A 138,586-nucleotide genomic window follows, 5' to 3' on the forward strand; every position below is an offset into this window, starting at 1 on the left:
GAAGACTAGCCTATCACGATTGACAGATCTCCAATGCATTCTCATCATTTACACACAATTTCATGGACCAGCCTTATATACAAGAACTAAAATAGATAAGTGAAAACAGAGGATTTGGCAGATACAGGAGTCTTGTAGCCGGGATTATACAGAAGTTTCTGCTGTGCAAGTGTTGAACATTTGTATATATTTTTTTCCCTTTTGTCCTAGTAACAACTGTTGCATAAAATCCATCTAGTTTATTGCTAGGATCACATGATGACTTGCAATTCTTTTTCCACCAGAAAACCCTAACCTTCTGTCATCTGGCAATTATGTCGGCTGAATTTGTTGAATTTAAAGATTCATGATCCCCATTTTCCCCCCCAGGAAGATAAGTTGCAGCTGAAAATACATGAGAGCACTTCTATCCGTCCCCTCATACAGAACACGTGCATGCTCAGCTGAGCATGCATGTGTATTGTAGAGGGTGGGGGATGGGAGTCAGCTTAGCCAAGCATTCAGCTACTGTAACGCTACTGAAATATAATGATGAACCAGATGTAACTTACAAAAGTGTCAGGGAAAGCGTGGAGCCCTACTAAGCCATGATAAAAGGTTTGTCTTAAAGCCTCTATTTTAGTGATGGAGAACATCAGTATTTGTTCAGCATAGCACAGCAATATTTCCCACCACGTGAACAATAAAAAGTCTTTTGAGGAGTTTTGCCCAAGTGCATTTAACATGTGTAAGAGTGACAACTAAAACACTTATAAAATACAGGAATTTATATCAACTCATTGGTTAAAAAGTAGAGCTCAGAAGCAGAATGCCAAAAAATATGGTTCAGTAATGGCGCCCTCTGCTGGTGGTATAACACAACTGCATACATGAATTGTCTACAACAGACTTCCTGCAGACCAATCCATTCCACGTTCTTGCAGTGTAACCATTGACAAAAACTGTATTGCTTCAGACCACCACACCGGATCACTTAACCATGCATAGAAGGTGGGATAGGAAATCTAAAAATTATATACATACATAACAGATCTGTGCACAGCAGGGACAGCCACAAAGTCCAAAATGCTTTCATGAAAGCCATGGAAAGTTTATTGAATCCCTAATACCAGCCTGTACTTTTTAGACACACTGGTTCCTAGCACTCGCCGACGACAGGAAATCTGTACAATACGTAGGACATATTAAATAGACAGTGTTTCTGGATGAACAGCTTTGGTAAAGTGCATCTTTGCTACTTAAGAAACAGCAGCAGTTCTTCTAAAGAAGAGGACTGAGAAAATATATAGATAATAAAAAGCCTTTCATGACCAGTTCAGAAATGTGTATACAGTCTAGGTCAACATGCCAAAGTTGTAGTGGCTGGGATAAAGGAGTAGAGCCCATGAAAGGTTACATAAAATACACACAGCAACATGGTAAAAAAATACAGTCAGTCAGAGAATAAACCCAGGGTGGGCAGGCGGAGTAACAGCTTCATGTTCTTCACAGAACAGCTATAAAAGTTTCCCTGTTTCTTCTATATACACACAGAGGCCTGACCCGGATGTCCTGGAGCTGAGCAGTGTCCATCATGAACCATCACTGGTGTTCAAGGTTTTCTGCGCCTGGAAATAAATGAAATAAGGAACATTCACTACATGTGTAAGACAAGATACTCCAAACTGGTGCACTAACAGGTTAACACTGTGTACTCTGTTCTTAGATGAACAGACCAAGCCAAGAACGTTGAATCTGGGGACCTTTACGCAATTTTATTTTATATTTTCCTTACATATCCATAATGAACCATAAAGCAACTCCGAAATAATAAATGTTCCAACTAGAGATGAGCAAACACTATTAGAAACAGCCGTTTCGAATAGCATGCTCCCAGCCAGCAAAGTCTTCAAACTTTTAGGCCTCGGGCACCCGACTGCACATGCCTGCTGGCCACAAGAAAATGGTCGCTTACAATACTGTGTAAGTGGCCATTTTCTTGTGGCCGGCGGGCATGCGAAGTCTGTTTTGCCCTAGGCCTCAAAGTTTGAAGCCTCCACCGGAAGAAGAAGACCCATTCCTGAAGAAGATGGAGGCGTTGCTGGAGATTTCTCTCACAGCTTTGGGGATACCCCCAGTACTGTGAGAGAACTCGTTTGCATACCGACAAAAACTGGGATTTATACCGAACGCAGCGCAGAGAAAACATCTAAAAGGTAGGAGAAGAATAGCCTTTCTTAAGGCTATTCCAACGTGTTAGTGAGAAAAAAAAAATTGAGTTTTAATGATAGGATCCCTTTAAGATGTGAGCAACTAGGTAGAGAAAAGTAACTTACTTAGGAATAGCGTGATGTTGATACCCAGGTCCCAGGTTGGATCCAGCTTTCATCTCCACAGCAACTGAACACTGCAGAGGAGGAGAAAGATGTTGTCGGCATTAGATGCATCACATGTAAAGGCACTAACATTAGCAAAGGAGTTATCAGGGGAGTAATAAAGCTGATCAGTGCATTCCCAGTGCTGGATAAGCTTTATTACTAAAGAGCCCAGTAAATGACCCATGAAGTATGTGCGCGTGTGTGTGTGTGTGTGGGGGGGGGGGGGGGGTCTGAGGAGGCCTGGACTACTTTGGAAACAGACCCACTGGTCATGAGACAGAATCGGTGCCTCATAGGAATAATTGTACAGGTAATAAAAGGGGGCACTGGGTTGTGTATGCAGGGAATACACTAGTGATCTTATTACTCCCTAGACAACCCCTTTAAGTATATTCCACAATACTGTGAATTACAACTAAACGTTAGAAAGCCATACACATACTCTGGTTTCAACATCTGTCCATTCAGAATCTGTGGTTTCCACCTGTGGGGGTCGATTTGTTTCAGAGGATCTGCGCTTGCGACTACAAGAGTATAAGTATATGTTAGCAAGTCTCACTATGCCTTGTTCTCATACGGAGGAAAATTCAAGTCTCTGAATCTTACCTGGTGCCTGGAGGAGATTCTTGCCGGAGGGTCTCAATGTCAGTGAACTGCACAGACTGCCCTCCCCCTCGAGTTCTGAACACATCACCCTGAAACGTGGAGGAATAAACTACCTTAAACACAAATCAAGACGTGGCAGAGACACCAGCTTGTGCTCACCAAATGTGACAGACAGAAGAGAGCAGGACATATAAATGAAATACACATTTGTCTTATGTAATGTATCCTGGAACAACCTAGAAGATCTTAGGTTTTCATCCCAAAAAGTGGGCAGGACAATACACACAGTATATGGCTGCACACCTTTGGCAGATATGGGCATGTTTCAATACAATTAAAAATCCTACTTCGGGTCCGGTCAATGAAATATAAATTCCCCCTGCCCCTCATTTGTCACATTTAGATGGTTACCTTAATCAGTTTAGTTTCAAGCTCCCCATCGGAGGCCAGCTGCTGGTGTGTCAGCATGTACTTATCACACTTTGCCAGCGCCTTTTCGCTGGCAACAGATACTTTGATAGCTTTAGGGACATGAGGCTGCATGACTGTCTCCGTCTCCACACTACCGGCCGGCTTATGGTCTACCCATCTCTCTGCCCCCGCCGAGCGAGAGCGACGGTGTCTGGTGTTCACTGGGGGGACGTTCTAAGCAAGATCAGAAATCAAATCAAGACAAAAGAATCAGTCACCAAATTACTGAGTGCAAAGACAGAAGCTGTCAACAGGCCTGACAGACACCTACAGCAACCACTAGAGGGAGCTTAGGAGCTAGACGCATGCTTTCATATAGTGACCCTCTAGTGGGGGCTGTAGGCGCCTTAAATCTATGTCTAGGTGCAGAATATGGATCTTTTAAATATAAAGTAAAAAGTAAAGTGCTGCCAGACATCCCAGTGCAAATAAATGATTTGGGAGGGTAAAATCCAGTGTGGATCCAGTATCTGCTGAAAAGATAGATATCCACACATGGAATATATGCTGCAGATTTTCCATCCAGATTTGTGGAGAGAAATTCTGTAGTGTAGAGGCCACACGGTGGCTCAGTGGTTAGCCTTGCAGCGCTGGAGTCCTGGTGTTCAAATCCCACCAAGGGCATAAAACCATCTGCAGGAGTTTGTATTTTCTCCCCGTGTTTGCATGGATTTCCATCCCATATTCCAAAGACATACTGATAGGGGAAAATGTACACTGTGAGCTCTATGTGGGCTTACAATCAACATAAAAAAATAAATTCTGTAGTGTATTGTAGTTGCACCAAATGGGTGAAATCCATAAATAAATTATTGGAAGTTGTGTCCTGTGTGGAAGGTCCCAAATCAGCGGTTTGGCCAATTCATCTAGCCCACTAGCAAGTCCTTACAGCTGCTGGACAGGTAACACTTTAGGAGAGTTACTCTTTAGGTCTTATTTATACAATAAGTCAATGGGATATTTTTTTAATTTATTTTTTTCACTTTTTGGTTCAGGTTTTAAATGGCCATTTTTCAGAAAGCCATCTGAGTAACTATAAAAAAAATGGACTGAATCAGAAATGGTTTGTGTGTGCAAGGCCTTAATGGTGATATTATTGCTTATGAATAGAGAGGAGTGAGTACTATTCGAAACGGCAATTTCGAATAGCATGCTCTCATAGGAATGAATGAGAACGGCCGGCGCGCAGGGGGTTAAGCGGCAGGACGCCAATCCCAGCTGTGTCCATTCATTCCTATGGGAGCGGGCTATTCAAAACTGCCATGTCAAATAGTACTCTCTCATCTCTACTTATGAAACCTCTCCATATCTTCTATAACTAGCATTCCTTTAAAAGCCAATTCTGGTTACCCAAAGTCCACACTTTTCAGGCCTGTTGAAAAGCTCTGTCCATCAAATTATTTTTTTATGATAAAATTTAATACAAATTAGCATGCAACATTAAATGGATTAGATTTCTAGCAAAGCAGGGGAGGGATGTCAGTTGCTCAATGTTCTTATGTCCACAATGGAAAGCCACATACACAACGCTCAAGTCTGCACACAGATGCAAAGGGCTTGCATGCATAATGGTACCAAAAAAACAAAAAGAAGCTATAATTGTTCTTCACATGCAAAAAGACAATTATACAAGTCCTGAACTGGTAAGTAGAAATAGAGAAAATGGTGATTTTTCAAGGAGGGTGCGGTGATGGATAGATTAACTACAGCCTGTGAACGCAACACAATTTATAGTGAAAATCTACAACTGCTTAGAACAGGCGTCAATATCAATTTCTAATGCAATGACAGGTAAAGATGTCCGCTTATTATGTTTGCTGAAAATTCACTTCAACTGACTCTGGTTTAAAACTGGCATACACAAATGCCAAAGTAAATTTTCTCCTACGTCTGTACGTACAAATGGGTCCAGGATTTTTAAAACAGTTGTCCAGTATTAGAAAAAAACATGACTTCTCGCATCCAAAATCATCATTAGATCTGCCCATAGGTCGTGTGTGGTATTACTGCTCATTCACTTCAATGGAGCAGAGTTGCAGTACCAGTCACAGCAAACAGATAAGTGTCATGCTGTTTCGCTTTCTTACCAAATGGACAGGTTATAAACACACTAATTATATATATATATATATATATATATATATATATATATATATATATATTTTTTTTTTTATTTTTTTTTTTCTCCTGTGAATCAACTACAGCTACAGAATCAAAATCATTTTTTTGTGGTTAAAATGGGAAACATTTAAATCACCATTTGGATCCCTGAGAAGATCCACTGGAAAATGTATACCTTTCCCTGCTAAAAGGCAGGGAATCTCTGAGACAGGTGGGGTGGGAGTATTTACGGTTCTTAGGGAGAATACCATGTAAGAGTACGAAATTTTGCGTTCCGTTGGAAAAAGTGTACAGTGTACAGTTTAGCTTGTTCCAAAGCTGTGCCTCTAGTGCCACCGATTCCAAAAGCACAAAGCTAAACCACAGCAAACATGCAACTATAAAAAAAGCATCATTGGGAGGAATGCTCAATAATGCCATAAAACTTGTTACCCAAAGAAGCCTCTGCATTCATCAGTCGTGTCCTTCAATAAATATTGCCATGTACAAACTAAAGCAATGGCACATACAATTAGCAGTGAATTGGATTTGAGAATGGAAGGCAAAAATCCAAGATACTTCTAAATGCTTGGAGCTTTGGTAGGAGCATGGAATGATGTAATAAAGAGAATTATTACAAAGTGGTGGCCATATAATGAATTTTTCTAGAGAATAGTGGACTAGATCCATTGTTTCCGGTTCACAGAATAGTTTCAGAAATCCATTTCTTTAAAGGAACAAGACAGGACTGGTGAACTGCCACTCTGACTTGGGCAGGGCATTATCCCAAAATGTAGCACAACTGAGTGTAGTATAAGCAGGAGAAGCCATCAAAAGCAGCACGGCAATCATAAAACATTTCCAATCAAAACCGGATACTCTATGTAAAGCGAGTTTTTACATGGAGTATTGCTGCACAAGCCTTGTTTTCTTTAGAGGATGGCCACTTTCATGTACAAAAGACCTCACTAACCCTGGGACACTGATCCGCTTCTAGCTCTGCCTGTACGATGGATGCCTGATAACCTGTTCTGTTCTCTGCTGCATTACACTTCCTAGCTGACTCTGGCTCCCACCGCCTGCGGTTGGGGCCTGCCTTGCTTTCTGGCTTGTCCTGCGGAGTTTTCTGCTCCCACTGTGAAACACATGAGGCCACGGATATGCTGCTGCAGGAGTTTGAACGCCTGTGCAGTTGTAAGCGAGCAGGGGTAACATGGTAGTGGGGAGGCTGAGAAACAGGGTTACCAGGGAACTAAAGAAACCAAAGAGAGATTAAAGTCAATATAGCATATTCAACAGTAGGTTTGGCCTAGAAACAATATACCTAGTAATAATGATACTAAATCTAAAGATATCAGGTGTAATAAAATGGGCTATGGGCTGAGATCTTTGGACATGGTTGCTTTGTTATGATCCATATTCCTATATGTATCCAGTGTATTAGCATCCTTCTCCTTTATGAAGCAAAACCTAAGTTTGAAAAATCTTTAACATATCCTGTAAAATGTAATGTATGTAATTGGGTTAAAAACATGTAGAAAAACACCCCCCGGTGAGCCGTATGCAGACAAGACAGTGGAACAACCCCCTGCATGCAATTATTCCCCATAAAGAACATGTGCACATAAATCCCATCACCACCCAACACCTTATATACTCCACGTGACACATACAGGTACAGGAGAAGGAGAGATGGATCGGACTGGAACCTTTGGCTCTCTGTCCCTCTCTCTAGATGGCCTTTCTGGTCTGTCGCCTTTAGTTTCTGTTACAATTGCTTTGAGCTGTTTTAACTTTTCATCTTTCACCCACAGCTTATTCTGCATCTCTATCTGCTTGGCTGCCACACGACGCTCCTGCAAATGAAAGGAATAAAACACATTTAGGGTATTGGCCTACACAAGACTAATAACCTGAACAGCAGCCGTCTATGTAAAATGAGCGCCCCTTCAGGACATGCCAGCTTTAGCTAGATTCAAGATCTAAAGGTGCTCTAAAGTCTGCAAAGTACTTAGTTAGACGTCTCCTATTCTGTTGCTAAGAAAGGCTTCCAACATTACAGTCCAACAGATACTTACACACTCCTTCTCCCATTTCATGGTATTCTCAGTCACCATGCCTTGTAACCGTGCTTCTAGTCTCCTCTTGTCAGAGAGCTGACGCTGCAGTTTTTGTTGATGTGCCTCAAGGTCTTGTTGTAAATTGCGCTTTTCGTCTTCATAGATTGTGGTGGTCTTCTCCAGAATATCAATCTATATAAAACAAAAAACGATAGAGGTCATGGAATCAAAAACGAAAAAAAAAAAAAAAAAAAAAAAGTAAGACAAGTATGAGGCCAACAACTCACTTTGTATTCCAAAGTTTTTACTTTCTTTTCCAGTCTCTCTATTTCAGCTTTCTGAGACACTATAGTCCTCTCCCTTTCAGTCATTCTCCCTTGGGCTATGTTCTCTTTTGCGGCCACTACACCATTGAGGTCTTGAAGCATGGCCCTGAAGGAGGTAGCTGCAGACACAAGGAAATATGTAAGTTGTGCAGATATATAGTGGAAAGTCGGTGTTAAAAGATTGTTGGAATTCGGAGATCCATCTCACCGCTCTTATTGAATTCTTCGGCCATCATCTGGCGAATACGACGTCGCTTCTCAAGGGTCTCGATAAGCCGTGGAAGAGTTTGATCATCATTGGAATCCAAAAGCTCACAGGATGGAATAGGAGGGAAGCTTTGAATAAGCATCTCTATTACTGCCTGCTCTTCTGGCTCTGTGGAAATATGAGAAGAAAACATTAGAAAAATAAAAAATATAGGAAGCAGAATGCCCAGTGAGACTGCACTTGCCTCCATTGACAGGCCCACCACGCTCCTCCAGTCTACGAGTAAGTTCATCTTTAAACGCTTGGTTCCTGTATCGACGTCCAGGTGTGAGGCCACAGATTGGTTTGTCAATAGGTCGAGCAACTTCAACCTCCTGGGTCATCTCAGCAAACCTCATAACTTGCTGTAAAACACATTATTAAAAAATATTTACTGCTAATAAAAATCTGGATTTATTTATACCCAAAAAAGGAATATCCGCCTCTTAATAAAAAGGGGTACGTGGGTAACAAAACTGTAAAGGGCTAAAGCCTTCCTGGATGGTTTCTTTTATTACTGCATCTATTAAAGTCGGGTCTTTCCAAGTTAGATAAGACATTCTCAGCAAATACTTACCAAACTCTCTTCGTGGTCATCAGCTTTGGGATTAACACAAACTATCATTCGGACTTTCCCTTCTCCATCAAAATAATTCTTGAAGAGATGAGTTAACTTGGAGTCTCGATAGGGAACCATCTAAGGATGAAAGATTTAGGATTAAAACAGAAAGAATGGGAATAATGAACCATATGCAGAAGCTAAGGACCAATTTTGGGCACATTCAATATTTGATATGCATGCATGTCACCAGTTGGAAAAGGCACAGCAATTTTAGGGAAGTTTCCAACAAAAAAACATTTAATATTTCTTCATACAAGTTATAAATGTCTGACTGTCAGGGATCCAACTATTGGTACTACTACAGAGCACTAGAAAGAGTGTCTCACCAGTCCATGCATACAGCGACAGGAAGTATACATGACTACTGTACCAATCAACAGTTGTGCAGTGGGGAGGAACAGCAAGCATAGAGCCCACTCTTCTAGCATTCAGTTGGGGGTGTCAGCAGGGAGACATCCCCCCCCAGGGATCAGCCATTTATCAGCTATCCATTGGACAGGTAATAAGTGTTCTGTGTATGACATCCCATTTAGGGTGCAGCTGCCATAGGAACTGACATCAAGGGTCTTTCAATTCCATTATCGAAACACACTCACCTTATTGGTTCCACAAATTTGGTTCTCTCGTAGAGCCTCAATGCAAGTTCGCAGGGTCATTAGGGACTGGTTTATATTCCCTAAGGCCAAAGAAGACAGACAGTATAAGTATTTGGCTTCCTAGATTTCAAGGGTTAAATAATTGACTCCTATGTATGAAAACGCCTATAAGCTTTGGCAGACTTTACCTGCTTCACGGAGCCTGCTGCCCTCAGCTTTAGTGCGGTTTGTTCTCTCGCTCCCAGCCAAATCTACAAGTGAGAGTTGGCTCACTGTGACCTGCTCCTTTTCCTAAAAAATAGGAGTTAAAATATACAAGTGTTAGAGACTATGATTGCTGTCAGATTTATGTATATAAAGATAAAGACTATGAAAGAAAGTTTGTCTTTTAAACATTAGATTGAATCAAGTGACTAATGACAGATGCAAATGGAGGGTGATCCTATTAGTTTTGCAGTCCTCTTTCCTAATCCTAAAATCAGAACAGTGGACTCAAAGCAGTGCGATGGTAGCCTAAGCAATTCAGATTGAAAATGTATTGGCCAAACTGTTCCTTCTAAAATATATACAAATATTTATATACACCAAAACGTATAAAGGACACGCACAAGTGAGCTAACAAGTAACACATGCTAGCACCAAGTCTAACAGAAACAGGATGTGATCAAGTTAATTCCCAATAGAGGCAACACCTTTAACAAAATTAAAAGGATTGAATGTCAACAAATATGCCACAAACAAAAATATAGGTTACCTGCAGAACATGGTCTCCATCTGCATCAAGAGGGGCTTGTGCCAACTTTATTATGAATACACTGTGGGAGCGGCTAGATTCACGGTTTAGCTGTGTGTTTGCAATTCGTCTTCTCTTCTGACCTGAAAACGAGGTTCGTTAACGTCTTACTCAGCTCATTGTAAATAGTTTAGTAAGAATTTTCATGGTATTTTAAGGAATTCAAAGTTAGGGAGGGTCTGTGTACAATTTTCAAGCCTTTTAACAGACGCAAAATTCCCGATGAATGCATTTGTATAGGTATAAGTCACCCATAGGGTGGCACAACTTTATAATAAATAAAAAATATATATATATATATATATATATATATATATATATATATATATATATATATATATATATATATATCACACATCGAAAAGTTTTTGGCCACCATTAGGTGACTGAAGCCTGGTGGTAAAACAGTAAATAGCTTGGAGCTTTCTACTTTCATCTTTAGAAATGAGCGAACACTATTTTAAACAGCCGTTTCGAATCGCACACTGCCATTGAAATGAACGGCTGCTTCCATTCATTTCTAATAGTGTTCGCTCATCTCTATTCATCTTTCAAAAACAATTTTAAGGGAAAGTACAATTAACTGAAGTTCTCACCTTTCCAGAAGACATCAAATGCCTCCTCAGTGGTCTTAACTTCAACTTCTGTGCACCCTGACACATACATGTTATGGTTCTGGTCTTCACGCAAGATCTTAGACTGTGGTGGTCTAAAAAGCAGCGAAAAGTCAAAATGAGCACTAGAAGCATTGAAAAAAAATGAAAATAAAAGACTGCCATGAAAGCATAATGAGCAACAGAAGCCACATGCAGGATTATGGGAAAAACTACAGATGTAACACAGAAGGGTACAGGAAAATGATGAATGATATGAGCATGATCTACAAAACTAGGGAATCAGGCAGAGCTGGGCAATAAGGCAAAAGCTACTGTATGTAGAGTAAACATACATAAACTCTGCATTCTTTCCCGGTGTGTTCCACCTGATGAAGAAATGGCAACAGGTTACTACGTCTTTGTTGCACCACTTCAGTCAACTATATCAAGGCAAGGTATAATACTTTTCTGAGAAAAAGGTAAAGTTTCCAGAACTTGTTGCTTCCTAACACCCAACACAAGCAATAAGCAGCAGTGACATGACAGAATTTTCTTTTACTTACTTTGGTTTAATAGGATCTATAGGAATTTCCTCCAAAAGATCATAGATGTAATTATTGTAGATTTCTATGTAGGACACAAATACGCTATATACGCTGTCTTCATCAATTTCTTCTACTTTGCAGCCATCTTCAATATTTATCATGTCAGCAAACTCTGGCTCCGGTTTCTGTCTGTAGAATGGGAGTGTGAATATTGGAGAGTGATGGCTTTGGAAAAGAACAAGCATACATGTGCTCTACATACCTTAGTGGAGTCCTTGTGACTATCTGTGGCTGAGCATCTCTCTTCTGGCGCTCTAATAATGCATCCACCTCATTCTGCACTTCTATACCATTTTTATCATCAGTCTTAAAAACCTACAGAGAACAAAATATCACACGATTTCAGTCTAGGCATAACCACCTTACATTAGGGCTGGGAAATCAAAAAATAAGCAAAACCAATCGCCAATCCACTCAATGATTTTGTGCACGTCGGTAATTTTGGTTCAGTTATTATATTATTGGCAAGCCTTTGCCTGCAGTTTCACTCGGATCACATCTCTGAACAAGAACAGCTGTTATACTCTGATCTCTTCAGACAAATGAGCAGAGGTCCATGGGAGGTGAGAAAACATGAAAAACATTGTTGTTCACCTATCCTGGACTTCGCAGTTGGTTTTCATTTTCTTCTTGGCTCCTGAATAACGTAAGGGACCACTTAGGCCTGTGATTGGGCCAGTGTTGTCTTGTGTTATGTGACACAAAGGTGCAAGTGTGACAACATTGTTCAGGATTGTGTCTTGGCATCACAATGCCACATACCGATCGATGAGGCCCAATCACAGGCCTAAGCCCAGAGGAACACTCTTTTTTCATATTTACTCATCTCCCAGGTGTCTCTGCTAATCTAAAGAGACCCCAGAGTATAATAGCAGTTCCAGTTCAGACCAAATTAAACAGCCAGGCGAATCTCACACGGTTTACCCAACACATACTTATACTTGAAAAGGGCCTAAATAATAGTCATTAATTGTAATCAAAGTAAAATGCCTGACCTTTGGGGTTATAATAACCTAGTCCTACCTTACGTAAATATAATGTAAAAGATAAAATGGCTAGCTGGTAAGAGGCATTTACTATTAAAGTACTGGCTTACATATCTCTTAGCCTGGAGGTCACTGATGGTGTTGAAGATCATGTGGAGACATCTGGGAAGTAGTCCTCCTTGCCCTGGAGACCCCGTCATTGTGTACGTTTTCCCACTTCCAGTGACACCGTATGTGAAAAGGAGTCCTGAAAAGAAGAATTACTTGGTTGTAAGCAAAATGACGTCCATTTATTTAATAAAAGAAAATCTTACCATGAGTCCAGAAACGCTTACCGTTTTTACCACGAATTAGATCTTCCACAAGAGGCTTAGCAACAACATCAAATAGGTCTTTTTGTGTCACCTGAATTCCAAAAACTTGTTTAAAAGAGTACTGGGTCTGTAAGAGAGATAAAAAGAATGTGTACTTAATGACTAGACACAGAAAGGACTTTATATATAGCATTGAAGTTATAAGTCATTGTCAAACGTGTCCATGTTTACAGAGGGGTTTCTATAGAACACAGCTATTGGTTGTCAATTGCATTCCACAAAGTTAAAGGGATTCGATCATTAAAAAAAAATAAGTTTTTAAAACTAAAAGTACATAGGAATAGCCTTTATTTTGCAGGTCCATGCTGCAGTTTTCCAATTGCTCACCTTTTACTCTTTATGCTCAGAGTACAGGGGGCGTTCCCCTTGTGTTTAGAGCACAGCGTTGTCATCACTACCGATGCTGTCTCTGTCTTCTCTGCCTGATGCCTCTGTTTTGCTTCTCATCCTCTTCACTGAGAAGCCAAGTGGCAGAGTCAACTGCTCATGCGTGGGATTTTAATACCCAAAGCGGCGCTCATCGGCTACTGAAGCAGTGAAGAGAAGGAAAAACAGAAAGGAGGTGTCAGGAACTGGGAGTGATGACAATGCTGTACTCTGAGCACAAGGGGAACGCAACTGGACTCTCTGAGCATAGGTAGCATGAAAAATAAAGGGTGAATACATTTGAAAATGGCAAAGCGGACCTGCAAAATAAAGGAAAGAGATGAATCAGTATCGCACATTCACAATGGTGGAGTTTAAAAGCAGAGGATTACACATTATACATGTACAAGACATGGTACAAGTTGAGATCACACAAGTTTTTCAGCCTGGTAGAGGCGCCTTAAAGAAATAAGATAGACACAATTATATATCATAAAATACTGCATACAGAAATGCAATACGCACAAATAAAACATTACATTCTTACCTCTTTGTATTCACCATTTCTGTTGACTCTACAACCATCTGGGGGATGCAGCTGCACAGTGGTCTCATTGATCACTTCAATGCAGCATTCCTGGTCTGTGGGGCTGAGGGGGCGAACCCTGCAGTAAACCTGGGAGAAGTACAGTCAAATCAGATAACCGATAGAAACATCCACAGTGAATGCCTGAAAGATTGAGTGAACTAATAACAGATTAAATATTATTGAGGTTCACCATTTGCAAATTAGTTTTGGTGATTCTCCCCTACAAACTTACACCAACAGGATCCTTTTGGCCAGTGTTAGAAGGTTTCTTAGGTATCGCCCTCCGGGGAGGTTTGGCTCGGCTGCAGATAAAGAAACAGTATTAAAAAGTGACAGAGCAGCAAGGACTGTATTATATTACTGTACTATATTATAGCTCCTCTAACTTACGTTTTACATTTCATGGCTCTGAATACTTTCTGTACAGAAGTTACTAGCACGGGCTGGGTCTGTCTTCTAATTGTTTCTTAAAGGGGTATCCCAATTTGAACAAGTTACCCCCTATCCAAAATATAAGAAGTAACTTGTGACTTATGGTAATCCCACGCTGCTCTATGCATTTTAATGGGGACCACTAGAAACAACCAAATGCTTACTTACCGGTAGTCCCCAATCAAATTAATGGAACAGTGTGCAAAACACCCCTGTTCTTGAGATTGGCGGGGGTCCCAGCAAGAAGTTGGCCCTAATGTACTTGTTCGAACTGGAATACTCCTTAATATAGAACATGACAACCATATTATACACAGACGGGAATAGGAACCAGACAGCTCAGTTTTTTTTTGTTTTTTTTTTTAATGTAGATAGTGATCACAATGTACATTTATTTTCCCTATCTGTATGTCTTTGTAGAATAGGAGGAAATCCATGCAAACACAGGGAGAACATACAAACTCCTTGCAGATGCTGTTCCTGGCGGGATTCGAACCCAGGACTCCAAAGCTGCAGTGCTAACCACTGAACCACTGTGTTGCCCCTCATACAGCTCAGTTTTCTGTGTAGTGAACAGATCAGTTGCAGATCAGCTTTCATTCATGTGAACAGGACCTAAGCTGCACAGATTTGGTCCAGTCAATACACAGAGAACAGGCGAGTCTGCTGCTAGCTCCATTCTCTGTGTATCAACTGGTGAGAACAACTGATTCGTGGGGGACCAGATATTAAGAACTCCAGCGATCAGCTGTTTATTACACATCCTTAGGATAAGTTCTCAGAATTTTTTTGCTACAGCGAAAACCTCTTTAGGGGCCCCCATGGGGTGTAAGCACCATGATAAAAACACAGTAGAAAAAACTGTGGCATTCAAGTCCCTGCAAAAGTGGATGGGATTCTAGCAAATCCCATCCACGCATTGCGGGTAAGTACTGTTGCGCTTTTGGAAATCGCAGCATGTCAATTATACATGCAGAAATGCCTGCAGTTTTCCTATAGGTATAATGCAAGCAGAAAGTCTGCAGAGCAAACCTCTCTGGACTTTTTGTGAAAACTGCAATGTGTTGCCACTGCGGTTTTTCTCGAAGGACTTTTTTTTGCTGCAGTACACTATGTGGGGCCTTAATGCACATAGGAGAGAGCAGATACTGGTGAAGGCAGTCTTCAGGGAAGAGATGGTAACACTGAATCAGTAATACTCCAGCCCATAAGTCAGACTTTATCTAGCTTGCCACCCTTTCAGTTTTATGCTGTTTAGTGACAATTATTGGTTTATCAGATTAATGAGGTTTTAGGGCAATATCCATCTCTGATTCCTTCTGTTTGCACAGGAAAGGTCTTTAACCATGGGAGAGTTGGGAGATGGAGGGAGTGTGTGCGATTATTTTTCCTGCACACACCCATAGCCAGCACATTCCTGAGCCATGAGAGTTATCAAAGAAAATACCTAAACTGCCTTAAAAAGCAAGACAAGGGAGCAGTGTGTGCTTTGCTTGGTCCTAGGCTCAGAAAACACTGCAACGCTCCCACATAGGAATGATTTATTTCACACTACAAAGACAAATACCTCCTGGGTTACTTGGAGAACAAGCTGCTTGTAAAGCCAAGTCTCTAAGAAATGATTAGCTAACAGAAGCAGTCGGCTGTATAGGACAATGTATATCAGTCTTATCTTACAGGCTTCTTATAGCTAATGACCTTTGGCTCCTGTACAACACAGACAACACAAAGATTCCTAACGCTGCAGTGATATTAAACCAGTTACATTATACAGAGTATAGGTATCTAAGCTTTACTTCTCCACAAACACAGGCCTGGCCCTACACTGCTACTATCCATAACGCTGCTATCACATCTCCATGTGAGAAAGATGACGATTTTTTAATTGAGCAAACTTTAGGATTGCATTATTTTTTGATTAATTCTCCAGCCCTATTACAGGGAGTCTATCAGTCCTACCAAGCCAAAAAAAAAATCTTTGTTTTACTGTCCTGGGACAAATTATGGACAGCAGCTCCAAAACGGACTTCCACGACATGTCTGAATGACCGGACAATGCCAAAAGCCACTTGCTTGAGATCTTGATATGAAAAAAATCTATTGTGAAGATATCCTGGTCCAAACTGCATTTACTAATGCTGCAAGTACTGGTTGCATGATAAATCACTTGGATTACATGTAAATTCTATATATCTTATTTTAACATAGAAAAAACATTTTCCCGCTAGCTGAGCAGTAGTGGGCGAGGTAAAATGACTACAAGACTACAGGGTGGAGGCTACATAGGGTTTGTCTACAGCGTGACCATAGGGACAACTCTATGGGATCTAGAAACACAGGGAGAATATTTGTAAAGATACGTTCACATATGTGTTGGAGACTCCATCACAAAGCCCTTCCATCATGTCTGACAACAAAACGTTCTGCAAACACTACTTTTTGTCCAGGGAAGTCAAAGAGAAAACAACAGCTACCCAACAGACCCCAATATGCTCAATAGGGCCCCTCAGCATCATTAGACAGATCGGTTTCAATGTTTAGCTCCTTCCTCTGCCCAAACAGAACAATGGACCAAAATAACACAAATGTGAACCCAGCCCAACTAATACTAGCTGCAAAGTTGTTTCTTTGTTTTATTAACACACACAATTGTGGTTGCAAAGAAGACAAACTGTTACAAAAAAAAAAAAAAATCACGTAAACTAACAGCACAGGAAATATCATAGAAAAAAAACCCAGGAAGATGAAAAACATGGGTGTGCTTAATAAAATAAGGAAGTGCCTTTCAGAGAGTATTTTGGGATAAACTACAGTACTGTGTGCATACAACCAATTGTAAGAAATGACTTGTGACTCCATAGACACTGCCCCGCTACTCGCACATTGTGTCTTATCAGTCAGTTTAATGTACATGCCAGGAGAACAGCTAGAGCATATGTGATACAGACACACAGGGGTCAAGTGCTTTTGTCACGTATACATATATAATTTTTTTTAGTGAATGACTATGATGGAGGTTTGTTGTAGGACATTTCCTGGCACATACATCACATGGGGCAGTGTGAAAACAGCCCAGTAGTTGCAGTCAGAGCTACCACATTCAAAGGGGCTGTATCAACACTGTTCGGATCAGCCGATCCGAACAGCACGCTCCCATAGAAATGAATGGAAGCACCTGTGACGCTGACTTTGCCGGCGGCCGGCGTCACAGGTGCTTCCATTCATTTCTATGGGAGTGTGCTGTTCGGATCGGCTGATCCGAACAGTGTTCGCTCATCTCTAGGTCTGTTTCTGGAAATCCATTTATTTTGTTAGGGGGACTGATAATAAGCAGATGATAGGGGGGTCCTCGTCTGAGGACCCCATATTTGGCTGGAATCTGTAGAGAAACCTGGCACAGGGGTCCAGATACTAAAATAAAGAAAAGACTGCCTATATTCTGCATGGACATAAATCCCCTTAGCTGCCCATTATGGCTAGTAATGGAGGCTCCTATACCGAAAGGGTGGTCTCATGAAGATAAGTTCTGGCTATATGCATGGTTAGGCGACAATGGGGGTGTCACCAACTCAGGACTCCCCCTCCCGAACGAAAACCTAATCCGCATAAAAGAAACGGATACCTTAGGAAACACGCAAACCCCATATACTATAATGAGAACTGGGTGGTTTCTGCATGAAAAATGTGGAGAGAAAAATGCTGCTTGCAGGACTTTTCGCTTCGCATTTTTCATGCAGAGAGGAGGACGGAATGACCCGAGCACAGATTTGAACCAGGCCTTAGAACAGGTCACCAATTAAACATGGCAGGGGTCTGACTATCAGCTGCTTGAAGAGGCTGCAGTGTACTGCTTACCAAGTGTAGTGCTGCACATGTGTATAGTGGCTGTGCTTGGTCACCGTTCAGACCCATTCCCTTGCAAAGAACTGATCAGCGTTCAGGCCACATGTCAGATAAACATGACGTTGCATGGCCTGGGGAGTACGGCTGTAACCAGCTGCTACAGGGGGGCCCAGGTGTAGGAGCCCCATTGATAAGGACAGGCCATCAATGTATAGGTTCCAGGAAAGCCCTTTCTATCCAGTAGGGTGGCTCTGTGCCTCCTTGCAAGCCTTGAGAATGACATCATGTATATTATAGACATGGCCACTGTATCCAACCATCGTCCTCAGCGATCACATAGGCAAGCGTCATCCAGAGGACATGCTGGAGTCATGTGAGGTCATTACTGCAGGGACTGTATGGGACCAACAGGGCGGCAGTACTGAGCTTATAACTTAGTGTATACTCTTGGGAAGTTCTTACAATCCCAGACCACCCCACAATAAAGGAATTGTAAGCAGTTATAAAAATAACATGAAGAGCTAGCACCCTGCCCAAATGCAATAAAGCAGAACCAGTATAGTACCCCTATAGTCAGACATAGGCCCCGATACCAGAGCGTTCAGTATACACATACACCTGTCTCCCCCACAACTATAGCTCCGGCCCTGAGCACAGACCACACACTACTATGCTCTCTTTACAACCACCCTCAGCCCCGGGGCCCACAGCACACCACACCACCACTTATATCCTATCCAGGGATAGCCGATAGGTAACAGGTACAACGGCCGGAGGATACGTGTTACTGTAACGAAAAGTCACCGTGGCCTGGCACCTCAGCCCTGTACTTACGCAGGTTTCATCATCTCTGCAGCCGGTCGTGTTGCTCCGGTAACGCGACTTCTAGGGGCCGTCTACCTCAGCACAGATTTCTCGGTTTCGGTCACACACAGCTGAATAGTTTCCGATTCCCGCCCATTGTATTTTTTAAAATCAGCCAATCACACCTAGGAATGACGTCAGTGAGTGTGTTGCAAAAGAGCGCGCGCCGGGTGGCTAGACAAGCCGATGTGGTTGGGTAGCGAAGTGCGACACCTAGTGGTGGGTGGATAAATTGCACCGCATCTATAAATGGGGATATACTGTACAGTAGATGGGTATAGAAAACAATATACAAGTGATACCTCGGTTCTCGAACATAATTCGTTCCGGGAGGTCGGTCGAGAACCAAATTGTTCGAGAACCGAAACAAAAAAACCCATAGGAAATAATGGAAACTGGATTAATTCGTTCCAAGCCCCAGAAAATGCCTATTTACTGGCCTAATTTGTATATAATATGTAGAAAAACATGAGTCTCAACAAGAAATAAGAAATAAAAGTGTATTTATTAAAACAAAAAAAATAAAATGTACTGTACAGTACAGTAAATTGTGTTTCATTTACTGTACCTGTACCAACCTTTATGGCAGGAGGGAATGAAAGTGGAGGGAGGCGGGAAGGGGGATGGTTATTGTTCTGATGGGAAGTCCACTTCAATAAAAACAGAGGGTAACTGCTCTTTGGGTGTTTCTGTTCTCTGTCTCTTTTGCTGAGGAGAATCAGAATCTTGCTCTGCAGTTGCTTGTCTGATTTCTTTACGGAAGAATTTGTCAATGGTTTGCTGTTTTTTTCTCCTTTGCAAAATTTTGCGGAAAGTGGACATAACATTGTCATTAAAAATGTTAACTGCTCTATTTGCTACCACTTTATCAGGGTGATGTTGTTCAACAAAATTGGCGATTTCTGCCCATTTAGCACACATTTCATGAATAAGGCCACTAGAAATATCCTCCACTCTCTCCTCTTCTTCAGAAGAAATTTCTTCAACCATATCCTTCTGCTGCTGTTGTTGTAGGTGCATCAGATCCTCGGTGGTTAACTCAGCAGCGTGACCTTCCACTAGTTCGTTGATGTCATCTTGTTGAATGTCAAGGCCCATGGTCTTTCCTATGGCCACAACATCATCAACCACAGCAACATCTTCATCATCGACAGGAGCTGACTCAGGTTCTAAAGCCTCACTGTCCCTTTCGGGCCAAAGTTTTCGCCATGCAGCATACAATGTGCGATGAGTGACATTACTCCAAGCAGTGTCAATCAAGTTTACACAATTCAGGATGTTGAAGTGTTCTTTCCAAAATTCCCTCAGAGTTAACTGTGTGTCATTTGTCACTTCAAAGCACTTCTGGAAGAGGGCCTTTGTGTACAATTTCTTAAAATTGGATATGACCTGTTGGTCCATGGGTTGCAGAATAGGGGTTGTATTGGGGGGTAAGAATTTTACTTTTATGAAGCTATAGTCATCAACTAGATCTTCTTCTAAAGCTGGGGGGTGAGCAGGAGCATTGTCCATCACTAATAGACATTTTAATGGCAAATTTTTTCCTGTCAGGTATTCCTTCACTCGAGGTGCAAAAACTTCACGCACCCACTCTGTAAAGAATTGTCGGGTAACCCAAGCTTTGGTGTTAGACCGCCACATCACAGCCAATTTACTCTTCATGACATTGTGTCTTTTGAATGGCCGGGGATTGTCAGAATGATAGACAAGCAAGGGTTTTACCTTGCAATCACCACTTGCATTTGCACAAAACAAAAGAGTAAGCCTATCTTTCATAGGCTTGTGCCCTGGTAGTGCTTTTTCCTCTTTGGTTATGTAGGTGTTGGCTGGCATTTTTTTCCAGAATAATCCGGTCTCATCGCAGTTGAAGACCTGCTCAGGAACAAACCCTTCTGCCTTGACATAGTCACTAAATTCTTTTATGAAGCTATTAGCAGCCTCCTGGTTTGCACTAGCTGCCTCCCCATGCCTAGTGACGCGATGTATGCCACTTCTATGTCTGAAATTCTCAAACCAACCTCTGCTGGCTTTAAACGTGAAAGCACCTTCACCACTTGTACCAGGTGTTTCTGTGTTCAGGTCACTAAATATTTGGAGTGCTTTCTCACAAATAACGACTTCATTGATGCTGTCACCTGCTAACTCTTTTTCTTTAATGAAAATAAGGAGCAGCTTCTCCATTTCCTCCATTATCTGAGGCCTTTGCTTAGTTAACAGTGTAACACCTTTGGCAACACTGGCAGCCTTTATAACAGCTTTATTCTTAAGGAAGGTAGAGATGGTTGATTTTGGCATGCCATACTCTGCAGACAGATCCGACACACGTGTGCCCTGTTCATATTTGCCAATGATTTCTTTCTTGAGTTCAATCGTTGTTCTCACAGCTTTCCGCTTACCTTTGTCTGCATTACCACTTCTGGCTTTCTTTGGACCCATGTCTAAGGGTTAAATTCAGTGTACAGTACAGTAATTTGCAGTACAGTGCAGTACTCTCTCTCTCTCACTGACTCACAATGATGACGCAGGCAAGGCGCTGGGCCGAATGAACGCCATTCGGCTCAACTCGGCTAATCTCGGACGTTCGGCTGTTCGAGTTCCAAATATTTGTTCGGATTCCAAGACAAAATTTTCTCGAATTTCCTGTTCGAATACCGATTTGGTCGAAAGTCAAGGCGTTCGAGAACCGAGGTATCACTGTATAGCAAGTCTTCAAATCACTGTCACACTTTCTGTCACACCGCCTTACATAACTGATGAATAGTTACATGCCCTCTATTATTTGCAAATCCAAATTTTGTGAAAACTAAAATTGGTTTAATTTAACCACTTCAGTACCGGGCCAATTTATGGTTCAGACTCATTTTCAGTTTTGTTTTTTTTAATCATTTGGATTATTCAACTAATTTCTGCGTCTTTTTCCGCTGGACATATAGGGCTTTATTTTTATGCTGTTTTTACTTTTGCGTGTGTTTTAATTATTTTTATATCCAGGAAAATATAAACAAAAGAGGAAGAAAATCATGTCTGTGTTTCACTTTTCATTTTTTTTTTATTGAATAGCATAGAGTAAAACTAAAAAACTTTTTAAACTATTTTTCCTCTCCGCTAGAGTAATTTTTATCTTCTATGGCGTTGTCGGGGTTGGTGCGAGAACCTTTTTTTTTTTCTTTTTTGATATTCTACATTTACTCCTGGCAGAATTACATGTGAAACTAGTATTAGTTCTAATAGATTGGGAGACAGAGCAGATTACACCTTATTGTATTTACTCCTAACATGAGTGTAAAATGCGCTGCAGCCATTCATCATGTATGAAGGATTATACAGTCATAGAACAGACTGCCCAGCAAGACTTTGCACAAATGTCACCTTTTCGTGAAAACTCAGGTACCCTTTAAATAGCACATCAGATCATGATGAATTAAATTTTCTCAGACCTGAGTCAGGGCGTTGGTGATCTCCTGGATTTTCTTAGTAATTTTGTATAGCCTGTGTGATAATGTCCCTAAGATTCTCAATTGGATTCAGCATACCTCCCAACTTTTGAAGAACCGAAAGAGGGACAAAGTGTGCGGCGCGCATAGCGCGCTGCGGCAAATTTAGCCCTGCCCACTTTTGTGTTGACCCCGCCCACTCGTTAATTTTTCATGTGCCCGCACACAGTATAATCCTCCTACAGTCACCCGTAAATTATATGTCCCCCCTCTATCTCTCCCCCAGTTTCATATACACCCTTCATCTGCCCCCAGTTTCATGTCCCTCTTCCATCTCTGCCCCCAGATTCATGTCCCTCCATCTCTGCCCCCAGATTCATGTCCCTCTTCCATCTCTGCCCCCAGATTCATGTCCCACATCTCTGCCCCCAGATTCATGTCCCTCCATCTCTGCTCCCAGATTCATGTCCCTCCATCTCTGCCCCCAGATTCATGTCCTCTCCATCTCTGCCCCCAGATTCATGTCTCCCATCTCTTCCCCCAGATTCATGTCCCCCATCTCTGCCCTCAGATTCATGTCCTCTCCATCTCTGCCCCCAGATTCATGTCCCCCATCTCTGCCCCCAGTTTCATGTCCACTCCATCTCTGCCCCCAGATTCATGTCCCCCATCTCTGCCCCCCAGATTCATGTCCTCTCCATCTCTGCCCCCAGTGTCATGCCGTCCTCTCCTTCATCTGCCCCCAGCTTCACGTTCCACCTCCACATTAAACTTACCTTCTCCTCCGCTCCCTCGCCGCTCTCTGCCCGCCTCTCTCGCTGACACATGCGGCTGAAGCAAGGAGCTGACACAGGTCAGCTCCTCGCTTCGCTGCTGTCCGCCTCTCTCGCTGACACATGCGGCTGAAGCTGCTCGTGTGCTCGCTTCGACGCTGCGTCTCTCTCTCTCGCTGACACATGCGGCTGAAGCGAGGAGCTGACCTGTGTCAGCTCCTCGCTTCGCTTCTGCCGTCGGCTCCTGGCTTGTACATGGCGTCTACAAGCCAGGAGCCGGCTGCAGCGGCGAAGCGAGGAGCTGACACAGGTCAGCTCCTCGCTTCAGCCGCATGTGTCAGCGAGAGAGAGACGCAGCGGCGAAGCGAGCACGCGAGCAGCTTCAGCCGCATGTGTCAGGGAGAGAGGCGGGCAGCGGCGAAGCGAGGAGCTGACCTGTGTCAGCTCCTTGCTTCAGCCGCATATGTGTTCAACTCAGATCTGCGTCCTCTGGACGCAGATCTGAGTTGAAATCGGGACATACCTCCCTCCGACCGGGACCGCGGGACATGTCACCCAAATCGTGACTGTCCCGCGGAAATCGGGACGGTTGGGAGGTATGATTCAGGTCTGGGGAACGTTGTGGAAAGTCAGTGGCATCAATACCTTAAAGGGGCTCTATCACTGGGAAAAGTTTTTATCTAAACACCTGCTTGCATAGTCTTTAGAAATGCTATTTCACACCTACCTGTAGTATGTAGATTGCCTCAGTGGTCTCTGAATAAGTCCGTTTTTATTAATATGCTAATGAGCTTCCAGCCAGCTCAGGAAGTTCCCAGCAGCCTCCTCTCTGCTATCATCTCCTATGTGTGTGTGCAAACAGGAAGCGGAGTCATCATCCGCAGCAGCCTGTGGTGTATACACCCATAGGATACAATAGCAAAGGGGTGCACGATGCATCGTGCACCAGTCTAATTAGCAAATTAATAAAAACGGACTTATACAGAAACCACTGAGGCAATTTACATACTAAAGGTAGGTGTGGAATAGACTTTCTAAAAGCTATGCAAAGGTGTGATTAGTTAAAAATGACTTTTCCTAGTGATAGAGCCCCTTTAACCGGTTAAGGACCAGGCCCAAAAGTATGTTAAAGACCAGGCCTTTTTTTTCAAAACTGACATGTGTCACTTTAAATGGCAATAACTTTGAGACGGTTTAACTTACACAAGTGGTTTTGAGACTGTTTTTTTCGTAACACATTATACTTCATGTTAGTGGTAAATATTAATCAATATTTGTGTATTTATTTATAAAAAAACTAGGAAATTTGATGGAAATTTGGAAAAAATTGCAATTTTCAAAATGTGAAATTCTCTGCTTTTCAGGCAGATAGTCATACCACCCAAATACATAAATAAATATTATCTCCCATATCTCTGCTTTATATCGGCATCATCTTTTGATTGTCTTTTAATTTATTTTGGACGTTACAAGGCTTACAAGTGTAACAGCGATTTTCTAGATTTGCAAGAAAATTCCCCAAACCAATTTTTTAGGGACCGCTTCAGTTCTGTAAGGAATTATAAAGGCCTGTATAATAGAAACCCCCATAAATCACCCCATTTTCAAAACTACACCCCTCAAATTATTCAAAACAGCATTTGGGATGTTTGTTAACCCTTTAAGTTTTTCATAAGAATAAAAATAATATGGCAGTGAAATTTAGACATTTTATTTTTTTTCATTAATACATTCATTTAGACCTAAAATTAACACATTCACAAAGGGTTAAAGGAGAAAATGCATCTCACATTTTGTTATGCAATTTCTCCCGTGCACAGAAATACCCCACATGTGGGCGTAAACTGATTTTTGGGTACACAGCAGTGCATGGAAGGGAAGGAGCGACACTGGGTGTGTGAACAGCAGATTTTGCTGGAATAATTTTCAGGCACCATGCCTCATTTGCAGAGCCCCTAGAGTACCAAAACAATGGAAACCCCCCAAAAGTTACCCCATTTTAGAATCTACACCCCTCACAGAATTCATCAAGGGGTATAGTCAGCATTTTGACCCTACAGTTGTTTCACAGATTTTACTAACATTGGGATGTGTAAATGAAAAATTACTAAAATGTCACTTTATCCCCAAAGTTTTAATTTTCACAAGGGGATAAAGGACTAAAAGCCCCCCACAGTTTGTTACACAATTTCTCCTGAACACGGCAATACCCCATGTGTGGCCATATTCTGCTGTATGGGGACATGGCGGGGCTTGGAATGGAAAGCGCGCTATTTGGCTTTTGGATGGCAGATTTTGCTGGAATAATTTTAGGTGCCATGTCGCATTAGCAGAGCCCCTAGAGTACCAATACAGTGGAAACCCCCTAAAAGTGACCCCATTTTGGAAACTACACCCCCCACAGAACATATTAAAGGGTAGAGTGAGCATTTTGACCCTACAGCTGTTTCACAGATTTTCTTAACATTGGGGCATGAAAATGAAAAATTACTTTTTTTCCAATAAACTGTCAATTTAGCCCCAAATTTTTCATTTTCACAAGAGGATAAAGGGGAAAAAGCTCCATAAAGTTTGTTAAACAATTTCTCCTGAACACAGAAATGCCCCATATGTGGTAATAATCTGCTGTATGGGAACATGGTGGGGCTCAGAATGGAAAGAGAGCTATTTGGCTTTTGAAGGACAGATTTTGCTGGAATATTTTTCAAGTCCCATGTCGCATTTGCAGAGCCCCTAAAGTACCAATACAGTGGAAACCCCCTAAAAGTGACCCCATTTTGGAAACTACACCACTCATAGAATTTATCTAGGGGTATACTGAGCATTTTGGCCTCACAGCTGTTTCACAGATTTTATTAACATTGGGATGTAAAAATGAAAAATTACTTTTTTTCCCAATGAATCGTCCATTTAGCGCCATATTTTTAATTTTGCAAGTAGTTAAAGAATTAAAAGCCCCCCACAGTTTGTTACAAAATTTCTCCTGAACACGGCAATACCCCATATGTGGCCATAATCTGCTGTATGGGTACATGGTGGGGCTCAGAATGGAAAGAGAGCTATTTGGATTTTGGAGGGCAGATGTGGCTGGAATAGTTTTCAGGTGCCATGTCGCATTTGCTGAGCCCCTAAAGTATCAATACAATGGAAACCCCCCATTGTGACCCCATTTTAGAAACTACACCTGTCAAGGAATGTATCAAGGGGTATTATCATTTTGTGCCTAAAATGCTTCCAAAAAATGAATGTCCAAAATGAAAATTTAAATTTTGAAAGAAATATGCCATTTCGGTGCCCCATACATTGCACCCACTTTGTGTTGTCAGAGACCTGCACTCCTAAAACTATTAAGGGGCCATCCCCAATAGTGCTGCTTGGGCACACAGGAGGGCTCAGAAGGGAAGGAGCACTGCGCTTTTTAGCTTTTGGGGTACAGATTTAGAGGGACTTTCTGGGGGCCATGTTCCTTTTGGAGAGACCTGGAGGTAACTGTAAACCCCATTTTGTAGGGGCAAGTTTAGGGTCTCTGCAAAAGTGTCATGGCATCCAAAAACCAAACCGTCTGCGCTCCAAAAACCCAATAACCCTTCTTCCCTTCTGTGTCCGGCTGTGCCCTAATATCAGTTTATACCCACATATGACATTACGTCCGTTATCCCGGGTACACCAGTGTCATACATGTGTCATACATGTGGCATAAACTGCAGTTTGGGCGCACAGCAGGGCGCAGAAGGGAAGGAGCGCGATGAGGCTTTTGGAGTACAGATTCAGATGTTTGGTATCTGGACGCCATGCCATGTTTGTAGAGCCTGTAAGGTACCAGAAAAGTGGATTCCCCAAAGGAGTGACCCCATTTTGAAAACTGCACCCCTCAAAGAATTTCTCAGGGGGTGTAGTGAGTATTAGTATCCCGGACATGACTGCACAGCGGATGGCGAAGAGGGAATGTGTAAGCGGTGCGGAGTACATTGCAGACACCAAATTCCCTACTATGTCCCAGTAGCTCCTATGATTGGGGGAGTCACTCTGGGGCTCATTTTGGGGGTCACTTCTGGTGTCTTTCCCTTGTAAACTGTAAATCTGGGGTGTCTCCTGAAGTACACTGACACAGCTTATACATTCCCTTCCTGACGCCGCCAGTTGTATTCTAATAATTTGGCGATTTTGGGTTTTTTTGTCTTCACATTGGTAGATGCTATATTTTCTTTATTCTTTTGGTGACGCGGCCATATAAGGGCTTGTTGTTTGCGGGATGTGATATATTTTGTAATGACACCATTTTTGGGTGCCTACAACATACTGAATACATTTTATTAACTCTTTCTTGCTGGATTTAAAAAAAAATAAAATCCTGGCATTGAGTTGTACCCTTTAAATTTTTCGCCATGCAGCGCACAGTAAAAGTAACATGTTCCCTTTATTCTGCGGGTCGGTACGGTTACGGCGATACCTCATTTATACTATTTTTTTATGCGATACTAATTCTGCAGAACAAAAACACATTTGGGGAGATAAATCAGTGATTTTTGCATCGCCATCTTATGAGAGGCGTAACATTTTTATTTTTCGGTTGACAGTGTTGGTTGAGGGCTTATTTTTTGCGGGACAACCTGCGCTTTTTATTGGTACTGTTGTGGGGTGCATATAATTTTTTGATCACTTTTTATAGCATATTTTGTAAGGTGATATGGTGAAAAATCACTACTTCTGGCGGGTTTTTTCCGGGTTTTTTTTCAGATGTACACCGTATACATTAAATATTATTTCAGTTTTATTGTACAGGTTGTTACGGACGCGGCGATACCAAATATGCATTGTTTTTATTAATTTTTAGTACTTTTTTATATAGTTCATTTTGTATAGAGAAAAAGGGATTTTTGGGCTTTATAACTATTACTTTTTTCATACACTTTACTTTTTTTTTAACTTTTTTTTTTAACTTTTTCATGTGTCCCTTTAGGACACTTGAATCAGTTGATGCTTTCATGAAAGCATCAACTGATTTTGTATAGTAGCTTGCAGCACACGAGCAGGACATGAGCCTGCTCGTGTCCTGCAAGCAGCAGAGGAAGTGAGACACATCGCTCACTTCCTCCATCGGTCGGCAGGATCAACCAGGTATGTTGGGGATCCGGTAGTCTGGGGTCACTGGCCAGACCCCAGACTACCTTTTACTGACATCGGCACCCCCCGATCTCGCCGCGGGGGGTGCCGATCAGCTTCAATATGCGGCGGATCCCTTTCGATCGCGCCGTGATGTTTCACGGCACGATCGAAAGGGTTAAAACGTTCAGTCGGAACTGAGTCCGACTGAATGTTGTTGAGGGGGTGGTTAGGTGTTAGTAACACCTAATACCTGCCCTCCCCCCGCCCCACCCCCTGCCTAGTGAGTCTCTGAAGACCGGCCGTAAATTTACAATCGGCTGGTCTTAGAGACCAGGACTGCTGGCCGTAAATTTACGGCCAGCGGTCCTTAACCGGTTAATTCCAATGTCATCTTCTGGCACGCCTTCCTCTTCTTTTGGCAACGCCCTCCGGTCCTGGCTCTTCCCCGGCTTCATCGTCATATTCTTCTGGCGGTTCAAATCCGATCAGTTCAAATCCAGTGCGTGCGCAGTAGCACTCCCTCCAGAGCTACTGTGCACGCTCCGGCGCCATTTCTCTCAATGGCAGTGCGCATGCGCCGGATTTGAACCGCCAGAAGAAGACGACAATGAAGCCAGGGAAGAGCCAGGACCAGAGGGAGTCGCCGAAAGAAGAAAAAATAGGAAGGCATGCCAGAAGATTACGTCGGATCATGCATGTGTGGGGCTCATACAGCATAATTTTGCTCATAGAGCCCCTTTAATCTTCCAGGATCTACCTACACACCCAGGCCACACATTATCCAAGCCACTACACCAGTGTAGCAGGTCTAACAATAGCTCTAAGGATTTCTCCCCAGTCCCTAACAGTATTCAGGGTACCATTGGCTGTCACATGGAGGATTGTGTGGCCTCCTCACCTAGTCTCTCTGCTGCCTGAAGCAATCTATAGAAAGGTGCCGTCCTAACAACAACAAAAAAATATATATATATACGACCCGGCAATCTTTGGTTACATGATTGAGAACCCCAAATTCAAATTTTAGGTCATGTCCCTCCCAGTGGCGTAACCAGGAATGGCGGGGCCCTGTGGCGAACTTTTGACATGCCCCCCCCCCCCGACTGACACCGAAGACCTCGACCGACCCCCTCCTACGCATTTCTGCGCATTCTATTATCCTCCATAGTGGGCCCTGCACACAGTATTATCCCCAATAGTGCCCCCTGCACACAGTATTATGTCCCTCAGTGGCCCCTGCACACAGTATTATCCCCCATAGTGGCCCCTGCAAACAGTATTATGTCCCTTAGTGGCCCCTGCACACAGTATTATCCCCCATAGTGGCCCCTGCACCCAGTATTATGTCCCACTGTGGACACCCATAAACAATTATTATACTCTGGGGTCTTTTCAGACCCCAGAGTATAATAATCGGAGACCTGGGGGAATAAAAACATAAAAAACTACTGTTTCTTACCTGTCCCCCAGCTCCTACCCTGTCGGCCTCCGCTGCCGTCCTTTTGCAATGACGTCGGACATCACATGACCCGGGACAAAGGCCGGGTTCATGTGATGTCAGAGATGTCAGACAAGAAGGAAGGAGGCCTGGCAGGATCGTGGAGAGGTAAGTAACAGTGTTTTTTATGTTTCTTTCCTCTCCCGGTCTGCCAATCATTATACTCGAGGGTCCGAAAAGACCCCCGAGTATAATGATAGCAGCAGTAGCGGCTGTCACCGGGCCCCTAATATCCCGAGCCCTGTGGCAGCTGCCTCCGCTGCTATGGCGGTAGTTACGCCACTGGTCCCTCCATTTGCAAAAAAAAAAATCCCCTTTGAGACCCACACACAGTATATCAGCCACTTTACTGGCCCCCACAGTATGTTACACCCTTTACTGACTCTCATATAGAATATTTTCCCAATTTAGGGAACAGCATATTGCCCTTCTCTTTTTGGCCTCTACACAGTGACATGTCAGTCTTACATTCAACCTGAATTTTCAAAACATTTCAGGCTTAACTCAAACCTAAAACTTTTGGGGTTTGTCACACAAGAACTACTCTCCAGACCCTAGGGCAGGGGTCGGCAACCTCCGGCAGCACGTGAGGCTTATTTCCCTGGTTCAGGCAGCCAAGTCCTTGCCGAAACAAAACTACCATTATAAGACTGTGGGGTCTCTTCAGACCCCAGAGTATAATAAGTGGAGCCCCAGGGGAGATGATCAAACATAAAAAATAATGTTACTCACCTTCCCTGCACTCCAGAGACACTCCATTCTCTCCGGCGCTTCTGCCTGATGTAAGTGACCGCTAATAGGGCCACAGGGGTCATGTCTGACATCATTACATATATGTGATCCCTGAGACCCAATCAGCGGTCGCTGACTTCAGGCAGAAGTGGCAAAGAGAATGGCGCGGCTCCGGAGCACAGGGAAGGTGAGTAACATTTTTTTATGTTTCATCACCTCCCCTGGGGGACGATTGGATTGTTATACTATGTGGAGGGGTCACTATAGGACATAATACCGTGTACAGGGGTGGCTGTGGGACAAGATACCATGTGCAGGGGCAGCTATGGGACATGATACCGTGTGCAGGGGCTTGGACTTTCATTGCTTCTAATGGAAAAATACAGGTGCATTCCAGGAAATAGCAGAAAGCGTTTGCATCCTATAGCATCTAATGGCAGCACTTCTGTGTTATGGTTTGTGGTGTATGACTTTATTATAGGGGTCGTCCGCCTTACAATTATTGACCGGCTCTCCGAGGACCTCATCTGTGATTTTTTTTTTTTCATTTTAATTGGCACGCCGAAGAAAAAAAAAATGGTTACCTACCCTTGTGCCAGAGTATAATAACTTCTATATTTACCTTGTGTCATGTCTCCTGGGCATATTTGTGGCATCCAGTAGCATCCGACATCCACCCCAGACCACCATCTGATGTCACACAATGCAGCCTCATTGACCGCTGAGGCCCAAACACAGGCCTCCACAGTGACCCTAGGCGCATGTGATGTCAGGTACAGGTTGGAAGAGGTCTGATGAAGAAACTGGGGGAACGCTGGATGCCCAGAAGAGGAGAGTGTAATTTTTCATTGTTTTTTTCTCACCTCCCCTGGTACCACACAAGTTCAGCTTCTGCTTATTCAATTATGCCAGTAGGTAGCATCTGATCATTTACACAGTTATCCCCGCTCCTGTTGCGTTTGGCTTCCATTTCTGTCTCTACGGTGCTTCCTAAAAGTGGTATGCAGTGTACCATTCAATGTACCTTGCAGTGCGATAGCCATACTTTAGGACACGTCTGTCAATGCTTTTACTTGCATAGGTGAAATTACTAATTGACTAGCAGCTTTACCTTACTACTGGCCACACATTTTTAACAAGGCAAAGAACATATATGGTAAGTGCAGGGCCTCACCTCTAATGAGGCGAGGTGAGGTGGCCGCCTCAGGCGGCACTTTTGGAGAGGGCGGTGGCCACGGGACTTTTTTTAAAAAAAACTTTTACTTAAACTAGCCCAGAACCCCTATCCTGCACTAATTTGGACCTCTATACGTCTGAGCGCATGGGGTGTCATCACGCTGTCTGCACTCAGACATCTTTTACCAGGTGAAGAGGAGGGCAGCAGGAGCAGCGGCAAGGGATTGCAAAGGTAGGTAAAGTAAAAAAAAATTTTTTTTAATTTAATAGGCCGCTACCTGCTGGAGTAGCCCTAATTACCTACCTCTCCAGGCCTGCTCATGGACGCCCCCGCTTCCCCTTCTGCTATAGGACGCAGAGGGCAGCTGTGAGCAGGCCCAAGCCACAATCCCCAACTACCGCTATTATTATACTCGGGGGTCTTTTCAGACACCAGAGTATATTAATAGGTGCCCCAGGGGAGGTGAGGGAACATAATAAACAGTGTTACTCACCTCACCTGGATCCAGTGTTAATCCTATCAGGCTTCAGGCCTGTATGGTAATGCCCCAGTCCACAGGACGTCTGGGACATTACCATACAGGCCCGAAGCCTGCTAGGAGTAACATCGGATCCCGGAGAGGTGAGTTATACTGTTTATTATGTTACTTCACCTCCCCTGAGTCTCCGATTATTATCCACAGTCTGAAGTATAATAATAGTTCAGGGGTGGGCCACTATGTGGCATAATGGAGTTGGGTGGGCAACTGTGGGGCATAATAATTGGGTGGGCAACTGTGCGGTATAATAGAGGTTGCAGGGCCATTGTGGCCCCTGCAACCTCTATTATGTCCCACGGCGGCCTCCTGCTGCCTCTATTATATACAATATTAGAATGGTTGATGTGCTTCAGAGCAATAAGACACTTTGCAAAGGGAGGAGGGAAAAGATAGAGGAATCCAATTTAGTATTTAATGTTTTTGTGTTTCACTGATGACTCATTGCAGTTATTGTACCCTCACAAACAGGTTTTTTTTCTTGCCAAATGATATTTACTAATAACACCAGCAAAACAGGATACATTCTGCAAAATTGCACCTAAATTATTAAAATACAATTCTATGTGTAATATAAAATAAGCAACATTTTTACATTTTCTGTTTATTGGTAATCCTTAGAATGAACCTCCTGCACATAGACCCTATCAATTCATTAGAAATACATATGAATATTTTTGAAAACAAGAGAATAAAGCCACGGTTTCCCATGTAATAAATATACAATATCTCATTAATACATTAAACATTTTTTGAACACAACAGACATCGGTTTTCTTCATTTACAGCTCATACTTCTGAAGACATTCAGCGTCACTTGGCCTGAAGGGCCATAGAAGTGCATTGTCAGTGTGCCGTAAATAAGTGTGCATTGCAAGATAACGGTTTAAAAAATACCTGTCTTTTTGCTCAAGTCTGAAAAAAATCTACGGGTTTGTTGCCTACATGCTACTTATTACTTAGTACAGTCAATTTTTCGTAAAACCTGTTACTCAAACAAAGCCTCAATGTAGTTCCACTTCTCGCTGTTCACTCTATTCCTCAAGATGTGTGCACAGTATGAAATGTCTGGTACCCTAGCAAGTGATAGGACTTCCTTTTCCCGATTTCCTAACATATATTGCACATGCATTGGCCAAAGGAAGAATAGTATTGCTTTTAATATTAACCCTTTCCTGCCCTCCTTAAAGTCAGCTACTGTGCTCCGACTTTATCTGCAGCCATAACTGTCCTGTGTGTCCTAGACATGCAGGATACATATTAGTAATAGCAATGCCAGTTCAGTCTTTAGCATCACACATGTGGGCTCTATGAGATAATGCAGTAAAACTGTGAGCACAGCAGTACTGTATCAGTCCAACACAGGATGCTGTAGACAGTATTACAAGTGATGCCAGTACAATGTACAGAGATAGACTGACACATGGACTTCCGGACTCCATGTCAAGGACACACAGGATAGTTGTGGCTGCAAACAGAACCATAATACTGTAGCTGAATTTGAAATGGGATTCTGAGGAGAGAGGGTTTACACGTCAGAGGAAAGCAGAGTCGCTGTAAACCATCTCAGCATCTTTGCTACTACAGACAGACTTCACATGACAACAAGCAGTGGACAACAAATTAGATGAAAGTTAGACACTTAGTGTCCAGCACTTTGGAGCAATTTTTCAGCACAAAAACTTTACAGGTAAATAATGTGATAAGCTGTGATGATCACATTGGCTATCATGTGAGCACATTATTTTGTGATAGACTATAAAAACATAGAATAGAAGATTGGAAGGATACATAAGCTGGGACCTTGTATGAAGTATACTTGGTAAAGCACCTTAACCCTATTTGGTGTCGGTCTCCAATATTGTGATCCTTCGGAACCTTCAATCATTTCAGTTGGGAATCTCATCATGTCTTGGTTTATCAATGACATCAATGCTATGATCTGAGCTGTCCCTATGACATGGCAGAAGAGAATTAAGGACGCCTGCCACCTGCTTAGTGTGGTAAGGAGGTGGCTTTGCCATGATTTAGATGGTCTTCGAACTCTGTGGATCTCAACCAATATCCATAATTCTCAAAAGTCCCATTTGACGCATTTCCATAGATTTTCTTAGCCATCTGATTCTCAAAGGTACTCAAAGTTGATAGAAGTATTTGACTATGGATTTTCAGAAAAATGAACTATGTTCTTCCCTCCCAGACCTTCACTTTCTCTCTGACAATATGCCAGGGAACAATGAACCGTTTGTGTATTTCTTTCAGTGCTCTGCAGCATTGTATAGTCCATGGAGTGTGTTACTGCTGCAAGTATTAAACATGTGCAAATAAGCATGGTGGCAAGACAGTGTTAGCATATTCCCGAATATTCAATGGTACATCAAATTTGTGTTGATGGACTGGAGAACTGTGAGGTTTTTTTGGTTTTTTTTTTTTTTTTTGGGGGGGGGGGAGGGGGGTCACCATACAATATATTTTGTATTCTCATGTCTTTGTCCTATTTTTCTGGGCCATAAAAACAAATTTGTACCACCAAACCTAATCCTAGTTTGACTATTGGACCTTCCATCTTGTCGGACACTACATCCATAGCACCTCAAAGGCTTTTTCTTTCTTCGTGTTCCTTCGGCTTCCAGTACAGAGCCCATGAGAAAACAGCAATGATCAGTAAGGAAATCACCAGGGAGGAACACCAGGCTCCCAGTGTGCCAGATAGTGAAGGCATAGGACTATTATCCAGAAGCCATTTCTTTCTTAGATTCATATCCATAGTTAGTGCTTCAATCTGAAAATATGTCCCCATAATACCAAATACATGAAACAGCTGGTGACTGTGACCTGGAATGGAAGAACAAAATTGTATCAGAGAGACTTTACATTAAAGCATGTCAACGAGCTTGCAAAGTTCTCTTAAAAGTGCATTAAAGGAGTTGTCCATATCAGAACTGTGGGGGTCCAACACCTGGCACCCACGCAAATCAGCTGTTCTCAGGAAGTAAATGGGAGCCATGCTGCAATACCATAGCACAGCCACTACAAAATATACAGAGAACAAGTGACTTGGGGGGGAGGGGTACCCACTAATCTTGCATTAGTGACCTATCCTTTATATAGGCCATCAACTCTTAGACAAACCCAATAATTATCTAGCATTACTATAGCAAGCCAAGATAGATTTTTGTTAAAATTTTTTCCAAGAATATACTATCAACTGTTCTGGCTTCTCCAGGGTGTCAGAAGCCATAAAGGGAAAGCAGAAGGCACCATCCAATGTATAGTAGCCATGTCTCAGCGAGTTAGCGCTGCTGCTATTGGAGTGAATAGAATTTGAGCTGCAGTACTCTGACATGGCTACGATACAGCAGATGGTGCCTTCTGCTTCGGGCGCCATGCCATGTATAGTTGTCGATCACCGCAGCAGGAAGCAGAACAGATGATCAATAAGGTCATTGGAATGCCCAGAAACAGAGTAAGTATGTATGTATGTATGTATGTATGTATGTATGTATGTCTGTATATGGGGGAGTCAATAGTATAGCTATTGGCCGAATGAGGACCTGAAGATAAATGGGCAGATCTCAATACTAAATTTCACAGTACCAGGTCACAATCAGCCCCTCCCTTTGATTTAAAGGGGCTCTATCAGCAAAATCATGCTGCCACATATGCGTGAATAGCCTTTAAAAAGGCTGTTCAGGCACCGTAAATGTTATATTAAACTACCACCCCCACCCCTCCCCCCATTTTAAAATAATACCCTAAAAAAGAATGTTATCTACTTGCGCATCGTGCACGATGGGCGGGCATTCAGGATCCGCCGTCTTCTTCATCCACGCCACCTCTTCCTGCGATGTCCTCGGGTCCCGTCCTCCTCCGGCGCTCGCGAACTGACATTGCTAAAAAAAAAAATGGCCTGGGCACATGCGCAGTAGCATGCTGCTTCTACTACGGCTACTGCGCATGCGCCCAGGCCATTTTTTTTTTAGCAATGTCAGTTCGCCGGCGGAAGATTGGACCCGAGGACATCGCAGGAAGAGGTGGCGTGGATGAAGAAGACGGCGCACCCTGAATGCCCGCCCACCGTGCACGATGGGTAAGTTTATCACATTCTTTTTTAGGGTATTATTTTAAAATGGGGGGGGGGGTAGTTTAATATAACATTTACGGTACCTTAATAGCCTTTATAAAGGCTATTCACGCATATGTGGGGTTCTATCAGCATGATTTTGCTGATAGAGCCCCTTTAAGTATTTCTGGGGGTAAACAACAAGATGGCTGGTTTGCTAGGTGTTGATTTTCTCTCTTGATGTATACATGTATAATAAGACTGCAATAGATTAAATTCCATTCCTTTCTGGGGAACAAAACATATGTCTTGGGGTTTATGCACCTGAATTTTTTTTAAGACCCCCAGCAATGCCCCTACTATCAAAAACAATAGGTAAAATTGACAGCAGGGAAAATTGGGCATATGAGATCTCACCAGCCTGGTCCACTTTTCCCTCAGTAGATAAGTCCCCACTTCCTATTGAAATAAATATACTCACTTGGCTGAACATGAACGTTCATGGTGGAGTTACGAAGTTTAGCTAATATGGTGTATGGCCATCTTTTTGGTCTACGTGTTGCTGTAAGTAAGCACTAGACCTCACTATTTTCCTCATATAATGTTACTACTTCACAGACAGAGAAGGAAAATCATATAAAATGAGAAATGCCAGAAAATTGTGTGCTTTAGGAAAGTCCAGGGAGTGGCCGGTATTAGCAGAACACGACAGTACATGCAGCATGGTGTAGATAACTTACCCACATAATCGAACCGCCCGGGAGCCAGCCTCTCCGGAAGATGTGTAGCAAAGAGAAAACCAGTGAGGAAGGCTAAGATGGAGTGCCAGATGTGCATGGTGAGAGCGGCATTGTGAGCGCAGTCACTACCCGAGCAAACAAACAGCTGCAAACAGACAAGAGACATTCATGAATAGCCAGGAGTAATGGCAGATAAAACACTTAGAGTTTTACAAACATATCACTTTGATTTCAGAAGGATCTGCTATGAATCTAATGTACCTGAGCTCCAGATGACACGATAAGGCAGGCCATGCACATTAGATCACAGATAACTGATTTCCCCATTCCCATCCCCATGTTTTCCCCATTCAAGTGTGGTGGCTCAGTGGTTAGCAGCACTGGAGTCTTAGGTTTGAATCTAACCATGGACAACATCTGCAGATTGTGAGCCCTATATGGGACAGAGACTAACAATGTCTGTAAAAGCACTGAGGAGTATGTTTGTGCTATACAAGTAAACAAGAATAAAATAATGAAAAGGAATGAGTTGCATCAGAGGCAGCAGGCAGTTGCGCCCCCTCCTACCCCTTACAGATGTAATACTAATGTATAGCAAGCTGATTGAGCAACTCTTAGGCGACAGTCGTGTAATATCTATGGCCAACTAAAAGGCGTTTTCCATAGCAGAGATTTATCATCTAGCCAAAGAAAAGGTGCTCCACTGGTCACTAGAACTAGACTCTGAGCTCTCATTCCTCCTCACTGCATGGCTGACCCACATGAAGGTGTTGGTATATCGGTATCAGCAAAGCAGTCCTATGTTTTATAATTCCGTCCATGGAGAAAGCCCCTTGAACAGCAGGGTATAAATATACAAATGAAAAAAAATCCAATTCAGCACAAGGATCTATGACTGCTAAAACATTTAAGGGGGCTGCCCCTAGAGGGCAGCAAGCAGAGGCACTGTTTTCCTATTTACATCTTGAAAAACAGATTTGCATATTTTTCCTATAATCCCCCAGTGGAGCAAAAAGGCTTGTAAGTCCTTAGGTGCACACTGCCTAAGGAGTGTTACTATCCCCTGATCCTGGTCTATAGTCTCTCACTCTGCCAAATTAGTATCCCTACACTGTGCTGAAGAGATCCAAATGATCGAAACAGCGCTGTCCACAGCTTGGAATCTGTTCCTTTTGGAATAGAAATACTAGTTTGGCTAAACCTCGCATCACAGCATTAAGGCTTGTTGAAAAAGTCATGCTTGATGTTTAAGGGGGTTGCCCCTAGAGGGCAGCAAGCAGAGACACTGTTTTCCTATTTATATCTTGGAAAACAGATTTGCATATTTTTTCCATAATCCCCTAGTGGAGCAAAAAAGGCTCGTAAGTCTTCATACGCCTGTAAAGGTGCACACTCCCTAAGGAGTGTTGTTATCCCCTGATCTTGTTAAAACGTCATCGTTGTGCTGGACTGGATTTTTTCAGTGGACTGTAGTGCATGATCGAAGTGAGAAAGAGACTGGAATGACGGTTAAAGGGGTCTTCCAAGCTTATTAATTGATAACCTACCTTTAAGATGATTGAGGGTCCAATATCCAGGCTCCCCACTGATCAACTATCTGAAGAGGCTGCAACATTCAGTTGGGCACTGCAGCCTCTTCACTACTCACCAAGCACAGCACTGTACAGTGTATAGCAACTGTACGTGGCATCACAGCTCAGCCCCATTCACTTGAATGGGACTAAGCTTTCAATAGCCGAAGAACATGACATCACATATGTGTGAAACAGAAGTAGTGCTTCAGGGTGCAACTCTGCTACTTCAACCAGCTGATCCGCTGCTGCCCCAGGTGTCAGACCCTGCTGATCTTCAATTGGTGTTCTATGCTCAGGATAGGCCAACAATTAATAAGTCCCAACCAATCCCTTTAAGCATGCACATTGCCATAATAAGGATTTCATGTGTGAAGATAAACTATGTAATATTTTGACAAATGGCTTACCATAAAAGAGAAATCATAATACGATCAAGAAAAAGAAAAGAATCTACAGCAGGCACAGTAGGCGTATGTCACTTGCTTTGCTTTTGCTAATATTTGATATCTTACCACCTGCCAGACATAACTGGTTTATTTATATCATGATTTTCTCTCCCAGTTTCAAGACTTACCCGATAAAACAGTGGAATGCTGTCAAACAGGTAGGGATATGCAAAAGCCATTACTCGCATCACCTTGCTCAGCCGTGGACGAGTCTCCTCTGGAAACCTGCAGATATATAGAATGAAACGTACCTTTAACCTGGTTACTTAACTGTATCTTATGTAATATACGTGCGGACATTCCCATCATCCAGCAGCGTGCTGAGATAATACACACGATCAATAGAATTTTCATAGAATTATTCCCAATTATTGGGCATGCACCATGGTGTGAGCATTAGCATCTTAAAGAGTACCTGTCAATAGGATAATAAGTTACCATTATACGGTATTTATCTCGATGGCAGGACTCATCATCCTGAGACAATATTCGTTTGCTATATTAAACTATAGAAATGCATTTTTTTATTTTATTTGTGGAAGCTTTGAGGTGCATTCACACAATGTAACGCCTCGCTGATTCTTGCATGATAACTCGTGAAAGGATCAGCGCTGCAAAACAGAATCCCATTGACTTCAACGGGTTCCATTTAGCGCGCGTAACACATTGAAATCAATGGGGGGCTTTTTAACCCATTGATTTCAATGTGTTACACGCGTTAAACGGAACCAATTAAAGTCAATAGGTTTCTGTTTTGCAGCACTGGTCGTTATACGAGATATCATGCAAGAATCAGCGAGGCGTTACATCGTGTGAATGCCCCCTTATATAGGTTATATTGGTTGAACCTTGGAAATCAAAAAATGGAGATGACGTTCAAAGACATTAAAATAATGGATTACTGTACAAGTACTGCGAAACCAGAAATTTCTGGAACTATGACAGGTAGACTTTAATACTGCCATGTAATACAAATTACAATTCCAACAAACACATTACAATATGTGGGACTCTCCATGACTACTAGACCCATTATTTGCTGGGAAACATTGCACCTTGATAGATTTGCCCCAGATTGTCTTCTCCATGATTTCAGGTAAGTGGTCAAGGTGTGGCGATAACCACTTCATGTCCAATATTTACCTTTCTATCAGGTGCTGGTTATAATGAAGAATGGGAATACCCAGCCTGTTGGGGATAGTTGAATAGGTAAGTAAAGAATGATAAAGGTCTAGCATGGATTCAGGGACTCGACATGTTAAATGGCAGCAAGTAACGCTAGATCTAAAATCGGCGGAACCTGGTGGGCACCATTACGGTCTATAGAGGGTAACAGCTTTTCGAGCGAACAGGATTCCATCTTTTGGGTCCCCATGCAAGCAGGACTTTTCTCTCCGCCAATATCAAGCGGACACCGGCCATCCTCATTATAGGGTATGGGGATACGGAAACCCCATCGCTAGTGTAAACCTAGCGTCACCTAAATGAAATGCCTTTTCTCCATGAATTATCTTGGATTCAGACTCCACAGTGCTGGCTAAATAAATAAATAAATAAATAAATGTCATTTGAAAAAATAAGAAACTGCTCCAAAAAGTCTGACAAAACTATTTTTTTTGCTGCAGTTTTGATGTAGCTTTACTTGCACTTCAAATGCACCATGTGAATGCAGCCTTAACAGTGTTGCCCGGGATAACTGGAAAGCCCTACACTAATCTAACCACCCTCCTACTTTCTAAATAACATAATTAATCAAAAATGTATTTTGACCCTCTTCTCCATCACTGCTCTGCACACTGCTGTTGATTATCCTCCTCTACTGCGCCGCTTACACGCATGTGCAGTAGAAGTGGATCATTGCTGCAGCGCCTGCAGAATCTGCACAGAAGGAGTAGCCGTCTTACAGGAAGGTAAGTATGTCATGGGGTCAGAGGGTGGGCTGAGTAGGTAGGGAAGGGTGGGATAGCTAAAGACAAAGGGAGGGGGTGAATGGGAGAGAGGAAGGGGGAGAGTGAGGAAGTTACATAGCAGGAAGCTGAAACGTGTAAACAAATGCAGAAAATACCAGGAGCTCCCGGAGACACCCAGAAATAACTAAAAACACCAATGCATTTATTAACCCATTAATAGCTCTGACTTTTTTTTTTTTTTTTTGTGGGAACATTCCCTGCTAGTCCCATCAGCTATGCCCATGGCTTGTTTTTTTTGTTTTTGTAATCAAAAGAGATGGATTATAGACAGTACTCATTATAACAAAGGATATTTATCTCCACACATGCAATGTTCCAGGTAGAGTACTGTGTATAATTTATGTCCTGGAGCATCTTCAGTTTGTTGCCTGTGGTCTATTTATTTGGATATTGCACAAGACTGTGGATCATACTGTGTCTTCTGAGGTGTTCTGTCTTACAGTATCCACTGTACTGTTCTCTTAAAGGGGCGATACCCTGCCCTCAGAGAAACCACAGTGTTATCACCCACTTGACTAATATACCCTAATGTGTATCAACACTAAAAAGCTTATATCTTTGGAGCTTCTGTACGGATTTCGACAAAGAAAACAGCCAAAAGCTCAGGGAGACAATACCTATGAGATCATGTATGTCATTGGGTTTTTCAGACCTGGTAATGGGTCCTCTGCCCAAGCTTTTTTGTTGCTACATCTTTTTGACCCAAGGCCAAGAATGGCTACCAAAGGATTAGGAAATATTTAGGAAGTTCTTACACTTTTCCCTTTTGGTTAATACACTTCTGGATTTGGCTTAAAAAATGCAACAACAAAAAAAGCGGCATTTCCACAACATGGGGCTTCAGCCAAAGGGAAAAAAGTCACTATCGGAGGTGTCTGCCTAATAAGAGCACATGTACGTTTGTCCAAGAAAGAGGTAAACCAACAGTTATTGAAGGTAATTTTCATTTCTGTACATACTTGGCTGTCATTGACGGTGTGCAGTAGACCAGTGACAACTACCAACCATCAGAGCATGAACCTTTTACCTGCACCGAAAACGGAAAGGAGCACTGACAAACCTCCAGAGAAACCACCATATACACCAGAAATGTAAAATGTGATGCTTATATGATAAGTTGCCAAACAATCTACATCGTAGACCTGGTACCACCAGATCGTCCTATACCGTCTGAATACTTGAAATGTCTTATTTTTGCCAGTTTTGGTACATGACGTTTTACAGTTATGTCTACTTGACCCTTCTAAGTTTTTAACATATTTTGCTCTTCTTATAGACCCAAGTGCATATTATTCCAGCTCAGAGTAGACTTTTCCGCCTTTCTATAGAATTATTATGTCCATTGTAAACATACCTGGAATAGCAGGACATTCCAGTACTGATGACTGAGTTGAATACCGCCCAGGGCACAAACCACAGGTGTAAGGTGCTGTTCACCCATCGATCTGGGAAGATGTATGCAGAGTAGGCGATGGCTGACCCTGAAATTAGACACTAAAACTTAGTGCACAAACAGGAATTGAAAACCCCAGAGCAATACATTATCTGATGACAACTCAGTAAACAATAGATGATGGTATTACAATACTGGTTTTCACTAGTAACAGCAAATAAAGAATTACATTTGGCTTCTCATAAACATACAGTTGTCCGTATCCACCAACAGTAATACCGATCTCTGGACAACATAGACTCTCTAAGATAGCCATGGTCAACAAGGACACATTCTGAGAGTTTTACATGGGATCATTATATAATGAGTACATCCTGATCCCTATATGAAGTTTCCCCAAGGTGGGACTATTAAAGGATTATCTTATCTTATCTTATATATTAGACAAACCTTGGCCAAACCTATTGATATTGACAGCCAATCTAATGTATATGGGAAATGCTGGTGTTTAATGTGCAAGATCCCTTTCCCCCCATGGCAGATAAGTTGATAAGCCAGATGCCAGATGTGTACCATCCTTCCTCCAGTGAAAAAAGGATGCATGCTCAGCCAAGCTAAGCATGCATGTCTATGGGTAGGTTGGAAGGAATAGCTGTAGGTCAGAAAGTATTCAGCTGAAAGAGGTGTGTATGTACATTTAACAAAAAATAACTCATTGTGTTGTATCATTTATACCATGTATTCATGTGACAAAAGAAGCATTACTTAGTCAGTCATGTAAAGCCTTGAGGATGCCGTAATTCAGTGTATAACACAATAGAACAATACAGCTGCCTAAATAGTATCACTATGCTGACAAATGTCATAGAATAACATGTATTTATTAATAGGCGACCATTAGGTAATGTTATGTTATGTATCAGTACGCAATGTACTATGTATCATTATTTGCCTGATGCTTAATAGACTTCACCAATACCCACAAAGAAGGACAAAGATAAAGCACCAGCTCACAAAGCAGAATAGTTTCCATTATAACCCCAGCAGGTTGTTCTAGTCACAAGAGTTGGATCAGTACTTTTTGTTAGAGCTGTCTGGATGGTTCTCTCGCCAACATCTACATTCCCACCTTCCAAAAGTATTTGTGGGAAAGGTGCACGTAGTGACCTCTCTCTGAACAAAATGTCAAACATATAAACTCTTCCCCTACCTAGGCTGTACAAGCTCAATGCTCCATAGTCCAGGAAAAAGCAAATGTGGCGAGCTTGGGTGGACATGACACTGAAAGTATGAGCGCAGGTGGACATCAATGGGTAGATGCAGCAGGACAAGAGGTAGACAAGCAGTGGCCACAAAAATGGATCATGTAATGAACCAGGAGAAGAGAGAAGTGCCAGCATTCGCCATAGGAAGTACCTGTAGAGACAGAGAACATACTTCTTAGTATCGATCAGTGTTAGGTATATAGTACGTGATGTACTGTAGGTAAACCTGGGGCGTGAGGGACTAGAGGTGGTGCGTCTATTACTTTTATATATTTAATAAACTGTATAAATGTATGTCCATCTCTATACAATGATGTATGAAGAACAGTAGAGCCTTTCGGTGTTCTGCTCTTTATTTTTATGCATTTGGCTACCTGCAAAGATTGTGGCCAATAAAATCAAAGGAGTCACTAAGAAGCAGGGACAAATGTCCAAAGCTGGCTAAACATTTAAGTAATAAAGAGAGTCTGTCACCAAAAGACGGCATATCAACCCAGCCCCGCAGATGGATCGGTTAGGGTCATCTGAATCAAATGTTTTCCTCTTGCGAATCCGTGCCTAGGCAAATGAACTGTTTAGAGTAACAACGTTGCTCCATAGAGATAAGTGGTAATGCCCTCATTGCTCCAAACAGCTTACTTGCATAACTGTACAACACAGGAATCGACTCACAATGGGAAAACACTAGTTGATTCAGGTGACCCTAACCTATCTATATACGGGGCTGAGTTTATACTCTGGGTTCTGGTGACAAACTCCCTTTAAAGGGGATTCAATTCATGGTACATTAACTAAGGCAAATAGGTCACATCACCAAGGGCATATCCACAGAGGGTGAAGAGCCGCACATGCACAGTGGATCCTGTGGGGGCATAGTCTTTTTGCCCCATAGGAAAAGATTAAAAGGGATTCTATCATTAGAAACCCTTTTTCTACAAACACTACATAGGAATAGCTTTTAGAAAGGCTATCCTTCATCTACCTATCTTTTTCTGATGCATGCCACCGTTTCTGAGAATTTTATTTTTTATTTCTATTGAAAATGAGTCTTCAGAAAACACAGCACGCTGTCATCAGCCATCGAGTCTGCGTTCGGGATCCAAATCCCGTGCATGCTCAGTCGGCTCTGTCGTAGCGCCTTGGGCAGAGCAAACTGTGCATGTCCGCTCGGCCATTTCCCTCTGGCCGAATGGACGCTCGTGTAAAAGGCCACAGGAAAATGGTCAAACAGACATGCGCAGTCGGCTCTGCCCAAGTTGCCATGGCAGAGAAAACTGAGCATGCGTGGGATTTGGATCCCAAACGCAGACTCACCGGCGGATGACGCGGCAGAGAGGGGTTGCAGAAGAAGGCGTCGCTGGAGAGGCCTCGGTGAACACAGGGGACGCCCTCTATGCTTTCTGGAAACACATTTGCATAAGGAATAAAAAAAGAAAAATCTCAGGAACGGCGGTGCAGATCAAGAAAAGAAAGGTAGGAGAAGAATAGAATTTCTAAAGGTCCAAGAATTTCTGTTTGCATTACGTATCTGAAATATTTTACAGTAACCCTGACAGACCAAAATAGTCCTTGTGGGGCTCATTTTGACTTTTCGTCTACCCCACAGAAACACCTTATAGTACAGGATTGATTTAAGAAAGTAGGACAGATTGATATATTATGTACTTTGTCGTCAATCCAAGACAAAAAATATTTCCAGATTTTGTGGATTTAGCACTTATAGTGAAGGTAGAGCTGATATCATCAAGGCGTAGATCAATGAGGACATACTATCTCCATTGAGAGAAGAGACTTACAGAAAAGAAGAAATGTCAGTAGAGAGAGTGATTTCCAGTGTTGGGGAGATATAAAGTATCAGCAGAGAGCAGAGCTTAGCATAGAAGGAAGGTGAAGGATCTGAAAAAGAATAAAGCATAGTGGCGAGTATGAGAAGAGTACAGTCAATAGAAAAGATTGTCATATAAAGTCTGATCTTACCAAGTGGGTATGAAATGGGTCCAAATATTTACGGTCTCATTGGTCATTTGGAAGAGACTTAGGACACAAGCAGTGGCGGAGCATGTCGGGGAACGATATCCACAAATAATACTGTCTTCATGAAACACCTAAGATAGAAAAACAAAACGAGTTTTACCATAGGCATACAAAGGATATGGGTCCTCGTGCCAATTTCCCCAGAACTTACCTTGGGTACCTGGTGGACATTTAGTAATCTGGGTAACTTCCAGGTCAGCATGGTAGCAACTCTGGATTGCTCCTTTTCTGGTCTATAAATGGTCCTGGTAATGAATCTTTCTAGCGTCCTGGTAACACATTTATGACAAATATGTAAGAATTATTTATCTTCAAGCAGTTTACAGTCTGTTCTCCTTACTGTACTCCAGTTACTACTTATTATAACAATCTATGCCAAAAACCATAGAAGTTCTCAACCTTAGAGTCTTGGGACCCCTTAATATGACAGACTGACAGATATGTCTGAAATTGGCTACAGACTTCTGTAGGTAACCTAAGGGTTCAGTTGTCATGTGTGCAAGGAATGGTTGCGAGAAGTGCCGTTCCGAGACGTCTTGACATTCTGAAGTGTAAAGTAATAATTTACAAAATGTTCTTATTTTTCTACAAATCAGGTGCTGCAGAACACAAATGCTCAGAGTTTTATGACATGGAGAATATAAATTCTGCATAGATTCAGGATCCGTTGCCGTGAAGCTAAACCTTTTCTCTCTTTTTTAGGTTTAATCATTTTCGTTAGAGAATGAAAGTCCATTTGCAGCGTCTTACCTTGCATACCTCCCTAATGCTGCTCTAATCCCCCTGTGCACTCTGTGCCTGGCGCCAGCTGACTTTATGAATGGAGAGTGCTCAGCACCCTGACGGTTTTATTGCTACAGTTAAAGGTGTTCCTTCATCCCTGTCACATTAATGTGTGTCTAAGAGGTATTGTTTGTAATTCAATGTCATGTCCTTAGAGGATGTAAATCAGGAGGAAAATTTCATGGGTTAATAAGTAACTAAGAGAGGATGGGCTAGTTAACGTGTAAACTGGAACGCAGGTCCCAGGCTAGATCCATATGTACCAGCACATGTCTGGTATCCTTTGCTTACGTGCACAAACAAGCGCAGCTTTCTGACCCACAAAGCTAACATTTGACCAAGCAGACTGAAGGAGCAAGCAATTCATGCATGTATATTATGCCCATGAAAACAGCAAGTGACAGCCTATGGCAAGTGACAGCCTAAAAACATGATCTATGCAGATCTCTGAGAACAGGTGCAAAAGTGCTCATGGCTCTAGGTTGTGCAAAGTCTAAGCATACACTCACCTGGGGTACACAAGGAGGACATAGTCTCTTTGATCTGCTCCTGGATCTGCAATTTACTAAACTCGCTCCCTTTGTCAAGCCTGCTGTCAGTGTCTTTACCTTTTCCCTCCTCTTCTGGCATTCTCACTCCTCCTCAAATGCTTTGGATTCTGCGTTGCCCCAAACACTTAAGACTTGTCTGACTGGTTTGTAGGGAGACCAGTGCTGACTCAGGGCCCATGGTGACAGGGCTGGGTGACTAAGTGACACTCAGGGCAAGCTGAAGCAAACTTCTATCTTTTGCATCATGAAATAAAGTGATCCTATGTAACAGACTTATCAGATAAAGATAACAGAATGAACTCATTCTCTCCAGCAAACAGAGAACATTCAACAGTAAGGGCTTGGTGCCCTGCTGTCTGTGTATTAGAGGAGGGGACAGCGCCATATCCTAGTCACTGTGTATTAGTTTGTCAGCATCTTCTGTTAAGAAGGACACAACACATAATAATGGGGCTACATAGCAAAACTTGTAATGGCACCCCACTCTACCATGACTATCTTCACTACTTAAGGACCAACAATACATAAATATACGTCCCTCACTAAGAGGCTTTAAAACTTTGCACGGTGTTTTGCACCTGAGCTCCATATCCACTCGGTCTTTGCTGTTTTACACAGCAGAGACCTGGCAGTAGTGGCCAGGATTGGAGATAGCTTTACTCATGGACAATTAACCCTATAAATGCTGTGGTCAAATGCAACCATGGCATCAGAGATGTTACTTTCACGTTCAGTCTCCTGTTTATCTCAATGCTATATGACTGCTCAGACCTGCCTCTGGCAGGGCTCAATAGTAACACAAGGATTTTACCATACAGTAACATTACAGTTTATGATATATGCAAACAAATGATTGCTAGCTCACGAGGGGTCTGAAAAAACAAATATTTTAAAAAGTTTTTCAAATATGAAAAATGCAGAACAATATAAAATGTCAAATCACCCCCTTTTCCTAGATCCCATATAAAAGTAAATAAACAAACAAATTCCCCACCATGTGAAATTGCCCACACTATAAAAATATAAAATTATTTCTTCTATTTATTGAACACCGAGAAAGTAAATCAAAATAGCGAAATCTTTGTCCAGCAAAAAAAAAAAAAAAATTCAACAAAATGATCAGAATATCACGCATTCTCCAAAATGGTACCACTAAAAAATACATCTGGTCTTGAGAAAAAAAAAAAAAAAAGGGGAGCCTGCTCACGGAGTTTACGCTCACTCATTCTGAACGTAAAACTCGTTCAGAGTGAGTGGCGTAAAAAGCAGATCCCATTGACTTGAATGGGTGCCGGCATATGTGCGTATCACATTGAAAGCAATAGGTAAAAAAGACACCCATTGATTTCAATGGGTAGCGCGCGTCCATTTTTTCCCCCCATGTGGTTCGTATTTAAAAAAAAACTAAAACATACTTTGTTTTGTCATGTGAGCTAAATCATTTCTTAAGTTCGGGCTCCACTTAAGTGTAAATGCAGCAATTTGGCCTTTTTACATTACCTGCAAAGTGTATGGGATTCTGGCTAATCCCATCCACACATTGCAGAAAAATATCTGCAGTGGAAATGTTGCAATTTCAAAAACGCTACAATTTTTGTAAATCACAGCAAGTCAATTATACCTAGTGAAATACTCACATAGATATAATTGGGACATAAAGTCCACAGAGTAAGGGAGCCTTCACGGAGTTTACGATACGCTCATTCTGAACGTAAACTTGTTCAGAGTGAGTGGCGTTAAAACAAATCCCATTGACTTCTATGGGTGCCGGCATACATGCGTATCACATTGAAAGCAATAGGTAAAAAAGCCTCCTATTTATTTCAATGGGTATCGCGCCTATGCCGGCACCCATAGAAGTCAATGGGATCTGTTTTAACGGCGCTCACTCTGAGCGAGTTTACGTTCAGAATGAGCGAGTGTAAACTCCGTGTGAAGGCTCCCAAAAAGACGTCATATACAGTTTTGTTCACAGAACTATAAAAAAAAAAAAGTTACTGGTGTCACAATATGATAATGCAACAAAATTTTAGATTTTTTTCAAAGTTTTTACTTTGTTTAAAGTTATTAGAACATAATTCTTTTTTCATATGATTTTGGTTTTGCTGTGATGGGAATGATCTGCAGATTATATGCAATGTCTTATTTTCACTGAACAGACCATTAACTCTTTCCCACTCTGTGCCTACTATTACATTGCACTGCGGCATCACTTCTGGGACCAGCCACTGTAGTTGGAAGATACTCCGACTCTGGCGGATTAACTCCTTGAATGCTGAGATCAATAGTGATCACAGCATCCAGGGGTCAGACGGCCCCCCCTAGGTTCTGGGTCAGGTCGCGGGTTCTAAATTCAGCCAGGTGGCTGAGCCACGACCTCTTGACTACCTATGCATAGTTCCCATAGGAACTACTATGCGATGTTCTGCGATACTATGTATTTGCATGACATTGCATTGGGGACCTGAGATCCCAGCTTCAAGGCCCCTTGTGCTCAGAAAAATAAAAAGATTTAGGAATTTTGAAAGACTGGGAAGGAAAATATGAAAAAAGTTGCAATACAAACTACCCTGTGGTTAAAACAAAATCAAACAAAAATCATACATCTGCGTTTTTGCCATTAGCAAAAAAAAGAATTTATGGCTTTTGGAAGGAAGTAATAGATGAAAACACATAAAAGAAAAATGTCGCAGTGCTGAACTGGTTAAGCAGCAAGTTTAGAACTAGAAATGTCTGATTATTTTGGTTTCCTGGACACACAAGCAATAACCAGGGTCACAGCATTCATGAGGCGAGGTAAGCCTTTCACCTCAGGTGGCACTTTACCAGGACTACAGGGAGTGACAGTGGAGCCTGCACACATCTGTGTATGTGGGGAGACCTGTACATAGCCATGATCTATAGCAATCCCCACATACATAGACACATACAGGAGCCGCCTGTTCCTCCTTTACAGAGCACACCACATTATAATAGCACATGACCAAATGGTCCTTGAATCCAAGGAATAAGATGGCTGTGTACAGTAGTGGCTAAATACTATGCTCTGTAAGGACTTTTGCTCGTGTCCACGCCTTCATGTTAGTATTAGTCCTCAACCCCCTGAGTGCAAATCCACCCAGGCAGGTTAGGAGAGTGTATAGAGAGTGTATATCACTTACCAACCAATACTGAGGTGGAGGGTATGTTAGCTTTGCTGGTCTTGTGGGTGGAGCAGTGGGAGTGCCAGCTACTGGGTCCATGTGAAGTGGGTAGGACCAGCAAGAAAGTCCTTATGTAGTATGGTATACAGACAATGTACAGAACCACTTCTGTGTTACTTTATATACAGCCAGTGTACAGTACAGTAGTAGTAATAAAAAAATGTTATTTATATAGCGCCAACATATTCTGCAGCACTGTACAATTAGTAGGGTTCAAATACAGACAGAAAGATACATTATAAGAAAAGTTATTTCACACACTGGGACTGAGGGCCCTGCTCGTAAGAGCTTACAATCTATGAGGTAGAGGGGGTGACACAAGAGGTAGCAGGGGCGGCATTGCTTATGCAGAGGTCAGACAATTTTGTAATAGAGGTTACTGTCATTACACAAACATAAAACTTTATGAGGCGTCACTAGTCGTGTCCTTTAACATGTGGATGGTGCTTGGACATATAGAGTTAGCCTGAAATGGCATCATATCGTGGGGTAATGTGGAAGATGGACCAGAGGAGGGTTAAATTTTGGGGATTCTAATGACGGTACGGAAGGGTTTACATTAAGAATTGTGATAGGCCTGTCTGAAAAGATGTGTCTTTAATTTGCGCTTGAAGCTGTAGAAATTGGGAGTTAATCTGATAGTCCGGGGTAGAGCATTCCAGAGAAGTGGTGCAACTCAGGAGAAGTCTTGTATACGAGCGGTAGGGCGGTATATTGGGCAGTAGGAGGAAATGTAGGGAGGTGCGGCATTTTGGAGAGCCTTGTGGATGAGAGTGAGAACTTTACAGTACTTCTATTGCCCTGGATATGTGGACACTACACCATACCACTACTCTTATTTTGTGTATCAGAATACTACAACTTCTTTTGTCTTGAATGCTAGGTGTAATTCTACTCTAATTATGTACATATGGATGATACACTGTATCATTGCTCTTGTTTTATATGCTGGGTGTAATTCTTGTATACTGAGTTTAGTTCTCAGTATCTGGTCTTACTCTATAAATATGGAATCTGCATAGAATTTCTCTTGTCCCGTCTGCTGGGTGCAATTCTCAGCATTTGCTCTTATTTGGGAGGAAATTACATGGGGGCGTCATTTCACTTTTTGCCTCAGGCAGCAGATAGGCTAAGTACAGCCCTGGTAATAGCGTACATAATGATTTTACAGCACAGGTAATACATAATATAATGTTAGGAGTAACAGCAGTAATACTCACAGTGATGTCACAGTACAGGGAAAATGCCCACCATGACATCATAGCTCACGGATAACGCACAAACAAAAAGATTACTATGTACACTGTGACATCACAGCATATGAGGAAAGTAATTATAATGATGTCACATGCGGATATTATGATGTCCTAGTATAGTAATAGAGACACATTCAGTTTTCCCACATCGTCCATTGTTATCACTCATTGCACCCTAGCTGGCTTATTTTTTTATTGCTTAGTTTTTTATAGAGAAGTATATAGAAAAATGGGGTTGTCCTAGCTAAAATTTTATGTATTAATTAGACCAGGGGAGGGGAAAAACATAAAAGAAATCCATACTCACCTGTTCACTCTCCACGGGGACCGGTCCTGCAGCTCCGCTGTTGTGAAGATTAAACCACCATTCCAACCATGTAAAGTGAAGCTTGTGGCAAGTACCTACTAAATGTGAATACTTCACAAAACACAAAAGTCATCTCACGGCTTCAGGTATACACACAGCTGATCACGGACACTTCAATGTGTTCTTATAGCCAAGCAGGTTGTAGAAGATCCTTGCTGTATCAGAAATGTGTTTTGTGCATTCAGGATTGTGATCTAATATCCTCGCAGGAACAATACACTTTTATTAACACTTTAAAGACTTAGCAAATATTCTGAACATGTTGGGGCAGAATACGTAGCAGAAATAATACTGTGCATTGGACATGTAACCTGGCAACACTAATTCTGCCAAATATTTTACTATCTTATTAAAACAATACAAGTGATAGTTGGCCAGGAGAAGTTGGTTCACACCCATATGGTCATGTTCACACTGAGGGAATTGTTGTGGATTTTAAAGGGCATGTTGCATCACATGGATATTTTCAAAACAAATTGTAGCAGGTTTATTAAGACTGGCATTTCGTATGCCATACCTAATAAAGGACCCGGCTGGAGCCAGGCACAACTGACTGGATGAATAGATAGTAACTGGCGTAGATTTCCCTTATAACTCATTCTAGAGAACAGGTTGCTATTAATATTTTGGGCTGAGGCTTGTCCATCCTGGCCCACCCACATCCACAAAGTGGCGAGTAGGGCATAGAATAGGGGATGTAGTACACCACAATATTATCCCTGTTTGAGTGCTGGGGACCACACCCAGTGCTGCGAGACTATCCAGACTATCCAGCGCTGCCTTCTTCTTGTTCACTGCCTTCGCCTCTTCTTTCCTGTTTCGCCACAGAATAATGTCTACTGCACCCATTGCGCATGTCCGTCGGCCATTTTTCTGTGGCCTCTCCTGTTCGGCCACAAGAAAATGGTGAAGGACATGGGCAGTCAGTGCCTTTTTGAAGAAGATGCGACAGGATAAGGAAGACGAGGTGGAGGCGGTGAATAAAACGAAGGCGATGCTGGATAGTTTTCTCGCAGCACTGGGGACTGCCACCAGTGCTGCAAGAAAACTAATTAGCATATGGGTGAAAACCGGGCTATCTAAGGAACTGCGGCGCAGAGAAGACATCTAAAAGTAGGGGAAGAATAGACTTTCTTAAGATGGCAGTGGTCAGCACATTTTTTTTCTTAAGCCTTTCTTAAGGCTATTCCAACATGGGTTTAGCCTAAAACGGGATTCTGATTAGAGAATCCCTTTCAAAACACGTATTGTACATGCAGTACTATTTTTTATAGTCCATATGGTTTTGTGTTATGTCTCCAATATATCCCTCTACATCAGTTTGCTTGCATAGAGGGATGATATTGTGATTCACATTTGGCACAAGGCTCTTTCTTGAGCCAAATATGTTCCACAACCCCTGTTCTTGCCTCAATTGGGCTGGGCCTACCCACTCCACACTTTTGGTTTTCCCTCCATTCCAGGAATGTGTCCAGTGCAGCAAAAAGTTGTAGTTTTTTGTGTTAAAAAAAAAATACACAAAAATGTGCAACTTTTTCATGTCTTGAATGCCAGAAAAGTAGCTACAAGCAATTATCAATCTCCCCAAAATGTCTGTCTCTAGCCTAAAGGTCCCTTTTACATGAGCCAATTATAGTCTCACGACTATGAACAGTCATTCCAGACAAATAGCCCATGTAAAGATGGCGGCAGTCAGCATATTTCATACGACACCTAATATCATTATTGGCAGCATATCGCTCCATATGCAGATACTAGATTCTGCTGCTTGGATCTGTACATGCACTGAACGCTTGATAGACGAAGGGGTTAAACCAAGAATTCGAAAAACACAATTGAAAATTAACAAGTCCAAAGAAAAGGTGATACAAAAACTGAGTGAATTAATCTAAAAGCGAAGAATTTGATACACACATTTCTAGGAAGATGAATCCACAGAACTAGTAAGTGTTCCCTAAGTATAAAGGTAATCATTCATCATGTTACAGACCTCTGCAACCAAATAATATTTTACACACATATTTCCTTTGGGTGTGGACAGGCTTTTATTTTTCCTTTCATAGAGCTTTGGATAATGGTTCATTGCTGGCCACTCCTTGGTTACAGATGAAAAATTAACTATAGCGCAGAACTGATTTACAGTAAAGATCCTACTGCACATTCCTGTGCACCTTATACTTTTATGTTACCAATTGATTCTTTAGGCTCGGCACAATGTAATGTATTGCCATGTTGGATTATGTCAAATTATTGCAACATTAATTCTGCAGTTCTGATTAAATCACTTTCAATATTTTATGCAGTTTTAATACATTTAACCTATTGATACATAGGACTTGCATCTAAGGCCTGGTTCACATATGCGTTCGGGGAGTCCACTTGGGGATCCCCCCCCCCCCCCCCAAGAGTAAACCTATACGCAGAAAAGCAGTTCCCTAAGGAAACCCGCGGACCCCACAGACTATAATGGAGTCTGTGTGGTTTCCACATGAAACATGCGGAGAGAAAAGTCTTGCAAGCAGCAGATGTGAAGAGTTCCTTAGGCCGGGGCCCCAGGCCCCGGAAACGATGAGATTTGCCACGGCGGAAATGCTGCGGGAAAAATTGCAGCGTTTTACAGTACTTGGAAAGTGGATGGGATTCATGCGAATCCCATGCCCACTTTGTGGAAAAAAATCGCAGCGCGGACATGCTGCGATTTTCAAAACCATTGCGGTTTTGAAAATTGCAGCATGTCAATTATATCTACGGAAACGCCAGCGGCTTCCCCGTAGATATAATTGTAACAGAAAGTCTACGGAGGAAAATTCAGTGAACTTTCTTTTCAAAGTGCTGAGGGAAGAACCCCGATGCGCTCACGCCGCGGTTGTTCCTGCAGCGCTTTAGCACTACGTTTCCGGCCATTGGGGCCTTAGCCTTAGAGAAGGAATTGTTGGGTTTTTCTCACACTAGTAGTATAGTGTGGTGGAGCGAGTGGAGTACATACTTTAGGACAGCGTTGAAATAAAGGGCTACAATGCTTAGTAAAGTTCTTCAGGCCATTAAGATTTTTTTCTTACACAGAGCCATTCTTGCCCTGGGTGTGTAGGAGTAGTAATACAGTCCCACGTTTGTCTTGAATAGGGCTTTGTTACAGTCAGCTCAGGGCCTGTGATCAGGAGTTAAGCGACATCAGAGAGAAACAGAGAGTGTCATTTTTTTCCCACGCAGCATCATCCCAGGCCTTGGCTCTGTAGAAACCAAAACACAGTCTTAGGGTCCCTTCACACGGAGTTACGCTCCGTGCTTTTTGTCCATTTTACACGTGTAAAAATACATGTGTAATATGTAGTTAGCCATTGAGTTCATTGGCTTTTTTTTTTAACGCGTCTTTTTGCGCACACAAAAAGATGCGCGAAAAAAGACGCGCGTTATACGAAAAAAACCATTGAACTCAATGGCTTACTACATTTTTCACGTGTAAAATGTAGCAAAATGCGCGGAGCGTTACTCCGTGTGAAGGCACCATAAGGGAGCTTTCACACTGAGTTTACGCTCCGCTCATTCAGACACATAAACACGTGTCAAAGTGACCGCTGTAAAACACAATCCCATAGACTTCAATGTGTGCCGGCCTTACGCGTGCTACACATTGAAATAAAAGGGAGGCTTTTAAACCCATTGATTTCAATGTGTAGCGCACATAACACGGCACACATTGAAGTCTATGGGATTGTGTTTACAGCGGTCACTTTGACACGTGTTTAAGTGTCTGAATGAGCAGAGCGTAAACTCCGTGTGAAGGCTCCCTAAGGCCCGGTTCACATCTGCATTCAGGACTCCCTGAGCAGAAACCTATCTGCGTTAAAAAGCGGTTACTTAAAGAAACCCGCAGACCCACAGACTATAATGGGGTCCATGAGGTTTACGAACGAAAAATGCAGAGAGAAAAGCGCTGCTTGCAGCATATTTTATGCGGATAGGGGAACGGAGTGGCCCGAATGCAGATGTGAAACAGGCCTAAGGCCCACGTTGCAAAATAACTGCAGCAAAAAATGCTGTGTTTTACAGTGCCTGAGAAGGGAATGGGATTCTTGCTAATCCCATCCACATATTGCAGGAAAAAAAATCTCAAAAAATGGGTTTTTCCTATAATATGGGAAGAAAAACCTCATAAAAACTCTTGCTGTAGTTCGCTCTGTGGGGCTTTTGTCTAATACTCAGAAATGGGTCTATATTAGAAACATCTCTGGATGATCGAAGTGAAAAAAATACAATGGAACGTATCATACCTGCTTAATCCATGTTATGCGGCACTCCACAGACAAACATGCCCTTGAGGTATCTCCTTTGAAGTCGGGGGTACAGAAGGAGGAGAGCTCATGATGGAAGGCGACCACAATGTGTGAAGACATTCCTGTAAAAATATCTAAAATAGAGTATGCTCTCAAGAGGACTTGGTCAAAATTTTACCAGCGTTATTTATCATCAGCCCTTTTTCTGGCCATATTTTTCGCAGGCGCGCCATATCCACAAGATAACGGATAAGTGTCTGACAGTGGTCAACTTTTGGGACCCCTCCCCCACTGATCAGCAGAAAGTTCCATGTGAACAGAGGATTGGTGTGCATGCTCTATCACTGCTCCCTTCACTTATATGGGAATGCCACTGCTCCAACATATACCCCCTTGCTCCAGTCACATGAAGCATTCAGGGGAGCTCTCAGGGTCCTGTTCTTATGTGATTGGAGGCCCAGCCATCAGTTAAGTATCTTAACATTATAAGGTTGGGCACCAATTCAAGACCCCCTGTATGAGCCAGAGCAGAATCCCTCTCAATGGTTCCCACTTCTACTGGACGTGTCTGGCTAACCAAGCTTGAATGAGGTGAAAGAAATGTATAGACTGAGATTAAGGCTGTGTTCACACTTGATTTTTTTTTCCAACTACGTTTTATAACCACTTAAAAATAATGTCAAGGAGGAAGAAAACAGCATTGCATACCCCATTGCCTTCACATACCCTTCTCAATGTAATGATTAGCTGTGAAGCCATGCCTTCAGGCTGTGTTTACACAGTGCTTTTTTTCTCACATAACTGCATGCAGTTTTTAATTGCAGCAATGCCTAGCACGTGTCACTGTGTATGTTACCTGTAGGATAACGGCCATTATATTGAATACCTTTGGTTTACTGCTGGTTCTCATACAGGTGACATTTATAGTAACAGGTGCTACTCATTACTGCAATTACAAACCACATGCAGTTCTTCAGAAACAAAAGCACCGTGTGAACCCAGCCTAAGGGTGCATTCAGACTACTGATACGCTGCCTGATTCTGAATGTTAAAACACGTTCAGAATAAGCGGCGTATAAAGCAGTTCCATTCATTTCAATGGGAGCCGGCATACGAGCACTCCCCATTGAAATGAATGGGCTGCTTTTTTCACTACGAGCGCTCCCATTGAAGTGAATGGGAAGTGCCCGCGTGTACGGCTAGCTCTGCTCATTCTGAGCCGTACATGCGAGCACTTCCCATTCACTTCAATGGGAGCGCTCGTAGTGAAAAAAGCAGCCCATTCATTTCAATGGGGAGCGCTCGTATGCCGGCTCCCATAGAGATGAATGGGAAACTGCTTTATACGCGCTGATTCTGAACGTGTTTTAACATTCAGAATCAGGCAGCGTATCAGTAGTGTGAATGCACCCTAACAGGAAAAACTGCACGGCCAGTAATTAAATGGGACTGAAATTAGTTGGTGCTTTCACCTACATTAGTAAACTGGTGGCCTGGGGACCAGAATGTGGCTTTTGCGACTTGTGCCTATTTTACTATTTTTTGGTGCTGGACTTTATGATGCATTTGTCCCTTCCACATTTGATATTTGTAAGGAATGGGGGCATGGCCAAAGAGAAGTTTCTTGCCATGATTTTAACTTGCACTTTTATGTAAACTGGCAAAAAAGTGTAAATGCTCTCCAGTACATGGGCAATGTAACCAATGGCCGTCATGTCAAACAACATTAAACAAGGGCAAGTGCCTAAAACAAAGGCGCACCTAAAATAATTAACACGTGTGCGCAGGGTTTAGCAAGGAGGTAACCTACACCATAAATAAACACCTCAGACTAAAAAAAAGGTGCATTTGCAAAAAATACAGCAAAAATGGGTTCTGAAAAGCTGCATTTCAAAAACGCATGTGTTTTTTGAAAAACACAGCATGTCAATTTTACATGCGAAAATGCTTGCGGTTTCTCTATAAGTTTAATAAGGGATAAAAAGGCATAGAAAAATGCTACAAAAACGCAATGATGCGTTTTCAGTGAGGCTGAGGCTCCACGTTGCAAAAACCGAGCTTTTTTGGTTGCAGATTTTGTTGTGGTTTTTGAGCCAAAACTAAAAATAGCTACAAATGGAAAGGGAAATATACAGGAAGCTCTTATACTTCTCCCTTCTGCTCAATCCGCTCCTGACTTTGGCTCAAAAAAACCACAGCAAAATCTGCAACAAAAAAGCTGCATTTCTGCAACGTAGGGCCTTAGGCTGGGGAGCAACAGGATGTCAATCCTTCATTGTGCCCTTGAAAGCGAGAACCTCATTGACCAAAATGTTACTATATTATGTTGTGAATTTTCCACATGAAAAACGTGTTATATACAACATATGACTTCTGCATTCCTGAATCAGAAGTGGGCTCCTGTTCGCCCCCCTGCTTGTTTTGCCCCATGATGGTGGGGCAGTTGTCTGACAGAATCAGGACTGCCTCTCCTGCTATGTATTACTGGAAATGGAATAGATCGAACCTCACTTATCTTCATCTCCCTGAGGTTGGATGGGGCTCTGTTCACCAAAGGAGTCCACAGGCCTTGGATCCTAGAAGTGCACCCCAGCCTCTGGATGAGGCATCGATGGTGATCGATGACCTTCCGGGCCATTCCCTTGTGTCTAGCCACCAGGTGGGGTCTAATTTGGTCTGGTGCCAGATCTTCATAGGAACATCCAGAAGATTGTAGTTCCTGATCGCTGTGCTAAAATGTTCAGTAACATCCAAAATGAAGTCTGACCTAGGGGGTCGCCTCCAGTGCTGATGCTAGGTAGCCTAATACGTTCATATCAAATCATGCCGGATGAGATATTTCATTCCTCTTCTCACATTGAGGATTCTCTGGTGGTTGAGATGGTGAAGCTCCAGGTATCCAGGAGAAATCCTAGGTATTGGAGAGACTGAGTAGGAGTTGGATTTCTTGTAGGTTACTAGAAAAACCTGACACTCCAAAACTGGATCATAACAGATGTGTGGAGAAAATTTCCACAAATGACGCTCTGAAGAACCAACCAGTCAAGATACTGTACACAATGATTTTTGTGAACACACGTGGATCCATGAGATGCTGAAAGGAAGACATGTAATGTGAAGGTGCTGAACCTGCAATTCCCTGCATATCTGTGGGAAGGCAGAATTGGAACGTGCAGATAGGCGTCTTTAGAAGAAACTTGTTCAGGTAAGTGAGGTCAATTATGACACGCTGATGGATGTTCAGTTTTGAAACCAGAAACGCAATGTTTTTGATAGCGGCAAAATATAACCCTATAAACGAAGACTGGGGCCCCAGATTGCAAAAACGCTGCGATTTACAGTACTGGAGTACTGGCAAAGTGGATGAGATTCTGGCTAATTCCAACCATACATTGTAGAAAAAAATCTGCAGCGGAAATGCTGGTGTTTTCTGTATAGATATACAGTATTAGAGGTAGAACTCGGTAGAAGAAAAAACTGAAGAACACTGCAGAAAAAAAGATTGTTTCCTCCACTGTCTTTTCCGCGTTTTTTTTTTTTTTTGCTGTGGCTTGCTACTTGGGGCCTTAGCCTGAAGTGTGTTCACTATTATGGGAATTTCCCAGGTGGCATGCACACAATATTACTATGGCTCTGTAATAGGGCACCCATAGAGATACATGAGGCACTGCTATACCACTTTTTTTTTTACTACTGCAGTTGCTCCATCCAGTCCTATGTAGACAGAACCTAATCTTTTATTCAAGCAAAAATTCAAAATGCAGTTCACTAAACAGACAGTAGGTGGCAGCCAATATCAAATGCATACAATTTAACTGGCAGATCATCATGTAAAAAAAGACATTGGGGCAGGTTTATGAGTTACAGTTGTGTAGGTGACTGACACATCTGAATGTAGGGATATGGTGTAGAGGAGAATGTCTTATTTGTCACAGCTATGTGATAAATAGATCAATCTCCGAAATTTTACTTGTCAAAAATGCAGACAAGTCAGAGCTGCTTCATAACTTGTTTGTTTTAGAACAGTCTGGGGTATCTGAGACGTATCAGGAGCTGTGAGATAAGTCTGCAAATACAGTGAATATAATGCTGAAATTAATGACATTTTATACGTACAAGTGCAGAATATAAGGCGGCCATAGAAATCTTAAGGGTCAATAAATGTGCTGGTGGGGTAATATAAGACGTGTGTATTAGGCTACATGCCCATGACCGTGTCCAGTCTGCGGGTCAGTAAAAATGGCTAGGACGACACATGGATTGGTATTAGGTGTCTTTCTTTCTTCTCCATCCTTGAATCTTTCTGCAGATAATTCAAGGCCGTGAACATCGGATCAGCAGCTAAGAGACAATTACAAGGCAGTGTCATCCATATTAAAGAGGACCTTTCATCATTTGGGGCACATGCAGTTTTATATGCCGCTAGAAAGCCCACAGTGCGATGAATTCAGTGCACTTTCGGCTTTCACGATCTGTTCCCTTAGGTGAAGAGCTATCGGTGCCGGTACCGTAGCTCTTCACTATCAGAAGGGCGTTCCTGACAGTCAGTCAGTCAGGAACGTCCTTCTTCACAGCACTATAGGAGCTGCTGTGAGGAAGGGAGTTCCTGACTGATTGTCAGGAACACCCTTCTGACAGTGAAGAGCTACGGTACCGGCACTGAATTCAGTGCACTGTCGGCTTTCTAGCAATATATAAAACCGCATGTGCCCGAACTGATGAAAAGTCCTCTTTAAACAGTGACAATGGCAGGGGAAAAACTGTGCATAGTTTTGTCATTTTTACATGGAAAATGTAATGTATATCTGGGTCCAGTCATTCAAGAAAAAGTCTCCCTTTGACTGTCTACGAATCCTGATGGAAACTTGGAGATAAAGGGACACTCTTAAAGAAGACCTTTAATGTCCTTGGGCACATGCGGTTTTATATACAGCTAGAAAGACAAAGGTACACTGAATTCAGCGCACTGTTAGCTTTCCTGTTATGTGTCCCAGGGCAAGAGATATCGTGCAATTGCCGATATCTCTTCACTGTCAGTAAGGCATTCCTGACAGTCTAGTTGGGCTGTGAGGAACGCTCCTCCTGACAATACTCATCCATAGCCCTGTACGATCAGAGGGGACGTTCCTTACTGCCCAGCGATGACGCTAACCTGTGAGGAACATGTCTGAGGACATGAAAGGTCCTCTTTAACTAGTCAAAATGTGAATGTAACCTTGGTGGATTTAACAGCCATTTTAGGAAAAAGTCTACATTAACATTTCTATGACCTTCTGATAATCTGTAATTTGAGGTCATGTTGAAAACAGCGTTTTGCTTAAAAATGATCGTTTATGGTTTTTCATGTTTTTTTCTGAGTGTTCTTTAACATAATGAACTAGTCTGACTGCAAAGTTAACAGTTCCGTGAGATTTTCTACCTGTAGCTGTAACAGCTCTACTTCTATAGATTCTGCATATCATTTCTAGCGGTATATATAACCGCATGTGCCTGAGGACATAAAAGGTCCTCTTTAAGTATGAAGATTTTTTTTTATTTTATTCTGACATGGATGGCTTTGCAATAAGGTGATTTGGCACACTAAACTCATATTCCATAAGGATCTGTGGGTAGGTTAGTTTCCCAAATCAAAAATTCCAAGAGGAACTGGCACTATTGCTTAAGTTAAACTGCTAATGCATGCCCTGCAGTTATGTAAGGCATATGGATATGATCACAGGTATCTTCCCGGGTGGTGCTCTACATCCCAGATAAGATCAAATAGAATGTATAGAAGAATAGGATCACACTTAATTCAATCATGCGCAATATTGTGAAGCTATTACTCTACATGTATAATCGCCATTGAGCTCTAGGCTAATGCTTTACTGAAAACAGGAAAAGAATCCATATTCATCTAAAGCTGGGTTCACACCTGCATTTACACTCTGTATGGGGATTCCGTTCCCCTCTCCGCATTTTTCAGACAGAAACCACGCAGACCCCATTATAGTCTATGGAGTTCGCAGGTTTCCTGAGGTAACCACTTTTTTATGTGCATTAGGTTTCCATTTAGGGGGACCCCAAGCGGACCCCCAGAACTGAAACCCGAGTGCAGAAGTGAACCGGGCTTTATCCATCAATATAAACACACGGCCATATTGCGGTTCTCATAATCACCAATCTCAATGGGGCTGTAATACAAATCCACTGACCTCACATTGTGGAATTTGATGGATTCTATCTCAAAAATTGTGTCAAATTCCAGCCGGAATCTATCTCCCACTGTATGGGATGCAGGGATTGAAGCAAGATGCTAAAAAACATAAGCGTCCTGCTCGATGTCACCGCTGATCCAGCAGCAGAACCCACAGCCCAAAACTCACCGCTGGTTAAGCTCATTCGTATGAGGCATGTGAAATCTGTGATGGAAATACAAGGCAGAAGTCCCCTTCATATTCCTCAGTGCGAATATGCCCTTACACTATTGTATTTTCTGCTGCTGGTTTCCATATCAATTGAACAGGGTAAAAAAAAATCCCAGCATGCTCTACTGGATGCCATACTAAGAAGTATCAATCTATAACCCAGTGCTGTACAGAGCACCATACATTGGCACAACACATGCCTACAGCTTCATAGCACAGGCTCCATGCATCTGTATATACCGAAAAGTAAGAATAACTACTGTGTCAAGTGTATACTGTGCAGATCGGCTTTGTATACAATGCCCTGAAGCAGGTAGGATGATATGGATGTCATAAACAGAAAGCAGCCTGCAATATTTTGCCGCCACATAGTATTATATGGACATTTCAATGCATAAGTCCACGGGGACCACTATTCTCTGACAACAGGGCACTTCTGGTCAAAACACTACATACATAATTTAGACCACTGCTGGTTTTATGGCCGCTGTCAGGGTGCCAGTAGCGGCTGACACTCAGATCAATGAGCTCAATGACAGCTTTGCTTGACATGGGGTATCTTGCTGGAGACTAAAAGACAGGGGTCTGGTGATAAGTAGCGTAACTGAATATTTCATTAGTTGAGGCTCCAGTCTAATAACTACTAGATTTTATATTTTGATATATATATATCATAAGCCATAATAAAGTCTTATTTTAGCATCTCTATTAGGCCTCGTGTATACATCTGTGTGCTATTCTGGTTTTTCCTGGATGGCACACGGACTCATTCATTTCAATAGCCCATACACATTATCCTGTGTTGGGGACATTAAAGTGTCCTCATAAGAGTATGTTGCAGAGTTCCAAATTAGATAATTAACAGGCCTAGATGGACTGCAGCCATTTTCTTTAAGCCTGGAGAACTGATTAAAGACACAAGATGGTAGTGTATCAAAAGAGTTCTGATTTTATTATAAGAAAAAGGTAGTTTAAATACATTACAGACAAAGAGCTGGCTTGGCTATTCTAATTAGTATACCATGATTGGTCATAGAGATATAAAATAAGCCTGGCACATGACTATTGGCTGAGGCCTGATATGATCTGCATCTCATTATAACTTTCCACACTGGGATGGACTTTCCCATGAAACAAAGAAGGATTCAAAATACTTATGTGTGAGTTAACATCCCAGACTGTCTATATGTATATATCATGGCAAAAGAGATAAGATGACATGTTCCATAGACCCTGTGTCTATACACTCTAAGTGACCTTCATATACCATAAAATATGACAGAGTGCCCAGATACCATAAGATTAATACTTTTGTTGGTTATGTGTCCATACATCATGTAAAGGAGATAAGAGATATACAAAGTCAGCTGCATCTTCTCAAAATGAGGCCCTTGAGAGATAAGGATTAGCAACCTCTGCATTAACGTTCATTATCACATTCCTTAAAGTCTAACAAAGGGCCTCCTTGACTTAAGCAGAAAAATACATACTTATGTGAAAGAGTACAAGATGGCTGCCAAAATACAAAGATGGAGGACTTAACTCTAACACCTGTTTTCCATTGCTCTATGTGCGGGCCATGCATCCATGTCATAAAACTCTTAGCGGTCACCCACATGGAGTAAAGTGCCGCTGATTCTGCAACGATAGCTCGTGGCAGAATTGGCACTGATAAAAAGACTCCCATTGAGCTCAATGGGTTCCGTCTTCCACACGGAACACAATGAAATCAACGTAGTCTGCGTGGAAGCCGGAACCCATTGAACTCAATGGGAGTCTTTTTATCAGTGCTGATTCTGCCGTGAGTTATTGTGGCAGAATGAGCACCACTTTACTCCGTGTGAATGACCTCTTAGTATGTCCTATTCTGCTCAGTGTTAGTGGCACAGACTACTACAAAGAAGCCTATGGAGCACAAATGTAATTGGATGTCCCCTATTCTGCTTAAAATACCCTGTTTCCCCAAAAATAAGACATGTTCTTATAATTAATTAGCTAACGAAATATATGACCTTTCTTATTTTCGGGGGATGTTTTATGCAGCGGCTGGAGTGGGGAACAATCGGCAAACGAAGTGGGGAACAATTAGCGGAGTTCCGGCATGACTGCCGGTTGTATGTGATCCAGAAGGTGAAGGGGGGGGGGGGGGGTGTGTGTGTCTTATTTTCAGGGAAACAGGGTAGGCGGAGAGGACTTTTCTATCTGCCATTTTCGGCAGAAACTAGTTGGAAACCTGGTGGACCCCATTATAGTCTGAGGCCCGCAGGTTTCTATGTGCAACCGCTTTTTAAGCTGATGGAGTTTCCGTTTTTCGGGTCCCCAAGAGGTCCTGAAGGACAGAGATCCCAAAGCTAGTGTGAACCTAAGGCTACCTGGATTTACATGTACAGATTACAAAGACACTACTCCAAGAAATTTGTCTAAAATCAGGGTTCATAAACTGCTGAAAGAGGAAGAGAAGAGAATATATAGATGGCCAGAGGCAGCGACCGAGTCATCAGTCTGACCTGTAGCAGGTCTGTAATCTAGGCAACCAGCTGTAAATAAATGTTTTACCCAATAAACATGTATTGGGTAAAACATTTCCGTTAGCTTAAAATACAAATCTGAATATGATCCTTGAAAAAAAGGAGTACCCCTTTACGTTTAGCTTGGGTCTCCCTGTGCACCTTGCAACAGATGTCAGCCTCCTCCAAACTGTACATTTTAACAGCATTTACCTTTCCTATTCTGCCTAGGCCCCTCTGTTGCTGACCAACTGCTTTGTTTTGCAAATTAAAGGTTATTTGTTTCCGTTCTGATAGTGGAATGCCACATATCATAAATCTTTAGACTCCTGGGCACCAGAGAGCAGGAGTAATAAATGTAAAACACACATCAAAAGAAATCGTACAGGAGTTCAAAGATGTTGAACCAGCCCTAGTGTGTTGTGGGTGACCTGTGGGTTCTTTGCTTTCTGGGCCAGGTCCTAGCTGCGACCCCTATAGTTAGAACAATGCTGATTGCTTTTCAATCCTTCTTTGGCTTCAGTTAAAAAATAAATAAATAAATAATTGAATGGAAAACTTCCACAAAACTCTGGCATTTTTCAAAAAAAAACAGTGTGAAACTATCCTTAGGGCAAGTTCACACAGCTGATTTTGTGGTGGGACCTCCACTGTGGAAATCTTCTTGCCATCAGCTGAAAGATTTCCTATGCTTATGCACTTCAATAGGAGGTGGGTACAGAGTGCCCCCCCCCCCCACTTTTTTTTTTTTTTTTTAAGAGACTGGGATTTTTTGAAATATCCTGTGAGTTTGGATGTTTGTTCCTCAATCACGGCCAAACGGGTGAACGGATTTGGCTGAGATTTGACACATACCTAGATGGTCACCGGGAAGGAAACATAGGCTACTTGATATGCCGCACAATGCCCCAAAGTCCCAAGTGCTGCTCTGGCTCTGCTGCAGGACCCGAGATGACGTCATCCCAAGGTTCTTCAGCCAGGCTCAGATAGGTTCGCAGCAGTCTGTGGCCACCTCTAAAAATGGCACGTTGGCCTACATACCGTATGGGTCAGCATTGCCCAGAGCAACCAGTCATATCAGAATAAAAAAAATTTAATTCTGGGCTCTGCTTGCCACGGGCAACATGGAGGTGAAATTTTTCTTTCAACCATTTCTATGTGTGAGTGTTAGGGTGGACTCAGTTTATTGGAATTTCTACCACAAACCAGTCTAAGATTGTAGTCATCCATCTTGGCAGAAGCTTTACATTCTGCCTAGTGCCCGCTTGACAGGTTTGACCAATCGCTTGTTGGAAACGCAATGAAGAAATCAATACTTTGATTTCAGAGCAGCCATTTCTGAGAAACAGGAGACGTCTCTAGGGCATGGTGCCAGTCCTACATATTTGCCCTTGTCGCCAGGCCGTTACATCACATTCTTTACACACATGAAACGTTCAGTCTTTCTTGGTATTCTATTAATGGTAGACAGAAAAAACACACAATAAACGGGTCATTCAGAAGATAAAAATTTTTATTTTACAATCTTATAAAGCAGCTTACTGAAGCATGATGCTGATCCGTCTTTCTTTATATAAACATTAGCAACACCTCTTATTTTCTGCAAGAAAAAAAAAAATCTGTGTATAAAATTATCATGGGCACATTGTGCTTAAAATGCAAAGTCTATACAGCATTCGGAAGGACCACCTCACCACAAGGGATCCAGTAAACAAAGTATTGCATATATATGTGTGTACACGTGCTCTATATATGCACGCACACACACACACTCACAAACACATGGCATATACCCACATGTCGAAGGTCAGAAAGTGATAGCAACAAAACACAACACAAAATTTGACCCCCCCCCCCCCCCTACCCAAATATTATCAAGGGAAGAAAAATCCAGTTTTGCCCTCCGTGTCACTCTCTTACCCTGCTTTGTAATTCAGATGCATAGTGACTTGGTAGCGTGTTTCTTCATTGGGCAAAATTACTTCCGAAAATATATATCCAGACCCATCTTATAAGGAAAGGAGCCAGAGTAACCAGCATTCATATTGCACCAAATCCACACATTAAAGGGTTAGTTATTACTGGGATCTATAGGAATGAGAAGTCCTCTGGGAGGTTACAAGATGGATTCTATTATAGTAAAGAATGGTCTTTCGCATGGACAACGGGTAGTTTTCTACTTGGTAGTAGCAGTGGTGTCGCTGATAGTCCAAGGCAGATCAAATGGCGCAAAGATATTTCGTACAAGGAAATCCTTTTCACAGTTCAGTTGACCTAAAAGGGGTATCCTAACCTAAAGCATCCAATGGTGAGAAATTGAAGCAGAATACCCAGCTAAGGTTAGGTTCACACTAGCTCTGTCTGGAGTCCCAAAGGACGGAAACCTGTCCATGTAAAAAAACGGTTACCTGCGGACCCCATAGACTATAATGGGATCCGCTGGGTTCCCACCAATTTTATACTGAAATCAACAAAGAGAAAAGTTGTGCTTACAGGTCTTTTCTCTCCACCGATTTAAAGGGATTCTACCATTAAAATCGAATATTTTCTCGCTAACACGTAGGACTAGCCTTAAGAAAGGCTATTTGTCTCCTACCTTTAGATGTCTTCTCCGCGCCACAGTTCCGTAGAAATCCCGGTTTTTGTGGGTATGCAAATGAGTTGTCTCACAGCACTGTGGGTGGGCCACAGTGCTCAAACAGCACCAGGGGCGTCCCCAATGCTGCAAGAGAACTCTCTAGCACCGCCTCCATCTTCTTCAGGAACGGGGTCTTCACGTGTCTTCTTCTGGGGGTTGGCTTCAAACTCCTGAGCGTATTGTAGAGCGACCATTTTCTTGTGGCCGGCGGGCATGCGCAGTCGGCTTTGCCCTAGGCCTAGAAGTTTGAAGCCAACCCCTGGAAGAAAACGTGTGAAGACCCCTTTCCAGAAGAAGATGGAGGTGGCGCTGGAGAGTTCTCTGGCAGCATTGAGGATGCCCCCAGTGCTGCTTGAGCGCTGGGGCCCGCCCCCAGTGCTGTGAAGGAACTCATTTGCTTACCAATGAAAACCGGGATTTCTACGGAATGGCGATGCAGAGAAGACATCTAAAGGTAGGAGACAAATAGCCTTTCTTAAGGCTATTTGTCTCCTACCTTTAGATGTCTTTCTTAAGGCTATTTCTACATGTTAGCAAGAAAAAAAAAAATTGATTTTAATGGTAGAATCCCTTTAAAAGGAATCTGGGCAGATTCACCCGAATACCAGTGTGAACCTATATGGCCACACACACATCAGTTTTTTTTTGACGGCCATGATGCAGCTGTGAGATTGAACTGAATGAACGATCCAACCATTAATCTTGAATAAACTGGCCAAGTGTGTCAGATGATGCCAAGATATTTTTGACCATTAATATCTAACATGACCAATCTTTTGTCTGACAAAGGTCTCCTATTGGCCATCATGAATGGACATCGACCGACATAAAACCAATGTGTGTGGGGAAGGGGGGGGGGGGGGAATCGAAATAAAGGCGCAGTCAAGCATCCACCCACTTAATTCAAAGTCTCTGCCACCAACGAAAACAGCCACAGAGTCCGGCAGAGGGCACCTTGCTTAATATTAGGGTTTTTCCGCACAATAGTATCACTGTTCTGTACAAGCTCGAAGAGCTATATGGCATCTCTGTATCCAGTATCACCCCAAAAAAAGAAAAAAAAATATATATATATTATGTATAAGCAATTAAAATCAGGCTAGAGAATAATCTGGAAAAAAAAAACCCCATCACCCTAAGGCTGGAATCACACAATTCTTCTTATGGTGGTCTGCAATGTAGTTCTATGAGCTAAAGACAGAAGTGGATCCAAAAAGAATAGAAAAGTATAAAAAGAAATAAAACTTCTACTGTCTCTATAGACACTCCTGACTTTGCCTCTGCCACAAAAGACTGTGCGTTTTTTTAAATCAGGATATACACAAAAAAATGACTTAAAATATTACAAAGATAACAGAAAACCCCCCAAAAAACACTCCAATAAAGAATTTATAATAGAGAACAAAGACAAGCCTCCTGGACAGGAAGACTTCTATATATCTGTCATTTAATACCATGCTGCTTAATCCATCCAGTATAAAAATTTTCTGCAGTTTTCTATTAAAAATATATGTATACTATAGTGTGAGCCTTGTGAAGGGATTGTCCCCGGATAATGGATTTCTACTCGATATCTAATCACTCTCACCCTTTGTAATATTCTATTGGTGTCGCTCCTGACATGATCGCTGTACCACTGAGCTGTAAGCACCATCAGAGTTTTCATACTATACAAGCACCACTGTAGCCATGGAAATATGTATAAGGCTATGTTCACATTAATGAAAGCCACAATGCCCGCAGGGTGATAGACTGCTGGAATAGACTGCTGGAATGACACCAAGTCTTATATGGAAGATGGCCAGAACGGGGTTATTACCGTATGCACTTGATAGTGCCGTGTTGGCCCGATCAAGTCCATGGAAGGGGCTTATCCACATAACAGTGAATAATGACCATGCCATGGATGTTTTTGAGCCCATGTAGGTCAATGGGTCTGTTCACATGGCTCGATCTAGGTCTAGAGATAGAGCAAGTCGGTTTTTTGATGGCCGAATGACAGACGTTGCAAAAATGGCAGTTTTTTTAATGTTGTGACCTGCCAACAAGGGTCAGAATAAAATGGAGCATCTGGAGATGTGAACACAGCCTGATCTTAGAATGACCCTTCAGCCAGGAGCTCAAAAATGATCTGCAAAACAGAAGCTACAAAATGGCAAAAAATAAATAATCTTAACTCTGGCAGCTTTTAGCTCATCTCCATTAGGGTAAAGTTTAGCTACATTGCTTCGCTGCATTTTCCATAGTGGACACTAGGGGGAGCACAGTAAGGAGATATTTACACCTTTCATTGAGTTCAATAGTAGTTGTATTAATGCAATGCAATGAGCTCCACCTAGTGGTAGCTCCAGGGAACACGCTTTAACACTCAAAAATGTATAGGGGAGAGATATCAATGCATTTATACTAGTTGTCTGGTATAAATACAAAGAGAAAATTTATATACATATATATATTATTTAAAAAAATAAATTGAGTGCTGGAGCTTATTCCATTTTGCTATGAGGCCCTGCGATACGTGTATACCCCTACTCTGATCTAATGGGGGTGATCTAAAAAAAACAGCCAAAGGAGCAATATTTCTGACCTCCTGGCTGGAAGGTCGCTCTAACTAGACTTCCTCCTTGATCTGTACATCTGAGAAAAAGTAGACCAAAGTGCTACAATTCTGGAAAAAGTAGCATGCACTAAAAATATTCAGTGGGTCCAAAATGTGCTATATGAACGTCTTCACGAGTTATATGACAGCAGTTCTGGGCAAAATAAGAAATTCTGTTTTTTGGGTTAGAGTTAGCTCCTATGCGACACTGCATGAAGTCTTACCTATTTGTAGTATCCGTTATCTTTGCACCACAAATACCAGACTGCACGTTACCACATCTGTTAGATAAGTGGCCGGCAGGTTAGAGTTATAATATAAGGATGATCAGAAAGCTGCAGGTGGTTACTGAATACCTTACCATACAATTCTGAGTATATAGATGGCGCTCTAGTGCTCAGGAGCCCCCTTTATGTATCTGTTAGCAGGGAGCATCCCTGGGGGATCAGTCATGTACATGAATTACAGTCAAGTATATATTAGGAATAACAACGTCTCCCCCAGAATAGTGATACAGCAACCTCATGTAGGAGGGTTCACTCCAAAGATAAAATCCAAAAGTACAGCAAAGAGCATTTTTGTAGGGCCGAATTGGTACCACTTTGTGTATGCGCAAGATGTTGGAATAAGTTAAAAGCGTTGGTCAGGAATTTTTATTTATCCTAAGGATAGGGTATAATATCTGTTGGGTGGAATGGGGGGGTGACAGCTGGCCCCCGCACAGATCAGCTGTATGGGGCCACTTACAACACCAGTTCTATACACTGAACAGAAGCAGATGGTAGGGGCAACACGGTGGCTCAGTGGTTAGCACTGCAGCCTTGCAGTGCTCGAGTCCTGGGTTCAAATCCTGCCAGGAATGACATCTGCCAGGAGTTTGTATGTTCTCCCTATGTTTGCGTGATTTCCTCCCATACTCCAAAGACATACTGATAGGTAAAAATTTTGCGCTTGCCACTATACTGGGACTTGACCTCTGTGCTGTGCATAGGAAGTGGCCGAATACAGCTGATCTGTACAGGTCAACTGTCCACCACTCCACCCATCAGATATCTATGGCCCATCTTACCCAAAGTAGAGTCCGGGCCAACACCATTAATCGTCACTTTTGCTGTACTTTGGATATGTACATTACTGATTGCAATGAGAACTCTGTTATGCTTCATTGCACCTGTAGGGGCGCTGCAGAGTAACTGCACACTTTCTGCCAAGATCACGTTATTGCCAGGGGATCCAAAGACATTGTCCACAGCGGATAACCTCTACCCATAAAGTATATGTAGTATCAGATGCTATAGCACACTATCAGTATGGAGAAAATGGATTTCTTATGAGACTATACATTTTTCATTGTGGTACGGCGCACTAAGCCCATTTAGGAATGACACAGTTTAAGATCACAGACGAGAGAGCAAACACACGACACAGCGGGGTAGATACCTGTATGATAAAGGCATTGTCACAGTGATCTGCAGGGGATTCCAGGGTGGAAGCAGTCATTTATAAATCTCTCTTTAACAATAAGTAATCCTCTATATTATGGTAAATAAAAGGGATTCCACTTAGAAAATTATTCACTTTTTTGTCAGGTATAAAAACTATGTATTTTATATCTAGATGCAATGTAAATATTCTATATATTTCATTTAAGAGAAATGCTCAGCTCTGTATCAGGGAGGAGATTGAACTTTTGGGCAGAATCTTTGGAAAATCTTTGAGAAAAGTTGGACTGAATGGTCAATAACTGGGCAGAATTCTGTAAAATATCATGCGTTAAAGTGCATTAGACAGGACTGCTAGTATTTTGTTAATATTAGTTGGCGTACGAGTTGAGAAGGGAAGTTACATGAGCGTTGCGCGTTTCGGTCCGTGATGTCATTGAAAGATAACTAGTTACCTGTTATGATTGTCAACACAAAATATATCTACACTGGGAGTTCAAGTCTCCAGCAGCCAAAACCTCAAGTCCCTTGAAGAAATAATGGGCTTTAAACGTTGTTCCCTCGGTTTCTATGACATCATAAGGACAGAAGGCACAGAATGAAATCAGGAAGAATAGTGAAGTTCGTAACCGATCCTCGGCTTATAGTCTATATCTGGTTCTAGCTTCCCAAAGACAAACTAATATTAAAGAAAACACTAGTATGTTTAACACACATTATGGCAAGGCTGTATGTACAGTGAGCAGCTCACAGCTATATCTGCCCATTGTACCGCTCGGGATTTACAACTCAAGAGCAGATGCGGACCACTGTTAGCAAAGCGTACAGAGCTGGACTTGGGCATTGGTCACGCCCTGACAGCTTTTGGTTTCTGGCTGGTTTCCTGGCTACTTTCTAGTTATGTTTCGCCCTGCCTCCTTTTAAATAGGACTTCCAACGACGAACAAAGTCTCTAAATATTGGAGACCCGTCTATACTGGCGAGAAGCTGAAGTTGGTTAATGTGGGTAGTGTGGTAGTCCCAACGGGCAAGATTAGGGGCAGTGCCTAGCATGAAGTGCCTTAAATCATAAATACTTCCAGAGCCCGTGTCGTAAAGAGGCAACATGGCGCGGAGCGACTCCATTCCTCGATCATATAGCAGCCTTGCTTCTTTGCCCGTTTTCTCCCCAGCAGTTTCTTTTAGATCGTAGAGTCCAAGCAGGGCATAGATGAACCCATTCAGCACAAAGGAGCTTGGCGTAGTAGGGTACTCTTCATACCAGTCATATTTGCTCATAAAAACTGCTTTTACTCCATGTTTTTCTGAGGGCAACTTGAAAGGAGAAGTTGCCTTCAGTGCAGAGTCTAGATATACCTGCTCCTTAGTTAGCAGATAGGCACGGACCAGTGTAGATATTGCCTGCCCCTGGGCCATTGCAGAGTACCACCCTGGTTCCAAAGCCTTGAATCCCTCCCCCAGCTTTCTGGTCACCATTATTGGCCAGCCACCTTTAGCATCCTGATTCCTTACAAGCCAGTCACTGGCAGCAAAGAAGGCAGCTGTATGGGCAGTAGTTGAGATGGTGATATTATCCAAAAACCCACTGCCCTTTGCCACAATGCGGACAACCTTCTTCGGCATGATCTTAGTCTGACGTACAGCTTTTGTGTTGGACAGCCCCACTCCCTTTTTAAGATCAGTCAAAAGATCCCGGGTTAGAGTACTCCAAGTAGTTCGGGGTCCAATCCCATAATAAACATCATGGTTATGAAAATCGATGAGCTGTGTGTTGGTCACGTAATGTATAGTAAACAGCTGGTTCTTCTCCGTGGTCTCCAGCACCACAGAGATACTACCATTAGTCAAGAACTTCAAGTCAAGGGACAGGATGAAATCCTTAGTGTTGCCCAGCATTAGCGATGCTCCTTCTGAATTTTCTGCTGAAAAGGCAAACAGAAGAGTTACATAAGAAGAGCCAAAAAAAGAAAAGAAGATACTCCAGGAAGCATATTTGGCCTCTAACATTTGGTGTTGCACATATACAGGCTGTTTGCTACATCAGTCACCCATGTATACAGGTTTAGAGAAAATCTGATCAAGCTGTTTTAACGGTGAACATAGAAATATGTCTTTAACACAAACCTTTCACTACTCCCAAGAACTCCAGCTCTTTACATCATTTAATAGTCCCTGATCCACTGATTCTGCCACAGTTGGAATTTTTTCTCTAGCCCCAACCGTTCCCGAGCAATCAATACTGTTAATTTTAGTGCCTGATATGCTATTTAGGCTCTGCACTGTCAGGAGGGCAATGTCAGGCAGGAGCAGACAAGGGATGTGATTCTGAGCTCTGACATTGGCTGCTTCTGATTGGAGCTCTGAATCACACCCCCTTGTCTGACACCACCCACCTGACATTACAGAGTTTACATAGCAAATCAGGCACCAAAACTAACAGCGCTTGTTACTCGGAAATGGTGGGGGCTAGAGAGAAAATTCCAACTGTACTGGAATCAGTGGAGAAAAGCCCATTAACAAATGCTACATGCCCACACATAACCTCAGATCTTCCAAAGACTTCCTACTCCACTTTACTCTCATCCAAGATTTCTCCTATGTATCCCCCATACTCTGGAACTCCTTACTAAGACACATAAGACTGACCCCCACAATCACAGGCTTCAAGAAGGCCCTGAAGACTCACCTATTCAGGAAGGCTTACAACCCCCAATAACACTATCACCACACCACCATCTGAATAGCCTCCCCTCTCACCTTCTGTCTCTACCCCTCTTCCCTCATAGATTGTAAGCCCCTGCGGGCAGGGCCCTCTACCCCACTGTGCCAGTCGGTCATTGTTAGTATTATATCTACCTGTATATTTTGTGTACTATATGTAACCCCCATATGTGAAGCACTATGGAATTAATGAAGCTATATAAACAATAATAATAATAATAATAATAATTAATAATAATAATACTACTAAGAACATGAATTGGTGGAGGTGGCAAAAGGTCCTTTTTAAAGACCTGTCTGGTCTATTTGGGACACAGCTTTATATAGAATGGTGGTTCTAACAAACCCTTCTATACTGGTGTGGAGTAGACCTTAGCTTCAGTGCACATACACCAGACTTCAGGCGCGTGCGCAGTGATTCTGAGGTGTACTTCCCTGAACAACCGCACAGACGTCAGGGTCACCAGAGACGCTTATCGGACTCCTCGCCAGGCAAGTATAAAACTTTATTTCTTACATAACAGCCACTGACAGGATTAGGAGCAGACCGTTTTAGATACTTAACCCCTGTTCCACAAGGACCTGTGGGTGGTTTAGTGTCCCAAATTAACCTGCCAGCCTTATGCATATGGCCAGCTTTAGTCTCCGCTAGATATCCTACCATGTTGTACTTTGTAAGCAGGGAAAGCGTGCCCATAAAAAATGTTCCCAAAGCAAGAATAAATATATGGCATTCTTCCTTCCCAACCCCATCCATCGAAGCCCTATTAATGTTTTCGCCATCTCGCGCTCTCCGTTACGACCTCTTTAACAAGCTTTTAACGTACTGCGGCTCCGCTAATCAATACCCATTAGGATTAACGAGTCAATCACTTCAGGAGACAATGAAGTCACTTTTGTCATCGCCTTCTAGATACATCCTTAAGGGATGGAACTGGAGGACAGACCTTCCTCCCACCTCCTGGTAATGAAGGCATGGTAGAAATCTGATAAGTGGGCTGCCAGATGCCATGAGGGACCTGTATCCAGCTCTGTGATTAGGCAAGAAGCAGGGAAAGTCAATGTATACAGGAGACCCATGCAGATCAGAAACGTACTGGGGATGTTGTCTCACCAAAATGCAATATACTAATTCAATGGAGTCTCAGTGTAAGCAGATATTGAATTATATTGCTATGCGTAGTAATAGGTAATAAATGGCCAGACTCACCTGGTACTACAAAATGTCTGACATGACTACCCCGTGTCTTATCATACACTGTAGTAACTGAGGCTCCCTTAGGAACAGTCCATGTGCCCAGCACGCCTTCTGTCTTGTCATCCGCCTTCTCGTATATCTCCATATGTGGAGGTTTCTCTGTCAAGTTTTTGCTGTAGTGACTGAGCCCATATTGGGCAATCTGGATTGGGTAAAAATATCCCTGTGGACCCCACTGGGTAGATAATGGGACACCTAAGGAACAAGACAGACAAGTAGTATAGATCATTGGTTATAAAGAAAGAACACAAGAATCAAAAAGAAAGTGTAGTCTGACTCCAAGTGGCAAAAAATGTGACGCAAATGTTCTAAAGCAAAAACATGCAAAAAAAATAAATTTTTTTAAAAATATATCTTCCCTGTTCAAACTCCTGCAAATCCGGCACAGACACTCTGGTGATCCTCGGCTTCTGTATTATTGTGTTGGCATGTGACCCATGCAGCCAATTGGTGACCACATTGGTGGCAGCTAATACAGGTGAGCAGAAGACAACCCCTTTAATGTGAAAACGTGGCCAGGATACAATACCAACTGAACAGTGGTTCACCAACAGTGGTAGATATAGGGAACGTCAGGCTAGTTCTTGTAATAATAAGTAGAAGTGCTAGAACAGGTCCAGCACATACTAGTCACTGAACCAGGCAAACCTTACTGGCCGGGCCATGTGCTACGAGCTGGCATAGATGTCAGGGATCATTTACACCAGCAAATTTCAAAAAAGTGGCGGGGGCAGTGCAAAAAGACAATAAAAAGTTGTAGGTTTTTGCTATTATTTCATGCCTTGTAAGTGCATGATATATCCCCCCCTCTTATAAAAAGAGTGTGAAGAAAGTTGGCAACCCTGTAAAATACATTGGAGAGATTTACTCCAGGTACGGCACGTCACTCTGCATTTTAATACAAACATTATAAGCCCTATCTATCCTGTGATCTACGTCCCTGGGGCTCTCTGTACAACTATCAGATAATCCCTTTCCAATTACAAACCGCAAAATAGAAGAGCATAATAAAACGCTCATTTTTAACCCCTTAAACTGATCTCAAACAAAAACTACCAAACATTAATAAACCAAAGTTCAGGCAGCAGCTGATTAGATAACGGTTGGAACAGCAGGAACCAGGGCCACATACTGTGGGGGGAGATTTCGTGTACAATGACAGACAAAAACGGATAAATTGTGTGGCCAGTTAACTCTACACTTTAAGATCCCACCCACAGAATGTTGGCATGGGGTCAGCCGTATGGGGATCCTAGTCTTATGGACAGTATTAAAGCGACTATACTGGAGGCTGCACATGACCGGGCCATTAACATTTGTCATGGTCGCCTGTATTCACATTATCCTGTTGTATGTGGTAGGAATCCTCCTTTGTCCCGGCTACAATCACATCTGCCTATCTACTCAATCAGAAATCGGCAGATGAAAAGGTCCGGTACATACGACTTTTTCATCCGCTGGTTTCAGTTATAGAACAACAAACACCCAATGGACCCCATTACAGTTATTGGAGTCCGCAGGGATTCATGAGTATCTGCCTATGACAACCTACGCCGGGCAATTTGGTGGTGACTTTGCTAGTACATTCTTATGATCATTAGAGATGAGCGAGTACTGTTCGGATCAGCTGATCCGAACAGCACGCTCCATAGAAATGAATGGATGCACCTGGTACTTCCGTTTTGACGGCGGCCGACCGCTTAACCCCCGCGTGCCGGCTACGTCCATTCATTTCTATGCGAGCGTGCTGTTCAGATCGGCTGATCCGAACAGTACTCGCTCATCTCTAATGATTATCATTTAGGCCTGTGATGGCAAACCTATAGCGCGTATGCCATAAGAGGCACTCAGAGCCCAGTCTGTGGGCACACATGCCATCACCCTAGCCAGGCTCCTGAATCGCTCACTAATGGGGCATCTACTGTCCCAGATCCGTGGCAAGCAGGCGCTTCTTTAAAGGTGTATGTGCAAATGCTACTGCTTATTGTAGTAAAGGACTAGGTCATCTTTGGAAACATTCATCTGGTCAATTTAACACATATAGGAGGAACTGTATAGATTACCTTCTACACCACTGATGCACTTCACTCGATCTCGGACTTCCACATTATAACCTTCAAAGGACATAAATACTCCATCAGGATAGTACGGGCCCCGCTGTGCATACACTTTGGAGTAGCTGTGGGAAAACTCAAATCGTTCAAAGCCATCATACTGAGCAATTTTCCCATAAACCTCAAAGTACTTCTCCATCCAGGAGAAGGGCATGTACACTTCATTGCCCTCTCTCCTGCAACGCACGTTCAGATCTTCATTGATCAAGCAGTCTATCTCCTCATACTTAAGTCCCGTTCCTTTGCTACCCACCAATGGTGGTGCCTTCTGCTGCTCTTGTGGCGAGGCCTCCTCCGATCTGAGCTGGCCATTGGCAGCATTACTCTCAGAAGCCGCTGCCCTCTTCTCAAGGTTTTCGACCCTCAAGCCCGATTGTGGTCCCCACGGAAGGGTAGAGGAATGGTCATTGGAGGAGCATTTGTTCCACAGCAAGACGGTCACCAGGGTAAAGAGCGAGCAGATAAATATTAGAGTCTTATAATTGACTCGAGCTGCCAAGCAACGCATGTTCAGACCATACCTATAGGAAAGAGAACAAAGAAATAATTACTTTCAGATCAACAATATAAAAGTGTGAAAGAGTAACGAGAATTAAAATTACTTTTATGGTACAATAGCCATTTTTATCATTCATAGAGACAGACTACTTATTGTTGTCAGTCAGCAAGACAGAAAAGACTGTTCCAGACACAACCAAGGACAGGCACCCAAGAAGAACTAAAGGGAATGTGTCACATTGGGCATGATGCCTGCTCTACCAGCATGATGTTACAAGCAGCACAGCAGACCAAGGAATTTAGCAACTCGTACACGCTAGACGGGTGTAAATGGGGCACAACTTTGGCTCACTGCCCGTATTTGGGCTAAAGGTGTACCACATTGTTCCTTCGCTGGATGCAGTTGTTCACCTATGGCAAACAATATATGTGCACCCCATATCCGGGACACGATTAAAAGATCAAAGCCGAGTTTGGCTGCCAATTTGTCATACTTGGCTATGGATCAGTACATCTACCTTCACAGACCAACAATGAATAACAAGAAACTCGGAAAAACCCCATCTGAAATCTCTAAAGCAGGGACGACTTAGTCTTCAAGATTTGTCTCCCCACACAACTGTTGCTGATTCATACCGTACACCACAGAGATATGAGATGAGACCGCCATATGCAAAACTCATTAAAAAAGCTGGCCGTACTTAGACATCTGCTTGCCACATGCATGTCTGGCCGCCAGCTATCCCTCCTGATTCTCTCCCACACAAGTACACTCAGCTTTCCTGAGGGTAGAAGTTCTGAATGTGGAAAGGGCCGAAGCTGGCGCTAAACACTTCTGACGGTAACTTACTTCCATCCAAGAGCAAAGGGCTGAGGAAAGGTGAACGTCAATAGGTCTGTCCCTGAAAATAGTGGAAAGTTGGGAGGCAACAAACACATAAGAGGGTAGTGGGCCCTGCTGAAATTGGTGGGTTTGGCCAACATTTATCCAACATGGATTTTGTCATCTTCACCGTAAAAACATAGGTCAGATATTGCCATTCTGTGATATGTATACCGTATAATGTGTGACATTGCTATAGCCTAGAACAGGGATAGGCAACCTTCAACACTACAGCTGTGAAACTACAACTCCCAGCATGCTCCATTTACTTCTATAGGAGTTCGAAGCGAAGCAGAGCTAGTAGGCATGCTGGGACTTATAGTTCCTCAACAGCTGGTGTTCCAAAAGACAATAGTTGGACTTGGACTACGTTTTTCTGTGAAGTGAGATTACGGCGGTCTATATAATCCGGCAGAAGCTTTTCATAGTCCCCATCCAATACATATTTGAGCTCAGCGGTTTTATTATAAAGGCAAAGACATTAAAATGAGCCTAAAAACTGCACGATATGATGCCATTTGGCAGACAACGGCAGGAATACCCCTGTGCGTATACGGCACCTAAAGTGTAGCATATGCCGACAATTACAAGTAAGATCGTGATATAACCATCTGTGGTGGAGAAACCTTATTTCCATCGCAGGAAATCCGTTCAGCCACATACGATCCTACATTTCAGAAACATGCGTGCATATAATTTATATCCCGTAGTAGACAGAAATATTATACCTACCCCGCTGAGCGCTGCAACTTAAAGGTTGTGCCGATAAATCCGTGATGTGATAAAGTAAAGCCAATAGGAGCGGCAACAGCTGACTAAATGCTCCATGTCAGCAGCAGGATTTCTGGACAGAAGCGATAAGACTGTGGGAGCTGTGTCTATTAAATCAGCCTCTCACAGGGTTGTCAGCACAATCCACAGCATCATCCATCTGGATCAGAACACACATACACATTTATAGAGCTCTGCCTCCAGAAAAGTACAAGCCGCACAACAATATACAATCTGCAGCATCGCTATAAGCCCTGAGCAGAGATAACACTCACATATGCTGCTGCACGGCCATACCCGCATCTCATGCTGCAACTTTATACAGTGCCGTACATCAACACAGCTCCCTCATTTATTGTGCAAATTTATGAAGAGCGACACTCCTTGTATACACTGCATATCATTACTGCTGCCATGTAGCGGCAGCCCTGTAATCCTCATACACAATGCATTTAAAGGACAGCTTGATCCTGAATAAATTCTGGTGTTATAAACAACAAATATACACCCAATAGATGGGTCCGTGGTCTAACACATGATTAAAAAAAAACCCCACAGAGCATCACAGAAAAAATTCTGCTCTAACACAATGTATATTACAGAGCTATTCCCCAGCGTGTGATGGCAGAAGGAGCACCCAAGGCCACTTTTGGTACCATCTCTGCTCTACATGTTTCATCTCAACTCAGTACCAGGAACTTTGTTTTCCACTGCGGACAGAACCCCATTTAATGCAACAGCTGTCAATGGATATCCATAGACGTCTGCCAGCTTCTAGATATCTCAGCTCCCTCAGTGTAAGGACAAATCTCTGACCGGTCACTACTCTAGTGTATGGACAACTGACCTTGTACTACCATAAATCCACTTTTCCGTTGTATAGTAGCAGATCGACTTGGATGAGTTCACCCAACTGACCTCAGATTGGCTACCATATAGTTTGTTGATGCTTGACGTAGCTGGTTGTCCTCTAGTTGACCATGAGGCAGCTGAGAAGGTTTGCACTTGTAATACCACTCAGGTTTGCTTGGTACCTAGCTAAAAAAAAAATAGGGCCCTGTACCAGGTACCTTTCCACAACATAAAACAATAACAGGGTTCTAAGGACATGTGAAGCCTTCTGGTGTCATGCAGTGGAAAATGCGGTTTACAAGTACACATTACTAGCGAGGACTTTTTGGTTTTGGCAAAAAAGGCAAAATCTGGTAAAGGCGAGTAGAGGAGAATCAGTTTCATGCAGTTGAAAGCCCAATGATTTACCCAATAGGCGCTGTCATGGTGGACATTTTTATCCAAATCTATTCAGCCATTCCCAAGATATAAGCCCTTTTAATATTGATACAAATTAGGGTATACTAATCAAGTGGGCGGTAACACATGACATAGCACACATATAGACGCTGTTACCACCTACTTAGCCAGTAAACCTTAACTTGTATCAACACTAAAAGGGCTTATATCTTTGGAATGGAAGAATGTATTTGGACTTACAAAACACCAAAATGCTCAGGGTGTGCTGGATGGAGAGGAACCAAAAAAGAAGCATATCTTGCGCTTCCTTTAAATTAAATTATTAAATTGGGTCATGTTTGGAGTCTTGTCCTCAATAAAGTCCCATACGTTTCCTAGGACTATTGTCCTCTCAAATTAGGTAAAATGGGAGATGATTGGTATCCAGACAATGGTCGCCACCTTGGGATTAAACAGCTCTCCTGGTGGAAAGAGCTGTTGGAAGATACTGGAAGCATTTACAGTCTCTACCACTAAAAGCACAGATCAGCTTAGGGAGCGTTCACACTACCATCGGTGTCTGACAGCTAGTATCCGCTGCTAATGTCCAATCAAAATCTTGTGCAGACATTAGCAGCGGACACTAGCTGTGTCCATGACATTTGCATTCATTTAAATGGACATCGGGTGCGTTCTTTTACTGTCCGTGGGTGTCCTTAACTGTCTGTTCCCAAAGATGTCCGACTTTTCAAGCGGACAGCAAAAACCTACAAGTCGGGTTTGTCCCTTGACAAAGCCCTGGATAGGGCGAAACGCGCGTCGGGCGTGATCTGGTTCTCATGAGGGTATAGGTAATATGTTTACAGGGGATTCCATGTGTGTTCTTTGGTATTTACTATGTGGAAGGTTATAGCAGTGATGTGGTGATTTCACCACTTAGTGACTATACACACAGGCTTTATATTTCCTACATATATATGATGTTATATACAATACATAGGCATTACATGGGATTCTAGCACTTTTTGCCATATGGTTATTTTAATACCTCTTGACCACCAGATTTCTTTTGGGTTCATTCCTCTGTATTTGTTATTTGTATATTATTTATTGTCAGTTTCATGTATTTTAATGTATAAATAAAATTTACTATTTTTGGTTATATATTGTAGCTGGGTGTTTTTCTTTGTTGTATTGTTTTAAGGGTCAATACACCCAGAATAGCAGTCCTAAATCTGTGCAGCACACAGTACCTGAAAACCCATTGATAATACTCAGAGCACGCTATGCTGGGAATTACTTGTAGAGCTCATTGGCACGTTAAAGGACAGCTTACACTTTGGGGTGAAATAACAGTTTTTGATATATTTTCAGTAAAATTCTGTCCTTCTGAGGTGAAGCGTGAAAATCACCCCAATTCCTTTATATGACAACCTAGTTATCATTAGCAGTACGGCTCAGTTAGCACTGTTGCCTTGCACAGTTGGTGACATGGGTTGAAATCCAAAGGCCCCCGACCACATCGGACAGGAACCAATATAAATGACTAAAGTCATCACTGTCTACCTCCAGTAATGCTGCTGGGTGAGAAACGCAACTGGGTGTCTCAGCAATACTGTAGTATAGGCAGCCATACAACGCCACAAGTCTTTCTGTAGAGCGCCAGTTATAATTAAAGCAATATTAAGATCCATTGCCAAACCACAGGCCAACCCCTTGGTGTCATACACACTTCCAGATGTCAAAAACAGTGACACCACCAAGCTGTACCTAAGAATAGAGAACACCATCCAGATCAATGAGCAATGCCCAGCAGACACATATCACCCACCTACTCACCACCTCACAATACCCCCTCCCCGCTACAACTACAGAGCCAAGACTTGAAGACAAGAAGCATTTGCTATAAATCCCGAGCCCACACACAGTGTTGGCTGCCACTTTCCTCCATGCATTTCTAATCTCAGAGTGGGAGAAAAAGCAGCGTTCCACTGTTTAATGTGAATACAAATGTAAGCTAATTGGTTTCAACCCTAATTGAATTCAGATCAGTGTGCAGCCTCCTGAATGCAAGAGCCCCCTCCTCTCCAACATGCTGTATGCCAGCCTTCTCCTATGTAATCGCTTCTCCGAGTGCTCGCCTGAAGTACTAAACAGCACAGGTAACTCAAGGACAAGTGTCATCAAGTGCACTAAATATAACACAAAATTCACTATAAAGAGCTATTCCCACAGGCCTTGCAGCAGCACTGTATGCATCCTAGCATTTACGGGATATTCAATTTTATATGGATTTTCCAACACTGCACGCACAGCGCTGTTCATCCTGAGCCTCCAGATTCATGAATAGATTGTTGATTGTTATGATCCCTAACCTGTAACATAATAACTCCTGCTTGGCAGGAATTGTAGTTTCCAACAGCTAAAAAGCCACAGGTCTATAACAGTTACTAGTCCATCAAGTCTAATTTATAAACTTACCAAAGCAGAGGTATTAATTATTACACCCTAAAAAGAAAAAAAAATCCCAAAATATTTTAAAACCCCACAAAGCTCTTTAAAAATATTTACCAATTTTTTCATATTTCATAGTACACGGACAATGCCACAACAGTGTTGAAACCACGATGTCACCTGAAAAAACAGCCATGTCCCTGATGACTACGCTAAAGCATGTACACAGTGACGTGATGTCCCCCGTAGTCATTACATGACACGCCCGAATGTCATCGCTCAGGTTTAGTCATCGTACTATGGGCTGCAGAGTCAAGAGGCTTGAGTCACTCTGACTATATACATAGTACTGTAGTATTTTTTTTTTTTTTTAATTCTTCTTGCAGGTTGGCTACATTTTTGAAAAACAGGGCAAGTCCCGTAAACACATTTAGTCATTTAGTGGCATCTCTTGATTTAAGCGGTGTAAACCACAAGGACTTAATAGCACAACATCAGCCAATGTCAATGAAGTCTATGGAGAATGACAAAAACACAAGAAGAGCAAGCAAAGGTGCTGTCAATAGAAAACATACTTTGGTGCGCCTATGTTGGTACATTACTTTTATACCGTAAAGGGAATGACTCACCAAAATTTTTAAATAAATTAACATGGATATTAATATTCTTATTTACATGGATCATGGGAAACTATAGACTGGAGATTTTCATTGGAGTCTACTGGATGTCATACTAGGCATTCTCTATGACGGACACGTACTATAGGTCACTGTGCTGGGAGGGGAGGAGGCGAGCCATGTCCATTACACCCATTGTGAATCTTAATCTTGTATCCGTTGTAATCCAGCCTGTGAAGATTACGAGATATGGCTGAAAAGTGATCTCTATAGAGCAGTGCCAGTTTATTGCAAGTTCACTGGTAAGTGCAAATGCTACAAAAGCGCAAAAAAGTTATTTTATTTTTTAAAACATATTTAAGCTACATAAAACCATTTTCTAATAAGAAATGTCACCTTTATGACTGGAGCAATCGGAGATTAGGAAACGGAGCCTAATACAAGACCAACGAAGGGTCAAACCAGCGAAAATCTCCAGACAGGACACAGGTTGCTTGCAGTATTGACATAGACATGTTAATAAATAGTAGCACACATAGCTCAGCACAAGCACTGATACTATAAACTATAGCCATACACCTTGCTCCATATTGACTCGTCGGTCATAGCAGCAGATTAGGTCAGTGGTCATTGCTCTCGATAAACACTTACCAAGCCGAGTCTTTTACTTTGCACATGGTGAGCAGAAGGCTTGTACAGACCATGCCCGGATAACTGGACGTCCTCTTAGGCACGCAAGGACCGAATCCACAGCTTGTCGGGATATTAAATAATAATGGCACTACAGCTACAAAGGCTGGCTACATTATTTTCTGTCGTGTAGCCAATGGGTAAACGACTGTGGTTAGTTTACCTGCCAACTATATGCCACTGCCAGGATACCGCACACAGAGGAAACATGGAGGCTGAACTGCTGGCATCCAGCTCTTGGTTCTCTCACTGGCCGGCTAGTTATATTACATTGTCCTCCCGAAAAGTATTTCCTATAGAAAACTCACAGGTTGGTTCGCCAACAACAATGAGGGACGACGATGATCCAGAAAAACAACCATCCAAACGCCGTCTGTTAGCACCAGTGCCATTCACTAATGTATTTTTACAAGATGAGTTATGATGGGGAAAAGGTTTGGGCAAATAATTTCCCAGTCGGGTATAGGGCGATCCAGAGATGATTTGTGCCAGTCGCGTACCAGCGTGTAGGACGTGGATTCAGTATCATTCACTCATATGCCAACTTCGTAAAAACACAGCTGATGTAAGATACAGAAATATTGCAGAGGATACACAATGAATTACATTGCCTGAAGATGTTTATCTCCTAGAGGTCGCGCTCTAGGGAGCCTGCAAGTTACTGTAGTTGTACAACACAAGTTGTAACTATACAAGGGTAAATAGGATTGTTTGCGGCGTTCCTGGATCACACTGGTTGGCAAACTAGGTCGGACTGAACCAACGGAGTCTGCGCCCACCAGAGGAACATCTGATGCTCTAACGTAATAATCCTCATAGGTCTACCAGAAGAGAAATCAACTTGGATGCAGTTATGGTCCATTTCCTAGAGACTGGTGGTCGGTGCGTCACTAGAATGAACCCAGGGAACCCCAGTGAATGTTGAACCCATGACTGAAATAGTTCCTATTATATTAGGGCTTTGACAAATGTCATTGGTGGATGACTGAGAAATGGTCTGCTACACACGTTCCTCCATTATCCCCTTGTAGGCCTTGGTTGGACATCATCTTCTGGTCTCCAAGTCTTGCACATACATCATACGCTCTACATGCTTGTTCCCAGTATTCTGCATGTTCTAATCCTGTAATTTCTCTCTCGGCATGTGAACTCTAGCTGATATTTTGCCAGCAACACATACTCAAGTCCCTCGAGTAGAAATGTTGCTAAGGTGACTGGCGTCTCTCTTGGTGGAGACAAACAGGGCTGATGTGCTGCAGGCATCCGATGTCCTCGGAGAGTTAGCTGATGATGGCTCACTGTGTAGAGACACATAATGAGCAGGTATGACACTTGGTATGATCACACGAGCCGCGTAATGAGAAGAAATCTTCAGATCTGTCTCACCTGGACCGGGCACACTACCCATAGCTCCGATATCCAGTAATGAGAACGTATTGTTGTTGCGGTTTTAGGAGGGTAAGGTTAAATTATTTCTCATTAAAGCAGCATTCCCGTCACATAATGTGAAGGCTTATTGCTAGCTTATGGCGTATTATTATGCTAGTGGGGGGCCGACCTTTGGGACCCTTGCCAATCTGTAACACATCTCCATTAAAAGGAATGTTAAAACACAATAAATGAAAATAAAATAATTCAGTCCTTCTTTTTCCTTTCTCTTGGCCGTATTTTGTTACTATTGCAGTTAAACCTGGGAATAATATACATAAACCTCTGTGTCCCAGGAGATCAGCCGCGGCCCCCTACTATTCCTCATTGTCATGTGCCCGACGGTAAAGTCTAATTCATTCTGAGCATATTTTTGGCCCATGTGCTGTCTGTGTGTACTTGAGACTGTACATGGCCCCATTATAGTACATGCTGCAATTCACACCACACAAGGAAAAAGCTATTTTTGATCACTTTTGAGGACAAGGACTCAGACCGCTAGAAACAACTGTCTCCAATGGCCTCTCATTGTCTCCTTCACGGTCATCCAGATTATTCCTAGATAGGAAAGACCATCCGTGCAACAAAAACTATGCTATGGTCACAAGAACATCCCAGTAATCGGCAATGCAGGTCCAGGTACCGGAGAGCGTTCTGGGTAAGACATCCAACCAAACAGCGCCAAGAACCAAATAGGATAAGGTAGCAATATTAAAAATAAAAATGACATACCGTAATACATATAATCTTACAATAAAAAAAGAAAAATAAAGTACAACTTCTGTAGTAAATGAAGCAACCCTAGAGCCGCACGCAGGAATAGACAGTTCTAGGATACGGACAAGGTGATGGATATGTCCGAGGCTTTGATAATACAGAATGTGAAGAGACAGATCTCAGATGAAAGCGATAAGACACTGGATAACATGCTGGAAATGTTACCAAACCTCTGATCTTTGCAGTCAGACTAAACAAGCCTAAACAACAAAGCAAAGCAGATCCCAAAGCTCATTTACAGAAAAACAAATGACCCCCTCAGTCTGAACTATAGCCCTGCGGCAAGAGGAAGGAGGGGGAGAAGACATGGAAGAAATATACTGGGAAAATAGTAAAGGGCCATTCTGAAGGTTTCCAAATGTAAAACCTAATACTTAAACTATAGATTCAGCATGATCGTCCTACAAAGTGAGGTGACCATAGCAGACAAGTGCTGGCCGCAATGGCGACCGTAGAGACGTTATTTCTGCAGCTAGCCCCTGGCTGCCACGCTAAGAACAGAGTGTATGGTCTAGTTAGTAAGAAATATCATTTGTGGAGTAATAATCCTTAGAACTCCGCATTGTGTTGTTCATTGGTTATTATTCCTGAAAGTGTATGAAGACGACAACTGGGTGTTACCATTGTCAACGTGGAATGGTACTCCATACTGACTGTGTCCAATCGGGCTCAGACTGTACAGGCACAAGGGGAAGAAGAACAACCAGTTTTCCAGGAGGATTAACAGAGAAAGGGCTCAATGCAGAATTCTAGAATTGTTATTCCATATGGAACACAAGCATTTAGTAAAACTGAGTTGTCAGGAGTCCGTCCGTCGTTGGATGATTTTGAGATTAGGAAGACTGTCAGACTACCCTATTTATAGGAAAATCCCATATACTGGGATCTCCCTGCTATTAGCTAGAGTATAAGGGATTACCTGGGACTATGATACTGCGCGCTACTTCTTCCTAGGCCAGTGATGTTATTTCCATTGGTCACGTAGCCATGCAATAGCTCAGTCCCGTGCAATGCCAAGCACATTCACTGTACTGCGATGTGCTTGGGAAGTCGTGAAGAGGTCACAACAATCCATATAGTGATGGACAAACCCTTTAAGCGCTCTGTCCATGGCACATTAGTCTTTCCTTGGATGCCATTGCTTGCCCATGACTGGCAGGCAGTTGGGTACAAATCTAAAGAAGTAAATAGTTCAATGTAAACAATCGTTTTCAGATTATAATTCCGTTAGTACTAGTTATTAACGAAAAACCATAAATACCACTTTGTAATCCAGACATGACAATCCCGCAGGATCGTCTGGAAAAGCAATGTCCGTCTGGACAGATAAAACAAAGCATATATATTAATGTTCCCTGCCTCCCAACACATCATAAATAATAATCCTGAGCTAAATGCAAAATAATCACCCCGCAGACAAATTTACACCCCGTTGTTAATCTAATGAGCATCCATCAGAAGTACAGAGCTAGAAGTGACAGGCGTTGTGCATCCAGCCATTAATCTCACACTGAACAACATCAGTACGGCACAGGAGCAGAAGACTCCTTAAATCACTCACCCAAATGGGGCATATTGATCCCGGGTAAAGTAAGCCTATCGACAAAGCAGTATCAGGCAGCCGGTAAAATTACACGGAAATGATTTAAATTGCATTGTCTCTGGAAGGGTGTCTGGGCGACATGTCTGGGGAACATGAAGCAGCTCTGGGCTGCTTAGGGACCCTATTAGACGGGAAGATCTTGTGATAATGAGCGCTGATCAGTACAAGACATGCCGGCCAGGGCTCAGTCTACACCGGCCAAAGCTGAGGACATGCAGGAAGAACCATAACAAAAACTAATGTTCCCCTGGCATGTACCTTCATTGTTAGCCAGCAGCATAGCCCTTATTACACAGGGTGATGTATGGCCACACACATCATCCTGCCAAAAGTAACTAATCACCTGATGTGGGGCGCTAATAGACAGGGCGATTATTGGGAATGAGAGTTTGTTCCCTACAAGTGCCAGTAAAATCTAGACTAATAGGGTCCTTAGGGGCCAAAGACAAAGCTTATAATCACAATATCCAATACATGGTCAACTTTTCTATCCCAGATTTATCATCCAACACTGGATGATTATTTTGGAACACCCTTAGGCCTCCTGCACATGGGGGAATACGGCCTAGAAAATCCAGTTTCCACAATGGCCACATTTCACAAACCAAATCCAGTCAGGAGCCCACAATACCAGATTGGGTTTGGGCCAATATTCTCCAGTGTACAGGAAGCCTTAGGCCAGGGGTGTTCATACACAGGAATTTGAATCAGATTTTTTCTGCTTGTCAAAAACAGATGAGGATTTCAAAGCGGAATTTGAAAAAGTGGGCCAGTGTATTATAATAATTTTGCCTTCAATAGGCAGGGACAAATTCCAAATTCTGTGAGCGGATTTTGACAAATTTCACACCAAAGACAAGTTGTATTATCCACCTCCCATTCATTTCAATGGGGTTCTCAGGTGGAATCCTAAAGGATGAGCAGTCAGATTTCTGGGGGATGTTAAGGCGGATTGCACCGCCTATTAGTTGGTTTAGTATTTTGACAAAAAATAGTTTGCTTTTTTTTTTTTTTTTTTTGAGGATCCCTCAAAATGTCATAAACCATAAATAATGTGGTGTAAGGGGGTGTTCACACTACCGTTACTCATGTCCATTGCGGTGTTCCATCATAGGATAACAGCAACAGCCATTAAACTAAGAATGGTCACAAACTCACAGTTTAATGTCCGTTGCCGTCATCTTATAACTGAAGACAGTAACGAACATTAACAATGGTAGTGTGAATGTCCCCTAAGACATGTATGGGTGGTGGAGAGAGGGTGGAAATCAGCACTGTCGGACCTTCAGGAGCAGTGAAACCTCTTAGTCAGACCCCCACCAAAGTGATAGCTTATTGTAGTAATATGCAATGAAAATAACACTTTGTGCCCTTTTTCCAGTGAACCTCAGCAAAGCCATGGCTTGATGGAGAGGTTTCCTAATAAAAATATAATAAACTGTATATATCAAATTATGGGTTTCCTGTTCAGCACCATGTAAACAGCGCAACCAGGGTGCAAAACCCTACAACTTACCTGCCAAAAAAATCCAAGACACCCCTCACTCAAAAACAATTAAAGTGTAAGTGCCATGATACTACTTAAAACAATAAAATCCCTCCTGACTAGTGTTTTCTATGTGCGCTAACTCTGTAGTGCCACCATCCCATCATCATTAGCCAGATATGTCTACAGACTACATAAGATCCCCTCTGACTAATGTTTATTATATGCGCTAACTCTGTAGTGCCACTATACCATCATCATTAGCCAGATATGTCTACAGACTACATAAGATCCCTCTGACTAGTGTTTATTATATGCGCTAACTCTGCAATGCCACTATACCATCATCATTAGCCAGATATGTCTACAGACTACATAAGATCCCCTGACTAGTGTTTACTATGTGCACTAACCCTGCAATGCCACTACACCATCATCATTAACCAGATACGTCTACAGACTACATAAGATCCCCTCTGACTAGTGTTTACTATGTGCGCTAACCCTGCAATGCCACCATACCATCATCATTAGCCAGATACATCTAAGGACTATAAGATCCCCTCTGACTAGTGTTTACTATGTGTGCTTACCCTGCAATGCCACTATACCATCATCATTAGCCAGATATGTCTACAGACTACATAAGATCTTTCCTCACTAGTGTTTACTATGTGCGCTAACCCTGCAATGCCACCATACCATCATCATTAGCCAGATACATCTAAAGGACTATAAGATCCCCTCTGACTAGTGTTTACTATGTGCGCTTACCCTGCAATGCCACCATACCATCATCATTAGCCAGATATGTGCAACCCACGCAAGTAACTTCATGCCTGCAGAACAAAGCGCACAGACTGCTCAAGATCGCTGAATTATTCATGACTATTAGGGAAAGAGAACATATCTGGATGACAGTCAACCTGTACGGACTGGGTAATCACCCTACCAGCAGAGCGTGAAGAGTACTCGCAGGGTTATACAGCGGAGAGGCTTCTTGTACACTAGAGTCCTCTTAGCAGAACTTCTTCACTCTCCCCCTTCCTACAGACAGCGCTGACTGCATTTCTATCCTCCAGATCTGACACAAATCCATCACTGTGCCCGCACGTGTACATGACAACCCTGCAATCTGTACTACACACTTGTTGACACTTCATGTGCCATGGTATGGTGTCTCCGTCAGAAGATGCTGCCATGGGAGATACCTCTGTAATACTATATACTGTATCAGGCAAGGCTGCAATACTCACTTTTTTTTCTACTTGCTGTTCATATATAGAAAAGGTTTCATCCGGATGTGGAAAATTTCTGAATATACAACCTGTAAACTCTTGTACAGAAATCCTAAAGACTTTCACAGCAAACTTCCACCTTTCAATGTACAAAGCCAAATTTATTGCAAATCCATGATCCAATGCATAAGTTACACTATGTGTGGACATAGATGGACTGGGTAACCTCCCTAGTAGCAGAGCTATAAATGGGGTTTCCAGGATTTATCCTAAGGACAGGTCATCAATTTCTGATCAGTGCGGGTCCAAAACCTCAGACCCTCCCAAAGCAGTTGGCTAAAGTGGCAGTGGCCCTCCGATAAGCTTCAAAGAACAGTGTACTCACATTCATTCATTACGTGGAATGGGTGCAGCTCAGTCCCATCCAAGTGAATAGGGCTAAGCTGCAATACCCAAGCAGAGCCACTATACAATGTATGATGTTGTTCTAGGTCAGGGGAAGGCAACCTTCGGCACTCCAGCTGTTGTAAAACTACAACTCCCAGCGTGCATACTTGCGCTGCTGTTCTTGGAAAGCCCATGGAAGTGAATGAAGTATGTTGGGATTTGTAGTTTCACAGCAGCTGGAGAGCTGAAGGTTGCTGACCCCTATTCAGTGAAAAGGCCGCAGCGCTCACCCGGACAGTGCAGTCTCTTCAAATAGCTGATCGGTGAGTGACCAACACATGGCTATAGATAAGTCATCATTATCTGATTGTTAGAGTTCTGACACCCAGATCCTCAGCGAGTGAAGCTTTTACATCGGCCAGTGACATCATATTCAATTGTCATGTTGTCTGTGTGCAGCTCAGCCCCATTCATAAGAATGGGGCTGAGCTGCAATACTAAACAGCTGCTATGTACATCACTGTGCTTACTGAGCAGTGCAAACACCACAGCACTCACCTGAATACTGCAGAGCCTTCAAATAGCTTATGTTGGCCCCCCATCTGATTTTGCTAGGGGCCCAATGCCCCAGCTAAAAATAAGCCATCAACATTTACAATAAATCTTGAGAAATCCATGTAAAATGATATGGATGGAGAAACAGAGATTAGTTATATATAGCATAACCCAACTGGATCCAGATTACCAGATAGTCTAGATTACTGGAAGACTATAAAAAAAAAAAAAAACACTTGGAGACATAAAAAGAGACAAGAGAAAAAAAAAAAAGCAATGTGCTGTCCCTCTGCTATTACTCCTGGAACTGGGTAAATAAAGTGACACCAAGTTTTACGATTTCAGCATCAGGTAATAGCCAGCTGTCAATCTATTCATACAGAAGGAACACCAGAGGAATGGCCGAACTCAGAGTTGTAAGAATAGGTTTGAGAATTGTTATTGACTCAGGTCCTCTTTAAAGGGGTGGCTCGTAAAGGGAACGTCCTTCTCTCTGTTCTAGTAGCCGATCACCCAGTTGGCGCCATATGATAATGGCCTTGTCATGGTAAGCCAAAGGGCAGAGTCCAGACAATGCTGGTATCGTGCAGAGCTCCACCTTATATCCCGATAATATAAAACCTGTGCCCGGCTATTGAACAACTGCAGAGATAAGGTCAGCCCTGAACACAGCACACGGGCATCTCTCCCACCTCTGGCCAAACATGACCAATTTACAGACTGATTGGCAACGATGCAGCGACTACAGTCAGAACACAATCCACCCGCTTATCAGCAGCAGCCACCTTCTGGAGCGAAATACTGGAGCCAGCCTGTAACCCATTCAGTGCTCAGCAAAGTTCCCAGCGCTGGCAGGAAATCTGGAAAACCGCTCAATAACTCCTCAGGGAATTCACAGAGCTAAGTACAGTGTAGGGTATAGATTTCTACATTCATCGATTATTCCAGCTCTAGGAATAGGAGGTAAAAACTTCTACAGCCCAGTTAACAAGTAAAAGGCAAACTTGGAAAACTTCCCCATAGAGGGCAGTGCTGAAGCCACAAAAGCTGCATTGTTCAGGAAGGGGGGGGGGGGATTGAGTGAAAAAATATATATATATATATATATAAAAAAAATTTAATGTAGCACTTGTTAAGTTTAAAAAAAAGAAAAAAACAAGCACACACACACCACGTATGTAAAAAAATTAATAAAAAAAATATTATGATACATAATAGAATACATAAAGGTGTTGCACAGGATTAGAAAAACATGGCTGCTATAGTCTAAAAATATTTTTCCTGTCCATTAGTTGTGCTTTTTACTGCAGCTCAGGTCAAGTGAACTGAAATAAAACTGAGCTGCAGTACCACACATAGCCTGTGGACAGAAATGGCGCTGTTCTTGGAAGAAAGCAGCAATGGTTTTCTAATCCGGGAGACAACTGGAATGATTGTCTTCTTTGGGTCGGAAAAAAACACTTCTGCCCCAGTCTGTGTATACAGCTCCTACATGGACATACTGTATATGTATCATGTTGGTGCAACTCTTGTTTTATGGTCAAGAACAAACCAGTCTGATTCTTCTGTCCCGTACTCCTCACTGCCTCTGAGGCCCTTGTGGTCAGTGCAGGTCAGTGCCATCCCCAAGGAGACTTCTGAGCTGCATCTTCTTATAGAAATCACAGTTTAGACAGACATGGCAGCACATGGGGATATGTCAGAGCTTTGGGGGAGATACAGAATGCTTTAAAGGTTTTTTTTTCTCTTTTGGTTAGGATAGACAATAAATACTTGAATGCTGGAGGGATGACACCCAGCCCCCATACTGATCAGAACTGCTGTCGAGCCCAGTGCTGTACAGTGTACAGAGCCCCTACAGAAGGCTCCATACATTGTAGTAAGCTAATGGAAATCCTTTTTAAGATGACCACAAAGCCAAGCATGCAGCTAACAGCTATTGCTCCGGAACCCCTCCATACACATGTACATATGGCTTGCCGAGAGTGCATTTGTTCTCAACAGGGAGAGCTGCTGCAGAACATCTCAGTGGTGCATCTCCTTTGAGAATAGAGAATTGGGAAAACTGAACCTCCATTGTCCCAATCCCTCTTCATACTTCTCCCAAATGCCTAATGTGTATGGATAGCCTTTGAGGGAATGCTTTAAAAAAAAAAAAAAAAAAAAACAGCCAAAAAAATTACAAACTTTTTTTTTTTTTATTAGTCTACAAACATCATAGTTCATGTAAAAATTAGCCCAATACTGATATTTGGTTTCATTCCCTTTCACCCCTTGAGCCCATCCATGCACCCTGAGATACTGTTCTGACACCAGGAGCTGTGGAGGATTTATGGGTTTGTCATGGAAGCAAATATTTCAGGCTCCGGCTCTAAATATTTTATGTTTGATGTCCATGTGATGAATCTCCTTAGAAGTTCACACTTTGTCGTCATGGTCAATAGCATTTATACATGAGATATTAGAATCAATAGAGATTTAACAGGGTCTAGCACCTACTTTTGCACCTTGTGCAGCCACCACACAATCAGGATCAGAAATCCGTGCAAAATCTATGTGGAAAATCTGCACTATTTAGCACAGATTTTCATACATGTAAATGGGGATTTCGGTGCAGATTGTGCAATTTTTTTTATTTTATTTTGTTTATTATCTGGATTGGAAAAGAACAATTAATTGACCGGGTGCAGATTGTAAAATCTAACCATAGGTCTCCTGGAATAAAAATCTGTAATTTCTCATCAACTTTAACGAGAATGGATTACATTGAGGTCTTTCTGAATTAAAAATCCACGTGCATGTTCCCTTAGGCAGCATAACCTAGTCTTATACACCCTGTATCAGCAAAAGGCGACACATCTGATATAAGGTGCACTTGTTGTAAGCCATACTATCTCACCAACTGTGCAGAACTCTCCTGCCTCACCCCAAACTAATGCCAGCTTGTACCCAATCTCATATAGCCATGTGTGCTCCTGCCTTATCGCATACACTCCAGACCCACCTACCATACAAGTTCTCCTGTATCATCTCATACACCATCTACCCACCCCAATCTCCAATGTTTTAAGTACCGTACCCAACACCGTCCTTGCCCAACATCTAATACAATGGATAAAAAAAAAAAAAAAAAAGTTGCACCTTAATAAAACATCCATGAAATGCAACGTTCCAATAGGAACAATAAATGTAAGACACGATCTAATGCTTCCCGTGTAATTCGTGCTGCTCTATGGTAAAGAACTGAAGTTATTGTGATCAGATAGAAGACACTGTAACCTGTTGACTTGCAAACTACAAGACCTTACGGGAAGGAAGGCTATGAAGAGGTGATAATACGTTGGAGTCTCATGCACATTGCTTACCTTGGACTTGCCGTCTTGGTCCCCGTTGGCCGGCAGGCTTCAGACTGGAGGAGCTAATGAAGACGGTACATTTTTCTCGGTATAATCACACATGCTCTCAACGCCTCGGGATGAGTTTAATAAACAAAGGCAGCTTTAATAATTCAGGCTCTCACCCGCAGCAGCCGATGCGCCTGTCAGAAGCATTCTGTGGAGCAGGCGGTAAATTCCCTTCCCTCCTCACAAGCTTTGCATGTGTTTAGAGAGGACCTGGCTGGCTTCTGGAAACAATCCGCACAACCCGTCCAGCGATTCACATCTCTGAAAAGACCAAACTGTGACTGTTCAGCCTGTGTGAACGCACATCAAAAATCCAGCGACAACTCCAATAAGGACGGCAGAAGACAGATACTGATCTCACTGGTGCCTCGTCTTACGTATTTCTATAGAAAGCAGCGGAAAATACAAGATACAGAAGTAGGTCAGAAGAAGCTGCCTCTGCTATACTGCTTTATGAAACCGCTCAACAGATATTTGGCAGCAGATACAGGGAACCTTACATGGTCCCCGGATACCAACCATCTGTAGATCTGGACTGTGTAATATGCCAAGGGTGCTGGTATAGATTAAAGGTTATGGCACGGTAAATGAACTAGATTTACTTATATTTAGGATTTACGCCATGAAAATATTTGACAGTCCAAAAATTTGGGTTTACAAACAAGAAAAGTTGTCAACTATGATCTAAACCTACTGGTTATGTTAAAGGAATCCTATTATTAAAATGCTTTTTTTTTTTGTTCCGAACACTTACCTTTAGATGTCTTCACCGTGTCGCCGTTCGGTAGAAATCCAGGTTTTCTTCAATATGCAAATGAGTTCTCTCACAGCACTGGGGGCGTCCCCAGTGCTGCGTGAGAAATCTCCAGAGACTCTTCTATCTCTGCCTGGAACGGCCTCTCCTTGTGACTTCTTCCAGCCCTGGCTTCAAATTTCTAGGCATGCGCAGTCGGCTCTGCCTTTAGCAATTTTCCTGTGGACGCTTACAGAGTAAACTAGTGTAAGCAGCCACACAAGAAAATGGCCGCAGTCATGCGCAGTCGGCACTGCCTGAGAGTCGACTGCGCATGCCCAAAAGTTTGAAGCCAGCGCCGGAAGAAGACGCATAGAGAGACTGTTCCTAGTGAAGATAGAGGCGGCGCTGTGGAGAGTTCTCGCGCAGCATTGGGGACGCCCCCCAGTGCTGCAAGAGAACTCATTTGCTTACAGAAGAAAAACGGGATTTCTACAGTACGGTGGCGCAGAGAAGACTTCTAAAGGGAAGAGAAGAAGAATAGCCTTTCTTAAGGCTATTCCTACGTGTTAGGGACAAAAAAAAAAAAAAAAAAAAAAGCATTTTAATGCTAGAATCCCTTTAAGGCTCCATTCACACTGCACAGAGCCTTCCCTTGATGGTATGTCAGGAAGATCTCCTGATTTATACCCCTGAGGCATGTCACTATATAGGATCTATAGAGTAAAAGTATACCGATTTCTCAGTGGCCCCCTTGCTGTGCTTTCCTAAACAGTGAAAAAAAACAACTGGTGTGCCAACATGTATCACCCTATTGGGGGCCAGAGACATTTTAGACAATGGGAAAGTATGCCTGCACATGTCGGAGGTATACATTAGGGAATACTTCCAACATATAGCTAACAAGAAGTAAAGAGTGAACAGACCCTTAACATAAGGCAGATCTACCACACAGAATCAGCGCTCATTTCCTGAAAACACCCTTTATATAATCAAAAAAAGAAAACATTTTGCCAGATAGAATATTCTGATGCCAACCAGATAATCTGACATTGCTCGGTCAACAAGACGCTAAGACTCGTATTACATTTGCCACCCCTCAGATTGCAGGGTGACGGAGCGCCTGACCACTTCAAATCAGTGCTTATGCTGCTGTGATCACAGGAATCCATTTATAGACACACAACTTGTAATTTGTCCATTTGGAAAAACTGCTCCAAGGGGTTGTCCATTCCTCCCTTGTGATTGGACACTGGGTGAATAGAGACATTGCAGCATGCCCTAGCAATTGTCTGACAACTAGACTGGAGCCGATCTTAAGATTTCAGGATCGATTTTAAAATCTGATTTCCGAACGTTTTCCAGACAATCCCGATCGTGAAGTTTGCTCAATCGCCGATCGGGATCCGATCTTTCCCGATCGCTCAACCTACTGACAACCAACAAGAATTAAGAGTTTGTCCTGTTAATAAGAAATGGACACATGCTCGATACTTGCTGGTTGTCAGATGGTTTCCTCAGCATTAAACGTGCCGTGCCCGATATCAAACTAGGGGCTAGACAACCCCTCTAAGTTATTTTAACTGTCTCCACTTTTCTCGAGGTGTGCATTGTACAAGTGAGTGAAGCTAATAAACAGCAGAGAGAATTTACACACAAAGGTTCGTGCCATAAGAGGTTTTTAAGTGGATCAATGGCAGTACGCTTTAAAGGAATGGACAAGTCCTTCCCACTTGCAAACGCTAGACCACAGAGAAGCAGAATTCCCGGAGCATAAAAACAAGATTCCTGAGCAATCCTGTACTGCAAGACAACCCAAACCATAAACCCTACATTATAATTATGCACCAGTATCGATTGGGCTTTTAATTAGCCCTGACCATCAAACAGAGTGAAGTGGGTGGACAAACCTGGAGGTCTAGACGGATGTGCCTGGATTGTTAAGAGGAAATTCACCAGCGATTCATAGAAAAATCCCCGCTATAAAGAGAATTCTAGATTTAATGCAAATGAAGACCCCACAAGACTAGAGAAACATTTCATTCTGGAAAATACCACTGTATGGCCCGGTTCACACAGTGGAAGTGAAAAGCAATTTTACGCTAAGGCCCCATGTTGTTGACAAGCTGATTTTTTTTTTTTTGTTGTTGGAGATTTTACTACTTTTCTTGTGCCAAGCCCAGTAGTGGCTACAGAAGGAATGGGAAATATATAAAGCACGGCTTACATATGTATCTCTTCCTTCTAGAAAGCTGGGTGGGTATAAACTTGCATTGGCCGAATCTGCTCTATTCATACTATACAAAAAGTACCATCATGTGCCAACAACATTGAGTAATATCAAGTTGAAACATTGGATAACATTAGAAATGGTTGTCAGCTTGGTATAAAGAGGGTCCCCTAACAAGAAATCGATTGTTCAGGATGCCAGTAGCGAGATGCCCTGGGATCAGCTTCAATCACTGGAAAACACAACATTAACTGTTTAGTTTCCCTGCAACACCACCACAGGCGAACTGATGCATTACATGTGGGGTCCTCCAGTGCTAGAGACATTGTGTAGCTGCTCAGGTTAATAGAGCAGGATCCTGGGCAGGAGACTCCCATTTATAATAGAGTTCTTTAGGGTATGTTCAGACGGAAAAAATTTTTTAGATGGAGGAAAACCAGCCCTATAAAACCTACAGAACTAAACCAAAGCAGAGTCTCAAGTTTCTGGAGCAGGTTAGTCTCATATATAATATAATAGGCTAATAAAGTGCCACAAATCCGGGATTTCTGTGGGGATTCTGTTGCGAAAACCATTGCAAGATCGAACATTGCCAATGGGAGGCAGAAAAGGGTTAGATTTTGGAGAGGATTTTGAGACGGAAGACCACCTGAAATTCCTTTGTCTGAAGAAAGCTTTAAATAGATTTAGATTTTACGCCCATTTTACTACTATAACCTCCAGGCTTTATAGCGAAAATACACCACAATTTTCTTTCTTCGGGGCTTAATTTTATAGTGTGTAATATGACAGCAATTGGGCGCCAGTTTATGAAATGGAAGCTGTACAGTCTTGGTTTCCTATATAGTAACAGGCACTGAGAGGGTTAATTGGCCTATTGTTCTTGCTCACTGAAGGGGATAAACATCACATTTACAGGAAAATTTCAGGAATCGCGAAAGCACCGCTCAATGTGTGCTGCACATGCAGATAAGGTATCACTGGTACTAGAATAGGAGAGAGAGGATCATGGCGTCTAAAATCAAAACCCATATGTAACCCAATTCTGCCCCTAGGACCATGTCACTGAAATAGAATATAAGATGTATCAAAAAAACCCTGAAAATAAAAATATTACATTCTTCTCAGCCGTTTCACTGTAATACGCGTTCCTGGGAAAAATGTTTGACAACCGTGCTGGAATGTTCAGTTGTCACCTAGTTATTTTGGGCCACAGAGATGGAAACAAATAACACTATGGCTAGAGGTACATTGTGAAAATCACAGTGTCGCACTTTCCTCACGCCAAGGAGAAAAAAAAAAAAAAAGTGGTCAAGGCGTGACTGCAACATAACATTCTCAAGAAACCCGAACCTGATGGATTTCTTACAACCATTATATAGCAGCGGCTTATTGCAACTGCATTCTTTTTCATTACTTGTGATGAAGACCCTACTATTGTGGGACGTGTTCGTGTCACTTCCAAAGACACTCATTCGGAAACTAGCAACTTTGGTACAAACTACCCAAAGGTCACACTACTGTCGTCTGTCCATTGTTCTGGTCCACTAGAGAACCAGAACAACGGACAAGTTTACAACACACAGAAAATGAAGAGAAATTCCTCTTCGTTTTCCGCTGCCATTTTCCAGCCACAGTCAAGCTGGGCATTCCGTTGTGTATTAGGACAAGATAAATGGGCCAAGTCAGTAGGAAGTCTCGAGCTGCGGAATCTGCCGCTTAATCAGCCATGGCATCCACGCCAAGATGGAGCAGGACACTTATTTTTTCAGGGTCCTAATGGGAAGCAGATTCTGGGCAGAATCTGTCCCCAAATCCTGGGCAAATTCCTTTGAGTGAATGTACCCTAAAACAGCTGGCGCATATAGAGCCTGACAGACCTCACTGACCATAGTGGGGTCTGTCGGATGTCCAATTTTAAAGTGAAAGTGGTGCGTGAAAAAGTTACACACGCACAATCCACAGGGGTAGTTTTTGAAGAGGAATTTTAGGCACGTGGACATACCTTTTTAGTAAAAAAAAAAACTCACCAGAAGATTTAGATGAGTATTTTGCCTGCGGAAATTGTGGCAGAAAACCTTAGAGCAGCAGTCACATGTGCAATGCCACTCCATTCATTTCTATCCAGCAGTCTGTTGCATGCGCCGATCAGCTTTAATGGGGTGTGTGGCCCCGCGTCTCGGCTTCAGCAGAGATTCCGACAGTAGTAGACGTTTATTTTCAGAAAACAATTGGAGTTTTTGGAACAGATTATGTGGCACTGTCTAAAAAGACAGAGTAAACCCAGCCTCCCCTTTGAGTCTATGGGAACAGATAAAGTCAGGGATCCGTGCCCTCAGGCTGCCTCTGTCATCAACAAGTGATAACGGTCTGAGCAGCTGGATAGATGTGTTTCTTCCGCCTGATGCCAATGACTTGTGCTGAAGTATTACCCAGGCCATCACATAGCTGCTCATAGAATATTAGTCTTTTCACAGCAAGAGAAACAGCAGCTGCAGGCTGTGCACATCTGTCGCTCTCTGCAAGGTGCCACGTATGTTACCTCGAAAAAAAGGCCTGGCAGAGGAGGGGGTGGCGGGCTAGATCCCTCGCCTGTATCTGGAATTAGAACTTACTTTTCCATACGGAGAGAATTTGTGAAGGCTAAAGAATCTGACTGGTTACTTTGAGGCTTGCTTATCTCCAGCATTTTACTGGAATGTGAGTCGCTGGGCCGGATTAGAGCCTTTGAGGCGCAGCTGTTAAGCAGCCATGTCTGTTCGGTGCCCGCACAACATATTATTTTTCTTTTTAATATACGCGCCAATTATACAGAAAGGCACAGGATTAGGCTTATAATATATCCACATTAACTCCGCATCTCCTAAAGCGATCTTATTCAGCAGCACCCTTTGCCTATCGCGCGGCTCCGAAAAAGCCACATCCTCGCGAGTTCACCGCAAGCCCAAGATGGATGGAGGAGAGAATGAATTCTTACACAGCTTTATTACATTATGCCGTTTGAAGTTCATCCGAGCCGTCTATGCCTTGCAAAAAGACAAGCTGCAGTTTTCACACACTCCGTCCAAAATTGTATCCCCCCCTCCAATCCCCCTTCCTTTAGACTCAAAGTCTTTGAAAAAAAAAAAATCCACGGTGGTGAAAATGCTCTAACTGTGCAAATTTACAGATTACTGAAGCTTTGCTCAAAATATCCCATTTATCCCTGCAGGAAGCATAGACAATTGTCTGAATTATATCATTCTGCAAAAAGAAAAAAAAAAGGAAAAAAGAAAAGCGCAAAAAACAAAAACACACATTTTCGCCCAAGACAAGAATAGGTCAGTAGGATGATGAGCCGTGTCCCGTAGCATCTTACATTTAGACTGCCATTACTGCCACAGGGGTTAGGAAAATCCTCTCTGATCTTCTCCAAATATTTAGACAGCTTTCCGAATTGCAGTACCGCTGTCAAGTAAACAAGTGGCTCTCAGGCTCCAGAGAATCTGCCCATTATGTAACCAAAACACAAAATAAGGGCACAAACACCCCCGTCTGCCAGACGGCTCTGGAACATTAAATATTTAAGGATTAAAAACAAAGTCTCCAGACGCTCTGCTCCAAAGGTTTAAATATTAAAGCTATTTTTCACGCTTGCATTACTAATAGATTCCGCTTTTCCCGTTTAGCTCCTTCACATCGACGGGATTTGGTGCCTGGTCAGAGGAGGAGTTCGACAAATGTACATGTCCTCGGTATAACAGCATGCAGATTATACGTTCTTCACCCATGGAGGCTTGTCACTGCTGACAGCCCATTTACTGCACTTGTTATAAAAGCAAAGTACAGCATAAGGAATGGATATAGAAGTAAACACATAAGAGGGCAAGCGCTTACGGCAACTTTATATGCGTCAGTAATACGCAAACTATAGTGCAGGATCACAATGGAAGTGCACGACGTGTCTTATGTATGGAGACTGTTCAATAGGGATGTGGTGGTAGTGGTAGTCACCGTCATTACTAACAGAGGTGTGGAGACGTAGTAGGAACCAATGTTGGGAGGAATTGGGGGGGGGGGGGGGAGTTACTGACGGGCTTCAAAATAATTTTTTTTTATAATTAGATATATATTTACTTTTATGCAAAGTCAATTACTGACCGTGGATGTCATTAATGGCTGTTTATAAAGAATCCATGGAATTATTATGAACAGGCACCTTAAAGAGTATTCTTCACCAGGTCTGAAGGGCCCAAAAACAAAATCATCTGGTAGGCGTAGGCACCGTTCAGCCATTCTAAAGAGTTAAGCCCTTTGAGGTAAGGCCCCACGTAGTGGGCCACAGCAAAAATAGCACTGTGGGAAAAACTACGGCAGTGGATTTTTCCCACAGCGCTTTTCGCAGAAACTCTGCAGAGGGAAACTGCCGGTGTTTCTGTAGGTTTAATTGAAATGCTGCGATTTCCAAAATTGTGATGGTTTTTTAATTTGCTGCATATCTCCTGTAGATATTTTTCTATAATGGGTGGATGGGATTCGCGGGAAAAATGCTTCGTTTTTTGTCATGGTGTTTCTGCTATAGTCAAAATGCAGAGTTTAAGTCATGTGGGGCCCTGGTCTTAGTATTGAAGCAAATTATAGTATTCTGGCCAAGTGGCCTACAACACACAGAGACCCCCACCCCCAGACAAACCACTTGGGCTAGCATACCCTAACTTATATCAACACTGAAAGGAATGGATGAAAAGAAGAAAGGAATGGATGAAAAGAAGAAAGGAATGGATGAAAAGAAGAAAGGAATGGATGAAAAGAAGAAAGGAATGGATGAAAAGAAGAAAGGAATGGATGAACTGATATGGATATGCAAAACACTAAAAAGCTCAGGGTGGCATCGTCTATCAGATGATTTATGTTATTGGGATCTTCCGGAATGGTGGCAGGTTCTCTATCATTAGAATCCCTTTTTTAACTAAGTACACATCGGAATAACCTTATTAATAGGCTCTTACCTTTCTTTTTCTGATCCGTGCCGCCGTTCCTGAGGAATTTCTTCTTTCTTACATATGTAAATGAATTTTCAGACAGCGTGGGGGGCGTCCCCTGTGCTGTCCAAAAACTCCAGCAACGCCTTTGTCTTCTTCTCCCAACCGCCTTTCCACCAGATCGCCGCATCTTCAGCCAAATGCGCCGACTGCGCGTGTCCGTCGGCCATTTTCCTGTGGCTTCTTACACGAACGCCTATTTGGCCACAGGAAAATGACCGACTGATATGCGCAGTCGGCGCATTTGGCTGAAGACGTGGCCAATGACCCAGAAATGAGGCGGTCGGAAGACAGAGACGTTGCTGGAGAGTTTTTGGACAGCACAGGGGATGCCTTCTGTGCTGTATGAGCAAAGTGGAACACCCCTTGTGCTGTCTGAAAACTCATTAACATATGGAAGAAAGAAATTTCTCAGGAACGGCAGCGCGGATCTGAAAAAGAAAGGTAAGAGAAGAATAGCCTTTCTTAAGGCCATTCTGATGTGTACTAGTAATAGAATCCCTTTAGGGCTCGTTCACATGGGGCACGGTTAGGTGTATTTTGGTTCCGAATTTGACGTGGGAAGCCGCGTCAGAATAGGGCCAAAATTCGCCTGCCACGACTGTTGCGGCTTCCCGCTCCGGAGTAGGCCCAAATGAATGGCCTAGTCCAGAGGGTTCTGCCGCGAGGCGGACGCTGGACCGGAATCAGCTGCGGAATCCGCCTGAAGAAAGGGCAGCTCGCTTCTAAGCTAGCGGTCTACATAGACCTCTATTGTGAGGGGGCGGATTCTGACGTGAATTCAGCACCAAAATCCGCCCCCTCTTGCCTCGTGTGAACGAGCCCTTAAGAGGATAAAAGAATCAATAGACTAAGAATAAAGCACCAGCTAACCAAAAGACTGAGTCAAATAAAGACATAGAAAGATCAGCATGGGTACAAAATTCCTGAAATACACTCACCGGCCACTTTATTAGGTACACCATGCTAGTAACGCGTTGGACCCCCTTTTGCCTTCAGAACTGCCTTAATTCTTCGTGGCATAGATACAACAAGGTGCTGGAAGCATTCCTCAGAGATTTTGGTCCATATTGACATGATGGAATCACACAGTTGCCGCAGATTTGTCGGCTGCACATCCATGATGCGAATCTCCCGTTCCACCACATCCCAAAGATGCTCTATTGAATTGAGATCTGGTGACTGTGGAGGCCATTGGAGTACAGTGAACTCATTGTCATGTTCAAGAAACCAGTCTGAGATGATTCCAGCTTTATGACATGGCACATTATCCTGCTGAAAGTAGCCATCAGATGTTGGGTACATTGTGGTCATAAAGGGATGGACATGGTCAGCAACAATACTCAGGTAGGCTTTGGCGTTGCAACGATGCTCAATTGGTACCAAGGGGCCCAAAGAGTGCCAAGAAAATATTCCCCACACCATGACACCACCACCACCAGCCTGAACCTTTGATACAAGGCAGGATGGATCCATGCTTTCATGTTGTTGACGCCAAATTCTGACCCTACCATCTGAATGTCGCAGCAGAAATCGAGACTCATCAGACCAGGCAACGTTTTTCCAATCTTCAATTGTCCAATTTCGATGAGCTTGTGCAAATTGTAGCCTCAGTTTCCTGTTCTTAGCTGAAAGGAGTGGCACCCGGTGTGGTCTTCTGCTGCTGTAGCCCATCTGCCTCAAAGTTCGACGTACTGTGCGTTCAGAGATGCTCTTCTGGCTACCTTGGTTGTAACGGGTGGCTATTTGAGTCACTGTTGCCTTTCTATCAGCTCGAACCAGTCTGGCCATTCTCCTCTGACCTCTGGCATCAACAAGGCATTTCCGCCCACAGAACTGCCGCTCACTGGATGTTTTTTCTTTTTCGGACCATTCTCTGTAAACCCTAGAGATGGTTGTGCGTGAAAATCCCAGTAGATCAGCAGTTTCTGAAATACTCAGACCAGCCCTTCTGGCACCAACAACCATGCCACGTTCAAAGGCACTCAAATCACCTTTCTTCCCCATACTGATGCTCGGTTTGAACTGCAGGAGATTGTCTTGACCATGTCTACATGCCTAAATGCACTGAGTGCTGCCATGTGATTGGCTGATTAGAAATTAAGTGTTAACGAGCAGTTGGACAGGTGTACCTAATAAAGTGGCCAGTGAGTGTATATTACACTCTGCAATGTATACAGCGCTAACAAATTCTATATAGAATGATTTCTTCCATATAAGCCCCAGGCACGGGCTAGGCCAGAGATTTCCAGCATTCCTACCTTAGTGTCAGGTGGAGTAAAGAATTCTACCTATATATATTCTGGCTGGGGTTTGACAGCTGCTTACCTGCTCACATGGCAAGTGATTTTTAGCAAACTGAAATCATTCCACCATATGATTTTTTTTGCTTCCTCAATCTGGGTTGTGTTTTAATGGTCCAAAAACCATGCTCAAAGTATAGAGAAAAATATGCAGAAAAATCCCACTATAAAGAATTATTTTCTTTGAAAGCCATGGTTACCATTTATATCATGTTCTGAAACATTAAGTATAAACGTTTCCTAACAAATCACTTAGTGGGTAGATTTGAGGGCTCGAGCGCAGCCATTACAAATACAATTCCCCGTCATTAGACGCAAGAACAAGGGAGGGAACAAAAAAAAAAAAAAAAAAAAAAAGAAAAAACCACACGCATAAATTGAACGAATACATTAGCGTTCAAGCAAAAAGCATAAAATATCACTTGGAATCAACATGTCCCAGAATGTGCCATCAATCAGGAGGAATCAATAGGAATTACAGGCCCCTACACTCTGCCAAGGAACCAGCCGAGAGGAGGTGCGGCTGAAATCAGCAATTAGTAGGAACATATCATTCAGGACAAACAGCAATGTCTACCAGGACCGTCATTACTTTCCATTAGGGCTCAATATTTCTCTTCCTACCGGCTCCGACTTTGATTTAGCTTGGGGTTATGCTGGGGATTTGTATTATTTCTTCACTTCAGGAAACTTCGATCCAAGATTTACATTACATCCGAGGAATCAGGTAGTTACAAGTAAAGCACCTAGAGACTTGCTGCTGGAATCTATCTTTTTGTACTAATATAAAATAATATAATATACAAGTTACACACACTCATGATGTCCATGGGTACATGCTAACAGCTATGCGTGACCATAGGGAAGATGAGAAGGCTCAGGATCCCCATTCTAGTGATCAATGGAGACTTCAGGCAAAGTTCACATCCGCGCCAGAGTCTCTAATGGAGAATCAGTCGCAGAAATCGACAAAAATTGTGGGATAAAAAAAAAAGTCCTCCTTATGGTCAATGAGGTTTGCTGGTGTCGTGTGTAAGCGCTGTTTTTGTGGGCTGGCTCTTCAGTAGTCCGCTGGGGGCCAGACCTAGCCTGAGAGATCAGACATTCCCCACTTATGGTGTGAACAGGTAACAAATGTCAATTACTGTAAAACCACTTTAGAACTAGTGTATTGCCTTTTTTATTGTTAAACCCAGAAATGAGGTGAAATATGATTTTTTATAATCTCTTTAAGTTTGGGTTTCCTCCGGGTACTCCGGTTTCCTGTCACACTCCAAAGACATACGGATAGGAAATGTAGATTGTGAGCCCTATATGGGACAGTGATTGACAAGGTCTGTAAGGGAGCGTTCACACTACCGTCGGTGTCCGACAGGTAGTGTCCGCTCCTAGTGTCCGCTCAAAATCTGGCACGGACATTAGGAGCAGACACTAGCTGTGTCCATGACACCTGTCATTCACTTAAATGGGCATCGGGTGCGTTCTTTTGCACTCCGTGCCCTTCCTTCCCTGTCCGCAAGTGAAGATGTCCGACTTCTCAAGCGGACAGAAGAACCCTACATGTCAGGTTTTTCTGTCCGCTTGAGAAGTCGGACATCTTCACTTGCGGACAGGAAAGGACAGGCACGGAGTGCAAAAGAACGCACCCGGTGCCCATTTAAGTGAATGACAGGTGTCACGGACACAGCTAGTGTCCGCTCCTAATGTCCGTGCCAGATTTTGAGCGGACACTAGGAGCGGACACTACCTGTCGGACACCGACGGTAGTGTGAACGCCCCCTAAAGTGCTGCGGAATAGGATGGCGCTATACAATCAAGCATAAAATAAATAAAATTTCTGATTGTAGATTATTCAACATTCTTTACACGATTATGGGGGCCACCATCTTGCCTCAGTAATTCTTCATGGGGGACAGAGAGTCTGTCCACTGAAAAAGCAGGTACCAACGGAAACCTGCAGACCCCATAGACTATAATGTGGTATAACGGGCTTTATACTGGAATCCATCCTTAGTGATATGCTTTACATCATAGTCATGGCCATAAGTAGTAATAGTATGGAGCCAACTCATTGAGGTCCATGGGAGAAAAGTTTTTTTGTTTTTTTTTATTTTACTTCTAAATAAGTTGCGACATCATCTATTGTAAGTAGTGGATGCAATGATGGGTCAATCACACTATTGCAATACATTACTATTGCAATGCATTGCATTATTCGGCGCACCCCCTGCTCTCCTTCACACCCACTAAACGCCCATGTATTTGCTGAAAATACACGTGTAAGGGTCCATTCACACGGTGTAACTCGGCGCTCATTTGGTTCTTATTTTTACGCCGAATGCCGAGTTACGGGAGCATTTGTGCTGCGCTATTTACGGTGCGCGTTTACGGTCGCGTGTACACGGCGTTAACGCAGCGTAAACCCGATCGTAAAATTTCACCCGCAACTCGATTTACACACTTCTACAATCACCGCAGACGAAGTCGCGGGTAGCAGCTAGTGGTTAAATAAAGGTGTTTCTCTTTTGTTATAATCCTGTTTGTCATGTAAATGAGGTGTCTGCTGCAAAGAAAACAGCTACAGAATCACCACGTTTTCGTTATTAGGCTTAATGGTCAGAGCAGAATTTGTGTCTTCTTGATGGAAGAGAACAGGGTTAACTGCATGAGCTCTGGTGGATCGCAGTGAAAGTCAATCTGCTAGTTTAATATGAAATATGGCCACTGGATCACTTGCCTGGATTTATCAACCAGTTGTAATTTTCAGGTTACAACCATTGCCAGGATTCCTTCCTCATGCAATGTGATCCTGACATTACAGGTCTCCTGAGCAGGATGACAGCTGACAGCAGGCACTGGCCACTGGCCAGTTCATATCCGGCCTCTGGATGAGGTTTAGGCTTCGCCCTCAACAGGAGTCCGTGTGTGTGGCCAAAAGGCAAGTTAAATATAACAGGAGCTTATTCCTTGCTTATTGACCCAGCTATGAGAACGTTTTCCATAATATGTCTTCTACGATTACATACAGAGAACATCAGGCTACACACAAACAAGTTGTAATATGGCGGTGTATGGTAACTGTACTCCTTATTACAAGGAAGGAGGGGATTCTGTTATCTTAACATTTTAAGCTCATGGACGGCTTTTTATAGACCTCCAAAAACACTAAACCCACCTCAATGTAAGCGTTACCCGCAGGGCAAGATGCTCCAAATGGAGACCAAAATAGTCACCAATATAACTAAACATTTGTGAATGGCACCAAAGCTTGGTCTTGGTTCTCATCTGTGTTCAGTGTTCCATTCGGGGTGTCCGCTTGGGCCCTCCCCTCGAACGGACTACCGAACACATAATGGGGTCTATAATGGGGTCCGTGTATTTTCTGCGTGTTGTCCACACGACCAATGTGGAGAGAAAAGTACTTCATGAATTACTTTCCTCTCCGCATAAGTTGCGCGGAAAGCACACGGACCCCATTATAGTCTAGGGCAGGGGTGCTTACACTTTTTCAGCATGCGAGCTACTTTATAAACTGACCACGGCAAAAGATCTACTACCCACTTTTTGTGGGTGGGGTCGGGGTAGGCCTGTGGGCGGGGCATGTCTGTGGGCGGGCGGAGCGTAAGAGCAGGAAACAGCGGTGTTCTGTGGCCGCCCAGGGATCCCCGGTGTCTGCTTGTTCACAGCGCAAAGCACCAACTAAGTATCAATGTATAAATAACACAAAAAATTCTTTTGATTTTAAATCTAAATTTATTGTTACAAAAATGTTTTTAATTGTAAAAAATATTGGTATCAGGAAAACACAAACACAGCTCCGGGGGATGAGGCGCTCCCTGCTCTTAGGGATGGAGGGGGCCGGGGTGCTGCTTGTTCACAGCGCAGGCTGAGAGTTATCTCTGGACACTGGCAGGCCGGAGCCTTGCACTTGTTCGCACACTTGTTTGCAGTCAGGGCTGCGGCAGCCCCGCCTGCCAGTGTCCGGAGATGACTCTCAGCCTGCGCTGTGAACAAGCAGCACCCCGGCCCCCTCCATCCCTAAGAGCAGGGAGCGCCTCATCCCCCGGAGCTGCTGCTGCTCGGCCTGCAAGTGTCCGGAGTGCTTATTCACAGCGCAGGCTGAGAGTCGACTCTCAGCCTGCACTGTTAACAAGCAGACACCGGGGATCCCTGGCTGCATCCCACGATCGACCCATACGTCCTTTGCAATCGACCGGTAGATCGCGATCGACGTATTGGGCACCCCTGGTCTAGGGGGTCCGTATGCTTTCATTGCTTGTCAATGCGTTCGCTTCGGGACCCCTGAATGGAATACCGGACTTCCCGAACAGAATACTGAATGCAGATGTGAACCAGGCCATATGCAGTTAGGCCCACCATTGTGCTGCCTCTTTAAAGATAACCTTTCACGTCCTTTAACATAGGCCATGTTATATATCACCGCAAAGCTGAGGGTGCACTGAATTCAGTGCACTGTAAGTTTTTCAGATATGTGCCCTGGTGCCAGAGTTATCGGTGCCATTAGCTTCAACACCGTCAGAGGGGCCGACCTCACACCTCAGAGTCTTTGCTTTTCTCACTGACTGACAATATTATATATACACTGTGGTGGAGCCACTGGGAAAGCATTATACTGTGTGTGTGTGTGTGGGGGGGGGGGCACTGGGAAGACCATTATACAGTTTAGCAAGTAAAAAAATTTTTGGTTCCTAAATTTTTCAGGTTTTTTTTAGTCCCTGACTGGCACAGGATTTCACTTCCACCTGCCATTCCCCCCTCCCCCAGATGACGCCAGTCTTAATAAATTCCTCCCACTGTTAATCACAGTCCCCAGTGGAAAGAACCATTACATAGCATATATAAACCAATAACTGGAAAGACAGCACCTAACAAATATACATCTGCAACCACAAGTGTGCTTCCATAAGCAGGCCATATCAGACTGGGCTCAGCAGCTTCTTGTAAGCCAACTATAGAATTTATAGGTCTATTAATTGGATTGGCAACATTACTGATAGTGAAGAACCATGGAGAGCTGCAGGCCAGATATCTTCTGGGAAACAGGGCTGTAAATGCCATACAGAGATTGGAAAAAAAATTGAAAAAAAAAAAAACCAAAATGTCTGCTTTCTTCCAAAAACAGTGTTTTATATCCACTTCAGTTAAATATTGAAGCAGCATTCTTGACCAATTCTGCAATATGTGAAAAAAGCCTTAGTTTTGCCTACAGTTTAAGTATAAGCAATTCAGGCTATCATTTAAGTGAGGATTTGACGTCTGGTATGCTGACCAATCTGCTGTCCTTAGCAGATGATATACAGAGAATGGAGCAGGAAACAGGCAGCGCCATTTTCTGAGTAGTGGTCAGAACAGGTACTGCAAATCATCTCATTCACTTGAATAGGAGTCAAGGTGATGGACTCAGTCTGACCACTGCACAGAAAATGGAGCTGTCCACTTCCTGCTCTGTTCTCTGTGCATCAGCTGCTGGGAACAGCAGATTAGTGGGGAGTGATAGGTGTTGAATCTACGGCGAGGTCATCAATAATTTTAGCCTGGAAACCCCCTTTTATTCCACTCATCAGGGCTAATTTCAAACCTAGATCACTATAGCTATAGGAATACTAGTGCTGAGGCCAGACCAAGCTATTAAATCACATGGACATATAGCAGGAGAAGGCAACCATTGGCTCTCCAGCTGTTGTAAAACTACAAATCCCAGCATGCATACTTGCTCTGCTGTTCTTGGAACTCCCATGGAAGTGAATGAAGCATGCTGGGAGTTGTAGTTTCACAGCAGATGGTGTGCCAAAGGTTGCTGACCCCTGTTATATAGTGCTAGAAACAGGTTCTCAAAATAACAGGAAAAAGTGCCTACGATCAAGTAGTCGTGCTCTTATATGGCGCACTAGAGTAGTAATACTCTACTTCTTTAGCAACCACGGCCCTCCATAATGTAGTGAGCATTTCTCTGCCAGTTGTCAAACGCTGTCTAGATGGTAATCATATCCGAAATAAACATGTTTAATATTCCATATTAGATGTGAGTGATCATATGAGATTACAGAGACAAGGTCAAATTTCCTATTATTTGTAGAACTGAGGAGCTGTCAGTCAAGCGATTCAAGTAGTCAGCATACAGACCGCCATCAATTACCAGGCTAGGGATTTACATAATAGATGGTTCACCAGCATGCTGATCACTGTAAACAGAAACAAGTATTATAGGCCCTGCCTGCTAAAGTATTATAACCCCTATGCAATAAAATCTTGTGCTAATTTCTTCTCCACATAACTTGTGCGGACAGTCTATGGGGGTCGGTGTGCTTTCATTGCTCATCGCTTGTCAATTGCGTTTGCGTGGAGACCCCTGAACGGACTACCGGACTCCCTGAACAGAATACTGAACGCAGATGTGAACCAGGCCATATGCAGCTAGGCCCACCATTGTGCTGCCTCTTTAAAGACGACCTTTCGCTCCCTTTAACATAGGCCATGTTACATATCACCGCAAAGCTGAACGTGCACTGAATTCAGTGCACTGTAAGTTTTTCAAGTATGTGCCCCGCTGCCAGAGATATCAGTGCCATTAGTTTCAACACCGTCAGAGAGGTCGACCTCACACCTCAGAGTCATTGCTTTTCTCACTGACTGACAATATTATATATACACTGTGGTGGAGCCACTGGGAAAGTATTGTACTGTGTGTGGGGGCCACTGGGAAGAGCATTATACAATTTAGCAACTAAAAACTTTTTTGGCTCCTAAATTTTTCAGGTTTATTTATTTTTTTTGTCCCTGATTGGCATAGGATTTCACTTCCACCTACCATTCCTCCCTCCCCCAGATGACGCCAGTATTAATAAATTCCTCCCACTGTTATCACAGTCCCCAGTGGGGTTCCCAAACTAAACACCCTATTGGTATATCATTGGAGTATAGGAATAAACCAGATTTTTCATCAGATTGATACCCAGGCCGATGTGCCTATAATAGAAGAGTCACAAAATATATAAGATAAAACAGAAATTATTTATTTTTTTAAATAAATAATATAATCTTTATCAGATATCGGCATCCTGGCAGACTTTACATCAGGATGCCGGTGAAGTATCAGATGACACAACCATGGTGAAGACTGACTGAAGTGTTGGCGTATTCATTCTGAAGTCTTCACATTACAGCAACACAGAATTGCCTTCCAGAATCCCGATGGCTGGGGGTCTTCTGCGGGGCTATTGGTGTTCCTCCTGGAACGGTTTGGGAACCACCTTCTTCTGTGTGATGCTGAATCCATTGGTGGCCGTGCCTCCTTTACTTGATGTGAATTCTGGGTCTCAGAAATATTTTCAATGCTGATCTTTTGCACTTCTGTCGTTGACGCTCTGAGACATTTGGGAAGCCTCCATCTTCTTTGTGGCACAGTGGGGTCTTGATTCGGCCAGGCTTCCTTCACGCGATACAGTAATGGATTGGTCTTTCTCTCAGAGATATTTTTGCTTCCATTCTCTAACTGTATCACCTCCAAGTCTGTATCGTCCTCATATATTTCATTGACATCCAAGTCATTTTCGGGTGTTATCATTACATAGATGCTCTCAAGGTCTATAATCTCCTTTCCTTCCTCATCCAACTCTTCAACCTCCTCCTTCTTCGTTATTATCTCCATGGTGGGCCAGAAGAATAAGACCTCACCATATTTGCAAAGCCATACTTCGTCTGGAAACTCTTCAATGTCTTCCATACTGACTGCGCATACACTACTCACAAACACAAGTAACTCTCCACCATCAACTGTAACCCTCAAAGGAATGTCAGTGCAGCACCTTGTTATATATCCTGCGTGATGTCATAAGGTTCTACCATAGCTAACAATAGGGAACATTCCATGGTAGCTACAGGGTTTTTTTTTTCAATACTCTATATCTTTATTAAATCAATAACGTAATACCACAATATGTCCGCTACATAATATGGAATAAACACAAAGAGGATGTAGCAGGAGTCCAGATGGCAACTATGTGATTTCCTTGGTGCCAGTTGTGATGAGCCCCACCACCTTGCTGCCTCTTTTATAAATATAAATATATATATATATATATATATATATATATATATATATATATATAAAAAAAAAAAAAAAGCAGACAGACCCACCATAAACGGCCATGTGAAGATTGTTGCATGTGTTGACCTGTGGCTTAAAGCTGAAGCGACGTTGAAAACAATGGTGAAAGTGGAAGATTTCAGATGCTTCCTCCATCATTCGGGCTACTGCTAGTGATGTTTGCGGCTCAGTGCCGACCTGCTGCTGTAAGCTCTATAGGGAACAGAGCCTAGCAAGAGGTTTTTTTTTGTTTTGTTTTTTTAACAAATACTATACAGCTTGGCAACTAAAACACTTGTTTTGACCCTTACATTTTTCAGTTTAGGGGCCAAGTGCCTAAGCTTTGCAGTGATATGTAACATGGCCCATTTTTTAAGTTTGTAGATAATTAAAAGTTAAACATTTTTGCAAATATAATATTTCCCCTATACTCAGCCCAAATTATTAACTTTTAATTAAAAAAAAAAAACGAAAAATTTGGACACCCCATTTAAGAGTTTTCTTGAAGAACCCCTTTAAATTACTATATACAAGATATTTGCGGTTTAAAAAAAATGGTTAGGAAATTACTAGGGTCTTGAGGTCAAATCCAACCAAGGGAAATATCTGCATGGAGTTTGCATGTTCTCTTGCTTTCTCTCAGGGGCAGAACTATACGGGGTGCAGAAGTAAGGGGGTGTTCACATGTAGGAATTTGACGCTGAATTTGTCAAGCAGAAAATTTCTGCTTCAGGAATTTGAAGGGCTACTGCTTCCGTTTGAAATCAATGGAGGGCAGATTTGCCTCCCAAATTCATAACTGTGTAGGTGCCTTTAGTACAGGGGTGCCCAATACGTAGATCGCGATCTACCGTTCGATCGTGAAGGAAGTATGGGTCGATCCCGTGACGCAGCCAGAAGCGTTCATTGCAAGTGCAATCTGCTGTGTGGGCGGGGCCTGGGCCGCAACCCCACCTAGTTTCCTTGTCAGACTGGAGAGCGTGTCATGCCCCGGAGCTGCTGCTTCTATCCTGTGTGTCTCGGGACACACGGGACAGAAGCAGCAGCAGCTCCAGGGGATGACGCGCTCCCCGCTCTCCAGGCGGCCGCGGGCAGGAGCCTTCCAGTTTGGGGATCTGTTCTGCGGGCACCAGCATTACTGGCAGTGGTGTCGTTTCTGTGCTGGATGCCCGGGCAGTGTCATGTGAGTTCTGAGCCAATCAGAACATCTGCATCAGAGCATGCCCCGCCCCTTAGACTTGTTAAGCCTCACCCAGTTTTGTTAGACTTGTAGGGCCCGCCCACACAATAGACCCAGGCCCCGCGCACACAGTAGATCATTTTGACTTGGTCAATTTATAAGTAACTCAACCCCCATACAAGTGTGAGCACCCCTGCTTTAGTAGATGCAGAATCACACCTTTGTGGCCACAGACTCATTGATGAAGCAATGTTGATATAATCACCTTTTTATAGATATGCAAATCAACCTGCAGAGGCACAGGGGGCGGAGCCTGTTTGTTAGATTTGCCTACAGAGCGCTAAGATAGCAATTACAGAGTGTACGTGTGGGCAACTCTGGCATAATGGGTCCTCGCACTGTGCATTTGCAGGTGGCTTTGTATATCCATACAAAAATTATTAACTGTTCATTGGCCACAAAGGTATGTATGTGATGCTATACAAGGCCTCTGCATTGCAAATCATTGTGCTGGAAAGATATACAAAATGCCAAACTGTGCACTGAAAGCATAGGCTAATGCAACACTGTCAAGACACGGTTCCAGATGTTTAGTTGTCAAATGTATGCCTAAATGGAAGCTCCTGGCACAAGTTTGGCCCATCTTTTACTAAACTATTCTTCAGACGTATTTCCATGTACATGCTATAACTAGAGCATATACACACGACCGGGTGCGTTGTACGAGTAGACGCCAATCCGATAATTATAGAGCAGGTTCTATCCTGCTCCACAATATGAAACGGGACAAAACCCCCAATAGAAGTGAATGAATCACTGAAGGCACTCTGACAACTGTATAAGACTAAATTCACATCTGCGCCAGAGGAAACTGCCAGAAGTCAACAAAGAGAAAAGTCCTGTACTGAGGACTTTTTTCTCCGCTAGTTTTAGTATAAAAACAGCAGACATTATACTTTATGGGGTCTGCTGGTAACTACTACGCAGACATGAGCCTAGCCTAACTAGAAAGCTTTGCCTGGCGAGAGTCACAGAAAACCTGGTGACAAGCCCGGAACCTACAATGGCTGCCATAGGGTTATACCTATATAGCTGTACTTCGGATATATAAGATGTTCTTCCTTTTAGGATTATAGTTTAATACTCAGTGGTTAGCACTGCAGCCCTGGAGTCCTGGGTTCAAATCCTGCCAAGGGCAACATCTGCAAGGAGTTTGTATGTTCTCCCAGTGTTTGCGTGGGTTTCCTCCAGGTACTCCGGTTTCCTCCCACACACCAAAGACATACTGATAGGGAATGTAGATTGTGGGCCCTGTATGGGACAGTGACTGGCAATGTCTGTAAAGCGCTGCGGAATATGATGGCGCTATATAAGTAAGCATAATAATAATACTAGTAGAGTTTTACTAACATTCAGTAACCCTTTGACTACTGGGTACACGATTTCCACTTCTTCTGCCCAAAAACATACTTGGTAAGCGGAGCAGCTCCAGCCAAATGTGTTATTTAACATGTGAGGTCACTGGCACCACACGATGGCGGGTTTGATCGAGTGGAAGTGAAGATGACAGAACCTCTCTGTACTCAAAGGTGTTATTTAGTTCTCAGAAGCAAAAATATATAATAAATCATTTCCAAAAACAGCCAAGCGTTGCTCAAATTTCCGGCTTAGCTAAAGAAAAATATTTGGAGGCACAAAACATTCAAGTACTGAAATAAGTAACTTTATTACAGAACATTTCTTCAAGGTACAAATAAAAAAAACCTGCTAGGCCTCATTTCTGTGCAGAAAATCCTCAGCATTATATAGTAGTAGCAAAGTGGGTGAGGTTTTCTACACTATTTCCAAAAAGATGTCCAGAATCCAGACGTATATTATAATGTAGTGCAGATTTTTTTTTTTTTTTTTTTTTTTGTAGCATATCACTTATATGTTGCAGATTTTCACCAAGAATTGTTGGGTTAAATTAATGCCAAAACTGCAAAATTTCTAAAATAAATAAATAATTCCTGCACTTTTTCTGGTGCAAACAACCCGCAGCTTTTCAAGCATAATGGTGCAAAAGAGAGGCACAGTGTGAAAACTCATGTAAACACTTGAGATTTCAGTCTCTGTGGAAAACCACCTCAAGGTACGCAACAACAACAAAAAAATACGGCAAAGCGTACACATTAGTATAATATATGGGGTAGATAAATTAAGAAACCACCCAGTTTATTATTATATTCTGTAGACACAGTGGGTTGGTGAGATGAAGACTAGGTGAGGAGTCAGGACAACCAGAATGCTTCATGGGGCGCCATCTTCTCAATCATACTGCAGGGGCCCCAATCACCAATATCATAAAGCGCCTTTCTGCTGACCAAAGACTGGGCACATTTCTTAGGCCTGGTTCACATCTGTGTTCAGTATTCCATTAGGAGAGTCCGTGTGGGGATCTCCTGAACGGAATACCGAATGCATACTGAAGCAGCGAGCCTATGAAAGGACACGGACCCCATAGACTACAATGGAGTCTGTGTGTTTTCGGCGTGGTGTCTGCACGAGTCATGCAGAGAGGAAAATAGTTCATGAAGTACTTTTCTCTCCACTTGTTCCGTGCGGACACCAAGCAGAAAACACACAGACCCCATTATAGTCTATGAGGTCCGTGTGCTTTCATAGGCTCACTGCTTGTCAATGCGTTCAGTATTCCGTTCAGGAAGGGGGGGGGTTGTCCCCAAGTGGCCTCCCCTAACCCAATATCGAATGCAGATGTGAACCAGGCCTCAGCCTCAGAAAGTTAAGAGCGCCCTAGTTCAAGGTAAGGGCTCGTTTACATCTGCGCCCAGTTTCCGTTATACAGGTTTCAGTTTCCTGCAGGCATTTTTCAAACCTATTCAAATGAATGGGTTTGAAAATTGTCCGGCCGTGAGCGCCGGTGAGCGTTTTGTGATCTCCGTGGCGAAACCGTTTTTTTTTTAAACCGGAGACAAAGTCGGACATGCAGGACTTTGTATCTGGTTTAAAAAAAACAGTTTCGCCACGGAAAGCATAAAACGCTCACCGGCGCTCACGGCCGGACACCGACAGGTTTCCGTCTTCTGTCTGCAGAAGACGGAGACCTGAGAACGGAGAACGGACGCTGGTGTGAACAGAGACCGGATGCTGGTGTGAACCCAGCGTAAGAGCCTGACAGACTACTGTCAGAAGCAAGTGCTAGACAGAGAGCTAAACCCAAAAGAAAACTTAGGTTGGCACCAGTTTAGGAATTTGCAAATCTGCAGCTAAACTGCTGTGATATGACTACAATGTGTTAACAAGCACCACAGTCGTCTACAATGCTAGCATTCCTTACTCCCCATGGGACCACTGCCCTGTAATGAAAATCTGATTACAGTATGAGGCAGTAGTCCTGTGTAGTCCAGGAAATACAGAGTCGGAATTAAAGGGGTTATCTAGTTTTCAAAAAACATGGGTCAAATAACAGGATGCATCAACACAAAACAATTCCTATCATATCCTGCATAAATTCATCCCCATTTAATTTCGGTTCAGGTCATTAACCACAGCTGTGACATTCTGTTTACAAGCTCACTAACCCTCCTTGTGAGCAGTTCAGTCGGCAAACGAAATATCACAAAAGCACAAGACCTCCTTGCCCCTTAAAAACCCACTCATGGGAGTGATTTATTGCCTGATCAGATATAGGGAAGAGAATGATGCTGCACAGATTGAAGAAATGAGACACAAAACAGATCCTGCAGCAGGGGAATAAGTTGCACACAGGGAAGAGTAGAGAAGGGAGGGGTACAGAGAATGAGAGCAGGCAAATGAATAATACAGAGTCACTGCATGTAAATAACAGTGATACGAGGAGCAGCAAGTAAAATAAAGCAAAGCAAAGGGTGCACAAGGGAACAGTTAGTATTAACCACTGCTGTGGATGTATTTGCACATAATTTTAGGAAACTGCTACCTGGTCCATATTTCACAGACTGAATACCTTGTATGAAGCCGGCTTGAGAGTTCTTAAAATCAGATCCGCTTTGCTGCTACTGTAAAATGCTGCAGATTTCCTACATGGATTTCAGTCCCGTGGGAACATTTCCTTAAAGTTGTAAACAGCAATGTCTTTCCATAGCCTCACAACTTCCTGCTTACTTTAATCCATTTACTTTTCAGTTCCTAAGGTTATTTCTGACCACTTCTTGTGAATACACGCCCAGCCATGATTAATTTTACAATCCAATACCATTGTAACAGCATGTCCCGACAAGCAGGAATTGCATCAGAAATAAAGGAGAAGCCGCAGCCTGCAGCACAATTCTGATTTCTGGCCGTTTCCAGCTGAAACAATATCATAAACTGCTCAAAGAAGCAATTTCCATCCAAAAGTATGAATATTAGAACCATCGTATTAACAGAAACAAGAAAATCTGATGGCGTATTCACGTCACATCACAATTTCTGGAGCAATTTGCAGCTCAAAAGCTGTGATATGACTACAATGTGTTAACAGATCCTTAAAGGGAGTGTGTAACAAAAACTCAGTATAACAACCCAACCTTGCTGATAGGTTAAGGTCACCTGAATCAAAAAGGGTTTCTCCTTGCGAATTGCTACCACCTACTTTGCCGAGAGATTACCATTTCTGGCAATATTCAAATGAGCTCTTTATAACAAGGGCATTACCGTTTAATGTCTTCATTGCTCCAGAGAGCTCATTTTCATATTGATAAAGACAGGATGCAGGCTGGAATGATACGCTGGGTTTTGCATGGGTGGCATATTAATACCCAATTGACAGCTGTCCAACTGATACAATCCCTAATGCTCATTAAAAATGCGGCCGCGTTATAGTCAATGTCAGATTGTGCACCTATAGTGAATAAATTGGGCAGTCAACAAGAGAAGAGCTGGCACTGCACTTTCCAGGGGCTGCAGCCAGTTTAGTGATTGGGGATCACAGCTGTTGGACCCCCCACTATGTACTAGAACAGGGGTAGGGAACGTACGGCTCTCCAGCTGTTGCAAAACTACAACTCCCAGCATGCATACTGGCTCTGCTGTTCTGGGAACTCCCATGGAAGTGAATGGAGCATGCTGGGAGTTGTAGTTTCACAGCAGCTGGAGAGCCAAAGGTTCCCTACCCCTGTACTAGAACATACCACCAAGGTCTATCCTGTGCCAATCCGATATAGCATGCAGCGTAGGTAAATATATAGGTATGCATTTAACGTGACGTTTCCTGACCTGTCCGTAGCAATTGTATTCCCCATACGAATTCTGCAGCTACTCTTCTTGGACATTCATGAATAACTTGACACGTGTTTCTGTACAGACTGACTCTAGGTTCATAAGTAAGGAGCAAGATGGATCCCAGGACAGTCAAGTGTCCGATCTTTTAAACTCTGAGGACTTTTTCGTCTGGTGATTTCGGACACACACTGCATATGTGAACACAGGCTTGCGCTGTCAGTCAATGCTGTATGTAGACACACCCCTTTGACAAGAAAACCGTACTACCAAGTTGTCAAATTGATCAGAATTTCTAGGAGTAACAGAGAAACCGCACAACATAATTATAAGAAACGATGCACCCGAATCATTTAGTATATGATAGAAGTCAGAAGAGGTGAGGGTCTGTCTTTAACCTGCACGACACAATCCTTGACCTCACGTATTTAGAGTTAAAATCACAATCTCAGATTTTTTGCAATTTTTTCCACTTTCCTGCAGTATACTGACCAGAACATTCCTGATTCACCAGGTCGCCGGGTTCACATCACCTACATAACAGATCACAGCATCTTATCATTTATAGCCCCTGACCACAATGACCTATGACCCTTGCCCTCCTGCCCACAGATACAAAGAGGAAGCTGCTTATCAGTTTTTTTTGCTTTGATTTGGCAAACCTCAACATCTATCCCATTGATCTGCCCAAAGTCTCCTGCCATGACCACAAAGTGCAATGACCTGCTCCAATGGTCACTAGGGAGAGGATGGACACAAGAGCATCTACTACACAGAGACTGGGCACAGCTTCTACCTATACAGCACTGAACATACACGACCACTACAATTCATTCACACCGATATCATCGATACGATCTAAACGCTTATACGATCAGCGATTGCTACGTATAACAGTCCACTCTGGTAACCACAAACCTCCGTTCCGGGACCGGTCAGCTCACTACGCCGGATCCGCTTCTGTCTCCCGGGCCTCAGCTCCTAGATCGAGTCGTACTGATCTTTGGGGGAAAATAATAACCCAATCACAGGATCACCTCCCTGCCACAGTGAGACGCTCAGCCAATGGGAAGCAAAGCCGTGCACCGTTCCCAGCCAATCAGAGAGAAGAACCGTCATTCACGTGGGTTTCTCACCTCCTTCAGCAGCAAATCAGAAGGCGATAATGACACCTTCTTTGGAAGGTAGACGCTACTAGTCCCCGCCCAGATATTCCAGACGAAACCAGAACGAGGCTTGACTCGCAAATATGGGCGGGGATTTACGTCATTGACTCTGTCAGCTGTTCTGTAAAGACTCGCTGGCGAATAAAAGGCGCGGGAAATTAGAACATGTATTTGTTGGCAGAGTTTTAGGGTTAGGACACACGGTCAGGTTTTATTGGTGCAGGAGTGTCCATAAAGGGTGAGAACCTGTAAAGGACACGAGGACCTCCTGGATTTGGCCTCAAAATCTGCATCATCAAAACCTCACAGTGTGTCTTTAGTTATACTGAGAATTCTGTGGGATGAAGGAGGGGGAACATTTAAAAATAATTTTAGTGACATATTCCTTTTTAGGAGGAGTGCCATCAGGCGCCAGGTTCACAACAGTGCCGGGATCTCTATCATTGGTGTCCATTGGGTTACACCTGGAGTCTGGCACACCCTATTGCCTAAATGGGGTACGCCAGGTGTCTACTGTTTTGTAACTGAGAGTTGCAAAGAAAGAACGGACACAGATACAAATCCAGCCTTAATAAGTTATCCCCTATCTGTAACTTGTAGATCAGTTGAGGTTTGACCAATAGGACACCACTGATCTGGGGAACAGGGGAGTTCTGTCACCCGTTCTAACTAGAGTGGTTGGGACGTTGTGGGCACTTCTGCATTAATTTCTGTAGGTATGCCAGGGATGGTGCTCAGATAAGATAATCCTTTAAAGGGGCTCTATCAGTAAAATCATGCTGATAGAGCCCCACATATGCGTGAATAGCCTTTAAAAAGGCTATTCAGGCACTGTAAATGTTATATTAAACTACACCCCCCCCCCTGTTTTAAAATAAAACTCTAAAAAAGAATATCTACTTACGGATCATGCACGCTGGGCGGGCATTCAGGGAGTGTCTTCATCTTCTTCCACGCCTCTTCTTCCTCCGGTCCTGTCTTCCTCCGGCGCTCGCAAGCGGACACTGATATAAAAAAAATGGCCTGGGCGCATGCGCAGTAGCATGCGGCTGCTACTGCGCAGGCGCCCAGGCCATTTTTTTTATATCAGTGTCCGCTCGCGAGCGCCAGAGGAGGACGGGACCGGAGGACATCGGAGGAAGAAGAGGCGTGGAAGAAGATGAAGACACACCCTGAATGCCCGCCCAGCGTGCACGACCGGGGGGGGGTAGTTTAATATAACTTTTACGGTGACTGAATAGCCTTTTTATCGGCTATTCACGCATATGTGGAGCTCTATCAGCATGATTTTGCTGATAGAGCCCCTTTAATAGTACCGTAATGGGGAAATTTCAGTGATACAGTTTCATAGATGGTACTGTAGTATATAGCAAGAGAGAAAACACATACAAGCGCATGGCAGATAGAGAAATACTAAGAATCATAAAAAGAAAGAAACACAGACACACTGCAGGATCATTTAGTTCTCTGTGCGAAGTGATATTAATAATACAGCCCGACCGTGGTTGGAGGATATGAGGAGGGGGGCACAGCATGCAGACATAACAGGCAGAATCAGCTTTTTTTTGCAGAGGTGGGGGACATATGCAGCTATCATGATAACATGTGGTAGTTCCTTTGGTAGGTAGTAAGATCTCATGCTCACAGCTGATAGTTCAATATCTTGCATCAGCCCTATTGTTCCTTAGGGGTATGTTCACACATCAGTATGCCATCCGTCTGTTTGAATTCAGTTTGACACTTCAAAACGGACTGATACACATACTGATTGTATACTGACTAGAGATGAGCGAACAGTGTTCTATCGAACTCATGTTCGATCGGATATTAGGCTGTTCGGCATGTTCGAATCGAATCGAACACCGCGTGGTAAAGTGCGCCATTACTCGATTCCCCTCCCACCTTCCCTGGCGCCTTTTTTGCTCCAATAACAGCGCAGGGTAGGTGGGACAGGAACTACGACACCGGTGACGTTGAAAAAAGTAGGCAAAACCCATTGGCTGCCGAAAACATGTGACCTCTAATTTAAAAGAACAGCGCCGCCCAGCTTCGCGTCATTCTGAGCTTGCAATTCACCGAGGACGGAGGTTTCCGTCCAGTTAGCTAGGGGTTAGATTCTGGGTAGGCAGGGACAGGCTAGGATAGGAAGGAGAAGACAACCAACAGCTCTTATAAGAGCTAAATTCCAGGGAGAAGCTTGTCAGTGTAACGTGGCACTGACGGGCTCAATCGCCGCAACCCAGCTTTCCCAGGATCCTGAATGGAATACACTGTCAGTGTATTCCCGTATACCCGATATATACCCCCGATACCCGTTCCAACGGTGTGCCCCCCCACCTTCACCCCAGAAATACCCTGCAAGTCCCCTAGCAATAGAATTGGGGCTATATACACCCACTATTTTTGCTACTGCCATATAGTGCCATTGTCTCACTGGGAATTCAAAGAATATATTGGGCTTACATATAACTTCAATTCCAGGGAGAAGCTTGTCAGTGTAACGTGGCACTGACGGGCTCAATCGCCGCAACCCAGCTTTCCCAGGATCCTGAATGGAACACACTGACAGTGTATTCCCGTATACCCCATATATACACCCCAAATCCCCGTTCCAACGGTGTGCCCCCCCACCTTCACCTCAGAAATACCCTGCAAGTCCCCTAGCAATAGAATTGGGGCTATATACACCCACAATTTTTGCTACTGGTATACAGTGCCATTGTCTCACTGGGAATTCAAAGAATATATGGGGGTTATGTGCACCCACAATTTTTAATACTGCTATACAGTGCCATTGTCTGACTGGGAATTCAAAGAATATATGGGGGTTATGTGCACCCACAATTTTTAATACTGGTATATAGTGCCATTGTCTGACTGGGAATTCAAAGAATATATGGGGGTTACGTGCACCCACAATTTTTAATACTGCTATACAGTGCCATTGTCTGACTGGGAATTCAAAGAATATATGGGGGTTATGTGCACCCACAATTTTTACTACTGGTATACAGTGCCATTGTCTGACTGGGAATTCAAAGAATATATTGGGGTGACGTGCACCCACAATTTTTGCTACTGCTATACAGTTCCATTGTCTCACTGGGAATTCAAAGAATATATGGGGGTTATGTGCACCCACAATTTTTAATACTGGTATACAGTGCCATTGTCTGACTGGGAATTCAAAGAATATATGGGGGTTATGTGCACCCACAATTTTTAATACTGGTATACAGTGCCATTGTCTGACTGGGAATTCAAAGAATATATGGGGGTTATGTGCACCCACAATTTTTAATACTGGTATACAGTGCCATTGTCTGACTGGGAATTCAAAGAATATATGGGGGTTACGTGCACCCACAATTTTTAATACTGCTATACAGTGCCATTGTCTGACTGGGAATTCAAAGAATATATGGGGGTTACGTGCACCCACAATTTTTAATACTGGTATACAGTGCCATTGTCTGACTGGGAATTCAAAGAATATATGGGGGTTATGTGCACCCACAATTTTTAATACTTGTATACAGTGCCATTGTCTGACTGGGAATTCAAAGAATATATGGGGGTTATGTGCACCCACAATTTTTAATACTGGTATACAGTGCCATTGTCTGACTGGGAATTCAAAGAATATATGGGGGTTATGTGCACCCACAATTTTTACTACTGGTATACAGTGCCATTGTCTAACTGGGAATTCAAAGAATATATTGGGGTGACGTGCACCCACAATTTTTGCTACTGCTATACAGTTCCATTGTCTCACTGGGAATTCAAAGAATATATGGGGGTTATGTGCACCCACAATTTTTAATACTGGTATACAGTGCCATTGTCTGACTGGGAATTCAAAGAATATATGGGGGTTACGTGCACCCACAATTTTTAATACTGCTATACAGTGCCATTGTCTGACTGGGAATTCAAAGAATATATGGGGGTTACGTGCACCCACAATTTTTAATACTGGTATACAGTGCCATTGTCTGACTGGGAATTCAAAGAATATATGGGGGTTATGTGCACCCACAATTTTTAATACTGGTATACAGTGCCATTGTCTGACTGGGAATTCAAAGAATATATGGGGGTTATGTGCACCCACAATTTTTAATACTGGTATACAGTGCCATTGTCTGACTGGGAATTCAAAGAATATATGGGGGTTATGTGCACCCACAATTTTTACTACTGGTATACAGTGCCATTGTCTAACTGGGAATTCAAAGAATATATTGGGGTGACGTGCACCCACAATTTTTGCTACTGCTATACAGTTCCATTGTCTCACTGGGAATTCAAAGAATATATGGGGGTTATGTGCACCCACAATTTTTAATACTGGTATACAGTGCCATTGTCTGACTGGGAATTCAAAGAATATATGGGGGTTATGTGCACCCACAATTTTTAATACTGGTATACAGTGCCATTGTCTGACTGGGAATTCAAAGAATATATGGGGGTTATGTGCACCCACAATTTTTACTACTGGTATACAGTGCCATTGTCTAACTGGGAATTCAAAGAATATATTGGGGTGACGTGCACCCACAATTTTTGCTACTGCTATACAGTTCCATTGTCTCACTGGGAATTCAAAGAATATATGGGGGTTATGTGCACCCACAATTTTTAATACTGGTATACAGTGCCATTGTCTGACTGGGAATTCAAAGAATATATGGGGGTTATGTGCACCCACAATTTTTAATACTGGTATATAGTGCCATTGTCTGACTGGGAATTCAAAGAATATATGGGGGTTACGTGCACCCACAATTTTTAATACTGGTATACAGTGCCATTGTCTGACTGGGAATTCAAAGAATATATGGGGGTTATGTGCACCCACAATTTTTAATACTGGTATACAGTGCCATTGTCTGACTGGGAATTCAAAGAATATATGGGGGTTACGTGCACCCACAATTTTTAATACTGGTATACAGTGCCATTGTCTGACTGGGAATTCAAAGAATATATGGGGGTTATGTGCACCCACAATTTTTAATACTGGTATACAGTGCCATTGTCTGACTGGGAATTCAAAGAATATATGGGGGTTATGTGCACCCACAATTTTTACTACTGGTATACAGTGCCATTGTCTAACTGGGAATTCAAAGAATATATTGGGGTGACGTGCACCCACAATTTTTGCTACTGCTATACAGTTCCATTGTCTCACTGGGAATTCAAAGAATATATGGGGGTTATGTGCACCCACAATTTTTAATACTGGTATACAGTGCCATTGTCTGACTGGGAATTCAAAGAATATATGGGGGTTATGTGCACCCACAATTTTTAATACTGGTATACAGTGCCATTGTCTGACTGGGAATTCAAAGAATATATGGGGGTTATGTGCACCCACAATTTTTACTACTGGTATACAGTGCCATTGTCTAACTGGGAATTCAAAGAATATATTGGGGTGACGTGCACCCACAATTTTTGCTACTGCTATACAGTTCCATTGTCTCACTGGGAATTCAAAGAATATATGGGGGTTATGTGCACCCACAATTTTTAATACTGGTATACAGTGCCATTGTCTGACTGGGAATTCAAAGAATATATGGGGGTTATGTGCACCCACAATTTTTAATACTGGTATATAGTGCCATTGTCTGACTGGGAATTCAAAGAATATATGGGGGTTACGTGCACCCACAATTTTTAATACTGGTATACAGTGCCATTGTCTGACTGGGAATTCAAAGAATATATGGGGGTTATGTGCACCCACAATTTTTAATACTGGTATACAGTGCCATTGTCTGACTGGGAATTCAAAGAATATATGGGGGTTACGTGCACCCACAATTTTTAATACTGGTATACAGTGCCATTGTCTGACTGGGAATTCAAAGAATATATGGGGGTTATGTGCACCCACAATTTTTAATACTGGTATACAGTGCCATTGTCTGACTGGGAATTCAAAGAATATATGGGGGTTATGTGCACCCACAATTTTTACTACTGGTATACAGTGCCATTGTCTAACTGGGAATTCAAAGAATATATTGGGGTGACGTGCACCCACAATTTTTGCTACTGCTATACAGTTCCATTGTCTCACTGGGAATTCAAAGAATATATGGGGGTTATGTGCACCCACAATTTTTAATACTGGTATACAGTGCCATTGTCTGACTGGGAATTCAAAGAATATATGGGGGTTATGTGCACCCACAATTTTTAATACTGGTATACAGTGCCATTGTCTGACTGGGAATTCAAAGAATATATGGGGGTTATGTGCACCCACAATTTTTACTACTGGTATACAGTGCCATTGTCTAACTGGGAATTCAAAGAATATATTGGGGTGACGTGCACCCACAATTTTTGCTACTGCTATACAGTTCCATTGTCTGACTGGGAATTCAAAGAATATATGGGGGTTATGTGCACCCACAATTTTTACTACTGGTATACAGTGCCATTGTCTGACTGGGAATTCAAAGAATATATGGGGGTTATGTGCACCCACAATTTTTAATACTGGTATACAGTGCCATTGTCTGACTGGGAATTCAAAGAATATATGGGGGTTACGTGCACCCACAATTTTTAATACTGCTATACAGTGCCATTGTCTGACTGGGAATTCAAAGAATATATGGGGGTTACGTGCACCCACAATTTTTAATACTGGTATACAGTGCCATTGTCTGACTGGGAATTCAAAGAATATATGGGGGTTATGTGCACCCACAATTTTTAATACTGGTATACAGTGCCATTGTCTGACTGGGAATTCAAAGAATATATGGGGGTTATGTGCACCCACAATTTTTACTACTGGTATACAGTGCCATTGTCTAACTGGGAATTCAAAGAATATATTGGGGTGACGTGCACCCACAATTTTTGCTACTGCTATACAGTTCCATTGTCTGACTGGGAATTCAAAGAATATATGGGGGTTATGTGCACCCACAATTTTTACTACTGGTATACAGTGCCATTGTCTGACTGGGAATTCAAAGAATATATGGGGGTTATGTGCACCCACAATTTTTAATACTGGTATACAGTGCCATTGTCTGACTGGGAATTCAAAGAATATATGGGGGTTACGTGCACCCACAATTTTTAATACTGCTATACAGTGCCATTGTCTGACTGGGAATTCAAAGAATATATGGGGGTTACGTGCACCCACAATTTTTAATACTGGTATACAGTGCCATTGTCTGACTGGGAATTCAAAGAATATATGGGGGTTATGTGCACCCACAATTTTTAATACTGGTATACAGTGCCATTGTCTGACTGGGAATTCAAAGAATATATGGGGGTTATGTGCACCCACAATTTTTACTACTGGTATACAGTGCCATTGTCTAACTGGGAATTCAAAGAATATATTGGGGTGACGTGCACCCACAATTTTTGCTACTGCTATACAGTTCCATTGTCTGACTGGGAATTCAAGGAATATATGGGGGTTATGTGCACCCACAATTTTTACTACTGGTATACAGTGCCATTGTCTGACTGGGAATTCAAAGAATATATGGGGGTTATGTGCACCCACAATTTTTAATACTGGTATACAGTGCCATTGTCTGACTGGGAATTCAAAGAATATATGGGGGTTACGTGCACCCACAATTTTTAATACTGCTATACAGTGCCATTGTCTGACTGGGAATTCAAAGAATATATGGGGGTTACGTGCACCCACAATTTTTAATACTGGTATACAGTGCCATTGTCTGACTGGGAATTCAAAGAATATATGGGGGTTATGTGCACCCACAATTTTTAATACTGGTATACAGTGCCATTGTCTGACTGGGAATTCAAAGAATATATGGGGGTTATGTGCACCCACAATTTTTACTACTGGTATACAGTGCCATTGTCTAACTGGGAATTCAAAGAATATATTGGGGTGACGTGCACCCACAATTTTTGCTACTGCTATACAGTTCCATTGTCTGACTGGGAATTCAAAGAATATATGGGGGTTATGTGCACCCACAATTTTTACTACTGGTATACAGTGCCATTGTCTGACTGGGAATTCAAAGAATATATGGGGGTTATGTGCACCCACAATTTTTAATACTGGTATACAGTGCCATTGTCTGACTGGGAATTCAAAGAATATATGGGGGTTACGTGCACCCACAATTTTTAATACTGCTATACAGTGCCATTGTCTGACTGGGAATTCAAAGAATATATGGGGGTTACGTGCACCCACAATTTTTAATACTGGTATACAGTGCCATTGTCTGACTGGGAATTCAAAGAATATATGGGGGTTATGTGCACCCACAATTTTTAATACTGGTATACAGTGCCATTGTCTGACTGGGAATTCAAAGAATATATGGGGGTTATGTGCACCCACAATTTTTACTACTGGTATACAGTGCCATTGTCTAACTGGGAATTCAAAGAATATATTGGGGTGACGTGCACCCACAATTTTTGCTACTGCTATACAGTTCCATTGTCTGACTGGGAATTCAAGGAATATATGGGGGTTATGTGCACCCACAATTTTTACTACTGGTATACAGTGCCATTGTCTGACTGGGAATTCAAAGAATATATGGGGGTTATGTGCACCCACAATTTTTAATACTGGTATACAGTGCCATTGTCTGACTGGGAATTCAAAGAATATATGGGGGTTACGTGCACCCACAATTTTTAATACTGCTATACAGTGCCATTGTCTGACTGGGAATTCAAAGAATATATGGGGGTTACGTGCACCCACAATTTTTAATACTGGTATACAGTGCCATTGTCTGACTGGGAATTCAAAGAATATATGGGGGTTATGTGCACCCACAATTTTTAATACTGGTATACAGTGCCATTGTCTGACTGGGAATTCAAAGAATATATGGGGGTTATGTGCACCCACAATTTTTACTACTGGTATACAGTGCCATTGTCTAACTGGGAATTCAAAGAATATATTGGGGTGACGTGCACCCACAATTTTTGCTACTGCTATACAGTTCCATTGTCTGACTGGGAATTCAAAGAATATATGGGGGTTATGTGCACCCACAATTTTTACTACTGGTATACAGTGCCATTGTCTGACTGGGAATTCAAAGAATATATGGGGGTTATGTGCACCCACAATTTTTAATACTGGTATACAGTGCCATTGTCTGACTGGGAATTCAAAGAATATATGGGGGTTACGTGCACCCACAATTTTTAATACTGCTATACAGTGCCATTGTCTGACTGGGAATTCAAAGAATATATGGGGGTTACGTGCACCCACAATTTTTAATACTGGTATACAGTGCCATTGTCTGACTGGGAATTCAAAGAATATATGGGGGTTATGTGCACCCACAATTTTTAATACTGGTATACAGTGCCATTGTCTGACTGGGAATTCAAAGAATATATGGGGGTTATGTGCACCCACAATTTTTAATACTGGTATATAGTGCCATTGTCTGACTGGGAATTCAAAGAATATATGGGGGTTACGTGCACCCACAATTTTTAATACTGCTATACAGTGCCATTGTCTGAGTGGGAATTCAAAGAATATATGGGGGTTATGTGCACCCACAATTTTTAATACTGGTATATAGTGCCATTGTCTGACTGGGAATTCAAAGAATATATGGGGGTTATGTGCACCCACAATTTTTAATACTGGTATACAGTGCCATTGTCTCACTGGGAATTCCACAAATAATTTGGGGATTCATTCACCCTACATCTCAGGCTCTTGCCATATTCACCCAGGTTGTCAGTGCTGCACCAGCTCGTTCCCAGACAGCTCGGCCCGAAAAACGCGTTACCTATATAGAGGATTTGGACAATGAAGACAACATGTTCTAAATCTAATGTCTGCACCTTCTCCAGAATTAAAATAAAGGCAGCGTTTAACTTTCAAATAGCACTGCACAAAGGAAGAGCTTATCAGCTTGTCTCATGACATGCTACTGAAAAGTTTCATTTGTGTATCTTAATGTAAATATAGTTGTATAAGCTTTTTGGGTTTTAGGCACTGCCAAGTTATTTATTACCACCCACTCCCTTATAATGATGATGACGCCAAAGTCACTGTGGGTGTTCAGAGCTCACAGCTTTGGGTGACATTTGTCTTGCTCTCTGTCGGTACCAGCTGTCTTTTTGGATACCGTAAAGTTATGTTGACTTTATTAACAGCTATAGAAGCTTTAGCCAGGTTGTGACGGTGTGTAACCCTAACAACACTAAGTGGGATACACATTAATAGTCAGTCTATGTACGCTAAACGTATCACTGAAGTAATTTTTTTTCCCTCTCCCCTAATATAAGAAAGGAACAGACATTAGACCTAGACCGGGGTTCGAGGCTTGAAAAAATCCAGTATTATTTGTTCTTCATGATGTGAAATATGTGTTGAAAAGCAACCCAAGATGAAGTCAGCCATGTGTGCCAGTGTGTTACTTGGCATGCCTTTGCTGGCCCCAACTGTAAGGGTCACTCTCCATTTCCTCCATTTTCCACTCCCCTTCACACCATTTGTGGTGAAGCAATGGGATGCACTGAAGTGCACCCTCTAGCCTCGTGTGGGATAGGGACATCAGATGCCACTCCAACCCCCTCGTCTTCCTCCGCCAGCCAACGGTGCGAAGATGAGAGGAGTGTGCTCTGAATGTTTTCTGCCTAGCAGAGGCTAGTTCTCACTTACGAAAATGGCCCCACTTTGACCTGTATATCAGGCACAATGGTGTAGGTTTCAAAGAAACATGGCACCAACAAGTTGGAAAACGTGGGCCATGCGTGGACCGTGTTTGAGTCTGGCAAGCTCCAGATCTGCTACCAGGTTCCAGCCATTATCACAGGCGCAAAAATGCCAGGCCCCAGGTGTAGCAGGGAAAAAAAAATGCCATCTCAGCCAGGATGGCATCCCTGACCTCGGAGGCACTGTGCTGTCTGTCCCCCAAGCTGATCAGTTTCAGCACGGCCTACTGACATCTCCCCATGCCAGTGTTACAGTGTTTTCCGCTAGTAGCTGGGGTGGAGGTTGCAGCTTCGTAGGGTTTCAGTCTACTCCTGCCATGAATTTTGGCCTGGGAGAGGAGATAGGCCACCCCAGTTTGCACCCGGGGAACAGACTCCACCACATTCACCCTGCCTGTCATTAAAGATAAGCACTGCAGCATCCCTGACCACAGGCGCTTGTCCATGTGTCGGTGGTCAAGTGGACCTTGCAGCAAAGCGCAGAGCTCTGGGCCCGACTGATGTTATGGGACACATGCAGGCGCAAGGCAGAGACAGCACACCAAGAGAAGTAGTAACGGCTAGGCCCAGCATAGGGAGGTGCCCCAGCTGCCATCTGCTGACGGAAGGCCTGGGTCTCCAGAAGCATAAACAAACACCAACATCTCCAGGGCCAGCAGTTTATCGATGAGGCTGTTACAGGCTTGGGCATGGGGGTGGGTTGTATTGTACTTCTGCCTGCAATGAAAAGCTTGGGAAATGTGGAGTGGCTGGGAAGAGGCGCATGATGGTGCAGGCCAAAAGGGCGCATGAGGGTGAACTCCCCAATGTGTCAGAGATAGGTGTGTAGGTGTCCTTGCATCATATACTTGCACCATATTTGGCTTTGGAAGTTAATTTTGTGCCAAAAAGTGGTTAAGACAGCGATCCCTCAGCTACTCCCGTTACACTGTCTATTGAAGTTACCATCTGTGGAAGTGGACCACCATTTCTAAGATCCCAAAGGAAGCAGGCAAGAGATGTGCAGTTCAGAAAAAAAGATGAGAAAATAAGTTTAGGCTGTAGAGCACAGAGGGATCGGAGAGGACAGAGCTGGTGTCGGCCAGGTATTCCCACAACATGCGCCTATACTTGTCCCTCCTGGTGACACTAGGCCCCTGAGTGGCAGTAATTTGTCCAGGGGGGCCATTAACGTGTTCCAGACCTAGGAATAAGTCTTCCAACAGGGTAGAGTTTTGCATGCCTTTGCTTCTACCCACTGTTTTTGCTGCTTAGCTTCCCTCCACATCTACTCTGCTTTCACCCCTAAACATCACCCCAGTTTATGCCTTTGCTTCTACCCAGGTTTTTTGTTGATTTAGCTTCCCTCTACATCTACACTGCTTTAGCCCCTAGACATCACCCCTGTCCATGTGGGGTCGGTGGCCTCGTCATCCACCAACTCCTCTTCCAATTGCGCACTGCCCCCTTACTGCAAACCGCACATGACCACAGCTTGCCTTGATGGCAACTGTGTCTCATGATCCCCACTTAGGTCCAGACAAGTCGGTGGCGGGGTCCAAAACCCCAAAATTGGAAGGAAATGGCAGATGCTGCAGTATTTCTAACACCTGTTCCTGGTGCTCGGGCCTGGTCTGTGTTGTACCCTGCACCCTGCTTAACGCATCTGCCATATCCGAAGTTGTGCTGAGCGCATGCTAATGTTTCGTGTCCAGTGCAATGGATGGGATGGGATTTCACATAAGTCTGCCACCCATGGCCACTCATGGTTGAGCAACTGAGGGAGTTGACTTTGACGAACCCGAGGGTTTTGGAGTTGGAACTACATCAAAGGTCTGTGCTGCTCACACACTCTGCTCAACACATGATATGTTTAGTGCCAGCAGTGTGGAGACGTCGCACAACAGCCGTTGTTCCAGCAGGTACAGGCGTTGTAGGAGTGCATAGAGGCTAGCAGCGGCAACTATACACTTTAAAAACTATCCGCACAAGCGCCACACTTTCACCAGTAGCTCAGGAACATTGGGGTACCTTTTTCAAAAGATTAGCAGCAATGAGTTAAAAACGTGGGCCCAGGCATGGAATATGTTGCAGGCTGCCAAGCTACAGAGCCAATCCCAGGTTACGGCCATTATCACACATGACAACATGCCTGGGCCCAGGTGCAGTGGCAAAAACCACATTGCCGTCTCATCGAGGATGGCATGACTCACTTTGTAGGCAGTGTGCTGTCTGGCCCCCAAGCTGATGAGCTTCAGCACGGCCCGCTGACGTCTCCCCACACCAGTGTTGCAGCGTTTCCAGCTCGTAGCTGGGGTCAATTTAACAGCGGAGGAGGGTGGTGTTTCAGCCCTCCTCCCAGGAATGTTGTGTGGGGAGACAAGTCAGGCCACCACATTTTGCGACCCGGTCCACGCCTCAACTACATTCAACCACTGTGCCCAAATTGAAAGGTAGCGTCCCTGTCCGCATGCACTTGTCCATTCGTAACTGGTCACATGGAACTTTAGGGCTAAGCGCTGAATTTAGGGACCGCCTCATGTTTGGGGGAAAGTGCTGGTGTGGACGGCACAGTGCGGTGGCGCAGTAGACACTCTGCCCAAAAAGGGCAGAGTGTCCCCCAGCCGGGATTCCAACATCTCCTGGGCCAGATTTCTTGAGATGAGGCCGTTGAAGCCTTGGGCATGTGGGTGGGTTGCGCTGTACTTTAGCATGAAATGAAAGGCTTGGGAGATGGGGAGTTGATGGGAAGAGGCGCATGATGGCGCGGGCAAAAGGAGAAATGGCAGGAAAAGGTGAGGATAAGGGTGAACTCCCCAAAGTGTCAGAGGCAGATGTGGAGGTGTCCTGGCTCCTGGTCTGGACTGCAGCGCCAGCCCTGTCAACAGTGGAAGAGGCAGTGGCCGCCAGGCCAAACGACGATTATCCTGCGCTTGCTCTCACCCACTGAGCCCAGGGCTTGCCTTCCAAATGATGGCACCCGCAAGAGGTGGTGAGATTCCTCTCCGCAGATCTCCAAACCATCTTGGACTTGCAAATTGCACTAAATTTGTCATGTAACTGACATGTATATGATGAGTCTATCCATTGTCTGTTCATTTTGGTGAAAGTCAGCCTGTCAGCTGACAGACAGCTGTGCTTGTCAGTGATGATGTCACCGGCTGCTTGTACCCCCAGTTTTTGCTGCTTAGCTTGCCTCCACATCCACACTGCTTTTGCCCCTTACACATCACCCCTATCCATGCCTGTGCCTCTAGCCATAAGTCTGCCACCCATGGAAACTCATGGTGCAGAAAGTGAGGGAGCTGACTCTGAGGAACCCTTGGGTTTTGTAGCTGGTACTCCATCAAAGGTCTCTGCTGCTCACACACCCTGCTGAACATACGGTATCTAGGGTTAGAGCGTGTGGTGACCTCGCACAACAGTAGGTGCTTCAGGCAGATGTAGGCCTTGCTGGAGTGTATTGCGGCTAGCTCCAGGTACTGTAGACTTGGGAAAGTGGGTGTCCAAGTGCCGCACTTTCACCCTTAGCTCAGCTAATTTGGGGTATGTTTTTAAAGATCATTGCACCACTACATTGAACATGTGGGCCAGGCATGGAACGTGTTGGAGGCTGGCAAGCTCCAGAGCCCTCCAACAAGCTAAAAAACCTGGCCCCAGGGGCAGCGGGGATAAACAAATTGCCATCTCATCCAGGATGGCATCCCTGACCTCAGAGGCAGTGTGCTGTCCGTCTCCCAAGCTGATGAGCTTCAGCCCAGCCTGCTGACGTCTCCCCACACCAGTGTTGCAGCGTTTTCAGCTCGTAGCTGGGGTAAATCTAACAGCGGAGGAGGAGGAGGGTGGTGTTTCAGCCCTCCTCCCAGGAATGTTTTGTGGGGAAACAAGTCAGGAAAATTCTTGAAACGGGAGAGTTTTGCATCTTTGCCCTTGCTGCCTATGGACATCCCTTTGCCTCTAGCCACCATTTTCCCTGCTTTGCTTGCCTCCAAATCCACACTGCTTTTGCCCCTAGACATCACCCCAGTCCATGCCTTAGCTTGTACCCCCAGTTTTTCCTGCTTAGCTTGCCTCCACATCCACACTGCTTTTGCCCCTAGACATCACCCCAGTCCATGCCTTAGCTTGTATCCCCAGTTTTTCCTGCTTAGCTTGCCTCCACATCCACACTGCTTTTGCCCCTAGACATCACCCCAGTCCATGCCTTAGCTTGTACCCCCAGTTTTTCCTGCTTAGCTTGCCTCCACATCCACACTGCTTTTGCCCCTAGACATCATCCCTATCCATGCCTCTTCCCCTAGCCATAACTCTGCCACCCCTGGAAACTCATGGTGCAGAAACTTTGGTTGCTGACTTTGAGGAACCCTTGGGTTTTGTAGATGGAACTCCATCAAAGGTCTGTGCAGCTCACACACCCTGCTCAAGATATGGTATTGTAGGGTTTCAGCGTGTGTGAATGACGGACAACAGCCTGTGTTTGGACAGATGTAGGCCTTGCTAGAGTGTTTTTAGGCTAGCAGCGACTCCTGTGCACTTGCAAAAGTGGGCGCACAAGCGCCGCATTTTCAACAGTAGCTTCGGTACATTTGGGTATGTTTTTAAAAAACTTTGCACCACTAGGTTAGACGTGGGCCAAACATGGAACGTGTTGGAGGCTGGCAAGCTCCAGAGCCGCTACCAGGTTCCAGCCATTATCACAGGCGTAAAAATGCCAGGCCCCAGGTGTAGCAGGGAAAAAAAAATGCCATCTCAGCCAGGATGGCATCCCTGACCTCGGAGGCACTGTGCTGTCTGTCCCCCAAGCTGATGAGCTTCAGCACCGCCTGCTGACGTCTCCCCACACCAGTGTTTTAGCGTTTGCCGCTAGTAGCTGTGGTGGAGGTTGCAGCGTCGTAGGGTTTCAGTCTACTCCTGCCATGAATTTTGGCCTGGGAGAGGAGATAGGCCACCCCAGTTTGCACCCGGGGAACAGACTCCACCACATTCACCCTGCCTGTCATTAAAGATAAGCACTGCAGCATCCCTGACCACAGGCGCTTGTCCAAGTGTCGGTGGTCAAGTGGACCTTGCAGCAAAGCGCGGAACTAAGGGCCCACCTGATGTTGAGTGACACGTGCTGGTGCAAGGCGGGGACGCCACACCGGGAGAAGTTGAGACGGCTAGGGACGGCATAGTGAGGTGCCACAGTTGCCATCAGGTCCGGGAAGGCGGGAGTTTCAACAAGCCGGAACGCCAACCTCTCCTGGGCCAGCAGTTTAGCGATGTTGGCGTTCTAGGCTTGCGTGGGTGGGTGGTTAGCGGTGTATTTCTGCCGGCGCTCCAATGTCTGAGAGATGGTGGGTTGTTGTAAAGAAGCGCCTGATGGTGCCTTTGATGGTGCAGGAGAAGGAGATAAGACAGAAACAGGGGAGGATGAGGGAGAAGTCAACAAAGTGGCGGAGGCAGATGAAGTGATGTCCTGGCTCGTCCTCTGGAGTGCATCGCCAGCACTGTGAGCAGAGGCAGTGGCATGAACGGCGGGCGACGTTTGTCCTGCCGTTGCTGCCTGCCACTGATTCCATTGCTTGGATTCCAAATGACGGTGCATTGAAGTGGTGGACAGGTTGCTCTTCTCAGGGCCCCTACTCGATTTCGAGAGGCAAATTGTGTAGACGACACTATATCTGTCCTCGGCGCATTCCTTGAAAAAACTCTACACCTTCAAGAAACGTGCCCTCGATGGGGGAGTTTTTCTGGGCTGGGTACAAAAGGGAACATCTTCGGACATTCCGGGTCTGGCCTGGCTTCGGCAAAGCAGCTGACCTCTGCCTCTGGACATGTCTCTGCCTCTAGCTACCCTTTTTGGTGCTGCACCTGCCTCAACATCCACACTACTTTCCCAGCTTGACATCTGCCTTGTCCAGGTGGGGTCGGTGTCCTCGTCGTCCACCACCTCCTCTTCCAACTCCTGTCTCGCCTCCTCCTCCTGCACAATGCGCATGTCAACTGGCTGCCCTGACAGCAACTGCGTCTCATCGTCGTCGATGAGGGTGGGTTGCTGGTCATCCGCCACCAAATCGACCGGAGATGGAATGGAGGAGACTCTAGTGTTTGAGCATCTGGACACAGATACTCGTCTGTTAGGTCCGTGGAATCGCGAAATGGAGGGGCAGGTTGCGGA

General features: G+C 43.2%; 3 protein-coding genes across 4 annotated transcripts; all 3 read right to left on the reverse strand.

Moving 5' to 3' along the window:
* Window positions 1-1,541: 1,541 nt before the first annotated feature.
* KIF23 (kinesin family member 23) lies at window positions 1,542-18,901 on the reverse strand. The gene is made up of 22 exons (XM_075276160.1): window positions 18,804-18,901; window positions 13,927-13,996; window positions 13,653-13,781; window positions 12,701-12,806; window positions 12,476-12,612; window positions 11,582-11,694; window positions 11,338-11,508; window positions 10,775-10,887; window positions 10,140-10,261; window positions 9,574-9,676; window positions 9,386-9,465; window positions 8,745-8,864; window positions 8,373-8,532; window positions 8,129-8,296; window positions 7,882-8,039; window positions 7,613-7,786; window positions 7,208-7,390; window positions 3,375-3,608; window positions 2,964-3,052; window positions 2,800-2,881; window positions 2,316-2,386; window positions 1,542-1,607 (listed from the first exon to the last, which is right to left on the reverse strand). Exons 1-22 carry the CDS (start codon window positions 18,815-18,817, stop codon window positions 1,592-1,594), a joined length of 2,613 nt encoding a protein of 870 aa, XP_075132261.1. The 5' UTR covers window positions 18,818-18,901; the 3' UTR covers window positions 1,542-1,591.
* A 15,777-nt stretch (window positions 18,902-34,678) lies between these two features.
* Window positions 34,679-47,016, reverse strand: PAQR5 (progestin and adipoQ receptor family member 5). Its single transcript, XM_075276161.1, has 8 exons — window positions 46,962-47,016; window positions 45,722-45,839; window positions 45,514-45,641; window positions 43,482-43,687; window positions 42,233-42,359; window positions 39,037-39,133; window positions 36,889-37,033; window positions 34,679-34,920 (listed from the first exon to the last, which is right to left on the reverse strand). The coding sequence occupies exons 2-8, from the start codon at window positions 45,770-45,772 to the stop codon at window positions 34,679-34,681; spliced, it is 996 nt and encodes a 331-aa protein (XP_075132262.1). The 5' UTR covers window positions 45,773-45,839; window positions 46,962-47,016.
* A 21,864-nt stretch (window positions 47,017-68,880) lies between these two features.
* GLCE (glucuronic acid epimerase) lies at window positions 68,881-121,600 on the reverse strand. Of its 2 annotated transcripts, none has more exons than XM_075273095.1 (4): window positions 121,442-121,600; window positions 77,640-78,211; window positions 75,529-75,771; window positions 68,881-73,516 (listed from the first exon to the last, which is right to left on the reverse strand). In XM_075273095.1, the coding sequence occupies exons 2-4, from the start codon at window positions 78,196-78,198 to the stop codon at window positions 72,492-72,494; spliced, it is 1,827 nt and encodes a 608-aa protein (XP_075129196.1). In that variant the 5' UTR covers window positions 78,199-78,211; window positions 121,442-121,600; the 3' UTR covers window positions 68,881-72,491. The 2 variants fall into 2 exon arrangements, with proteins under 2 accessions (XP_075129196.1, XP_075129195.1); XM_075273094.1 differs by having other exon boundaries at window positions 68,882-73,519.
* Between the last annotated feature and the right edge of the window lie 16,986 nt (window positions 121,601-138,586).

This window comes from Leptodactylus fuscus, chromosome 5, assembly GCF_031893055.1.
Source record: "Leptodactylus fuscus isolate aLepFus1 chromosome 5, aLepFus1.hap2, whole genome shotgun sequence".
Lineage (NCBI taxonomy): Eukaryota > Metazoa > Chordata > Amphibia > Anura > Leptodactylidae > Leptodactylus > Leptodactylus fuscus.

What these genes read in the sequence shown, in the direction of transcription:
- GLCE (XM_075273094.1), bottom strand. Translation starts at nt 78,198, where the DNA reads ATGCGTTGCTTGGCAGCTCGAGTCAATTATAAGACTCTAATATTTATC. An exon ending in GTGCATCAGTGGTGTAGAAG is followed by an intron (nt 75,772 to 77,639) that starts GTAATCTATACA and finishes CTTGTTCCTTAG; the next exon opens with GTGTCCCATTATCTACCCAG. An exon ending in CAGACATTTTGTAGTACCAG is followed by an intron (nt 73,520 to 75,528) that starts GTGAGTCTGGCC and finishes TTGCCTTTTCAG; the next exon opens with CAGAAAATTCAGAAGGAGCA.
- PAQR5 (XM_075276161.1), bottom strand. Translation starts at nt 45,772, where the DNA reads ATGCTGACCTGGAAGTTACCCAGATTACTAAATGTCCACCAGGTACCC. An exon ending in ATGTCCACCAGGTACCCAAG is followed by an intron (nt 45,642 to 45,721) that starts GTAAGTTCTGGG and finishes TTTCTATCTTAG; the next exon opens with GTGTTTCATGAAGACAGTAT. An exon ending in CGGGCGGTTCGATTATGTGG is followed by an intron (nt 34,921 to 36,888) that starts GTAAGTTATCTA and finishes CTTCCATTCCAG; the next exon opens with GTCACAGTCACCAGCTGTTT.
- KIF23 (XM_075276160.1), bottom strand. An exon ending in AAATTTGTGGAACCAATAAG is followed by an intron (nt 8,865 to 9,385) that starts GTGAGTGTGTTT and finishes TTTCATCCTTAG; the next exon opens with ATGGTTCCCTATCGAGACTC. An exon ending in TAAAAACTTTGGAATACAAA is followed by an intron (nt 7,787 to 7,881) that starts GTGAGTTGTTGG and finishes TGTTTTATATAG; the next exon opens with ATTGATATTCTGGAGAAGAC.